We start from the raw sequence: 144,179 nt of genomic DNA, 5'->3' as shown, positions 1-144,179 counted from the left end.
GATCTCATGTTTAGGTCTTTAATCGATTTTGAGTTTATTTTTGTGTGTGGTGTTAAACAATATTCTTTTGCATATAGTTGTCCTGTTTTCCTAATACCATTTATTGAAGAGACTTTTTCTCATTACATGTTCTTGTCTCCTTTGTTGAAGATTAACTAAATAATTGTGGATTTATTTCTGATATCTCTATCAGTTCTATTGCTCTATGTGTCCATTTTGTGCCAGTACCATACTGTTTTAATTACTACAGCTTTGTTTTATATCTTGAAATCTAGGATTGTGATACCACCAATTCTTCTTTTTTAAGGTTGCTTTGTCTGTTTAGGGTCTTTTGTGGTTCCATACAAATTTTAGGATTGGTTTAGTTCTGTGAAAATACTGTTGATATTTTGGTAGGGATTGCATGAAATGTGTAGATTGCTTTGGGTAATATAGATACTTTAAAAATATTTATTTTTCTAATCCATGAACATGGAATTTTTTCCATTTGTTTATTTTCATCTTCAATTTCTCTCATCAGTGTTTCATAGTTTTCAGAGTACAGGTTTTTCACCTCCTTGGTTAGATTTATTTCTATGTATTCCATTATTTTTGGTGCAATTGTTTTTCTTTTTACTTTTTTATAACTTATTTATTTGGGAGAGAGTGCAAAAGTGGGGGAAGGAGAAGAGGAAGAAGTGAGAAGGAGAATCCTCAAGCACACTCTCCACTGAGCAAAGATCCCAAGAGCCCCATGATGGTGGTACAATCCAATGGTACTGCGAAAATGACCTGAGCCAAAATCAAGAGCCAGGCACTAAACCAAATGAGTCACCCAGGCTCCTAGGATTGTTTTCTTAATTTCTCTTTGTTTTGTTTCATTATTAGTGTATAGAAATACAATGGATTTCTGTATATTAATTTTGCATCTTGGGATCTTACTAAATTCATTTATCAGTTCTAGTAGTTTTTTAGTGGAGTCTTTCAGGTTTTCTATATATAGTACTATGTCTTCAGCAAATAGTGAAAGTTTACTTCTCCCTTATTAATTTGGATGCCTTTCATTTCTCTTTCTTATCTGATTGTTGTGGCTAGGGCTTCTAGTACTATGTTGAAGAAAAGCGGAGAGAATAGACATCCTTGCCTTCTTCCTGATCTTAGAAGAAAAACTTTCAGTTGAGTATGATGATGGCTGTTGCTTTGTTATATATGTGTCATTTTTGTGCTGAGGTATAGTCCCTCCAAATCTGCTTTGTTGAGAGGTTTTCTTTTATCATGGATGTATGTTGTATTTTGTCAATTTTTTTTTGCATCTATAGGAAGGATCATATGGTTTTTATCCTTTCTCCTGTTTATATGAGGTACGATGCTGATTGATTTGTGAATATTGAACTACCCTTGTATCCTAGGAATAAGTCCCACTTAATTGTGGTGAATGATTTTTTTTTAGAAAGTATTGTTGGATTCAGCTAGTGAATTCGGTTTGGATTCAGGCATTTTGTTGAGGATTTTTACAACTATTGTTCATCAGAGATATTTGCCCATGGTTCTCTTTTTCTCTGATGTCTTTGTCTGGTTTTGGTACAATGGTAATGCTGGATTCATAAAATGAATTTAGAATCTTTCCTTCCTCTTCTATTTTTTGGGATACTTTGAGAAAAATCAGTATTAATTTTTTTTTAAATGTTTTGTAGAATTCACCTGTGAAGTCATCTGGTCTGGAACTTTTGTTTATTGGGAGTTTCTTGATTACTTATTCAATTTCACTGCTGGTAATCAGTCTGTTCAAATTTTCCATTTCTTCTTGATCCAGTTTGAGGAGGTTATATGTTTCTAGGCATTTATCCATTTCTTCTAGGCTATTCAATTTTTTGAATAGCCTTGTTTGTTGGTATATTTTTTATAGTATTCTTTTATTATCCATTGTATTTCTATGGTAAGTTATTTCTCCTCTTTCATTTCTGATTTTGTTTATCTGAGTCTTCTCTGTCTCTCTCTCTCTTTTCGCTTGATGAGTCTGGCTAGAGGTTCATCAGTTTTGTGGAACTTTTCAAAGAATCAGCTCCTAGTTTCATTTTGTTTGTTTTTTTAGTTTCTATATCATTTATTTCTGATTTAATCTTTACTATTTCCTATCTCCTTTCTTCTGATTGTTTGGGGTTTTGTTTGTTCTTTTTCTAGCCTTTTTAGGTATAAGATTAGGTTGCTTATTTGACATGTTTCTTGTTTCCTGAGGTAAGCCTATATTGCTGTAAACTTCCCACTTAGTAGAGCTTTTGCTGAATCCCAAAGATTTTGGACCTTTGCATTTTCATTTTCATTTATCTCCAGGTATTTCTGATTTCTTCTTTGACTTCTTGGTTGATTCATTTATTGTTTAGTAGCACGTTCTTTAATCTCCATGTATTTGTGTTCTTTTCAGATTTTTTCTTGTGGTTGATTTCTAGTTTCATAGTGTTGTGGTCAAGATGGATAATGGTATGACTTTGATCTTTTTAAAATTGTTGAGACTTCTTTGTGGCCTAATATGTGATCCTTTCTGGTGAATGTTTCATATGCACTTAAGAATATGTATTCTGTTTTAAGATGGAATGTTCTGAATATATCTATTAGATCCGTCTGGTCCAGTGTGTTATTTAAAGCCACCGTTTCCTTGTTGATGCTCTCATTAGATGATCTGTCCATTGATGTAAGTGGGGTGTTAAAGTTTCCTACTAATATTGTATTACTATCAGTTAGATTCTTTATGCTTGTTATCAATTGTTTTATGTTTGGGTGCTTCTATGTTGGGTACATAATTATTTATAATTGTTATCTTCTCTTGTTGGATTTTTCTCTTTATGATTACATGGCATCCTTTGTCTCTTGCTATAGTCTGAGCTTTAAAGTCTATTTTGTCTAATGTAAGTATTGCTACTTTAGCTTTGTTTTCGCTTCTATTTGTATGATAAATGCTTGTATACCCCCTTTGCTTTCAATCTGCATGTGCCTTACAGATGGAAATGAGTCTCCTACCTGCGGCATATAGATGTGTCTTATTTTTTTATCCTCTCCTTCGCCCTATATCTTTTGATTGGAGCACTTAGTCCATTTATATTCTAAATTATTGATAGGTATGTACTTATGCCATTTTTGTTCTATTTCTTTTCTGTTTCTTTCTTCTCTTGCTCTTTCCTCTCATGGTTTGCTAGCCTTCTTTAGTGATATACTTGGATTATTTTCTTTTTATTTTTTGTGTGTCTATTACTGCTTTTAGATTTGTGGTTACCATTAGGTTTATATATAATATCTTATGTAAATATCATTCTATATTAAGCTGGTTGTTTCTTAGGTTTGAATCCTTTCTAAATGCACTAAGTTTTTATTCCTTTCTCCACTATGTTTTAGGTATATGGTATTGTATTTTCGTCCTTTCATTTTGTGAATCCCTAGACTGATTTTTCTAGATATATTTGAATTTACTACTTTTGTGCTTCCTACTTTTCTTACTCCTGCTTACGGTATTTCCTTTCCATGCAGAGTCCCCTTTAACATCTCTTATGAGGCTGGAATAGGGCTGATGCATTCTTTTAACTTTTGTTTGTCTAAGAAACTCTTTATGTCTCTTTCTATTCTGAATGACAGCCTTGCTGGATAAGCTATTTTTGGCTGCAAGTCCTCCTTCACCCTGCCCCCCTTTTCATGCTGGATATATCATCTATCCTCTTCTGGACAGCAAAGATTCCACTGAAAATTCAGCTGATAGCTTTATGGAGTTTCCCTTTCTCTTGTTTTCTTTTCTCTTGCTGCTTTTGGAGTTCTCTTTTGATCACTTCATTTTCCATTTTAATTACTCTGTGCTTTTAATTACTCTGTGGAACTCCTGGTTATCGATTTTCTTGGAGGCTCTCTTTGTCTCCTGATCTGGATAACTCTTTCTTTCCTTAGATTTGGGAAGTTTTCAGCTATTATTTCTTCAAGTAAATTTTCTGCCCTTTTTCCTTTTCATCTTTGTGGGATCCCTATAATGTGAATTTATTACACTTGAGTTCCCTTAATCTATTTTCATTTTTTATTAATTGTTTTGCCTTTTCCTGTTCATCTTGCTTGCTCTTCATTACTCTGTACTGAAGGTCATTGACCCATTTTTCCCCTTCCTCTAGTCTACTGTTTATTCCCTACAGTGCATTTTTTAATTTCAGTTATTGAGATCTTTATTAGTGATTGGTTCTCATTTTACGTATTTTTATCTCTTTGTTGAAAGTCTTGTGAAGTACTCTACAGTGAGCATCTCTGTGACCATTACTTTAAATTCTCGACCAGACATATTATTTATCTTCATTTTGTTTAACTTTCTTGCTCTGATTTTGTCTTGTTCTTTTATTTGGGACATATTCCTTATCTTCTTATTTTTTCTAACTCTCTGTGTCTGTTTCTGCATATTAGGGAACCCAGCTATAGCTCCTGTTCTTGAAAGTAGTGACATTTCCAAGAAGAGGTATTGTAGTGCCCTATAATGCAATGTCCCCTGTTCATCAGAACCTGGTGCTTCAGGGGTGTCTCCAGTATGTGTTGCTAGTGCCCTATTATTGTGGCTGAGCCACATTTACTTTCAGTCCAGTCATCTACAATGGTTCTCTCTCCCTGTTTTGGGGAGGGTTTGACCCCTGTATTGTGAATGGGTCAGTCTGGGACCACCTGGGGCTTGTGTTGAAGCAGACCAGTACTTTGCCAGAGATGGTGTAACACCAAACTTCATGGTGCTCTCCCTGTCTTGTGCCCTGAGACATTTCTCTGGTGGGTGGAGCCTGCTGTCAGACCTGAAGTTTGCCCCTGGCTCACTGTTGGTGTTGTACTCAGACTAGTATGTATGGTTTTCTCCTCCTCTTTCTGAGGCAGGAGTCACTTTGGAGTGGTCCTGTCCCTTTCAGGGATGCTTGCACACTGCCAGGCTTGTGACACTGCTTTGGATAGGTTCCAGGCAAAGATTTCTTGTTGGTGGGGGGCAGCAAATCTGCAGGTGAATACCAGTGTGTAGTATTTGGTGTCAGCAAAGTATGTGCTGCTCTGCTGTTAGAGGGGACCCGCAGCCTCCAGGAAAACTTCTCAGGCTTGTATGGAGGGATATATTAACATAAGAGTATGGGATGAAGGTATACTTTTAGCAAACTAGGTGGACTGTTATGCCGCACTGATTCCCACAGGTGTGTGTGTATTTGGGCTGGGAAGCAGATGAGGGAAAGGGTGCCTACCCACTCTTTTTTGTTCTTGGAGAAGTCTCACAAAGATCCTTGCTCCTCCAATACTACTCAGATTAACAAACAAATCTCCTTCCAATACATCTTAGGCAATATTCAAACTGCTGCTCCTGTGCTGTATCTCACTCAGCATGGCTCTTTTATTGTGTTATCTCTTTAGGGGCAGAGACTCATTCTCCGATGCCAGACCAGCTCTCTGGAGCCAAGCTTCCTGATTTTTAAAGTTCCAGGTATTAAACTCACTGATTATAAAAACTCATGAAGCCAGTTCCCTCTGACTCTCAAAGATGTTAGGATTCATATTCCATTTGTGCAGGCCCCCATGCCTGAAATGCCCAGTGTGGTGTCTACTCCTCTTTCCTGTCCACACGCATGGCATCCTTTCCTTCCATGAATAGTCCTGTGGATCCATTTGGCTCTCAACTGTGTCTCTGCCCTTCCTACCCTCTTACATGTGGTCTCTACATAACTAGAGGCCTCTATGTAACTCCATAACCTATTCTTCTTACGCTGCCATCTTCCCTGAAAGTCCTTCCGGAATTGTTATCATCCAGTTTCATATCTAATTATAAATTATCAATGATGTCTTGTCTGCATAGTGCCATCTGGAATTTAATTGGTAAGTTATAGTTAGTGCAAGAAAAAAAAGTGTATTTCTAGGTATGATTTTATCTATTTAGGAAACTTTAAATGGGTTTGGTAATAGATTTACAGTACTCTTCTTTCTCCAGACCTACCAAAGTTACAAACATATTGAAAGAATTAATATAAACACATAGAGATGTATTTTGGTTGAATCAGAGATAATGCTTTAACTCTTACCTATTCTGAAACTATATCTTCTATCTTCTTAAAGTTTCTCTGTGTGTGCTTGAAAGCCATAGTCTTCAGTAATTATCAAGCAATGTTTGACATCATATAAACACTTATTTTGTCAATCACCCGTGTGAATGGGGTCCAGAAACCTCATAGGAAGGAATTTGAACTTTGTTTATAGTAAGTTTCAGATATCCACAGATATGTCTGGTGGACTAGAGAATTTCGAATAGAATCAACTCTGCAGAAAGGAAGGAAGGGACACTGACATGTAAAATTGTTTCAGAGGGAGACAGGAGACAGAAGCAGTGATCCACAGAGACTAAGGGACTAATGGTTTCAGGAGCAGTGTGAGTCCACACAAAATTGTTTTATTTCCTTGTCACCACCCCCATCAAAACCCATAGACTGATAAGGTCTGGGAGAACCTATACTTCCATTCAGAGTTGAATTTTGTGTTTTTTTTTTTCATATGTTTTTTAATGTATTCAAGCAACATTGATATACCTAGTCTTTTTTTTCCCCCCTTTAGAATTTGTTACTTCAGAGGTGATCAATGCATTGAATTCTGTTGGCTAACAAACATGCATTCTCATTACTGGAGACTACACTAATCTACTAAAAAACAATGTGGTTTAAATGATTACCATATCTTTTGAATGCAGTAAATAAGCTGCTTCATATATATAGAAGTCAATAGCTAATAGATTATGCATTACAAATGAAAAGTAAAGTAATTTATCTTTGATTTAGTATACAATCTGAATTTAGGGTTCCTGGAATTCTGTTTAGAGGCATTCCTAGGGCTCCTAAACCTCTAGTTATTTGGTTGAACCACCCTTACCCTCAATCACATATAGATTATAGAATATCCTGAGCTTTTTTGAATGAAGTGGACAGAATTTTTTTGGTTAATTACTGACTTCCTTCTACTACCAGTATTTTTGCTGGGTTGGCAAATTTGTAATTTCCACTGCTCCTTTTTTTTGTTTTGTTTTGTTTTGTTTTCAACACATTTGTTTTTTAAAATTCTTTATCTCCTGGCATTTTGGCTCAAAACCAAAGAAAAATAATAAAGAAGAAAACCTATCTGTTTTATTGTCTACCAATTTGGATAGCCAAATTTTTACTGCCCATATACTGAGAAGAATCTTCCCATTTACCTGTAGCATAATGAAGATTTCTACATTATGCTAAAACATTACACACTGCCAATAGCTCAATTATATATACTTTTATAGTTCATTACCCAAACCATCTCTCGCCCTGAGAAATTCAGAAATTTAGTTATGCCTCATTGATTCACAGTAGATATGCCAGTCTGCGTGGAGTTTTTTAAAAAGAAAAAAATATATAGAATTAAAAACAACTGCACTCATTTACATACATACTATATTGGTGTTCTTGTCTGCTACTTTATTGTACCAGAGGTTCTGTTAGCACATTAAAGGCTGTTGTATTTGTTTAAAGAAAATTCTAAAACCTAGATCAGGATCTGATTTCCATATCAAGCAGTTGGCCATCCTCTAAGCCAGTCTTATTAAAATCTGCAGTTAGTTTAGCAGACTATAGTTGTAAACTCATAGAAGAGTTTCTTGCGCTTTAGAATCAACTTTAGTTTGAACTGTGTGCCCTTGTTCTGAGAAGAGCATGTGAATGTATCAGAATCTGGGGGTCATCCCTGGAGGATTCTATCACTTTACCCCAGGAATTAAGGTTTCTCTAGAGTCTTCGATGGGTGCAAAGACAAGCATTATTATTAATGTTACTATGTTTATTATGATAACGATTTTCCTCATTTGCAACCTACAAGATTTACTGTTCCTTATCTTCTTTAATATTTTATACAGCTGTGTCTGTTATGACTCCATTTAGAAGATATAAATACATTTAGAAAACATTTAGATCACCCAAAATCCATGACGTTTGATTCATGATCTACCAGTGAACACCTGAGACACACAATATCCACCCATAATTTAGTTGGAGAAACCATTTATATTTTCTGCATACTGGCAGGTTCCAATTGGTTGGATAAAAAGTTTATTACTGATTATCACCCAAAACTGGTACTGAAGTTGTTTTTGTTATAATTTCAGCAGCAAATATAAACACATCTTAATGGAGGTAGCAGTCATACAGTAGGAAGCTTATGCAAAAGCTATTAACAAAAACTTTCAGGGGCGCCTGGGAGGCTCAGTGGGTTAAAGCCTCTGCCTTCAGCTCAGGTCATGATCTCAGGGTCCTGGGATCGAGCCCCGCATTGGGCTCTCTGCTCAGCAGGGAGCCTGCTTCCTCCCTCTCTCTCTGCCTGTCTCTCTGCCTACTTGTGATCTCTATCTGTCAAATAAATAAATAAAATCTTAAAAAAAAAAACTTTCAAATTGTAAAAAGCCCAGTAACTTTTGTTTTAACTTTCTAATAGGCTCTTTTATTTGTTTTTCTTTATTCAAAAATAATACTGAGTGAGCACTCTTAATATATAAGTTTTTTTTTTCCATATCAAGCAAGACAGTTACATAGAATTCTGGTGACCATATCTATGGTTATGTTAAAATCTTTAGTTCAATGAACCAGTAATGATGTTACAGTTAATTAAATATTTTCTGACAGAATCATAATAAAGATATGGGCGTTTTGTCCCTCTTATTTAAGAAAATTAATTCAGTGAGAGAACTCTTTGCAAATTTAACGGCATTCAAATTCCTACTCTTTACTCTGTGGATCTACTAATCATTTCAAAGTTGAGTTTTCGAAAAATTATAAATAATTTCTGATGGGTATTATTATGATCTTTAATTTATAAATCTATTAAAAGTAAACCTATAGAATTAAATATCATGAGGATGTAAAATATCATTATGCATAAAAGCAAAACAATCATGAAACTAAGCTAAAAATAAAATGAACAAACAAAAAACTAGGTTCTCTTAAAGGAAGTGAGTACCTTCTGCAATCTGAGGTCTGGATAATCAAGAAAACTCACTGATGAGTTATCAGGAGATTAGAAGAACAAGCTAAACTAGGAATTCTTTTAGAAGTGTCAGCACTAAATTAGCTCTATCAGGATCACAACAATAGATACAGAGAGTACTAGTAGTAAGGTAATTGCCTTTCTTGATGAAGATGGCTCAAGTCTCATTGGAAACAATTAGGATTAGGAATGTTCATTTAGAAACCCTTGGTTCTACTCATATATATTTGATGTATTTACATGCATAGTATCTGAAATTTTAGGAAAATCATCACCCTTGGGGAAAATGCTCAAATATGTGTGCATTTATATATATATATATGTATATATATACACATACAAATGTATACATATTATAAGTATATTATATATATAAACTATTATACATACTGTTTTTCTAAGAATTGAAACAAAATAGTAAATATCTTTGTAGGTATTTTAAATTCATAAATGTTTTAAATTTATAAAACCTTTTATTTTTAGTGAGGGAGTATCTTCAGGGAGTGAATTTATCTACTTTTCTTCCACCATCCACTTCACAAAGTTCACCTTAGCAAGCTTTGTTAATCCTAGGAAACATTTTTATTATCTTAGACCTTAAGCTTAAAAGTACAATTGAGAATCATTCACAACATTCACATAATTTTCCACTGACTGATTGCTTTCTGCTCTCAAAGAATAATCATTCGTAATCTTATGATATGATGGTAAGTAAGCACCGTCTTAAATCTGATTTTTTTGTATTAACCTTCCTGTTACTTTACAATTTGTTTACAACAAAAGTAAATCAGTCAACACTTCTGTAATTTTCATTAATTTTCACTAGGTGCAGTTTTCTCTTTGATTCAAAACCAAAATCTTTGGTTGATGTGTTTATTAAATTCTGACTTTTTTTTTGGTCTCCATACAGCATTAGAAACAGTATGTGTTACTCTTTTTAAAGAGAACTGGAGTCTGAGATGGATCGGAACCGAGTTCCATCATCCTTAATACTCACGTGAGAACTGATTAGAGTCATCAGCTGAGTCAAATTGTGTGTGTATGTGTCTGCTCTGAAAACCAGATGGATATATTGTGAAATATTTAAGAAAAAAGAGAAACGTTAAGCGATGGGCGCACTAATTAATCGATCTTGAACCCATCTTGTTTTAGATAGCAGCTGAATAAATGTGGACAAATACTGATCACCATTCTAGAAATAAATGTTTTTTAATTTTATTTTTGGCTCCTTATACTTGGCATAAGAAACTGACACATTAATATTGCTTTACCACAAAGATATCCAGGTTTACTGCCTGGAAATTATGCAGGCAGTTTCAATTCATTTTATAAAACATCTGTGTACATGTGATACACAAAGAATTTACAGTTAGCTCTAACCCACCCAATGTAAACCACAGAAAATTATTATTTTCCCTCACTGCATAAAATACCATTAATTTTATTAATGAGCTAAATCTTCAAATAACATGAAGTCCTTGAATAATGACACAGGTCAAATCCTCTGTGAGCAAGGTATTTAAAAATATTTTTCAAAGGTCAAATTAATTTAAAGCACAAAGTTATTCCCCTTCAGTCATTTTGATCCACAACTATTCGAACCACTGTTTGTTTGAGTGCAGAGTACACTCTAATAAAAAGTTAGGAAATAAACAGTGATTGTCACTGACACAGGTCAATATTGAAAAGACTTTAAAAGTTCTATTAATAAAGTTAACAATATATGATTTTAGTAAATGCTGACAGTCAGTACTTTATCAACTACTCTTGGGACACCTACTATTTTGTATGACAATTTTCGTGGCTGTGATAACTTGAATTGCTACCATCAAATAACATTCCCGAGAGTCCAGTATGATGTAGTGTCATGTCTACTATTGTCTCTTGAATAGGATGACATGATTTCTGCCTTCTAAATATATCAGGACTAGATGAAGAATATTGGTTGAAAATAAATACTATAATATCTTGTAGCACTTCAAGTTGACAAGTTTCATCATGCTAATTAAGCATATTTGGTCAACTGGAATACATAAAGCAAATGATGGATGATAATTCACTTTGTCATTGGTTTATCATAAAATTCCCCTTAAAATTAAGGTTTATTATATTACTCCAAAGGTCAATGGATTTATAGAAGTACAATCAAAACACACACTTTTAGTAATAAAACTAAAGTTTCAAAGAATATGTGTGTTCTTTACAAAGTCATATTCATATGGAGTTTCACTATTTTGAAGTTCTGGATGGTACTGGTCATGGATGAGTGTAGGGAAGGAAGCAACATTTTTTAAACCATTTTTTAAAAAAAGAGATACTTTATTGAGAGTTTTCTTTCTACCAAAACTTTTCCTTTAATCAACTTTTCACTTTCAGCCCTTACTTTCTTTTTAAAGCACTCTGATATAATCACATAATTTGATATAAAAGGGAAAAAGATGTCCTCTTAAAATTACTCCCACTTGTTTCCAACACCAGCCAACTGGGTTACATTTTCAGTGCTTAAAAATGTGATGAATAGGAAATTGAGTCATTTAAGCCTATACATCACCTAGGAAATGTATAGAAAGGAATCTTAAAGCTAAGAGATTTTTTTGTGTGTGCGATAATAAGCTCAGGATTTCATCAGACTTTTACAACAGCTAATAGGGTGAAGGATGGCATAGCTTCACAATACGAGAGATAATGTTCCATTCCCATAGGTGGTTATATAATCCCAATCACAGTAGCACTTAGTCTTTAACAAAAGACCAAATGAGTTCTTTCTGAGAGTTACTTAAAATATAGACCAGGACAATAAAGAGACTGAGTATTACTGTGTATTGTTCGGAGAAAAGGACAGAGGGCAATGGCAGGTGGCAAAGCAATAGGTATATTTGAGACAGCCTGGCTACAAGGCTACCACCTTTGCACACCACATTTGTACTTAGAGGTTTTATCATGGTCTCAGTTTCTGCTCAATCAATCCCTATAAGGTTTAAAGAATTCTGTGGCCAAAGAGCCTGAGGGATTCATTCTGGTAGTTATTTGTCACAATTCACATTTATGGTGAGAGAGAGTAATTCACTGCATTTGCAAAATTAACTAGTTCTCTTCACAAAGAACATCCAAAACTATTGGGGTCCGTTATCAAAGGAACGAGACTGAGACAAAGTCAAAGTTATGCAAAGCCTTATTCTATGCCAAGCATTAGAAGCTAGACTAACCAGCCAGGGGAAGGAGACTGAGACAAAGGGAAAGTTATGCAAAGCTTTATTCTATGCCAATCATTAGAAGTCAGACTGCCCGGCTAGGGCTGCCTCTGAAGAAAGCAACCCCCTTCCGATCTCACAGGCTGGCTTTATAGGGCATAACCGCAGACCCAAGGTATGTGGCTTCTATTGTTAAGGTGTTTACTACTGGAATCGATACCCGGAACCATACCAGGAACTACTGAGGCATTTATTCCCAGAATGAAGTTCGCAGATATAAACAACAATATGGCTACCTAGGCAATATGGAGTTGCTCTGGCTAAGCAGACCCTAATAGTTAAACAGGTTTTAACACAAAATCGGCCCTAACAGAAACCTTTATAATTCTATAAACTGTTACATTTTGGCACATTCACATGATTCAGTTAAATCCTTTAACTTATAGAAGATGACCACAGAATCCATATCAATATTTCAGTACATTGGATATGATTGACTTAATTTCTTATGCAGTTCTTCCTGAAAGTAAAGGAAAAAAAAAAAAAAAAGGTCTGCAAACAGTGGGAATAAACTGGAATGATTTGGAGAAAAATGTTAACTATTAGCTTCCTCTATATTAGGGCTCATCAGAGAAATAGAACAAATATGAGATAGGTATAGATGTAGATGGAGAGATGCTTACACAGATATAATCAAGGGATTAATTATAAGGAGTTTGTTCAGGTGATTATGGAGGCCCACAAGTCCCAAGATCTGCAGTCAACAACCTGAAGACCCAGGAGAGATAATAGTGCATTCCTAGCTCAAAGGCTGATCGCTTAAGGTCCAGGAAGAGTTAATGTTTCAGTCTGAGTCTAAAAACAGGAAAAAAAAATTCTCTACTTGAAGACAGTCAGTCAAGAGGAAATCCCATTTCTCTGGAGGGTAAGTCTTTTTGTTTTATTCAGGTCTTCATAAGCCTGGTTAGTGCTCACTCACATGAAGAGGGTGTTTGCTCTACTCGGTTCTAATTGAAATGTTAACCTTATCTAAAAACATTTCCACAGACATACCTAGAATAATGTTTGATGCAATGTCTGGGCATCCCATGGCCCAGTCAAGCTGATAAAAAATTAACCATCATAAGCACCCTTATTCTTTTCCTTAAACCATACTTAATCTCCAAAGAAAGATAATAACAAACTCATGATCCTGCCTACAATAAAAAATGAACTAACTTCTTCTCCAGGAGAAGAGGTAAAGGACTTGGGTGATGTTTACTCTTCTTGATATCTCGTAACTTGATGTAAAATTGACGGATTTGAGTACGATGAAATAAAATCAATACATCTTACATTATGTAATAAGAAAATGAAGGGAAAAAAAAAGCAAACATTTTCTACACATAAACACACACACACACACGTCTGCAACAAAATAAGGAGGAAACACTCATTATACTTATGGTCTTTATTTCTGCCGCTGTGGTGGATTTTTACCTGGTGGGGTAAAATTCATTCCTGAATTCTGGATGAGTCAGAGCCATTAGTAGTACTGCCTGGGTTGGACTGTTGTAGTTTTCCTTTGGTTGTAATCAAAAGACAGTATTAATACTATGAGACATTCTAAGAGATTTCCTATATTCGGGACATACTCTTTGTTACTTCCAGTGTGGGCTAATTAATCCAATTATTCCTTCATAGCCAGACTCAGTCACCCAGTTGGAAAATGAGGTATGACCAATGGATTTTATGAACATGGGCTCATTCTGCTGTTAAGTGAGTTGCTTACACAGAAGCAATGCTGTGTGGAATATCAGGATGGTGGATAGAGCATTTTGAAAGTCCATGGATGGTAGTTCTAAAAGAAGCATTGCTTGCTGGGAAGGCAAATTTGTATCCAGAGTAAGTGTCTATTCCAGTAAGAACAAAACATCACCTCTTCTTAGATAGAAGCTGTCAAATGTAATCAATCTGCCATCGGGTTTCTGGCTGACCACCCCAGCAAATACGCATATCAGGAACTCAGTGTTTGTCTCTACTGCTAGCAGATTGGCTACCCAACAGTGACCAAGGTCAGACTGGCCTTGGTGTGTGGAAGTCCATATTGCTGAACATATGCATAACTTCTGCCCCTCCACCATGGCCACTTTGTTCATGAGCCCATTAGATAATGACAGGAATGGCTGGGGAAAAGTGCTGACTGGTATCCACAGAATGGGTCATAATATATATTTACTATAAAATGCTCTCTTTGGTGATAATTCACATGGGACACAAATATTTTCATGTTTTTTGCCCATTCAGAAAGGTCTACTCATGTACTTTCCCCCTATATTTCCTTATCTCCAGTTTTCCAATTGTGTGATCTCCAAGTCCCTGAGCATCCAGTCCAACCTATTAACCATAGACCATGAGTCAGTTTGCAGTCACATGTTGGGCTATTTCTAGTTACAAGAAAAGTGAACAACTATGTGCACTACTCAAAGATCTGCCATTGGGAGGATTTCCCTGTTTAACCTTCCTTCATGAATGTCTCAGACAAAGGTTGTAGCTGTCGCTGTTCACTTTAAGGTGGTGCCTGGATATCATGCAGAACCATCTGAAAATCAGGCCTGATTCTTCTCTCCCTCTGTCAACTAATTTTAGGGAATTCCCCATGCAGCCAATGATGCAGACTGGGAGAGAGAGGGCAATGTAACAGGAGTGGGACTTTTGTCTTCGTGAATGTACTTGCATCCTCAGAGATAACTTGAATCTGATCATATATATATCAGTTCTATTTGATGATATAAAATTGCTGTGCATGTTTAACTTTATGACATCACAGATCAGGCCCTAGGCACCTCAATTATATGGTAACTTGGTGGCCTATGGCTAAATGTTTAGTCTCCATTAGTGCCTAGTAGCAGGGCAAGACCTGTTTCTTAAAAAGATAGCAGTTTTCATTTCTTTTGATGGCTGCATAGTATTCCATTGTGTATATATACCACATCTTCTTGATCCATTCATCTGTTGATGGACATCTAGATTCTTTCCATAGTTTGGCTATTGTGGGAGGGAGACAAACCATAAGTGACTCTTAATCTCACAAAACAAACTGAGGGTTGCTGGGGGGAGGGGTTTGGGAGAAGGGGGTGGGATTATGGACATTGGGGAGGGTATGTGCTTTGGTGAGTGCTGTGAAGTGTGTAAACCTGGTGATTCACAGACCTGTACCCCTGGGGATAAAAATAAATGTTTATAAAAAATAAAAAGTTCAAAAAAAAAAAAATAAAATAAAAAAAAAATTAAAAATTAAAAAAAAAAAAAAGATAGCAGTTATCCACAGAGGATGGCAGTGCCTTGGTTCAAAATTTTAAGGCCCATGCTGTGATCCACCTGTGGGGACTTACCAAAACCTCCCAACAGAATCCTTACCTGTCATTGAGAATTCGACACCATTGGATCTGCTAGATCATAGGGCCCAAACAATAGAGCATTTTGCACAGTAGCCTGGACCTGTAGTAGAAGATTTTCTTGTTTTAAACCTTACTCAAAATTTGCAATTCAGTAAATAGGCCAGAGTAAAACCCCCCAAGAATATGTTGCCTCCAAAATAAAAAAAATGGTACAATAGACATTGTGCCTCTTTTTTGGTTATAGGAAGACCAGATACAATAAATTTTCCTTCACCTTAGGAGGGATATCTTGACATGTCTCATACTGCTGGACTTCTAGAAACTTCACTAGGGTGGAAGGCTACTGAACTTTTGCCATGTTTTTCCCGATACTTTGACTAGCAAATGTTTTGCTGACAATTCTAGAATATTTGCTACTTTTTGCTCACAAAGTCCAGTCAACATAATGCCATCAACGTAATGGACCAGTGCAACATCTTGTGAGAGGAAAAAGTGACAAAAGCCTCTGGGAAATAAGTTATGAGATAGAGCTGGAGGACTGATATACACTCCCTTGAGGTAGACAGTGAGGGTGCATTGCTGGCTTTTCTAGCTAAAAACAAACTGCTTATTATTTTCCTTATGAGAACTAGGGAGAGAAAAATAAAACAAAAACAACTAAATGAAATGTTCACCATGTTAATAGCTGCTTACCAGCAACCAGGGGATATATTAATTTACTTAAACATTGTAACTATATATGATACAGTAACTGCAGTTGGATCACAGCTTGGTTAAGTTTACAATAATTCATTGTAATTTTCTAATATCTACCTGTGTTCTGTACAGGTCAAATAACCAAGCTCAAAGAGGATGTGATGGGAACCATCACCTTTGCATCTTCAAGTCCTTGATGATGGCACTTATCTCTGTAATCCTTCCAGGATTGCTTTTGGTTTACTAGTTTCTTAAATAGACTGTTCTAGTGGCTTCTGCTTGGCTTTTCCTACCTTGACAGCCCTCAGTTCCTTTGTCCAGGGAACAAAACCAGCCACTGAGTATATCTAATCCAATTATACATTTCAGTACTGGAAAAACAGTCACAGGATGGGTTAGGTCCACTGTGAGGTAAACCAGTGTCAAAACTCCATTGGTAGTTGTACTTCTATAAGCCCTACTCTGATATGAACACTATAGTGATGTTTTGGGTGTTCTGGTATTAGTGTCAGTTCACACAAATATCCTCCAAACTCTGTTTATTTTCTTTTCTTCAGTGCACCATAAACCTAGCAAAAGATCTTAGGTCCCTTTGGGGAAGTCTGGGAGAAAAATGAATAATGTGTTTTGGCTAGTGTACCAGGGTCCTTTCTCAAGGGCACCCAGTCCTCTCTTCACTCATGGGTTTCTAGGTCTGTAAACTGGCTCAAAAATCTGCTTTTATGTTTCAGGTTAGGCTTTTGTTCAATTGCCCTAGAACTAGGGAGAATCAGTATTGTCTTGCATGGCAACTATCTCTGAGAAGACCTTTACAGTTTCCTCAGGGTATGCAGGGTTAATATTCTCAGACAAGGTGGAGAAGTACTTTCACTGGGGGTGTGGAGGCTGCTCTCGCTGAGAGTGGGAGGCTTCTCCATTGGCAAAATTTAGAGAATTTAGAGGCTTGATGTCCTTAGCTTTATCAGAATCTTCCCACAAGTCCCCTTTCCAACTTACAGGATCCCATCCTTTACCAAGAATTGCCTTATCTTTAACAGCAGAGACTCTGTGAGCTTGAAAATCCAACTTGCATTTTAATCATCCATGGGCAAGATGAGATTCTGGGTTAGGTTTTCAAGTCCTGTTGCTATAGGCAATATACACTACAGACAAAAAGGACTTAAAATGGATTATAAACATAAATGTCAAAACTTAAGCCATACAAATTATCTTAAAAGGAAGTAAGCCGGGGCACCTGGGTGGCTCAGTCGGTTAAGTGTCTGCCTTCGGTTCAGGTCCTGAGTCCAGAGTCCTGGGATCAAAGCCTGCATTGGGCTCTCTGCTGAGCTGGAAGCCTGCTTCCTTCTCTCCCACTCCTCCCGCTGTGTTCCCTCTCTTGTGGTGTCTCTCTCTGTGAAATAAATAAATAAAATCTTTTTAAAAAAGAAGGAAGCTGTAAGATACAAAGAAAAAGTTGTGTGTGTGTGTGTGTGTGTGTGTGTGTGTGTGTGTGTCCCCCCCCGCATGGAATGGAATAATAAGAAGTACTTATCTCCTCAGCAAGTGGAGCAGGAATTGTGACGAACAATGATGTTTTTCTTAGACGGGGCCTACAAATAACCACAGTCAATGAGAGAAGATGTTAGGGAAGAGCAGGAATGCTGATGGGACCAACAGGCAAAATCCTAACAATGGGGGAAATTGCCCTACTTTGTTCTAAAAGGGTTGACCGTTTAACCCAATCTGGATAATATTTCTTCTGTTTTTATTTTCATGTGAATATGTAGGATTTCTTTTCAAAGTTTTAGAGTTGGTGATTTGGTCCAATCTTGACATTTGTTAAAATTAATCTATCAATTCAGTAATCTGAATTTCATTTTTAATGAGTATTTATTAAGAGATAGAGAATAGTAGTAATAATGATGGAACATTTTTGTGGAAGATGTCAAAGTTTTAGATGGTGTGGTGTTCTGATCATCAAGATAATTATTTGAAAAATTCCAGTATTTGATATTCATTCTTTACTTTAAGTTTTCAAACTTGCCCAAAGGATATAGACTTGGAGGATGTGGCATTGTGAAATGTTATAAATAATGAATATGCCCTGTATGAATGAATGAATATTTCAGATGCTTCCCAACTGACAGTATTAGCAGAAGAATGCAGATGAGGCATAGCATTAGGAGATTTAGAAATGCTATAGAAGTGGAGATGGGGGGCTGGGAGATTTCATGGTTCCAACTATCAACAGTAGGAAAGAAAAAAAAAAACACTTTGATGCATGACTTTGGGAGTTAAAATATGAATTAAACATTGTTTAGCATCCTTACATTTGTTTCCAGGAAAATGTCACCTTCATTATGGTTCTTTAGGAATAGTCACAGTGACTATTCAGAACATATTAAAAATCTCAAAATAGGAATGATGGAAACACACAATATAAAACAAAAATCCCAGAGGCAGGAGAGGTAAGAGATATGGGAGTGTCCTCTCCTGAAAACAATCAAGATTTCGATTTTTTTAGCCTGTCATCTTCAGTGCCATCATCACGGGTCATCCATGAAATCAAGTCATGCTCTAAGATGGCTACTAGAATATCAGATCCTCACTTCTATTCAACAGGTTGGAGAAAATGGCCAAAAGGGTATATTTTCAATTGAGTAGGACTTCTTTAAGGAGAATTTTTTTTTTTTTTAAAGCTGGATACAGCTCTTCTGTTTATGTTGCTTTAATCAGAATCTATGTTACATTGTCATAACAAAATGCAAGTGTGGCTAGGTGATGTTGTCTTCTTCCTTGGCTTCCTTGATGAACTTGGTATGCCTTTTATTTATTTATTTTTTTTAAGATTTTGTATATCTGAAAGAGAGAGAGTATAAGAACGAGATCACGAGTAAGGGGGAGGGATAGAGGGAGGTAGAGGGGTAGAGGGAGAACCAGACTCCCCACTGAGCAGGAAGCCTGATCCAGGACTCCAACCCAGGACCTTGGGATCATGACCTGAGCCGAGGGTAACCACTCAACCAACTGAGCCACCCAGGTGCCCTTGATATGCCTTTTTATGGGAAGGGAGGAGGATGAATTTTGTGTAGGAACTAGCAAGCTCTGAGGAAGGCTCTGTGATTATTTTACTACACTAAATTCTCATAGTATTTCACTATATGTACTATATTCTAAAAGCCATATTATCACAGTTAAGACTATTCATTCTTAAATTTTTTTAAATTTTTAAACTTTTAATTTTTTATAAACATATAATATATTTTTATCCCCAGGGGTACAGGTCTGTGAATCGCCCGGTTTACACACTTCACAGCACTCACCAAAGCACATACCCTCCCTAATGTCCATAATCCCACCCCCCTTCTCCCAACCCCCCTCCCCCCCCAAATGTTTATAGCAGCAATGTCCACAATAGTCATTCTTAAATTTATAAACGGATCATTGACAAAGTATGCAATCACATCACAATCCCAAAGACAATCTGTTTGTTTTTCTACATGTGTGCTCTGGTAGTACTTTTAAAATATCTGCCTTACTGTTGTAAATAACATTGTATGCGTTTATGTAATTATAACTGCCTAAACATTATTCACTGAAGGCCACGATCTATATTGCATGCATCTGTATCAGACAGCTACTGCTATATTACAAAGAGCTATGAAATCTCAGTGGCATAAAGAAGTGTTTTTTTTTTTAATGTGCATGTGTATCTATATCTATTTATTTATATTTATTTATCTATATCTGTATCTATATCTATCTATCTATCTATTTATTTATTTATTTATCTATTTCATTTGACAGAGAGAGAGAGAGAGCATGAGCAGGGAGGAAGGCCAGAAGCAGACTGTCCGTTGAGCTGGGAGACTTAGGCAAGGCCCAATCCCAGGACCCCAGGATCATGACGTGAGCTGAAGTCAGACCCTTAACCGACTGAATCACCTGGGTATCCCTTTTTAAAAATACTTCTGAACTCAACTAGGTTAGCCTCAAACATTTACCCATTGGCTGATGTAGCCTGAGCTTAGCCAAGTGTTTCTTCTGCAAGTCCTTGGCAGTGAACAAAGAAAGCCTAAAGCTGCAAGTCCTTGGCTGTATAATATCTACTTGTATTTCACTGGCCAAACAAAATCAAAGACCAAAGTCAAGAGACAGGGAAGTATATTCTTTTGTAAGAAGAATTGTGAAATTTTATGGAAAAGAGCAAAACTATATCGAAAGGTGAAGAAGTGGGAACAGTAATTAAATTTATCACAGTATAAATCTATAGGACTGAATTTAGAGCCTGACACATAGCAGAAATAATTGAATAGATATACAATGAATAAAGAAAGTGTATTAATCAGGGTTCTTCTGAGAAACAAAACTAAGAGGATACATAGAGATAGATGATACATTAGGAGGAATTGGTCACACAATGACGGAAGCTGAGAAGTCCTACCATCTCTGTCTGCAAGTTGGACACCCAGGAAATCTTGTATAATTCAGTCCAAAGTCTGAGAAACATGGAAACAGGTGATATAAATCCCAAGTCAAGGACCGAAGATGAGATGAGATGTCTCAGCTTATTAGTGAGACAAGGAAAAAGGAATCCCTGCTTGCTATGACTTTTATTCCATTCAGTCCTTTAACATCTTGTATTATTCCCACCCATGTTGAGAAGGGTGATCTACTTTATTGAGTCCACCAATGCAAATACTAATTTGGAGACATCTGCATAGATACACCCAAAATTAATGTTTAATCTGTCACTCTGGAGCTAGTCAAATTAACACACAAAATTAACCATCCCAGAAAGAATACCTTTTAAGCCACCATTTTGTTCAGACTTCTTGATCCCACTGCTCTCAATGTATCTCCTAAGCATAGTTTCACATCCTTCTTAAAAATAATCAATGAACTTTAATATATACCAGGTTTACACTACTTTATTATTAAGAAAGTATTAATATTTTCTCATCTGAATCCCTTTCACTATAGGCTACGCAACTGGATCATTATTTTGTCAACATCTTCTTTTGTACTAGAATTACCTATAAATTCAAATAAAAACTAAAGAATTTGGCATAAATCAAGACTCACTAAAGTAACCACATGGAATTGTTGTGAGGAATAAATGTATTTATACATGTAAAGCATTAAAAATAAATGCCTAGCAATATCAATCACTCAATTTACATTAACAAGAGTTGATTGAGTATACACAACTTACAAGACAGTGTTCATGGAAATTCAACAATAAACAGCCTTCACAGACAATGCTCATAGAAGTTATAAAAATTAATATTGAATGTAAAAAATATTGAATGAAAAGATCAGTATTTTATTTAAAAAAAGTTAATAGTGGGAGTGGGAATCTGTTTTCTCACTTATAAGCTATGTATCTTGGGTAAGTTACTCAGCTTCTGTGATTGTCAGATATATTATTTTTTATATAATACCTATGTGATTATAAATGATATGTACATCTGGGGGCACCTGGTGGCTCAGTCCATTAAGGTGGGACTCTTGATTTTGGCTCAGGTCAGGATCTCAGGGTCCTGGGCTTAAGACTCACAATGGGCTCTGGGCTCAGGAGAGTCGGCTTGAGATTCTCCCTCTCCCTCAGCCCCCGCCCCACTTGTGTGTGCTCGCTCTCTCTCTAAAATAAATAAATAAATAAACAAATAAATAAAATCTTTAAAATAAATAAATACAATGAGATGTATATCTGGAAGTACTTAGTAATGTATTTGGCATATATTAGCCATAAAATGAATTATCATTTTTCTTCTCTTTTTCTCTTTCCATATCAGAGTTTAGTCAGGAGACCAAAATTGTAACAGTTAATTTACCAGACAGAACTTTACACAAATAGTTGGTACCATATGCACATTTGTCAACTAGGTGACAAAAATGTCCAGACAAGAGCTACGAGGTATTACAGAGGTAGCAAATGCAGGGCCGCTACTATCTTATTATGATAAATGAATAAAAAGGAAGCTGTTGGAACTACTGAGATGAAACAGACTTCTGAGGGGTAGGTCTTGGTGTGGTTGTCCCACTGGTGCCTAACGCAGCATGATAAAGTGGGGGTTCTGCAAATGTTGGAAAAACTGTAAACTGGCTTCAGCGGCTGCTACAGTCAGTCACTGTGCCTGCGCCCTGGAAGAGTGCTTGCCAGGGTGAAAATCGCAGGAACCACCCCCTGAAAGGAAAACCTCAGGTCGCAAACCAGAAAGAGACTGTCCCTCTTCTGTGGAATCGCAGTTTCCCAGTCTACAGCGTCCTGGGGGGAAGTGGAGCTTGTCAGTGTCTAGTCCTAGCACAGCAAAGCAGAGGCCAAATGGGGAGAAGGGAGTGAGCTGAGGGAAGACAGCTTAATAGATGGTCTCCTTCATTTTTGCCTTTTTCTTGTTACTTATTACGTTCTTCCATTTTTTTCTTCTTTTTGCTTTAATCATTTTTCCTTCTCTCTATTCTCTCTCTCTTCCTCTGTTCCTGATGTCAATCTTATAGATTTGAAAAAACATGTTAAGAAATTAGTAGGTTATTATCTTTTATGTAAAAAAAATATATATATGTATGTGTATATGTATGTATGTGTACATATATATACATATATATAGTATATGAGTTCTGGGAATCTATATGATTATTTAAAAACAAAGTATCATTCCAGTTATTTTACATTGTTTTATTCATTTTATTAAAGTCTACAATGACAGGACTCAAAAAATGACAAACCCATGATTTTAGCTCAGCTTTTTCAGACTCCAATTTTCATGTTTATCTTTTCCTCTATCTCACAGAGCCCAGTTTATTTGGATAATTAGGAATGAATAATTCAGTCACTGCCATTTGGATGAGGCAGACCTCAAAGGAATGTGAAAATTTTGATAGATTGAGAATGGGTAGAATGTTATAAACATTACAAATTTTCTAAGCAAATTTGGGATAAGGCAAGAAGTGCTCCTATAAACACTAGTGCAATAAAGTTAATAAACTAAAAAATTAAAAATGATTCCAAAATCAATGAAAATAATTACTTGGGGGAAATGGATGTTTTTTTCCAATTTTCTTATAATATAAACACTAAGAATTTTTAAGAGGAAACATGAAAAGATATCATCTGTTATATCCCAGAATACAGTTTAGAAATTAATTAACTGTACTTGGCAATACAAAAAAAAAACAACCAAGATAACTTTCTTAGAATGTTGAGTTGTTCATTAATTGGTATGTTGATGCCAATTTCAAAAGCCCATCTTATTATTTAATATAGAAAGATTAATGACAACTAATGCATTCCCTGGTAAAGAGATAATATGCATTTAGAATTACAAAGATTATAAAAATACAACTGCAGATAGCAATTACCAGAGATGAAAAAACAATTACTCTACTTTTTTATACTTACATTTAAAAGTTTCAGAAAAACATATATATTAGGACAGGGTTACTCTGCATATCACTAAATCACCTAAACATCTGAGCAGAAATAGCAAAAATGATTAAAATAGTGCTTTCTGATAAGAAATTTATAGCCATACTTATAACTGTACAAACATCCTCAAATGAGAGTTAAAATATCAAGAAATTCTTTTTATTTCTATATTTGTCTGTTGTCATGGAACCATAAACTTCAGCTGGACTACTTTTTGTTGTTAGAGATTAGAAGGAGTCCAGAAAATTATCGGTCCAAAGCACAAGGAAAAATGACAAAATGGAGAGAGAAGGAGAAAACAATCAAGATGGAGAGATATGGGAGATAGGAAGAGAAAGAGGAACATCACCTTAATTATGGTAAATATCAGTGGAATGGGATAGCACAGAAAGTGATAATCATGAAAATTTAATCCCCTAGTCTAATCTGTACATGTTAAATACAAATTCCACTTCTACCTTTTTCTGTTAAGAGTTTGTAATAAATAATTAATTTGAACAATTAGAATTTCATTTTATTTATTTTTCTGGCTCAATATCTAATAGTGATTTTGGTCAGATTATTAATAAAGAGAAATTGTCTTCCATTGCCTCACATTATATTAGGGATTGCAAATAATTACCACTGCAGTGTAAGGCTCTGAGGCGCTACCAGGGAACAGTTCTGATGTTCTCTTTCTTCCTAAATAGGCAACATATCTGTATGTACATAAGAGCTTCAAATATTCTAAATTTTTACAAAAATTAAATTGTTATTCAGTGATCATAGGACACTTCATTGAGCAACTGAAACTGATTTCAGCCAGTGTGTGAGACAAGGGAGGAGGGTGGTAATGAAGAGTCAAGTGGAATCCATTGAAAACTATTTTACCTTTTAGTATGAAATCGTTGACCCAGAACCAAATGCTGAAAAAAAAAAAAAAAAAAAAAAAAGAAATTCCCCCCAACTATTGACTCTAGGAATAAACAAAAGCAGTCTTCCCTAAATTTTCAACATGAGAACCCTTGCTTCACAAGGAAACCTGTAACCAGTGGTAGCATGTTGGGACTCACTGACAGAGTGGAGAGTCTGGGTCACCAATGCTAAACCACAGAGCTACAGAAATCTCTCTCCTTTCACAGGGCTTCTGTAGTGCTTCTTCTCTCTGCCATTGATCCACAAAGTTCCAGTCACTGGATATCCCACCTTGGTTTACTATTCTCCTCAATATACCTAATTACCATATTATTATAAATTCTATAGTCATCATTTATAATAATATCAAATACTTAATCTGTAGAAGAAGAAACATAAGCTATCTTCACCAAACTATACTCTTAATATTCCAGCTGCAAATATAGCAGCAAATGCTTGCCTTCATTCCTTTGGCCACACTGGAAATTATCTTCAGCTTTGGAGAGTTACTACACATGCTAACAGCTTCCAACCTCATGAAAATGTCTTTCTACCTGAGGGCTTTCTCTGGTTGTAGGGGCATGATCAGCTTGTGTCTCAGACAGAGTGGAAATGCCAAAAACCTGAAGACTCAAAGTAAGGATTTAGTAGATTAACACTAGATTTTGGTCCTTCAGAGTGACAGTTCTGAGATGTGTTCTACATGATCTCTCAGAAGATCTTTATTAAGGTGCAGCCAACAGTAAAGTTTCATTATTGGCTTTCCTTCTATGGCTATGTAATATCCCCATCCCTTTGATGTACTTACTGTGGTCCCCTTCCAAATAAACTATCTCAAAGTCTTAAAGGAGGTAAGATATTTGATCTCATCAGATCCCCATTTAATTCACCAGTATTATGTTTTTGGTGGGAGAGAGTTTGTAAGAAAGATTTATTTGAAGAACTACTACAACATATAAAAACTACACAAAGTCTTTGTTTCTATTCATATAATGGATCAATTTTGTGGGAAACCATGTTAGGAGATCTAGTATCAAAAGTGTCCCTAGATGGCTCTGGGTGACTCAGATGGTTGAGTGTCTGCCTTCAGGTCAGGTAGTGATCCTGGAGTCCTGGAATCGAGTACTGAATCTGGCTCCTTGCTCAGTGGGGAGCCTGCTTTTCTCTCTGCCTCTGTCTTGCTCTCTCTCTTTCTATCTCGCATGACTAAATAAATAAAATCTTAAAAAAAAAAAAAAGTGTCCCTAGAAAGTATGCTCTGAGAATAAGTTTCTGAAAATGTCTACAACTCATTTATTCATTGGCCACAACTCATTTATCCATAGTCTTAGAAAGATGCCCATTTTTGAATGGGGCAGAGAGCAGGAGCAGGAACTCCAGGTTGTACAGAAAAAACACACACGTGACATCTAAACCTCCTGTATCATGATCTCTACTTTAGCTTCCCTATGTGCAGCTGCTACAGGAGGAAAAACCTAGGGCTCATTTATTTCTTAGGTCATCTCAATGGGTAGTTGTGGAGCTGAAGATTTACTGCTTGTGAGGGCTATCTCTGAGATAGGAACTAAGGAGAAATCCTCCAAGTAGTTAGAGATTTGAACACTTCCCTTGTTATGAGAAAAAGATGTACATGGACTATGGGTAGTTGTCAACCCTTGGCTTGAAGTTTAGGTGTCTGGAAGGAGAGTGAAGGAGAAGAGACATATAAATGCTCATTGAAATTGGTCACAAAGTGTGTAGATACTTGTGATTCATGTTAATGTCTAGTGGTGGAAAAACTGAAAACCAGGTAGGCATAATGGCCCATCTCAGTGTTTCACCATGGATCATTAATGGATTATTTATGATGGCAGGTGTGGAGGCTATTACCAAAGATGTTTTATCTATTTCTGGTACTGAGCACCTGACCTCTCAGAAACTGGGGACATCTCTGATACTTAAATATGTTACCATTCCTTAAGGAGAACACAATTACGTTATGTATAGATGATTATACCACATCTCTTATGCCATGAGAGGGATAGTAGTTCATCCTTTCTGAAGTCAGTAGTGGTGTATGCTGCCTTTCCTCACCCCACATTCTGCCCACATTCTGCAGACTGGCAGACTTTTTGGTTTTCCCACAAAAGGCTCTTTAAAACACAGGCTTAGATGAAGGAATTCACTAGAAGGCAAAGGATGCAACAATAAGCACATGACCAGAGAGTTCACCAGTCATACTATATCATCACGTCGAAGCTGCAGACTCATAGAAAGTTGGAATGACTGTTTACATGCCGAACTTGAAGAAGAAACTGTGGAGTTTATGTGTTATCTTTCACAATGCAGTATGTGCATTAAATTAGTAGTCATTACATTGTTCTATATCTCCAATATCTAAAATACATGTTTCTGGGAACCAAAAATAGAAGGAACAGTCCATCTCAGCATCACTTCCCATGAATCATTTTAGTGTGTTCTATTCCACAATGGGAAGCACATTTGATTTGAGGTCCTGGTCCCTGGAAGTATATATTGTATCTATCAGAGGAGCACAGTAAAATTCCCATTTAACATATAACAGTACCTGGCTGCTCCCAGGTCATTGTGTTCTTCTCCTGTTGATCAACTGCAGTTGTAGGTAAGAGGTTTAGATAACAGCTGCTTTCACACCTTTAATTATTGGCATTGATTATTATGGGGAATTAGCAGTGATATTACATAATGGGGATACAAAAGAGTATGTCTATAACACAAGATATTTCCTTGAATATCTGATAATGTCTCCCTGCCCAGGGATAACAGTGAAGAGGAAATTACAGCAACTGGGACCTAATAAGGGCATAGTAACTGAGAACTGTCTTTCCTGTTGTATCCTATGTCAAAGTTCTATGGCACCCTACAAGGCAAGCAATCTGGACCAACAGAAGGGCTGGGAAAATCTGAAGAGACTCCAAAAGGGGTGGTAGAAGTAAATGATAATGAATATCATTTATGCTCTTAATGTTAACTATATCAGTTTAATCTAGTTTGACTAACCGTTCTATGGCAGATTTTATTTTCTTAGGGAGCATGACCAATCTGAAGAATCAGTGAAAGGCAGAGTGATTATAATGTTGGTCATGAGGTGTAAATATTGCATGGTGTAGATTGTAGGTGATGTGTTCAGTGCTTTGCACAATTTCCTTTGCTGCTTTGGTGGAGTCTCCTTGTATGTCAGTGGCTTTCTACAGGTTGCACCTGTATCTCTCTGTTTGATAGCTTTCTCTGGCTACAGGAGCAAGTTCAACCTGTCTATAGGGCAGTTTGGGAGTGCCAAGGGCTCAATGATTGCAGTAGAAATTATCAACCAATGAAAATAAATATTAGTGAATAGCTGACTCAACTTATTCATCTCTTAAGGACACGATTCTGAGTTATTTTCAACAGTTTCTCATTGGCACCGAACCCTAGTCATCCTCAGTGGTTATGTATTCTTTATTGGTTATCCTCCCTTATGCCTCTCACTTTCCTACTCCCTCACCATGCTTCTGGGGTACCTTCCAGGTAAACTTAGCACAAAATCACTTTTTTAGAAACTATTTTTTAAAGAACAAAACTTAAGGCACCATCATCGTACACCTTATTTACTATATGGGACTATTTTTGCCAATTTACAGAGATACATTTGGTTGAATATACATTACATGTACATTTTCTACAATTAAAATAATATATCCATAATTTACAGATACATGTGCTTAATAAAGAAAGAAAAACAATCATGTACTTCTGTGTGGAGTGATTATCAGAGCCAGAGTCATGAAAGAGATCAAGTTATTAAAGTCATGATTAGACAAGAATAAGAACGTTGATAAAGAAAATGAACACATTAAATGAACTAGAAATGGTGACTTGCCAGATAATTGCTCTCTTTAAGGGCATTGATGAGACTTCGAGGTCATATAGCCAACTCTACATCAAAAGGATGAGTTCTTTGAGTCATATTTTCAATAGGTTTGTTACATTTACATTGTGTATCAAGATAGCTCTCAGGAATGAAGGTGATAGTATGGTATAGATAGAAAGCAAAATTGTTCCCCAGGGAGATCAAGGCCACAGATGAAATTCTTTGGCTTTAGTTCCTGCTATATCTGCTTTTATTATTTGACCCTTGCCCACAGGATCAGGTCTGCCCACAGCTCAGGATCAAACACGCTTCTAGTCTGGGTAAATTTAGAAAACTTTAACTCAGTTGCACAGAGTGGTCAGTACAAAGGTACACTTGCTGCAGGTACTTTGTCTCAGAATAGTTCTATTCTGCTCATGGCTGTGATCCACCCCTGACCAGTGCACTAAGGTTGTTTTCCCTAATCATGAATGATTCCTAAGATGAAACCCAGTGGTCTCCTCTTAGCTCTTGTTCTTATGTATGACCACAGTATCTCTCTCTCTCTCTCTCTCTCTTTTTTAAGATTTGATTTATTTGAGAGAGAGAGAGAGAGAGAGAGAGAGCGAGATCACTTGAGCATGATGGGGGAGGGGAAGAGGGAGAAGTAGACTTCCCACTGAGCAGGAAGCCCAATGAAGGGCTCAATCCCAGGACCCTGAGATTATGACTGAGCTGAAGGCAGATGCTTAACTGACTGAGCCCTTCTTTTTTTTTTTTTTTTTAATACTTTTTTATTTATTTTAGAGAGAGAGCCGGGAGGAGGGGAAGGGGGAGAGAAGAGAGTCTCTCTCTCTCTTTTAAAAATTATTATGTTCAGTTAGCCAACATATAGAAGAGTTTTAAGCAGATTGCTTGCTTAGCCCCACATAGAGCTTGATCTCATCGACTCTGAGACCATGACCTGAGATAAAATCAGCTGTCACTTAAACATCTGTGCCACCCAGGAATCCCAACTGTAGTATCTTCTTTTTCAAACTTGCTTCTTCTTATCTTGATATAAATCTAATCTTTTTATTTATCATTCAATGATTATTCTTCTTTTCCAAAGTTTTGTTTCATTTATTATCCTTTCTTAATTTAGAAATATAAGAAATCATGAACATTAATAAATCCATATACATATTAGCAATCTTTTAAATATGGAAAAAGAAAAAGAAACACATATAAAGAAGCAAGCATGTAGTGCAGGAAAACCAAAGATAAGGATACTTATTGCAATCAAGCCCATGATATAGATCTGAGCATACAGCTGGTTTTAGACTCTATTTTCCACTTCTATAATTCCACCCACCCCTGCTGTCTCACAGAGCTGCTATGCAGATGTCTTGCAAATACAGGGCCCTGCATTTGCATTTTGACTGGGTCCACAATTTATGTAGCATTTCCTGGCCTCATGTATAGGCAGTCCCTCTTCTTTGTGGCTTTGACAGAATCCCCTCCTGAGCCATCTTCCGACAGGGAAAGGGACATTAACCAATATACACTGAACACTTGGAATTGGTTAGGTCCTGTGCTAACCACTTGCTGTTTACAATCTCATTTCATGCACACAACCACCCCATTATGCAATTCCCCCCAATCATCCCCATTTTACTGGGTGATGAAACAGAAGCATAGAGAGTCTGGAAATATTCACCACAGCCTCATAAGCCAAGCCATTTCACATTTAGAACAAACCCAGAATATTTTATTTGGGAAGCCATAAAGTTCTGCCCCATGTCAGAAATGGCCCAGACCAATACAAAAACAGAAAAGGAGTCTCAGGTTGCCGTTTGAAATGAAGCTGTGGACTGTATTTTACAGGGACGAGTATGACCATGACTAATGGATTTAACTGTGGACTTTGGGTGGGTCCTAAGCAAATTTAGGAAAGAATAAAAGGGATATTTAACTGCAATAGCACTGTTTAAGAAAATCAGTAAGGCTTAGCAGTGTATCTAGTTTGGGAGAGCATGGTACAATTTAGGAACCAAGAAGCACATCAAAAAAAAAAAAAAAAAAAAAGAAAAGAAAGAAAGAAAGAAAGAAAAAAAAGAAACAGCACATAAAACCCACTGATGGTCCTCTAAAGGCCAGAGGCCCTGGGCTCCCTCTTCTCTCTGCATAGACCTCCACATGGGAAACTGAGCCATTTCCTGGCTTTTATCCCACCTGCACTGCCTGGGGCAAAAGAAGCAGCTTCCCAACAAAGGCAAGAGTGGCTTCTCAACAGGAGGGGTGGCTGAAGCCTGATCCTTTAAGGTCCTGCTCTTTGCACTGACCCCTTGATGGTCCTTGCTCTGAAATAAATGAGAAGGCCCTTTAAAAGTTTTTCTTTTATTCAAATGAATAATAGTCATCCAGTTGGCAAGATTTTCTCCTTAATTGATCACAATGACTAAAAACACCCAAGGAGAGGCTGATTTTAAAAGCCATACTCTTCTAGGGCAAATCTTTGCCCAGCAGGACCTGAGACATCCTCCTTGCACTGGGGATTTGGGCGCTGCCCTCACCTGAAACTTCAGGCTTTGTTGGATGAGTCCCACATCCTTCTGCCTCACCCCCCAACACACCCTGATGTATCTCCTTCCTCAGATTGGGTCTTGGCTGGTAGTATTTACCCACCCTTAGAATCCAAGGCTTTTTACGTGGGAGGGTTGGACCCCGAAGAAAATACTGGAAACTGTCTCAGATGAGCAAAGCTCTGATATGACCAGGATATTCATACCAGAGGCTACATCTAGTGAGTAAACAGTCTGCATCCAGGCTCTCAACTCAGGGCAGTCCTCTTTACCTCATTTCCTCTTGGAAGGACATTTAACGCTTTATGTCTAATTAAACCGATCCCCAACATTCTCTCTCTTTTTTTAAATATTTTATTTATTTATTTGACAGAGAGAGATCACAAGCAGGCAGAGAGGCAGGCAGAGAGAGAGGAGGAAGAAGGCTCCCTACTGAGCAGAGAGCCCGATGCAGGGCTCGATCCCAGGACTCTGAGATCATGACCTAAGCCGAAGGCAGAGGCTTAACCCACTGAGCCACCCAGGTGCCCCCCACATTCTCTTTTGAGATATTTTTCTCCTTTTGCCACTATGTTCCAGGGAATCAGAGCAGTAGAGATTATCTCACATGTTCATACCAAATCCTTCAAATCTATACTTTGAAACCACCTTATTACATGTAAATGTCCTTGGCAATCTATACTGTGAAAAATACATCAGTTATTTTCATGGAAGATCCCTAGTACCAACACAGAAGTCCGATAAAGTCCTAGAGGTTAAGTAGGATGCAAGTCCTGTGGGGCGTCTCCATGATGTGGCTTGTGGCCATGGAAGCTTTGCATTCTCTCTGGGGCTGGGTGTGCGAAAGGCTGAGTTTCTCTAGCTCAGGCCATAATTAAAGTATGAATCCAGTTCAGAACAAAATTTTAAATCACAGATGTGTATACTAACCTCAGGGAATCAAGATGTTGTTTTTGATATTGCTGTGGAAATGTGTTTATAAGAAGTTTCTTTTTTTCACAGTTCAAGACAATGAATAAAAACAAAAAAAGAGAGAACATTTAATTTTTGACTAGTATTCTCAACACTGTAGAACGGAAACCTAACTCTAAGATATAAGGTAAAATTCTCAAAAGAAAGTTTCATCAAAGTTTAAATAGAATGAGAAACTCAGTCACAAAAAGAGCGAGAAGAACCCAGCCTTTGGTGTAGGAAATGGCAAAGTGCAAAGAAGCAGTTAAGGAAATGACTCTGGAGAAGGCACAGAGAAAAGGAAGAATGGTACGTTTGGAAAATGGTGAAGAAGCCATGTCAAAAAATTATGGGGGGTTTATTTAAATGGGCCAACTCAACTGAAGGACAGTTGGATCATTTTAACCTCCCCACCCACCAATAGACAAGAAGCTATTTTGGACATTGACTTCAGGTTGAATTTCCACTGAAATGGATACCAGAAAACACAGAGTAATGATTCAAGGAATCAGGAAGTTAGGGAAAGTCTGTAAGGGATAAAGAAGTTCAGAATGGAAATTAGGATTGAGGAAAAATTTAAATTGTGGCCAGGAACCCAACAGAACAAGCAGGGAATACATGTTGAGATTTGGTGATTTTTAAAAAATGATTAGCTCTAGGAATCAAGCTCTTAGCAGAGTTGGGCTCAGCTTGCACTTACTGTCTTACTAATGAAGTCCTGGTTCAGTTCTGGTCCCAGTAGACCCAATAGTTCCCTGAACTCTGATTCAAGTTGGAAACAGTTGCAGATTCAGTTTAAAGTGTGACCTCTGGAAATTGGACCGAGAATGTCGGTTCTGATGTTACTATTCTAATGGCATCAATGTTTTCTGGAACCTGGACTAAAAGCCTTATTCAAAGATACTTTTGCTTTTTATGGGTAATGCAACTACTGAGGTATGTTTAACTCTGTAATGTCTATTGGCTTCCTTCTATTACTTTTTATTCTTATTACCACCACTCTCATTAAAGGGAATTTATGTAATTATTACTTACGGTCTATTGACTTCAAAATAGTGTAAGGAAAAAGTACAATAAAACTGCTATTCTGGGGTACCTGCCTGGCTCAGTCAGTTAAGTGGCTGCTTTCAGCTCAGGTCATGATCCCAGGGTCCTGGGATCAAGTCCTGCATCAGGGTCTCTGCTCAGCGGGGAGCCTGCTTATCCCTCTCCCTCTGCCTGCCGCTCTGCCTACTTACTTGTGCTCTATCTCTCTGTAAAATAAATAAATAAAATCTTTAAAAAAAAAACCGCTGCTATTCTAATAAAATCATAAAAAAGGGACATGAATAAATCTGAACTTGTTATCTTTAAGATATTATAAGGCCTATTTACATTTACTGATTTTCCCCCTAAAACAGCCTTTCATACATAAACTATTTTCCTTTTCTCGATTTTTCCTGTTCATTTGTGCCTTTGTTCATGCATTTACTTAGAGCATTTTTTTTTTGTGATAGGCACACATTGTACTCATGCCTGTTATTCAATAGGCATTTCAAGCATCATATATATATATAGCTCAGGTAAGAAAAAGGCTCCATGAAGACTTTCTTAGTTTTTCTATCCATATATTATCTTTTTTTTTTTTTTCTGATTCTCCATAACACTTTCTATGTATGTTAACATGTTAAAGACATGACGGATTAATGATACATTTTATTCATTTGTGTTAGGTGTTAATGATGCACCACTTAGAGCCCCCTGCAGGGGTAAGTAACATTTTTTGATCTCCTCAGAGGGGAATGCAGACAGCCCTCAAATGTCACCCAACTTTGAGGATTGTTTTATTAGAAGAGCAAACCTTGCCCAAGAGAACACCCTATTCCCTGTAGCCTGCATCAGTGACTGATTCAAACGTTGGAATGAACACCGAGCCCCATTTCTCCAAAAGAGGACAACTCTGAAGTGTTGTATGAATTTAAAAGTTCCTTATAGATCTGCTGCTAAACATTTCTTTGAGATAACATCCCCGAAAATTCCTTCCCCTGCCTAATCCTGCCTCCTTCCCTTTTCTTCCATAGGTATTAATTTTTAAAATTACCCAGTAAATCCTTTGTGTGTTATCTTTATCCCTATTTTGATCCTTGGGGGAATCCAAACCAGGTTATCACTCATATAGTAAGACATATATCTAACTATATTGATAAGGCAAATATTCATTGCTTTACTTGCAAGGCATAGTTCTAAGTGTGGTGGGAAACAAAGAAGAAATAAGGAAATTTCTCTGCTTTCAAAATTCTAGGATGAGAGATAAGTGAAACATGTATAACCGTGTGTAAAATGCACCAGGTGATTAAGACATATAGAGATAAATAATGCGAAGATTCTAGTGCAGAAATTATAGTTCAGCATTTTCTATCTTCCCTAGAGGATTTTTAGCTCCCTTATGCCAGGAGTGTATTTTCCTAGACTTTTTGCTATCCTTCTATATCCTGTGACTTGAACAAAACTGATACTCAGTATGCAATTGTTAAATTGATCTCATGCTTGGTTGTTCAAAAAAATATTAAAAATCTAGAAGAAGTATTGAACAGAGGCTCCCTTACACATTGGCTTAGAGTAATTATGAATTAATTAGAATGCTGGGGAGTCATTTTATTAATGGGTTTATTTATTACTGAAAGCAAAAATTATAGCTAAACAAGTCTGAGTCAGAAATGTCAGCATTAAAACCTAACAAAAAGTGCTGAGGTTCACATTGAAGAGAACAACATTCATAATTTCAAAGACTCAGATTGATTGGTTCAGCTTCCTAGACAGGTGGGTATTGCCCTCCATTTAAAATGTTACAAAAGCTATTATATTCTGTATTTTTCCCATTCTAATTTGGTTTATCTCTAACATAACCTCTCTGCAAGGCTAATGCACAAGACCATTATTTATCTACTTTTTATAGTAAGTTGTTTACAAAATTTTGAGATGGTTATATGGGTCACTAAGTGCTTAGTCTAAAGGAAAGAGAGTTATGTGTCAATGTCCTGCAGAATTTTCTTATTTAACCTAAAAACTCTTGTTTAGAAGAAGCAAATAATAATGTGTTTCAATAATCTGTATAGGGAAATTAAGAATTAAATGTATTTATCCATAGTTATTATTTTTTAGTTTTGTTAGATAAATATGATAGCCAAAGTAATTCTACTAACATTAATTTATAAAGACCTCTATTTCACTAAACATTGATATTTACTAAATATATTATTTTCATATTTACTACTATTAGTCAATGTGACAAGAATATAGAGATATTTATTTCAGGAAAGTTAGTGTGCATATTTAAATCAGACAAAAAAGAAAGTAATACTAATTATTTTGGATTTTCAGGAACTGTATTCAGTGGTGAAATCATAAGGAAGAAAATATAAAATTAAATTAAGTTTTGAATCCCCTAGTATGAAAGCATGATCATCATAAGTTCACATCCAGATCTACAATTTCATGAACGTTTTAATTTATTCCCACACTTACCACCCACAAACGACTGAAGATGGGTCTGTGCGAAGTTTCATTTCTATTTCCTGCTGTCTGTTCAATTACTTTTTTTTTTCAATTCCTTAATTAAAAAAGAACAGTTGATTAATGACTCATGAGCAATTTATTTTTCAGAAATGTCAAAACACATCATTACAAAAAGATGTTTTTATAAGTTTAGATACTAATGCCTACATTTCTCCTTCGTTCTGATAGACTTGGCATCTATTCTGTAAAAAAAAAACAGGTTTTTTGTCTTTAAAAAATTCACGAAGACCATCTGAAATGACGAGACTATTCCAAAAACTTAGTGTTTCAAAAATAAAAATGATAATTGCATGCACATTGTATTATGTATCTACTTAACTTTTTGCTAAAAGGGAATCTTGGCTCTGCTGAGATCACTACTTCCCATTGAGCTCTCTTAAATGATGGTGTTTTTCTCCTATGTTCTTAATACCCCTGGTCTTGAAGAGGAAGAAAAGTCCTTCTTGCTCTTCATTGAACATCCAGGTCTTTCTCCCTTTCTCTTGCTTTGACCCTCAGGTCCTCTGACTACAGGAGCCAATATTCCTCTTTGTTGTGGTTATCTTCCCCTTTCCTAGTCAGTTCCCTTTCCCCTACCCAAAACAGCGAAGACTTTCTGTTTTGTAAAGACTTCTGTTTCGTAAAGGCTTTCATAAAAACTTTTGTACTTGAGTCACTGCCATCTCCCCAACACAACTACCTTTATAATTCCTATCTTACCTGTCACGACAGTGATTCTTCAAATCACTTGGACTCTCTGTCTTGACTGGTTTCCCTCCAATGATCTACATCAGTTTATCCCCAGTTCCTACACTGGCCTAAACATTGTTTTCAGCAACAACTTCAGTTTTTTCCAAACCCTGGGATCAATTTATGCATTCACTCTCTGAATACCATTTCTTATGTTTCTGTTTTTTTTTGTTTTGTTTTGTTTTTGTAATACCTGAGCTTTCAGACCTCATCAGTACCTATGATTCCATGACCCCGTACATTTTTGCTGAGACTCCTCCTTTTCATACAGGTTAACCCACACAGTTCATCTCTATACACTGTAGCTGAATCATTTAACTGTCTTGATATTCCTTCTTCCATTTTATATTGGACAAATTTCCAGTACTTCAGTTACTTCTGTGTAGATGAACAAGACTGCTTGGTCTTGCTCCACCTTCACAACTATTTATATCAAGTGGACCACAGAGGCTTCTGTCTGTGGTATTGCATTTCCCTGGTCCAATCATTCTGTCTTCTAGACAACTACTTCATTGCCTTATGCTTCCTCAAACTTTGAACCCTCCCTAAATTTCCAAATCTGATGTTTTTGCTTCCTTTTATAATGAGAAAAGCCAAATACATATAAGATTGCTTCCAAAAGCTTCTACCACCACATCTACCCAATGAATTGTATTTGTACAATATACTGTTCCCACTCTAATTCTCTAGATAAAATATCTTGGTTCCTATATAGGGTCAACACATACCTCCATTTGGGACTTATTCTATTCTTTATCATTTTCTCAAGGATGGAATCTTGAGAAACATTCTGTTTCTCTCTCTTCCCGTAATGATTTCTATTCTCAGGAAACTATACCCCACCACTCCACTTACTATACTGATATTACTAGCTGCCTGACATTAACTCCACTTCCCAGGAAGAAAGTAACCAACTGATGCACATTATTTTCATTGATTCAAATATTTCTCCTACTGTGCTAGTCCATAGGATAATCTTAAGCTTGGACTTGTGAACTATATTTTGTTCTTTCCTTTTTAGGGGCTTTGGACAGGTTTAAATTGATCAGATAGTGCATAGTATGAGACACTAAAGCCAAATTAGATGAGGTTTGAATACTAATCAAAAAGCTTGGAGTAGAAGACAAGATATTAAACCTAGAAGTATCAAAAAGTTACAGCTGTTCCTTGCCTCTTCCATAGGAGCATGCCAGATTTTGTGTGTGCAGGTAGGCTATATCTGTACTTTCTTCCACCCAGGATCCTTTTTTTAGGTACAGAACGTATATATTCCTTAAATATATATATGTATATATATATATATACATATATATATATATATGTAAATAAATATATATATTTTTTTAATTTTTTTCAGTGTTCTAGAATTCATTGGTAAATATTCCTTTTTGTGACTACTTCCCCTCTCCCAAGTTCTTTACAGTCAGTTCAAGGGGTTTAGGTTGTGTTGGGCAGAAAGATGATCATAAGAATTCATATAATTTAGATCAGACCAAGAAAACTTAGTCTCATAATTTTAGCTGGTGACATCAGAAAAGAAGAACACTTTGCCATTACAGATATCAAGCTAGTTGGATACAATATGGAACTTCTGGTGGTTCCTTTGCTACTTTACATTCATGAAGGTAAAGCAAGACCAGGCAGTCTTGTTTATCTTTTGCTATTGTATGGGAAGAGAAACCTGCTAATTGAATTGATAAATCTAAGAGGTAGTGACAACAGACATGTTTCTGAGGATATTATTTGACCATCTGGGTGTCACTCTTTTCAAAACCATTCTTCCCTGAGTTTCCATTTGTGTCAAATAGCTTTCATGTTTAATTTAGGTTTTTGTTACTTACAGAAGAAAGAGTCCTGATGTCCTGCTTAATATAGGTATAAAGATACAAAAAAAAAAAAAAAAGGAATGGACACTATCTAGACAAGTTAAAGTGATAAAAGAGTGACTACTTGGCATTATTTCTGTATGTTAGCGCTGGTTAAAAGTTGGTGAGATCCTATATGGTCTGTGGCAGTATACTAGATAGCTAGATTTTGATACATGACAATATTCGGGTATTTTAATACTTGGAAGAAGAAAGTGTGTATGTGGACACCAAATAGTAGACTTCACCATGTATCCATCTGAGTTCTTAATCTCTCTTCCTAACATTTTTAGAGAATCTTCCCCATCCCTAATTTCAGAGAATTCACCATTCCTTCACTTATATTGTTGCTGCAGTAGCTGATAATTGTAGAAGTTATTGGTTATTGGTTTAGGGAAGAGAGACTAAATAAGTTTGAGCCAACCCTTCAGTAGTCAATGTTGATAGTTCAGTGATTAGTCCCTAAATTTAGTTGAATGCAAATCTTTCCCTGGGAATTTAAAACTTGTATTTAGTGAAAGGAAATTATTACTTTATTGATCACTGCGCTGAAATATGTACATTTTATGTGCTTTGTACTGCCCTGTTCCAGCATATAGACAGGGAAACAGTTTAGAAGAATGGAAGAAATATGCAGAAACAAGCCAAATAGAATGGAATGGCCTGTTTCCCTACAAGACCTAGGTCTCTAATTTTATTCTTGGACTCCTGAATAGGAGTTCATAAAACATTCCACCATCTTTAAAATAAATTTATTTATTTATTTATTTTTCTTAAATTTTAGCTAGATCACCATTATTTCAACCCAAAACAGGGCTATCTGTGGAATAATTTACTGTGTATCAGCAGAGAGTAGGGTCTACTTAGTGGATAGGTACAGAGAGTGGCTAATGCTTCAAATCAAATTTCAAAAAAGCATTTGATAAATTTTTTCACAATGTCTTTATGTTCAAGAGGAAAACTATGGAGTAATTTGGGTCAGAGAATATATAACAGAATGCTATATCTGTGATGGTGATTTTTGATATTTTTAAATTTAATGTCACTGAATTCCACTGTCACCTTTCTTCCTGTCAGCATTTTAAAAATTAATTATAGAATGAGGAGATTATTGGTATGGTCACCAAAATCAAACATAACAGTAATATGGGAGGGATAGAAAGTCTAGTTTGCTAGGATTAGAGTTTTTGAAAAATAATATTTTACTAAAAATTACATTAAAGTTTAATAGTTATGCCCCCAAAGCAATCTCAAGAGACAAGTAAAAGGTAGGAATAGATACATCTGAACAGCAGAATATCTATATTAAAAAAAAAACACACTAATTATTTTGAATGAAACCAAGCTTACTTAGATTAGCAATATGATAAATCTATTAGAAATGCTAAAGCAGTAAGTAGCAGTATTAATAAAAGTATTGTGCCTAGAAATACAGCATAATTAGAATATAAATGGAAAAATTTCAACAGAAGGTTAGCAAAATACAGCACATACAGAGAAAAACAATCTGATTCATGAATTTATAAAAAATATTGCATGTATATGACAAACACATGAAATAGTGACTAGCTATTGTGAAGAATTAAAGTGGGAATGGAGTGGAAAGTATGAAGTTCATGGTCATATTCCAATACAAAAACATAACTGTGTGGGGAGAATGGTATTTATTATTGTATTTGTTGAATTATAATTGTACTTAAATACAAATAAAACTTTTGGGTAGCACTTAGAAAGAGATTAAAATTTAACTCATATAACAAAGATATATCTGGGAGTTGGACATGTCTGAAAATGAAATATGAAATGAGAAAAGTTGTGAATTGCCTATTTTTCTGGTGAAGCAGAAATAGTAAGCATATAAGAAAACAAATAAAAAAAACAAACAAACACAACTAAGAAGGGGGAGTTCCCGAATTGCGTGTTAAATTCATTAGGTGACTTCTAAGTTTTCTTTTAATTCCAAATACTATGACACCTATCAATTCCACTGTACTGATTATACATAGATTTTAATATGTAGCCTTGTGTTGTCTATAAGAAATATCACTTAACATTAATTCAGTTTTTGAGAAGTTAATATTGGAAGATAGTGGATGATATTCAAGCCTAAGTTTGAGTCGAACTACAAATATGATCATATGAAGCTTCGTCAATGGAGACCACTTTATTCTAAAAACATACAATTATACATCTGGTTTGCTTAACCGTTACTTATCCCCTTGAGCTCTACTATGATGACTGTAAACACATTTTTTAAAAATAATCTAAAAACACAAAGAGAAGGGGAAGAACAAATCACTAAGTATTTAAACGTGTTTAAAATCCAAGGATTTGAGGAAGGAATACACAGGGGACTCACACAATGCACCTCCAAATCTCTGAAAGTCTTTGGCTTGAAACACCATGGCAGCTAGTTTATTAGAGATTAACAGAGAAACAGAATCAATAGGGTGTGTGTGTGTATATATATATATGTACACAGAAAGAATTTATTATAAGGAATTGGGTTATGTGATTACAGAAGCTGGCTCGTCCAAAATCGGCAGTGAGTACCAGCGGTCTGGAGGCCCTGAAGAGCCTTTGGCGTGAATGAAGTTCAAAGGCAGTCTGCTGGAGAATTCTCTCTTGCTGGGAGTGGCTGTTTTGGTTTTGGTTTTGGTTTTGTTCCATTAAGGCTTTTAGTTGATTGGATGAGACCCACGAACATCATGGAAAGTAATTGGCTTTACTCCACATTCACTGACTTAAATGTTACTCTCACCTCAAATGGCCCTCCATCAAGTTGGCACATAAAATTAACTATCATTATCAGTAAGGTGGGATGGCACCAAGATGGAAGACAGGGAAAAGAAAGGACTGAAGATTTATACAAAAAACAGTTGCACACCCATGCCTAAAGATGAGAGTGTTTTCACCTGATCTGAAGAATTTTGTTGTTGTTAATTACATAATTAATTAATTAATTAAAGCAATTCATTTAAACAATGAATCTGCCAACCTCCGGAAAAGAAGATGGAGGAATGCAAAGCTGAGTCTTGCTCCTGTGGAATGGACACTAGGGAATACATTTCTAATGTACATACTGAACTATTGAAGTTTTTTCCATCTTCCTTGCAAAGGAAAGTGACATACTATTTTGGTCACAGAAACTTGAGAAAAGCCCTTGAGATGAGAAATCAGCATAAGCACGGAGAGGAACAGGCAAAAAGAAGAAACATAATTATGGCACAGTATAATACTTGCTTATAAACAATACTCACATAGACATATTGTTATCTATATTAATTTACTATTGATTATGTTGTAGTTATTAAAAGACAACAAAGGTTAGGATACAAAAATGAATAGAAGGTAGTATTTTAGCTTTTTTCACGTCTTTCCCCTAACACATACAAATACTTTCTCTTCCCCATATTTTCCATGTAAACATACTATAGAGTTTGGCTGGTATCTATTGTTTTCACTATTATAACTGTCTAAATATTTTTATTCCTAAGTCACTCATTCTTATATGTTTTAAGTCATTCTTATATGTTGCATTTATTTTCCCTGAGTTAATAATTGTGGTTAAATTTTGGTTAAATTTTATTTTCTTATCACTAAAACTTCTTCAAACTTTCTAATGGGATGCTAAAACTATTAACTATTTTATTCTATTTGCTCAATGTCCTTAAGTGGTTTAATGGGACTTTTCTGAAGTTAGCTGAAGTGAATGTAATTTTTTTTTGCCATATTTAATTGGTGATCTAAGCATAGCATGTAGAAATAGATTGCACACAAGGATCAATTAAAATATTTCCAAGTAGTTATTTCTACAGATGGGAGCTGGGGTTATATGGAGCATAATATTATTGCTGATTTTATAGAAGCCCCTTAGTAGAATTTGACATATTTTTTCAAATTATATAAATATATGAATTTGATAGAAGTATAAAATAGTTGAGAAAAAAATAAAACTAGCATTTCATTTTAAAAATTTTATTTCTTTAAATTTGTGCATTATCTTTTTGTTGTAATTTTCAGAAACTTGGTTGGAAAATAAAATGCTATTTCTTTTTAACAATATCCTGAATGTATAAAAATCACTCTCTAACATTGATTTTTGAGTAATCAACCACAAACAATATTAGTATGAGTTATAAAGTATTTCTAACAAAGGAAAGATTTAAGCTTGTCAATTTCACCTTGCCCTTATATTTATATGTAAAATTTAGCATTAAAGATTTTAATGGAATGAAGTGGTCTTACAAATTATTGGGAAGTGTATATCCTGAAGAAAAAAAAAAAATAGAAGATGGGACCTCAGAATTAGTGCCCTTTATGGCACCTGACTAGATATTTATGTATCTTTACATATGTTACATTCTTGAGATCTAATCTGAGTGTTCCAGTGAACTATATTTTGTTTCTGCATTTGAAAATTGACAAATCAGTAAAAAAATTCAGTATATTTCAACAGATTTGCTTCCCTCCCCCAGTTTTATTGTGATAAAATGGACATAGAGCACTGTAGAAGTTAAGGCATATGATGACTCGACCTACATGTACTGTGAAATAATTACCACAATAAATTTCGTCAACATCCATCATTCTGATGAGGTCTGTCTTGGTGTCTGTAGTGCAGGAAGGTATTTCAACCTCACCCCCATGTTCTTGGATTTTCTAGTAATGTCCTGTCCATGAATAGTTGTTAATTTTTCTTCTTGGGTGGGGAGTAAAGGCAGGAATGACATGTTGTCGTATTGCTGATGTCACTCTGCTCAAGATTAGCTTTTGTATTTTTCCCAAATATTAAAATATGACTTGTAAAAAATTACATCATTAATTTTACTTTTAAAAGCTTGGTTGATATGAAATGTCCCAGAGATCACTAAGCAGACACAATCCCCTCAGAAGACATTCAAATACGGGAGGCCATGAGAAACCTCATCTGCTCATAAGATGGATGTTTCCAAAGGCTTTTTTAATTAGCAAGCTAATCAATCAGGCAACTAACCAACCAACCAAAGAAGGAACCCACCAGATAGTCAAATACGTACAGGCATACTTTGTTTTATTGTGCTTCATTTTATTGTATTCTGCAAAAACTGCTCTTTTCTTTTATTTTTTTAAACAAATTGGAGGTTTGTGGTAACCCTGCATGGAACAAGACTATATATAAGAATCATTTTTTTTCCAACAGAATATGCTCCCTTCATGTCTCTGTGTCATACTTTTGTAAATCTCACAATGTTTCAATCATTTTAAAATTATTATATTTATTATAGTGATTGGTAATCAGTGATTACAACTCATTAAAATCTCAGATGATGATGAGCATCTTTTAAGAATAAAGTATTTTTAATTAAGGCATGTACTTCATTTTTTAGACATGATGCTATTGTACACTTAATAAACTATGATATAGTGTAAACATAAATTTGTTTTTTAGAGGTGGGGGAGGGGCAGAGAGAGAGGGAGAGAGAATCCTAAGGAGACTCCATGCCCAGAGCAGAGCTCAACTCTGGGCTCCATCTCACAATCCTGAGATCATGCTGAGCCCAAATCAAGAGCTGGACGCTTAACCAACTGATCCACCTGGGAGCCCCATAAACATAACTTCTATATGCACTGGGGAACCAAGAAATGTATTTGACTTGCTTTATTGTGATATTCACTTTATTACAGTGCTCTGAAACCTAACTTGCAATAGCTCCAAGGTTTGCTTGTATGAGTTCTTTTCACTTTTTTTTTTTAATAATTTCAATCTAGGGAATAATTTTATTATTTGAAAATAATTTTTATGCTAGGGAAATATGCTTTCAGTTTGGTCCAGATATTGTCTTTTGGTGCAATTGTAATATGACTTGGTCAAAATCAGCCAGAGTGGCATCTCCTTTACTCTTCCTATCATTCTTTTCTTCCTCTTTCTTTTTTATTTCCTGGTTCCTTCTGAATATTCCAATACTTTCCATCTCAATGTTTCATAGGCATAGCAGAAACAGTAGGATTTATATTTTCTTCTCAATGAGGAGGGAAAAGCAATTCCTAACTGGAATCCAGGTCAGATAGGAGGCCCAAAAAATCTGAGTCAAGCCTTCAGCAGTTTGAAGAGACCCCCAACAGGTTCTGCCTTTCTCTTTGTTGACAGGATGGTGCAGTTTGGAGAAAGAATGTACATTCATTCGCCCAGTGAGAAGATAGCATATATTTAAGGTGGCAGTTTCTTTAACTTGCATAGCAGCCTGACAGCATGACTTCCAATAAATACATTGTGTCTAATTTTACATTACAGTGAAATATAGGTCAGACTATTTCCACTGAATGATAAATGAATTTATTTTTATATTTGAGAGGTTGGAGGAAGGATTTTATGGAAATTCTTAAATTTTTAAAAAAGGTTAATTTATGGTGATTTTCAAAATTATGAACAGGTTTTAGAAAATATATAGTTTCAGACTACAAAGAACTGTTCTTGTTAAAAACTTAAGAAATTGGAGTATTTGGCTGGCTTAGTCTGTAGAGCATATGACTCTTGATCTCAGGGTTGTTTGTTCAAACCCTACACTCAGTATAGAAATTACTTTATAAAACAAAAAAGTAAAAAAATAAAAAATTTGAGAAGCATATCATACCAACTTGAAATTTAAAATGAATTAAGATATTTGCATAGCCTCACAGACCCTATCCTTATGCCTAGTTGCTATAGATTCTCTGACTTGAGTAGAAAACAAAGCAAAACAAAAATTTTTTTTGAACATTGTATTTTTTTTAAAGATTTTGTTTATTTGACAGACAGAGATCACAAGTTGGCAGAGAGGCAGGCAGAGAGAGAGGGGAAGCAGGCTCCCCACTGAGCAGAGAGCCCAATGCAGGGCTCGATTCAAGGACCCTGAGACCATGACCTGAGTGGAAGGCAGAAGCTCAATCCACTGAGACACCCAGGTACCCCTAAATTTTGTATTTTTAACTCAACTCAGTTTGTTCAAAGTTTAGGTTTTGAAAACCTGTGGGTCTTCAGGTTGCAAGTGATTTTAAATGTAGTACTTGGAATCATTAAATAGAACATTACATTTTAGAATTTGTCATATATATATATATATATATATATATATAAAGAATCTATACTAGGGATGTTTGGGAGGCTCAGTCAATTGAGTGGCTACTCTTGGTTTCTGCTCAGGTTGTGATCTTATGGGTCATGGGGTGGAGTCCCACATAGGTCTGCCTCCTGCTGGGCAGGAATTCTGCTTGAGAATCTCCCCCTCTGCACCTTTCCTGACTCATGAGCTTTCTCTCTCTCTCTGTATCTCTCTCAATCTCTAAAGAAAAAAGGAAACAACAACAACAACAACAACACACACACACACACACACACACACACACACAAAACTACATTATGCATGGATAGAGTGACTCTGTTTTTCCAAAGATTTTATTTATTTATTTATTTATTTATTTACTTACTTATTTACTTATTTATTTGAGAGAGAGAAAGAGAGAACAGGACAGGGAGGATATGCAGAGGGAGAGGGAAAAGTGGGCCCCCCGCTGAGCAGGGAGCCCATTGCTGGGCTTGATCCCAGGACTCTGAGATCATAACCTGAGCTGAAGGCAAATGCTTAACCCACTGGGCCACTCAGGTGCCCTAGACTGACTTTTATGTTAGTGATATCCCAAATGAAGAATATAATTAGATAGGCTTTCTTCCATGTCTAACATTGTTCTAGCTGTTTTTTTTTTTTTTAAAGATTTTATTTATTTATCAGAGAGAGAGGAGGAGAGAGCGAGCACAGGCAGACAGAATGGCAGGCAGAGGCAGAGGGAGAAGCAGGCTCCCTGCTGAGCAAGGAGCCCGATGTGGGACTCGATCCCAGGACGCTGGGATCATGACCTGAGCCGAAGGCAGCTGCTTAACCAACTGAGCCACCCAGGCGTCCCTGTTCTAGCTGTTTTATGTGAAAATTCATTTAAGATGCATTCTGTGGTTCATGGATATATTTTAAACTATTTTGCTTGAAAATAGACATAGATTTTTTTTTAAAGATTTTATTTATTTATTTGACAGAGAGAGATCACAGTAGACAGAGAGGCAGGCAGAGAGAGAGAGAGAGAGGGAAGCAGGCTCCCTGCTGAGCAGAGAGCCCGATGCGGGGCTCGATCCCAGGACCCTGAGATCATGACCTGAGCCGAAGGCAGCGGCTTAACCCACTGAGCCACCCAGGCACCCCATAAATACATTTTTGATCATCATGTTTGGTTTCCATTTTGAGGAGGGTAATTACTAACGAAACATTCCAAATGGTCAGATTTTGGAAGGGACGACTTTAGCTATTCAGCTAAAGTGAATGTTTTTAGAAAAGGCAGTGAAAGATAAAAATGTTTTTTAATGACTCTTAAAAACTTTAAAACAGATTTATGGTTTTTAAAAAAGTATTTTATTTATTTTTTAAATTTAAATTCAATTAGCCAAGGTATAGTACATCATTAGTTTTTGATATAATGTTTAACGATTCATTAGCTTTTAAATATTTAATTTTAAAAGTTCTAGTCATCTAAAAATATAAGAATTGAAAATTGTTACTTTTTTTTTAATTTTTTTTTAAAGATTTTATTTATTCATTTGACAGAGAGAGATCACAAGTAGGCAGAGAGAGAGAGAGAGAGGAGGAAGCAGGCTCCCTGCTGAGCAGAGAGCCCGATGCGGGACTCGATCCCAGGACTCTGAGATCATGACCTGAGCCAAAGGCAGCGGCTTAACCCACTGAGCCACCCAGGCGCCCCGAAAATTGTTACATTTAAGTGATTATTTATTTTAACTACTGAGAGTTATCAGAGAATATTAATAAGCAATTTCAAAACTTGGAATATTATTTTTAGCATGATTGAGTCTTTTGTTTGTTATTGATTTGGTAGCTATCATTTTAAGATGTAGATAGAGAAATAGATGGTAACAGTGGTTTACTGCTCATGCTATCTAAAGTTTTAGGTTCCAGTTACACCTATAAAAGGGGTAATTAGTACTTTCTATGTTTTTGCCAATAAGGGAAATAAAGCTGTTCCAGTTAACTACCAAGTAGATACTATTCTAGATTAAAATCCTGGTATCAGTAACTTATTCTTCCTTTCAAATTCCAAGTTGAGAGTTCTAAAAAAGTGAGAAATGTCACCTTCTTAAGTATGATGGTCTATTAATTATGTCACTGCAGTGAAGTTTATTGGTACAATTAGTTGACAGATAGGAATATCATTCTTTATAAAATTGTGTGTAGTGGAGACAAGGTTAATACTAATTTAATATGCATTAATGATATGATTGACTGCACTCAGAAATGAGAGAGCTGTGATCTTAGTAAAATGGCACATTCTGATTTGTTTAAAAGTTTGAAAATAAGAATATGTCCAAGCCATGTATTTCTTCACAAATCCAGTACTGGTGGCAAGCTGAAAATATGTAATTATAATTATTTTTCACTACGATGTGCATTCTTTTGACAGCAACTTCTCAGTCATATCAAATACAATGATCTGAGAGAAGAAAATAAATTCCTTTCTCTATATACGCGCATGTGGCTACAGTATAAAATAATACGCATTTATTTTTAATCAAAAGCATGAAATAAGTATTCTAGCGTACAAAATAGTTTTCAAATATGTGAAGAAAATGAAGAGAATACTAGTTTAATTTATCTTTAATGTCTTATAAGCAATGTGGTTAATTCAGAGAGATTGTAGATGTTTCTGCACAACCTTTCCCATTTTAGAGATGTGAAGACAGAGAATCCTAAGCAAGACATATAAATTGAAATGATTGACATGTCACAGAGACTGAAAATGGCATTAGCATTTGTTTGTAGATTAATTATATTAATAGTTATAATTAGGATAATTTGAGCTTTTGAATTAATATAATGGGAGTTTACTTGTAATGTTTGAGTCCATGCTTTAATTCTGCCAACTGTGAAATGGAGAAAAATGTCAATACTAAGAACAAAGCAGAATTTGCATAGGAATGGAAACAGCTACATCATGACAAACAGATCTTGATTTAGCTCATGAGCTGAATAATGTCACGAGGTTTTGTACTTAGAAATTTATTTTTTAAATCCATATATACCATGAAAGATTGATGAAGACAGCTGCATTTTTAATTCAAATAGGATCAGCTGTTTGGCAGAGAAGGCAGAGCAAAGAAAAATTGCTACAAAGATTTAAGTGAAGTGAGAAAATCAAAGACAAAGTGAAGCATAATGAAATCATCAAGCAAAATACACATTAAATGTAACTTCATTCATTTCAGAAAGAAAGTTTGTCTAATTTGCTTTTCATTGTGCCTATCATAGTTTATACTAAAAAAAAAAAAAAAAGTGTTTCCTTAAATAAATATCCCTCAGTGAGGACAGAAGAAAATTAAAGGTTAAAGGAAAAATTTCAATAACTACTTACGGTTAATAAAAAAAAAATTCAAAGACTCTTTAAGGAAACTTTAATTATGTTGGTCAGCATTATTATCATTGCAATGTATTTTAGACTATGAGGTTTTATTTCACCACTTATGACAACATCTCCATCGATATATTTATTCTTAACAGGTTTCCTTAAGTCTCATTCCCTGTTGGGAGTATTTTACCTGACCCAGACATAACTGAACATCTCAAATGAGCAGATGCCAACACTAATGATTTTCAAATACCCTCTGTTTGGAGGTTGGCTGAATTTTGCCTCCTGTCTTCTTATAAATGCCTCTCATTCCACCTTTCCTCATGCGCCAATATTCCAATTGGATCCTTTATTGGATCTGCTTGTTGCTAACTCTCTTGCCTAAAAGTTCAAGTATAGCTGAAAGCTGCCTGCCGAATTGTCTTCTTTAGCCACTTCTTTCTGGTTTGTGGATTGACTTTCCTGTCCTACTGTAGAGTTCTCACTCTAGTCTCAGAAGCTTTCCCCCTCCTTAGTTGCTTAAAGAAACTCAATTCTATCAGGGGTATTCATCTAACACTTACTGGTCTTCTTTTTAGACAGTTATTGATGTTAGTTATAGAGATAAACAAAATAAATAGTATTTGCCTGGACCTTATTGTTTATTAGCTGTATAAATTCTATGCACATAAATAAATACATATGTAATTGAAATTTTAATGTGATTAAAAGAAACATCCAGGAATTGGTGTTAGAGACTACGAGGATCTAATTAAATTGGACAGTCCCTGAAATTTAGCTAGTTAACTTAAGTGTTAGCTGTACTTATATTATTGCTATTATTATAATAATTAATAAGTAATAACCAAGGACATTTTCTTGAGATAGAACTCTAAGAATTGATGTTTATTAAGTGCTTAAAATATACTATATACTATTGAAAGTGCTTTGTATATATTCAATTATTTATTCCTTAAGACATATTTATGAGGTTAGGTGGATATTATTATTTTTTAAATATTTTATTTTTTTATTTGACAGAGAGAGAGATCACAAGTAGGCAGAGAGAGAGAGGGGGAGGCAGGATCCCTGCTGAGCAGAGAGCCTGATATGGGGCTCGATCCCAGGACCCTGAGATTATGACCTGAGCCGAAGGCAGAGGCTTAACCCACTGAGTCACCCAGTGCCCCGAGGTAGGTAATTTTATTTATCCCACTTCATAGGTGAAGAAAATGGAATATAGCTATAAAGTAAACTCCGCAAGGTCATGCTGATAATGAAAGGTTGAGTTTGGTATTATTACTTATATTTTATTTAAGAATATATATATTACATATATATATAAGATATATGTAATATATATTTATTTAAGAAAATAATATATTATTTAAATTTAAGATATTTATAATATATAATATATAAGAAAATAATATATTTAAGATTATGTATATAATCTTAGATATATTATTAAACATATATATATAAGCTTAAACAAATATATTATTTTCTTATATATATTATATATATGTATATTTAAGAGAGAGAGCATGAGTGGGAGAGGCAGAAGGAGAAGGAGAGAGAGACTCTCAAGCAGACTCCATCCCGAACACAGAGCTAGACATGGGTCTCAATCTCAAGCAAATTCTATCTTGAGGTCATGACCTGAGCCAAAACCAGAGCTGGACCTTTAACTGACTGCACTACTCAGGTGCTCCAGGTATTATTATTTTTATTATTTGGACCACTAAAGGTTGTCCCGCACAAGGGCCCATACTATAACCACAATGTTACAGTCAATGTTATAATCACCTGTTAAAAAGTGTTGAAACCTGAAATCTCACTCAAGTTGAAAAGTGAAAAAAATAGTAAATCAGGCCAGTTCACTACAATAGAGGGAAACACACATGCAGTGACTCATCTAGAGCACAACTGGAGTGTGGTGACTATAGGAGTGGGCAGAGTCGCCCAAGATGAAGGTTGAGAGAAGTTCAGGGATAGATAAATGTAGGGCTCTTAACCTGATCTAATTCATACCTTTCCTGTTTGTTTTGCTTTGTTTAATCATGCTGAATATGCATAAAATGAGTTAGAATGCAGCAGCAAGAAAGGAAGCAAGGATACCAATTTAGGGAACATTTTTATAGTTCAGGAGGGAGATGGCGATGAACTGCATTAGGACTTTAGCAGCAGAAACACAGAAAGTTAGAGAAGAGATGCATTTTTTTTTTTTTACTTTTTTTTTATATATATATATATATATTTTTTTTACTTTTACTTTTTTATTTTTTATAAACATATATTTTTATCCCCAGGGGTACAAGTCTGTGAATCACCATGTTTACACACTTCACAGCACTCACCAAAGCACATACCCTCCCCAATGTCCATAATCCCACCCCCTTCTCCCAAACCCCCTCCCCCCAGCAACCCTCAGTTTGTTTTGTGAGATTAAGAGTCACTTATAGTTTGTCTCCCTCCCAATCCCATCTTGTTTCATTGATTCTTCTCCTACCCACTTAAGCCCCCATGTTGCATCACCACTTCCTCATATCAGAGAGATCATATGAGAAGAGATGCATTTTAAAGGGACAATATATACGTGGGATAGGTTGGAAACTAAGGAATGAAGGGTAACGTCAAATTTTCTGACATGCTAAAAGTCTTATTCTAATAGCAGGAGAAATAGTGAAATTGAATTTAAATCATTTAAGAACATTAAATATTCTGAATCTTAAGCAAATAGGCTAATACTTTGCTAACGAGGTAAATGTAATGGCCAGTTAATGCAATCTTTAATATATGAAATTTCTGAATCCTTTTCTGAAAAAAATGAAGAATCAATAAAAGGATGGAAAGGTAAGGAATTATAAATAGAAAGATTAAGGAAAACAATAGTATAAAATAATTTTTATAAATTTTTCTCTTATTAGTAAGATATGCTTATATTAAAATGAATGTTTTAAATATTAAGGTAATAAAGATATAATTAATAGCATGAGGTTTATAATCAATTATTCCAGATTTAAATGATAGGTGTAAATACAATCACAAAATTAGTAGAGGAAAGAAGTGGAGCAACTATCCCATATTGGACTTTGGGAAAGTACCTTATATTGTTTCTAAGACTTTTTATTATAGAATTAGTTTTTTAAAAAAATGATAAAAATGTATTCTGAGTAACTGTAGATAAAGATAAATAGCCAAGCATCTATCTGAGAAATGTTATTTTTGGTAGTCTAAGATCTGATATTATTTGACATCTAAATTAGCTTAATGGTTAAAAAAAAAAAGAAAAAGAATAAACCAACCCAAGTTGGAATATTATATTCTAGGCACTGGATATGAAGATTCAAAGTGTGCAAATCCCAATATATTTAACGGGTTAAATATTACACTTACAAGTGGGATTGGTCTCTCACAGAAGATGAAGATTGAAATTTAAGAAAACTACTTTTCCAAAAACAACAATAAACACTTGCAACAGAGATATTAATGAGTAACACAACCCCACTGAGTATGAAAATAGATTGAAATATTTCAAACAGTAAAAAAAAATTAGAAGAAGTCAGATTGCTGTGAACAATATACATACCCATGTCTGGTTACCATGGTATTAGACTGATATTAGCAAAGAGTGCATTCTAAAGAAAAACAGTTCACTGCTTTGAAATAAGCTATTTTGAAGAATCTCCCGACCATATGCTCAAGATACCCCCGCTTTTTAAAAATCAATGCTTGACATTCTCAAGGAAAATTTATGTTACCTTTAGCGTTGGAAGTTGAAGGTAGATCTATGCGCATTGGTAATCAATCTAGGAGAAGGCAGGGCTGAGAGTTTCTAATGAAATCTAAAATCTCTAATCAGGATGGAGTTAAATATAATGCAAATAAAATGCCACAACACAGACATGGGTCTAAAAAGAGTTCCAGCTTGGGTCAAAATTTTTCTCACAGAACATTGCTTCCAACACAGAGAAATAAGGTAGGACATTCCAAAATATTATTATTCCTTAGATCATAACTTCACATATATTAGCAAACCTGGAATTAAGGCAGATGTAGTTAGAAACCACAGTGATTTTCTTTGGAGGCCTTTCCCGTCTTGTTAAGGGCAAAACTCTGTTACCCAAATAGTGATGTATAATAGTGAATACTTGTAAATACTTTGTTTACTTTCCCTATGAGGAGCTGGGGCAAGGGATAGTGAATCTCACTTCTCTAGAAACATAATTTAAATATCTATATCTATATATCCAATTTAAGATTCTTATAGAATCTGTCAACCTGCTGCTCATTCCTTCCTTATTTCTTAATTTTTTAATTCAAATATAATAGGAATAGATGTAATGTATATTTAAGATGTACAACCTATTGATTCCACACATACTTGCAATATGATCAGTTTCACATAGTCATTAATCTTTTATTCAAAAAACAAAGACTTTAAGTAAACTCTTAACTTTTGTCTTAGAATAGATGCTACCTATTCCACCTCCCCAAATCTTACATTCCCCGAGTCTTATATTATTTATAACTCCTCTACCACTATTGTGATTTTTATGTGATATTTTAAATAATATTTAAAATGAAAGTTAATCTTTTTTTTTTTTTTTTAAAGATTTTATTTATTTATTTGTCAGAGAGAGAGTGAATGAGAGCGAGCACAGGCAGACAGAGTGAAAGGAAGAGTCAGAGGGAGAAGCAGGCTCCCTGCGGAGCAAGGAGCCCGATGTGGGACTCGATCCCAGGACGCTGGGATCATGACCTGAGCCGAAGGCAGCTGCTTAACCAACTGAGCCACCCAGGCGTCCCAAAATGAAAGTTAATCTTAAGCTAGGTTGAAAATTATTTTATGTTCTCCATGTAAGTGGCACTGAAAGATCAGTTTCCTGAAAGGAAGGAGATAAAGAACTTCCATAGAACTTAAGCGACACTCAACATTCCAAGCTTGTCACTCAATCACAAATGAGCAAATCATCTTCTTGGCTGGGTTGTGACAGACTCAGATTTTTAGAATGTGAAAGTTAGGGGCAGCTGGGTGGCTCAGTGGGTTAAGCCTCTGCCTTCAGCTCAGGTCATGATCTCAGGGTCCTGGGATCGAGTCCCGCATTGGGCTCTCTGCTCAGCAGGGAGCCTGCTTCCTTCTCTCTCTCTGCCTACCTCTCGGCCTGCTTGTGATCTCTCTCTGTCAAATAAATAAATAATAAAAAAAATTAAAAAAAATGTAAAAGTTACAGTACTTGATTCTTCCAAAGTAAACAAACATATATATTTAATAATTTTTCTTGTTTATTTTAGACATAAAGTTTAAAGATAGCTACAATCAGTATTAAAGTGTGTAATTTCTGTAACCTTCAGTTCTGAAACTTGCTCACTCTACCACTTCTCTTATGTATATCACACATCAAAATATGGTTTAAAATGTCATTGTAGAATCTAGGTATAAAACTATGCACATAATTGAATACCTTTATAAACTTAGTGAGTACTTTTCCAGCTGGAAGAGACACCATGAAATAAACTTTGCTTTACTAAAAAACTATAGCAAAAATCCCATCTACTGATACTAATTACTGATAGTATTTAGTTTGCTGAAGTATGAAAGCGCATCAAATACAATGTCAATATATACTTAGTCTTTGGTAATAGTGGTAGGTTCAAAATCTCTGAGAACAGTTCTTCCTCCAGATGTGCTATTGGTCGCTTAAGTTCTACTGAACCATACTAGTGCTACCACAAGCTGGTTCAGCCATATATTTGAGAAGTGTTAAAGGGTGGCAGAATGGCTGGGGAACAGACTTACAGTGAATAAAGAGCTGGAGAAAGTTAACTGAAAATATGCTACTAGAATGAGCATGAATTAGTGAGGGCAGGAAAACCTTGGGGGTAACTAACTATATTATGTGACCACTGACAACAGATCCAAGTAAATAAGTTTAGATTTCATTGGGGAAGGTTACTGTAAATAAAAAGGACTAATCAGAAATGTGGTTATATAAGAAGTAGGAGGAAAGTAATTTAATCTGGTGGGTGACTTCATAATGAGAATTTCTGACTCATAAAATAATCACCTGGTGTAAGTGGTGAAATATGGTAAGAGATATTTGAATTAAAATCAGAGAATAAGTAGCAAGCATGCGAGAATAAAATTGAACATTGTGTTATGTGTCTTTGTTCATTAACATTTCAGTAGTAATTGGTTCAGTTTAGCTTTTTAGCACATTTGGAAAAAATTGTTCCCTAAGGTTTACCAACATGTACATAAAGTCCTTCTGTTCATTAATATAAACAAATATATATGCATAATTTGACAAATTAAATTTTATTCCTGCTTTTTGGTGAGCATTACAAAATGAGGAGTTGCTGCTAATTGATGAGCGATTTCCTTTCTTATAAGGCCGTCAGCAATCATAAGCCTGATATTGCAATTGACAGTCTCACCAGATCCCATATTTCCTCTGCCCTTAGAAGAACAATTCCAGAGCAGGTGCTACATTATGATCGTCAGAAAGCCATTTTGTTTAACATGAATAATGTCATTCAGAGGGTTAGCCATCTGTTTGCTGAGTGTTTGTCAAACCTACACCCACAGCAGCATAAAAGCGATTCATGCAGATGCCATAATCATGGATCTTCCAAAAAGCTTTTGTCTCATGTAAAAATGAAATGAAATTATTTTAAGAGCTGGTTATATTAGAAATACAGACACAGAAATATTCTGGTTTTTTTTTGTTTGTTTGTTTTGTTTTTTATTTTGCTGCTTCGTGGAGCCCAGATATGTAAATCAAATATTGAGTTTGGGTGTCTGCATGTAATTTATGAGCTTAAAAGGGAGATACTGAGTAAATTATAGTTCAGATTATAATTCAAATTATAGTTCACTGAAATAGTTTGCTATGTGTGTATTGGATAGGATTATGATCTTATCTTAATTTTTTCAGAACATTTATATTGATTTTATTTTGTAGTGTTTATCAGGCAATAGTGAAGTATTTCCTTTCCAAAAATTGTAAGCAGAAATTAACCATTCAGTATTTTTCAAAAAATAATCTGTAAGGGAATTTTAACAAAGAGCTGAATAAAATGAACATTTCTTTGATGTTTATTACCATGTGATTGTAACCATAGAATTATCTCCAGTTATAGTAAGAGTCCACAATTTTATCAATAGAACATTGTGATGATCCATCCAGGATTCATATTGTTAACTTCTGAGAAATAATAAACACAAAATAATATTTGGGAAAAGAAGTATTTGTGAAATTTAGTAAACATATCATAGAAGTTTTAAATATATATTAAAAAGCAGAACATAACTTTTTAGATTATTTACTTTAGCCACAACCATTATAGAGTTTTGAAAACAATGTGCCTCTTCCTAGCATAAGATTGACATTGTGTTTAGGAAATGAGTGGTAACAATGCTCAATCTATTTTGTAGGAATTCAAACTCACCAAGTAAAATTGTTTGGTAATGTAGTTCCAAATATTTTTGAAAATGTAGAGAATGTCTTGAACAATTTGATTCCATGAGGTGAATAGATTTTTTTTTTAAAGTATGTGAAAATACACGAGTTTCAAAGAAATTTACTTGTATTTATTAATTGTCAATATTTATTGATATAAAGAATCTGTTCAAATTAAGTAACTGTTAGACTGGGGCACCTGGGTGGCTCAGTGGGTTAAAGCCTCTGCCTTCAGCTCAGGTCACGATCCAAGAATCCTGGGATGGAGCCCCACATTGGACTCTCTGCTCAGCAGGGAGCCTGCTTCCCTTCCTCTCTCTCTGCCTGTCTCTCTGCCTACTTGTGATCTCTCTCTGTCAAATAAATAAAATCTTAAAAAAAAAAATGTAACTGTTAGACTGGTAAGAATAAAAGTATACAGATTTCATGACACTAAGATCTACTAGACCATTTCAACACATATAACCAAAAAATAATTAAAATCAGTTTATATTTATGGATCTGGATTTAGTAAGAGAATAACTATAGGATATTCATTAATATTGCCAGGCTTTTGGAATGCCAAAGCATCTTTTGGAATGCTGTTACGATGGTCAGTATGGAACATGAGTTAGTGTTTATAGGCATTAACTCTACCCTAGGAACGAGGAATATAGAAATGCATCAAGGAAAATGAATTTAGGAAAGAACAAAGTCTTGCTTTCGAGGCTTTTAAACAACTGCAGGCATGGGAAAGCAATCCATTTCTTAGATGCTTCAAAATATGCTTATGTGTAGTGTGACAGCGTTTGCATGTATGTCAATCCACTCTCTCTTGTCTGGGGACTCTAATTCCACTTTGGCTGGTAGAAATGAAGGCTTAAAGATAAAGTAGAAAGTCATGCCTCCTACATGATGATGTGCACATAGGGTCTATGATGGTTTTCATTCTACACCAAGCACTGAATGAAAAGATAGAATCACAAAGAAGAACAAAAGGAGGAGTGTGCTAGATATTCGAAGGCCAGAGGTAACTGAGGACTCGTATATATTTACTGTCATGGAAGAAAAAAAAAGGAACAAAATGTGTTTTGAATTTTTTTTTTTTTTTGGAAAGTGATTAATTGAGATGGTGAGAGCTCAGGAGTTTATGAGAGTCTGAGATAAAGATCTTGCCAAATACAGTGACTATGTCATTTAGGAGTACATTGCTGATGAAAAGAATCACTGACTTTACTTTCTTTAAATTAACTATTTTTTAGAGTCGTTTGCCATTGATTTTTACTTATTTTATTTTTAAAAAGTTTTTATTTATTTATTTGAGAGAGAGAGAATGAGCCGGCATGAGCTGGAGGAAGAGCAGAAAGAGGGAGAAGCGGACTCCCCAGGATCAAGAAGCCTGACATGGGGCTTGATCCAGGACTCTGAGATCATGACCTGAGCTGAAGGGAGAGGCTTAACTGACTGAGACACCCAATTGTCCCACCACTGATTTCTAAAATTATAGAATATATGAAAAAAAGTCAATTATTGGGGAGTGAAAATTAGACAAATCTCAGCTCAAGTGCCAATATTTTGAGTAGTGGCTTCTTTGGTTTCCCTACATAAAATCATTCCTTCAATGTGCTTGTACAGATCCTTATTGCAGTCTTAGCCACACTGATTCCCATTCATTTAGTTTTTTAAGATTTGACTTCTTGGGACACATGGGTGGCTCAGTCAGTTAGGTATCCAACTCTTGGTTTTGGCTCAGGTTGTGATCTCAAGGTACTGGGATGGAGATCCATGTTGGACTCCATGCTAAATGGGGAGTCTGCTTATCTCTCTCCCTCTGCTTCTCCCTCTGCTTGTGCTCTCTCTCTCTCTCTCAAATAAATAAATAAAAATCTAAAAAAAAAATAAATGTTTGACTTCTCTTGCTTAATAGGTCATCCTCTCTCTGAAATCAGAGACACATTTAGTTATGCATATTTCCAGTACCTAAGCATAAAATTTGGTGCATAATATTCACAATAATATTTTTGAATGGATGGGTAATAAATAAGGCTATTCTAAAGTATATGTATTGATATTATGAATTATAAAAGGGAGGTTAGCTACAAAGTATTCTAAGTTTGCTTTTAACTGTAAGATTCTAAGGTTTTTGGCAGTGCGAAGAAAGAAATTCTGTAGCTGTACAAGGCTGGACATGCCATAGTTCAGTCAATTTTTAGGAAGCAACTTTTCTTTGAAGGTAAAAGCAGCTTGAAGCATGATCTGGAAGTTTCATGTAAATAGAATAATTAACTGGTAATAATAACTAACAAGTGAGAAAATTTATATACAAAGAACAAGCAAATTTTATTTTTATTATCAAGCTCATAATTAAAAATTGACAAAACAGTATTCCATTTTAGAAAATCATATATTGGGGCTCCTGGGTGCCTCAGTGGGTTAAGCCTTTGCCTTCGACTCAGGTCATGATCTCAGGGTCCTGGGATGGAGCCTCACATTGGACTCTCTGCTCAGCAGGGAGCCTGCTTCCCCTCCACCCCCCGCCTGCCTCTCTGCCTACTTGTGATCTCTCTCTCTCTGTCAAATAAATAAATAAATGAATAAATAAATAAAATATTTTAAAAAATCATTTATTTAGATGTATGTCATAAAATATCTATATGAATTTCAACTTTAATATTTAAATATTTTTAAATTTATTTATTACTCATAATTTATTCACAATTATTCAGAATTTTTCATAATTATTCATAATTTATTACTTTGCCCTTTTTATGTATTTTAAATACTTATGTATATATAATACTTATTTGTATATGTAATAAAATACTTATTTGTATATATACTTTAAATATGTACAAATATAATAATAACTAATCCATATCTCTCTACTTTGATTGGATGAAAATGACTAGTACTTATTTCTCCACTCAAAAAGAATCCAGCTGAAGAGGCAAATCAATTTTACTGCATAAAATATATAGATTATTACAATTTAGTTGTTTATGAAATGAATACAATTCTTCATAGAAAAATATATATGCATATATATGTGTGTATATACATAAATATATAAATATATAATATAAACATAATTTATTATAAAACTCATTTTAACATTTATTGGTGTCACAACAACCTCACTCTAGTGTGAGGAACTCCTCTCCTAGTCAGGTTAAAATGTTAAAATCATTTTTTTTTCTTTTTTTTTTTTCACTGTTTTTTTTTTTTTAATTTTTAACTTTTTTTTTTATAAACATATATTTTTATCCCCAGGGGTACAGGTCTGTGAATCACCAGGTTTACACACTTCACAGCACTCATCAAAGCATATACCCTCGGAGAATAACTGTTTTTTGAAAACTTTCGAAAACAAGAATAATTTGTTTTGATAATTATGATTTATATACATGAACCCAAGTATCCTGTAAAGACATACACTTGGTTTGAATGCTTGAGAACAATATAAAACGGATTAGTATTTAAAGTAAAATTGCATGGTACCCCTGGGGATAAAAATATATGTTTACAAAAAAAAAAAAATTAAAAAAAAAAATTGCATGGTGGGCATCTGTGTGGCTCAGTCGTTAAGCGTCTGCCTTCGGCTCAGGTCATGATCCCAGGGTCCTGGGATCAAGGCCCACATTGGACTCCCTGCTCTGTGGGAAGCCTGCTTCTCCCTCTCCCACTCCCCCTGCTTGTGTTCCCTCTCTCACTGTGTCTCTCTATGTCAAGTAAATAAAGAAAAAATCTTTAAAAAAAAAATGTTAAAATCATGACTGTAGTTCAGACATCTTTTGGTATAATCAAGTGATTTTCTGCACAAATAGGAAAGTCATGAAGCAAAGGCTACTAGGGGGCTCTTCTGAAAGAGGTGGGGAACTGAGATATTTGATGTAAAGTGTACAGGTGTTTTATAAAAGGCCAAGCTCCTAAGCTTAATATTTGAAAAGACAGCCAGAGCACAAGATTTAGAAAAGGAGTAAGAAGGCACACATGTTAGTGGTGTGGATGGGGGTAAGATTTATCGTGACAGAAAGGAAATGAGGCTTAAAGGCTACTGGCACTAAATCAAAGGACAACTAAAGCCCAAGTGTCTTCCTTATGGTCTCACATTCAGTATTAACAAGTTTTGGTTAGTTCTGTTTTCATTTCATAATTGCATTTATAGTTGGGAGTGACTGGACTATTTGAAGTCATTCCTTTAATTGCAACGTTCAGTACAGGGTTTAAATTTACTATTAAAAATAAATTGTAAAATGACAATTAAGCTTTTAATGAATGAAATGGGCAGAGCTAATTGAAAGTGGAATAATGTGATTCCCAAGTTGAAAATATATCATTTCTGTATCCAAGAGAGTTTGGTACTGTATCAGACAAATACCAGTGTTACTTGCTATTAAGAGTTATTTGGTATCATTTCATAAAAGCTGAGAGATCTCTCTAATTAGTGTCTAATCTCAAATTTCTGTTGGGAAATTATTTTAGAATATAATGCTTTGTATACATCAGACATTCTCCTTTCATAGTGATAGCCAAGGCCAGAATCCACATCAGAATATTTTTGTAATGGGAAGAGAAGAGAGAAGTTTTAATTGGACTATAGAATCAAGACAAAGGTTTGTAAAACTATGTAGTGTTCATCATCTTCTTTTACTTAAGTCTTACTACAATAACATATAAAATGGGGCATATGCACAGTTGTGAGCTCCTCACTCCCTGAGAGCTCTTCCCTAACGGGGTTGAGACTGAAGGGCACTGAGATTAAGGTCTAGTGAGAATGGTGGGCCAATACCAAGTTTCTATGGGACTAGAGAAACTCCAAGGATCTAGGAAGTTTATTGCCTTCAACAAGCTAGTTGTATACTGTTTCTGCAAGTAGGTGTCAGAGTTCGCCAATCCCTACGTTAGTATACCTTTATCATACCTTCCTAGACAGCCTCTGTTGTCATGACAGCTGTTTTTCTAGCTCCCTGTAGCTGCGAATAGTCTAATCACATCTTAACAAAGTTTCAGCAAAGCACAGCAATAAGCAAGTTAAAGTTCAGAGGGCAGGTCTGGATCTTCAAGAGGGTCTACAACCCATCCACACAATAAAAAGGAGAAAGAGATAATAAAATTTTAAGACTTTTTGGAAGCTACAAAATGAATGGATAAGACTGAACTCAGTGGATCAGGAAACAGGTAGTACTGGAGACGGATCTTTCTTTCTTTCATCTTTCCTTTTTTGGGGGAGAGGTATTTATTTACCTATTTGAGAGAGGGTGGGAGGGGTAGAGGGAGAGGGAGATAAAGAATATGAAGCAGACTTCACAAAGAGTGCATGGAATACTTTTGACAAAAAGTGTGACTGTAGAAGACTCTATTATTGTTTGCAAATACCTGCTCCCTTATCCTGGAGGAGGATTAACTTCTTTGGCCCCACTGACATCAGACTTGGCCTGGTGATCTACACTGAGTAATGGACGGTGAACAGGAGCAACACATGTCACCTCTGTACAAAAGCTTAAATTGCTCTAGTCCCATAGAAACCTGGTATTGACCCACCATTCTCACTAGCCCTCAATCTCCGTGCCCTTCAGTCTCAACCCTGTTAGGAAAGAGCTCTCAGGGAGTGAGGAGCTCACAATGAGCAAATGCATTGTTTGACATTACTTCTTTTCTTCTTTCATGGGGAGAGAGAGTTCCAAGTAGAGGTTGCTCTATCAGACTGGGTCCAGGAGGAAACAGGATGAGAGACAGAGCTACTCCGGAGTCACTATGTACATATAACTTTCACAAGAAAGAAACCTTTGTTGATTAAAGTCTGAGATTTGGGAGAGATTACAAGAGTATAACATAACAACAGAATAATCCATCCTATTGTAGTAGCTTTGTGTTGTGTCAGTTTAGCCATGCTGGGACTATATTAGTGCACTCCTCTCTGCATGCTTCTGGATTAGAACCTGCTGCAAGAGTAGTGTATATGAGATTCAGAAGAGAGAAATAAAGCAGCAGCCTGCATGCACTGATAGTCAGACTAAGGTGTGCTGAGCACACCTTGCTGCCAGTCTGCTGGTTCACCTTGTTGGTGTCCCTTAGCAGCTGGGCTGGGAGTTTCTCTAGCTCCCACCATATTTTTTTGTCCTCTCAAAGTCCTCTCACCAGTCTTTTGTCTTCCATGTGTGTACAGTTTCATGGCAAAGTGTGTCACATTCTGCAAGTTCCCTACATCAAGAGCTCTCAGGTGGTGAGAGATGAGTTAAAAATCAACTTTGTCCTTGTGAATTTCAATTTGAGCTCATGGGTTCCAGTTTTCCTTAACTTTCCCCTACTATACACCTAGTGTTCTGTTCCCAGCCTTAGGTTCATCACTGGAATTTCATAGACTTCTTCAGTTCCTGCAGTTGTTAAATTCCAATCCCTGCAGTGTATCCGTTATTCTTCACCACTCATAGTGGATCTGTTTTGGATTGGACCCTAGCAGATAAACTTAACCCTCTCCAGTCATAACTTCTATATGGTTTTGTAAAAGGCTTTATTTACATTTATTATTTCTAGTCATTCTAATAATACTTCTTCAGAGGAAGCACTATTATTTGTAATTCAGAAAGGAGAATAAACTTACTGAACCATAGGGCTTGCATTTGAACCCATGTCTTTGGCCATGTTCTTTAAACTAGGCTAGGCTTTCTCACTGCAAAAAACTTTAGTCATTAATATTGGCAGTACTTTGCTGATTTACAGCATTTCCCTCTAGAAATCATTTTGCACACTTGGACAATTCACAATCTTTTTTTTTTTTTTTTTTGAAGTATGGAACACAGAAGTGAACTTGTATAGCAAAACTGCACCCATTTTAGAGGCCAAATAATGACAGAGGAAAATATGACCTACAGAATATTACTTCGCATGCTGCAGTGCATTTACACACAATAATGAAGGCTCTGATATCAGCAGGAGAGAGGAAAGTGACAACAGACATTCATGCTGAACTCTTGCATTCTCTCTCAATGGAGCATGAAATAAGGCATGTCATCATGTCACCATACGCTGGGAAGGATTTGCTTAGGCTCTCACCCTTTCCGTATGGTGAATCTGCTTCACGGTGAGTCAGAATCTTCCACATTATGACTTACACTTCCTCTTTTCTTCCCTTATTCAATCCCCTGCCTTTGCAGATCTAGTATGATATTAAAATGCTACCTTGTCAGGAATACGTACAAACCTTTTAAGTTTCTCATTGTGACCGTAAGTTTTGTGAAAGGCAGATTATTAGAGTGCCACAAAAATATTTTGTAAGAGGGAAAAGGCATTAAGCCCTGGTAAAAATGCATCTTCATCAGCCCCGCCCTTCTTGTCTACCCATACCACATAAATAATGGTATTATTATGTTAATATATATCCTAAATTTAACCACAGAGTACAGCAGCACTAATAACTGCTAATAATGACAATTTCAAAAATACCTAGGTTCAGAAACTTAACCTTTCGAAGCCTCACTTATACAACTCGTTTCTAAAATAAGGGAATGAGTTTGGATAATCTCAGAGCTACATTTTATGACAATTTATTTTTCTAGGCTTTGTCTCATTCCTTCCATAATTATTTAGCCCCTAAAACTCCAGTTCTATATTTAATAATAGAGACATATCATTATGTTTTGATTGTGTTTTAAGATATCTCAAATACTATCCTAAATGAGTTAACCTAAATTCTAAGAAAACTCACTGTGGAAAACACGTTTTATTAAAAAATCAACTACTATCATACGAACATAATGTTTGAAGTTAACACAATTAAGAACTCCAATTTACTCTTTCCACATTAACCTACTAAATTGTTATTTTTATTCTATAAATCTTTGAAGAGCATTTTTCTAGATAGTTTACAGTTCAGGATATATGGGAATTCCAGCCAAGTTGGAAAATAGTTAAAATATACATAGATCAAGAAAAGATGAAGAGTCTGAATAGTGTCAAGTCTGGGATACATGTTCAGGAGACAGTGACAACATGATGAAATGGACATTGATTTAGGATATGCTTGAAAGATGACATTTAGTATTTTAAAGAATTAACCAAGTGTGGTAAATCCATTCTTTCCTTTTTTTTTTTTTTTTTGATTGCTGAAAAGTACACTGTTAGATTTTGATGATCTATTTTCTTGACTTTCAATCATAGCGTAAAACAAAATATAAAAGAAAAAGGAGAGGCTGTTTTTTTAATTCTGATTTTTAAATTTTAGTATATTTTGAGAATTAATTGACAATGCTTAAATAGATATAATGCATTGGAAGTTTAATAAATCTTTCTTTGTTGGGATTATATTGATATAACCTCAAACCTTCTGAAAGAGAGCTATTTACACAATTATGAATCCATGATTTGTTGGTCCAAAAATCATTGAAGCATGATATATATTTCCTGGAGGAAAGATGACCTTTTATAATACTTTTTCCACAGTTGAGTAGCCAATGTTTAAGAAATACATATTTCTAGAAAATTATCTCAATGTGTGTATATTCTTGATCAATCTTCTGCCTTGTTGCTTGGGGTTCAAAATGCACTATTCTAGATTTGTTTTAGGTTTATCATTCTTTGTGACTAAAATAGAAGATAATTTCCATTCATGTTATGTTTGGTGTTCAGAGTTGGTCAAAATCTTTGACACATTTTAAAAAGTTTGACAAATTGAGTAAAAAAAGAGGGAGACTGGAGCACCTGGGTGGCTCAGTGGGTTAAAGCCTCTGCCTTCAGCTCTGGTCATGATCTCAGTGTCCTGGGATTGAGTCCCACATCCAGCTCTCTGCCCAGCGGGGAGCCTGCTTCCCTTCCTCTCTCTGCCTGCCTCTCTGCCTGCTTGTGGTCTCTGTCTGCCAAATAAATAAATAAAATCTTTAGAATAAAAAAAAAAAGGAGACTATAATCTGTATATCTCAAAGTATCCAAATCTCAGATATTTCCTTATTAAATTTTTGTTTTCGCCATAAGAATTATCATTCAATAGGTATTGTGAATTTCCTAACCAGTCTGTGGCTATACAGTATGAAATGATAAGGGCCAGATACTGTGTCAACAGCAGGTCTTGAATGAGAGAAATCAGCTCGACTTCTGCAGTCACTTTTTCAATCATGGCATATTCGCATCACAGCTGGGAATCAAAAGCAGCTACTCATTTCAGGTAGCCCTCTTGCCCTTTATGCTTTCAAGAGAAAAACATATTGACCAGAAACCAAAGTGCTCACAAGCATTTGACCTTTAAAAGAGAATGAATCTTGTAAGAACCAGATAAAAAGAGTCATATGATCTATTTTTCTTCTTTCAAGTAAGAAGCTGGGTTCAGAGAAATGCATTTTATATGTCAAGCAGTATTTGGGATCCATTTGGATTTCAGAAGTAGATTATAATATTTTGATGTATTGAAGGATTTTGGACAATTAAATAAAACGTTAACATAAAATAAAGCCTTTTTTTTTTTTTTTCTTAAAGAAAAAAGCTTACAAGAGTTGGGTTAGCTTTAGATCTTTTTCTCTTATTATCAACTTGAGGATTAGAAGACAAGATTTCAGTTGCAAAGTTAGGAACACGTGCTTACACATGATACCTCCAAATACCTGAAAATTCAATGAGTGATCGTAGCTTGGTCCATAGTTCTATTTTTTCCCCGATTTTTAAAACTTGATAAAACATTATTTAAAGATTTTAAATATATTTTTCAAGATTCCAAGAAGTATTCATGATATTTTCTTCAATTGAAAAATTGCTCACTTTTTAATAAAAATATAATTACCTAAATATCACTGAATATGGCATATAAAATGTACTTCTTAGTTAAATGTTAATGTCTATTGTTTTTTTTTTTTTAAAGATTTTATTTATTTATCAGAGAGAGAGAGGGGGAGAGAGTGAGCACAGGCAGACAGAGTGGCAGGCAGAGGCACAGGGAGAAGCAGGCTCCCTGCTGAGCAAGAAGCCCGCCCGATGTGGGACTCGATCCCAGGACACTGGGATCATGACCTGAGCTGAAGGCAGCTGCTTAACCAACTGAGCCACCCAGGCGTCCTGTTAATGTCTATTGTTATAGTGCAATCTGTGGAGCATATAACCATGTCTATCTACTGTTATGTATATGGAAACACAATGTTTTGGAATATCAAAGAGTGGTTGAATAAATTGGAGTAGTGCAAGTCAAACTACATACACCTATATGTGTTTGTGTATGTGTGTGTATGTGCAGAAAAAAAAAACAACAACTGTGATATATTAAAGAATTAAATTTGTAGTCACTGAGTGGCTCAGTCCATTAAACACTGGACTTTTGATTTAAGCTCAGGTCAATGTCAGGGTCCTGGGATCAAGCTCTTCATCAGGCTCCTTGCTCAGCAGGGAGTCTGATTATTCTCTCCTCCTTTTTCTCTGCTCCTTCCCCTGATGGTACTCTCTCTTTCTCTCTCTCAAATAAATAAGAAAGTCTTAAAAAAAAAAAAAAAGAATTACATTTCGGTGCTTGGGTGGCTAAGTCAGTTAAGCATCTGCCTTTAGCCGGGACTCTGATCTCAGGGTCCTGGGATCGAGCCCCATGTTTGTCTCTCTGCTCATAGGGCAGTCTGCTTCTCCCGCTCCCTCTGTGATCTTTCTTACTTTCACTCCCTCTCAGATAAATAAATAAAAACCTTAAAAAAGAAATTTAATTAATAAAAGTTGCAAATATTTATATACATAAAATTTGGCAGAGTTTATCAGATAAGAGGATTTTGTTTTGACTTTTTATTACAGAAAAATGAGTTCAACAATACTGCTCAATATTCTAACTCATTGAAGAAATTTTTTTGAAATGAATTTTAAAGATTCTGTAGTATCAAAATAGATTTTTTTAAAATGAAAATCACAAATATAATCGGTGAGGCTGTTGTATATGATTAGGAGTATTTGTTTTATACTCTCAAATTTATTCTGAAATATTTAAATATATTCTTTCCATATCAGTACATGAAACTGTTTCATTCTTTCTAATAGCTACATATTTTATGCCAAAAGATTATTGTAAATCTTCCATTCACTTGTAGTGAATGTGTAGATATTTCTAGTCCCTTTCTTTTTCAGCGGTTATTACGATCTCTGTTAGCAGTAAATTTCGCTGAACTAACAGTTTTCCCTGAACTACTTTTGGCTATTTCCAAGAATGTTTTCTTGGAGAGAACATTATCACTACAATGGGACAGTATTCCCCTCCCCATCCCTGCAAACTTGTACAAAATTGACTGAAAAGCTATGGAGTGAGAAAAATATGATTATGTAACAACAGGCTTTACCACTTTTTTTTTTTTTTCAGTTTTTCCCAAATCAACATAAGGCCATTCCTTCATGCTATTCATGACATTCCACAACTCAGTCTTTCTCCTGCTGTTTTACATTTTGTTCTGAGAATTTATGTGTCCACTCAAATAATTACAGAAGGAATTTGGGAGACATTCTTAAATCTACATTTCTTTCACAAACCATATTCAATAAATGATGGAGTCCTGTATGTTCTTACTCTACCACAACATAGATTTTGCTTCCTCTCGTTTTACTGCACCCACCCTAGCATACATCGTGTCTTACTTAAAATACAATTATAATTTGTTTTCCTTCTTGCAAGCTAGTTTCTACATCTGCATTGGGTTCAGCTTTCCAAAGAGGGAACTTGGATGTTTTTTACCTGTCTTCTCCATCGTAGTAAACAACAGCAACTTCATTAGTTGTGGAAATGTAAAATCATACCTTGAATCTTAACTATCATTCACAACCAGATATAATCCATCTAAAAATTCCTGTGATTTTACTACAAAACTTTATTTTAATCCTATACCAAATATTTAGCAATTATTTTATTAGAGGCCTCTCTTCCCTCTGTTCTTCTTTGCTTTAAATGGCCTGTTATGCTCCACCTAAATCTTTCCTCCACAAAAGCTAGCATAATATATTTATCAAAGTGATTTTAATCCTGTCACAATTTTGCTAATACTTTTTGATATTTTTTCCATTGAGTTTTGAATACATCCAAATCCCTAAGTGGATCTACCGCATTCTGAATGACTAGATCCTGTATATTGGTCCTATTTACTCACGGGACCACAGCCATTTCAGACTGTCTTGTTTTTATCCCCTACCATTTACCTCTTGGCTTTTTAACATTATATTTTACAATTAATTAATTAATTTTGCCTGAACTTCTCTTAAAACATTTTATTTGACCAAAGTATTTGGTCAATGATTCCTATTTTTTGGTTACTACCTCTAATATTTGTGGAATGTTGATGTTCCAGTGTCATGATCTTCAGTTTCAGTAGCGTTCAGCAAAACATGATAAATTGAGGATGAGAGGAAACAAAATTCTCTTTTTTAATCCTCTTTATTTTTATTTTTTTTTCTTATGTTCAGTTAGACACTGTGTATTACATCATTAGTTTTTGATATAGTATTCAATGATTCATTAGTTGCATATAACACCCAGTCCTTATCACAACACATGCCATCCTTAACGGGTATTAAAGAGGAAACAAAAATCTACAGATACTTAGAGTTGACTTTCATTTCTCTGCTGAAACTATGGAGTCACCAATAGAAAGACTTCCCAGGGTTCCAGCTTCTCTAGCAACATTCATTCAAAAGCATGGAGATTTTTAGAAGCTCACTTTTGAAAAGCATTAGGAGCCAATAATTATTAAAAATTACTTTCTAATAGCATCTCTGACAAAAGAATAGTCAATTGAGAGAACGGGAGAAAATTAAACAAAGAAAACCCCAAAACCAAAAAACCTGTACACTTATCGAGATTCTCAAATTTTGAAATTTGATATGATCCACTTCTTTCCTAACCCCTGGGGCTTGGAGACCACCCTGAGAAGGCTGGTGACCCATTCCAGTCTCTGTGCAGTTATTTTATTTGAGAGGAAAACCTAGGAAACAGTCTCAGAGAGAGACAACTAAGAAGAGGAAAGAAAGGCTGACAATATACAGTGGATTATCTAGCAAGTTACCACTGTGGGCAACTGGAGATTAATTCTACCTGGAAGAATTGGGGTATTATATACAATAATTGTTTTCTCATCTAAAAGACAAATAAGCTTGATATTTTTTTCGTTAACACCCACTGGTCTTGTCTGAGAGCTTCTCCAGGGAAGTGTTAATTGTCCAATATTGTCAGCTTTTCTTACACACAGATATAGATGACAGGCTCTTTTGACCAGAGGAATACTTCATGCAAAGAACTTATAGTGGGGCCAGGATGCTCTGAAATTTTCAGTGTGGAAGGATATGGGTGTGGAACAGCAGCATCTTTTATAAAACCTCTTCTTAGGAATCCAGAATTTAAAGAAGGTATAATGATGTAGTGTAGGATTTGTATTGATGTATGTTTGTTTTCTTTGACCAAACAAACACATGAGGGCAGAGAATGCATTTATATTTGAGTGAAAAGTAAAAAAAAAAAAAAAAGAGGAATGTTACAGGCTAAAAACACAAAAACATTCTTGTATAAGATAGTCTGGGTGCTAGCTAAGTTGATTTGTTGATTGAAATTTTAAATCCCTTGATTATATTTAACTATATTACACTATGCTAGCTTAGGTCATCGTATTTCCACTTTCCTGAATTCATTTCGTGTGCTATAAGAACTCCCTCAGTGGCCTTAAACAAGAGGAATTACTCAGACTGTAATCAGCCCTAATTTCCAAATATAATGCTTGGCTACTTGTTGGCCAAGAATAAATTTGTCCAAAATAAATATTGCTGTAACCATCATAAACCCAGTTTTTAGTAGTATTGCCAAATAGTTTATAATTGTGGCGATACCAGTACATAGTATTCCCAACATTATATGCAAATTTCTAACTTTATTTCATCCTCAAAATATAGCATTTTAATTCTAGGGTTTTAGATATTCTGTAGACAAGTTATAGCATCTTACTTTGGCTTTCATTACTATTTCTCTGGTTACTGAGCAATTTGAATATCCTTTTATATGTCTGGAGTGTTTATATTTACTTTTTTTATAAAGTGCTGATCTAAGTTGTTTGTACTTTATTTTTTTTTTAATTGAGTTTTCTGCCAAATTTCTTATTGCTTGACAATAACTTATATAGATTTGTTTCAATGTGTTGGAGAGGACCATTTCCGTTGACTAGACTGCATTTGCAATCACTTCATTATATTGTTTTATGATTAGAAGTGCTTATTTCTTTAATAGGGTTTAGTTGGTTTTAGTATTTATTTTATGGCCAGCACATTAGTATCATCTTTAATTAATCTTTCCCCATGACAATGGCATGAAGTGTTTGTCTTCCAAGCCTGCCTAGAAACTTTGATGTTTTATCTGCATATGAGACCTATTACTTGTCTGGAGCTAACTTTTTAAATGGTGTAAGGTAAGAAGGAGTTTCCAGGGCTCTTTTTTCCCTAACTCTGCTACATCACATCATTCTATGGCCCCTTGATGGCTTGTACCCATTCTTTCACTAATCTGAGGTTCTTTTCTTTCTAGGTTTGAAATCTAGTAGATAATCACAGACACCATCCCAAGAAATAATTCATGGGAAATAAATTGAACTATGGCTTAGAGGAAACATGTGGTTTTATAAAGTGCATACATTTGTTATTCAAGATTAAATGACTTTTCCTCCTAAATATTAAAGATATTGTTTTATGGGTGCCTATGTGGATCAGTTGGTTAAGCATCTGCCTTCAGCTCCGGTCATGATCCCGGGGTCCTGGGAAACCTGTGTCAGGCTCCCTGCTCCTCGGAGCGCCTGCTTCTCTCTGTGCTTCTGCCTCTCTCTCACTCTCTCTCTGTGTCTCTCATGAATAAATAAATAAATAACCATAAAAAAGATATTGTTGTGTGCCTTCCAGGAACTGACCTAAATATTTGAAAGTACAGTACTATTATAAATTTTGTTCCTATCTGTTGGACAATTTTTGTTTCTTCTTCTGGAAGTATACAGATTTTTTTTTTCATTACTAATAGTCTAAAATGTTCCAATTATCGGTGTGTTTTTTTTGGAATTTTATAACATTTATTATTAATGATCAACATAACCAACCTAATATAAGATTATTTAATATATAATCACATTGATAAAAATGAGATTGGCAAAAGTAGCAAGGGTATTAAAACTTAATGATAAATAAATCAAATGAATATCAATACCTAATAATCATATGAGTGATCATTTTGAGAAATGTGTAGAAACTCATATTTGGTGAGTTTTGTTTAATATATGCCAATATATTTATAATATATAACAAATATTTCACAATAAGTTTCATATAGACAATTTCTTTTACTCATCATTTTAGCAACACATTAAGACAGGTAGATTTTTAGATTCAGGAGCAAATACTTTAGATTTCTCAATAACATTTTATTCCTAAACTATTGTGAGATATGATATTCATTAATACACAAATTCAGAAATATTTGTGGAGGACTTGTGGTAAGCAATGGATTAAGTTAGAGAATCCACTCAAAGCTCTTATTAAAAAACCTAAGATATGGTGATATTTCAATATAAGATGCTCTCATCTCCTTTCTTTGAAGTATCTTGAAACAGGTCATCAACATTCTCATTGATGTCATCACACTCTTTGAAATGAAGACAAATATTGCATCATCTCTACTCCTTTGTAACCCTAATTGATAAATTACACAATTTAAATGATCTATGTAACATCAGGTTATTAGAAAGGGTTCATATCGCCAAACACTTAAACCTGTTCTTTTTCTTGCCAGAAGCATATCATTTATCACTGTCACTGTTGGATAACTTGAGAGACATTGAAATGTCATCTCAACTGCAGATACCTTTTTTTAATAACCCGTTTCATTGAGTTAAATGATTTATCAAATATTTTGTTCATTCAAGAATGTTTACTGACATTTACTATATACTAAGTACTGTGCCAGAAATTTGAAACATAAGTAAAGCAAAATAATCTCTGCTCTCATTCCCTCATGAAGCATTGATTCAAATGAGATGACAAACATTAATCAAACAATTTTAACAATCGTGGATTGTACCAACATATAACAGGTGAGATTACACTAAGTGACATAAAGAGGAGTGCCGTAAGATACAAAATAGATGGAGCTGATTATTGTACATGGGGTCTTGGATATACAACCCTGACACCAGAAGCTGCAGATGTAATCTGGGATATATTAGGGAAAATTTGTAAACAGAGAAGTAGTAGGGTACATATTGTCCCCTGAACTCTCATTCTTCTGTGACCTAGACCAAGCATAAATGCTCTGTGTGTTCTGGCTAAGACTTTAGTAGAGAGAAACCATACTGGGTGCATAGGTGAGATCAGTTTAAGTTTGAGAACAAACCTCATCCCCACAATTGTTACTTAGGAGATCATAGGACACAAGACGCAGATCAAAAGATCCCTAAGCCAAGAAGTAGCATCCCAAGGCCCAGTATCTGCATCCCAACAACAGGCGCTTCATACCAAGACACATTCTTGATGTAAGGCTCATTGACGTCAATCAATGACATTATTTTCTCCTTATAGACTTAGGTCAACTGAGCCAGCTGCTGGCAAAGATACCTTACTGATCTATTCAGGAAGTTATCTTAGGAATTGAACTGAATCTGGATAGAAAGAATTATGTAAGCAATAGGTTGGAGGTGAGAAAGTAGGTGTTAGGAAGATGAGTGTTTAGGCAAAGAGAAATGCATATGCAAAGAGTAAGGTGGAGGACAGTATGACAAGGATCTGTATGAAGGGTGAGTGGTTGGATTAGACACAGATAGGAATAGTGAAATGCATTAATAATAGCGTGGTACATAAAGCTAGAGAGTTGGTAAACATAAAATTATGCTGGATTTGGAAACTGTTCTAATAATCAATTGGTCATTATGAACAGTAATGGCAGCGAGTATATTATATAAGTGGAATGCAGGGTTGCAGGAGTATAACATCATCAGATTTTGAAAAGAACAAGTTTGAGGGCACCCACAGTGGATATCCAGAGACTAGTAACTTTTCCTTCAATCCAGAAGAAATAATGGTGGTTCAGACTGGTGACAGTAGTGCATGGATTTGAAAAATATTTAGAAAGAACATTTTTGAAAATACAAGTTACCTATAATGTCACTTTCTTGTTCAAGTTATCAGTAGGCAATGGCTGTTCTTATAAAAATAATTCAAGGGTGCCTGGGTGGCTCAGTGGGTTAAAACCGCTGCCTTCTGCTCAGGTCATGATCTGAGAATCCTGGCATTGAGCCCCACATCGGACTGTCTGCTCAACAGGGAGCTTGCTTCCCACCCCTGCCCCCTGGTCTTCCTCTCTGCCTACTCGTGATATCTGTCTGTCAAATAAATAAATTAAATCTTTAATAAAAAAATAATTAAGAGGGTTACCTGGGTGGCTCAGTCAGTTAAGTGTCTGCCTTCAGCTCAAGTCCTGATCCCAGGGTCGTGGGATTGAATTCTACAACTGGCTCCTTGCTCAGTGGGGAGCCTGCTTCCTCCTCAGTCTGGTTCTCCCTCTGCCTGCCAGTCCCCTGGTTTTTTCACACATGTGCCCTCTCTCTCTAACAAATAAATAAGATCTTTAAAAAAAAATTAAAAAATAATAATTAAAAGAGTTAAACATGGCTACTGAATTAGATTCAAATCTTAGAGAAAAGCATTGCTCTTCAGTTTTACTCATGTAACTCATTTGAAATCTGTGCGTATACTTCTAAATAGAAATAAATGAATATGTAGCTTACCATGAACCAATACTGGAGGGTTCTTGCTGGTAAATAGGATTCATAATGGGTCGTCTCTCCAGATGTGAAGAGTTCATCCTTGGCACAAAATTAAGTCTTCATACTTACATAAGTAAAGACAAACCTATAGTATCAGTAGGTGGATATAATATTTATTCTGTCTAAATCAGTACGTTTTTGAGAATGAAGGTGGAAGCATGATTAATGATTACTTAAAAATATCAGTTATATATCAGCACTGACCCAAGCAAATAAGAACATATGGCCATCTTAAGTAGCAAATGTTGCTATTATTCCTAATAGCTAAACAATTGTGCATGACAACTACTGAAATGTTATATTTATTTATTTATTTTTCATTTATTTTTTTAAAGATTTTATTTATTTATTTGACAGACACAGATCACAAGTAGGCAGAGAGGCAGGCAGAGATAGAAGAGGAAGCAGGCTCCCTGCTGAGGAGAGATCCCAATGTGGGGCTCGATCCAAGGACCCCGGGATCACGACTGAGCCGACGGCAGAGGCTTTAACCCACTGAGCCACCCAGGTGCCCCTGAAATGTTATATTTAAGCATAAAAAGGTCTTTGTCCAGTTAATCAATGTTCCTCTATCTTAAATGCACTAGAAATGCTATTATAATAATTTCCTTTCTCATTCAGGATAGTAAATGAATAGGCTAATTTTCTACTCACATGGGTCTAGAATTTAAGCAATAATCAGCTCTGTGGAAATAATTAGAGTACTCTAAAATGACTTAATAGCAGACTTTTCAGATTTATTGTATAAATAGCAATTTGAAAACAGAAATTATTAGAAATGATTAAAACTCCTAAAAGATTATCTGATAATATGAGATATTATAGATAGATGAGGATAATGTGATAAAGTAGTTAAATTAAATTACTTTAGAAATTAGAAAAAAAGTGTGTGAATTTATTGCAATGCTTCAATAATATGTGAGTGTCCTAAATCAATAGGAGATTAACCTAAAACAAAGCTAGTTTTCTTAGCAGTCATTTTTATATTTACTTTATTTCAGTAAGTTTTTTTAAATGACATTACATTTCTCTATGAATGAGACTCTAAAAGAAATATAGGTTTAAAATGAGATAATACATAAGAATTAAAAAAAAAATAAAAACTCTTCCTTAAACTTGGGACTACAAAATGAGATAAGACGTAAGAATTAAAAATAAATACACTTCACAGCACTCACCAAAGCACATACCCTCCCCAATGTCCATAATCCCACCCCCTTCTCCCAATCCCTCTCCCCCCAGCAACCCTCAGTTTGTTTTGTGAGATTAAGAGTCATTTATGGTTTGTTTCATTTATTCTTCTCCTACCCACTAAAGCCCCATTTATTTAAAAAAAAAAAAAAAAAGAATTAAAAATAAATAAATAAATGAATAAATCTCTTCCTTAAAATTGGAACTGCAATCAAAGTCAGTAAGTTTATTTGGAAAAAAATGAAAGAATCATATTTATCTACTCCTATGTTGTGTAATCTTATTAATTCTCTGCTTCATATCTATTATAAAAGAAAATAGAGTAGATATTCACCACAACCCAATAAATATATAGATTACATACTGTCATGTGAGATGATAAACAAATAGGCATATTCTAAATTGACTGGCAGATATATTGTATTTTGAGTAATTAAAAATCCCCAACAATAAACTGCACATAATTAGGTCTACTGAATGATTTTTATAAGATATGCAATAGACATTTTCTTAAGCTTATAAAATATCCCTTCATAGATTAAACAAAGGGACAGTGAAGAACAGTGTCACTTCAGTAATATCTTAGATATGCAATAGATGATGTAATATTTTTTCCAAATGGGAAAAACCACATTGTGCAGTTATTTGAATAGTGTACCCCAAAATTCATGTCTACCTGGAATCTCAGAATGTGACCCTCTTTGAAATAAGATCTTTGCAGATGTAATTAGTTGAGTTCATACTGGATTATAATAGACCTTAAATCCAACAATTGGTGCTTTTATAAGAAGACCATGTGAAGCCACACACATAGGGAATAACACAAGAAGATGGGGAAAAAAATTGGAATATGCATATATAAACCAAGTAATGCAAAAGATTGCCTACAACCACCAAAAGCGGGGTGGGAGATGTTAAATTAATTAAACAAGGAGGCCATTAGAGGTAGCTCTTATGCTTTGTAGCCTAGATAAGTAAACCAAAATTGAAGCCTATAAATGCCTTCAGGTTAAAAATTCAAAACCTGGGGCACCTGGGTGGCTCAGTCATTAAACCCTGGCCTTCGGCTCAGTGTCCTGGGATTGAGGCCCCTGTTGGGCTCCCTGCTCTGCAGGAAGTCTGCTTCTTCCTCTCTCACTCGCCCTGCTTGTGTTCCCTCTCTCATTGTCTCTCTGTCAAATAAATAAATAGTATTAAAAAAAAAAAATCAAAACCTAAGGGCAACCAGTCACAAACAGCCAACAAATGCTTTCCCAAATGAGGCAACCACTTAAGCGACAGACAATCAAGTAATTTCCTTAGTTTACTTCTGTATCCTCTTTATAAAAGTCTTGCCCCTGGTTTCTAACATAGGAACACTCTGAACCACTTCCAGGTTGGCACTGCCCAACTCAAATTGATTTTTGCTGAAATAAACTCTTAAAAATTTAATACACTTCACTCTCTTTTAATAGAGGCACAGAGCAACTTCTGTTTCAGAGATTCAAGAAGGAAGCAACCTTGCCAATATCATTTCAGACTTCTGTCATCCAGAACTGTGAGAGAATAAATTACTGTTGTCTTAAGCCACCAAGTCTGTGGTAATTTGTTAAGACAGCCTTAGGAAACTAACACATATTGTTTATGCACAGTCAGGAAGCATTTATTTATTCCAGCCACTATAGTTAGGGCATAGGATTTAAGCAAATTCCAATTGATTTTGGCAAGATTAAATTAACCCCAAGCAAAAGAAAAAGGAATAAGACATGATTCTTGTCCTTAAGATAATTATAAGCCATTTAGAAGATAAATAAATATATAAATTCTTAGTACTCCAGATATCATTCCTACAAAAGCCTTATTTCCTTACCATAAAAGTACAAAAAAAAATTACTCCATAGAAGGGAATAAATATATTCTAGATCTTCTTTAAAAATCCCTTTGCTCCTCTCCAGAAAACTTATAACTAGTATTATCAATAACACTACATGTTTCCTATGAATGCTTTTGTAACTTTTTCACCTTTGCCAATAACAGTAATAATTTCATTTGTTTAGAATAAAAATCACATTTTATTTCATTTGGCGTATTCAATCCTTAGTTATGTTGTGGCTTATTAGGGTTTTGTATTTCTATTTGTATTGCTATAACTAGCAGCATAACTTATTTATGTTATCTTTCTATTATGTGTTGGTGTTTTTCTTATTTACTAGTATGAACACATTTTAAATAAGGATACATGATACACTTTATGTTAATGATTGTGGCAATATTTGATCAAATTTTAATTTAGTTCATGGTTCTTGACACAACCACTCAACATCTTTTGGAAAACTAGTTGACCATTTATATTTAACATATTCAAAGCTAAGCTGTTGTTTCTCTTTCAAACTAAACTGCCTGAAGTTTTCTTATTTTGAATGAATAGATACTTTATCTTTTTAGGAGTTTAGGTTTAAAAAAAAAACAAATGAATCTTGATTAATAAAATAAAATAATTGTGGCACTGAGCTCCTAAATTCCTTGGAATTTCATGAAATATAGGAGTGCTTTTTTGTTATTCATAAGGAAAGCCTTTCAATCATATCTGAATTTATGTTAACGAGGTGACTCTTGGTGAGTGTATAGATTAGTTTCGTGAGAGGGCTAGTTAATAGTAAAAATAACTAGGTGGTTAGTAGTTTAGAATTTTAGCTCTACCCACAATCTCCCAGGAAGAGAAAGGGGCTGAAGACGAAATTCAATCACCAAGGCCAGTGGTTTAATCAATCATATCTACTTAGTTAAGTCACTATAGAAATACAAGTTTTGAAAGCTTTCATGTTGGTGAATATAGTAAGTTCCTGGATTGGTGGCACGGAAGTTTAATACAACCTTCCCCCCTGCCTTGCTCTATCATCCCTTTCAGTTGGTCGTTCCTTTATAATGCATTAATATCATTAAAAGGTGTTTTCCTGGGTTTTGTGAACATTTGATTAAATTATCAAACCTAGCAAAGGGCTTGTGGGAATCCCTAATTTACAGTTAGTTGGTCAGATACAAAGATTGGTCCTGGGACTTAGGACTGGCATCTATAGTGCTGTCAGTCTTGTTGAACTGGACCCCTAACTTGTGGAATTCACACTAACTGCTGGATATACATCTGATATTAGAGAAATAATGTGGCTAAGACTGTGCATGGCAATTATGGAAGACATGGATGATGTCATATCCTGCAATAGAAAGTGTATCTTACTCTGAGTAGACTGATACAATGTGGCATCATTTTATTCTGATCTGAGCCAAAACTGATTCAAGCCTGGGTTATTAATTTGGTAATACTAATTTGTACTAGATTTTAGGGCATGGTCCTCTAACTTTCCTAACTGAGATCCTGGAAGATATGAAATCAAATATTGCTTCCTCAGGGCCCTAAGACTCCTTATATATTCACTCTCTTCTTCATCAGATTCCTGCTTTGCTTTCCTTTGCGGTTCAAAAATTTGACCAGTACATTGAAGGAGAGGCCAGTACAATGTGAGGCTCAAATTTTTATGTGTTCCTTCTCTTTGGAATCTGTATTAATTGCCAGGCTTTCTATAAGAGAATACCAGAGACTGGATGACTTAAACAACAGAAGTGAATTCTTTCACAGTTCTGGAGGCTAGTTTGCACTGTCCGTAGAATGGATTTCTTTTGAGGCCTTTTTACCTGGCGTGTAAGTGGCTGTCTTTGCCCAGTGTCTTCACATGGTCTTCCCGGTGTCTGTGTCCTTTTCTTTATAAGGACACTAGTCGTATTGGTTTAGTACCCATCCATAAGCCTTATATTACCTTTAAAAACTTTTTAACAATCTTACCTTCTCGCTGAAGGTGAGGAGTTCCATATCTTAACTTGGAGGTGGGAACAATTCACCGCATGGGTATCTTAACCCTCTGCCTCTAACTCCTGGCTGCCTCCACATCTCTGAATTCTAATTTTCTTTTCCAAAGTTTAACGACATTGCTAATTTTCTTATGGTTTCTCTACCACTTAGAGTATCTCCATGTTTAGGCCTTCTGGATTTCCAGCTTCTACCTCATCTCTGGGAAGAATGGGCAAATCATGTGAGAAAAAAAAGTATTAACAGAAAATATGGTTATTTCATCATTGTTCCTTTTTTTAATAGGAACTTGGCCCTTCAAATCCTGTTTGACTTATTATTTTTCCAATGTGCACTCACTGCATTCACATATATACACACTCACAAACATACATATACACCCCTAATATATAAAATCTGATTTCTGTCTCTCTTTTTCTTTTTTTGGTAGGAATGATGATAGCCATTGGGTTGCTTCATATATTTGGAAAGAATAAAAGTTATATATACATAATTAAGAATATGTATTAACTATATTCAAGTGGATAATTATGAGAAGAGGGAAAGAATGTTCGATATAGGTGTGTGATTCACTTGGCTGTTGTACCAAAGGGATGATGTAAAGCAATAATGATAGTACATCACTAAAAAATATTGACACAATACTTATTAAAAATGATTATATACCTATTATAAAGATCTAAAAGAATATAAGAATGCATGAGGAAAAATTGACCATTGCATAAAATCATACATCTTTTAATATTTGGGGGGTATAAATAAATAAGATTTCTCCTACATTTTGTTTCATGTTAAACATCTATTTTTAAACTCCATTTTCCACTTTAAGTCTTAAGCACTTTGAAAGCCAATATTCATAGAGCTTTTCTATCTTTATTGAAGCTCTTTGGTGAATTCACAGCACTTTTTAAAAAACAATCTTCTCTTCAAGAATACAGTAGTCAAAGTGGCTAGTTTTAACATTTATAGTAACGGAAAGATGCATGTGCATATACAAAGCTGGGTTTTGTTCTTTATCCTCACCATGACTATAAACCTAGCCCTTTGCCTTGATATATGGAATTCTATAACAAAGGAACCAACAGAATGGCCATCATCAGAGTGAGGAAATGTTTTATTTAACAAAGACAGAATGTTCCGGTGGAAAGAGTTTGCCATTTATTTTTCTTTTCCATCAGTTTGTGATCAGGCAATGCCAGCAAGATAAATTATCTGAGTCTCTAGGCCGTGGAGGCAAATCCAAACTGCATGAACTGAGTAAAATAAATAAATGAGAAGACATTAAAAAAAAAAAAAAGAAACAAACATGAAAATAGAGAATCCTTTGTTTGGGAAAAAGCATTAAATATGGTCATTCTCCACTCTGTCTGTTCTGAGCTCAACTGTCTCCCATTCTTTGTAAGTGCTGGGACTTGTTATGTTTATAACACTTATTTGGTTATTTCCCCAGCTTTGTGGCATTTCCCTGCACCTGCAGGCCAGTAATTAACTATAGGCAGAATGCTGGAATAATACTGAGGTCTCCTTACTGCTTTCCCTTCTCCCAGGAATCCCACTCCCATGCTGCTGGTTCAAAATAACAGAGACCAGTTGTTTTATATTATTTGCAGTTTTCTTATTTACAATGAGAGGTTATGGCCTATCCTTGTTACACCATCATAGCTATTAATGGAAATCTCTAATAACATTTTTATTCATTTAGAATTTATTTTGGTGCAAAAGATAAACAGGATTTATTTTGATGGAAGATGAAGATTAACTTATAGATAAATTTTGAATTATTGACAACTATCACCCATCTAAGTTGGTGCTTACTTTGTTTATTTAAAACTTATTTTTGGTGCCTAGATGGCTTAGTCGATTAAGTGTCTACCTTCAGCTCAGGTCATGATCCCAGGGTTTTGGGATTGAGTCCCACGTAGGGCTCCCTGCTCAGCATGGAATCTACTTCTCCCTCTCCCTGTGTGATCTCTCTCTCTCTCTCTCAAGTAAATGAATAAAATTTATTTTTGTTCCTTTATTTTAGTTCCTTATATTGTGGATATCTTCTTAAATCAATGTCTGTATATGTCATGTTTTGTGGATATTTTAGTCTTTTTGACTAATGATGATGCTTATTCAATATCTCCTCAAGAAAAATCTTTATTTTTCCCAACTAATAATTTATCATATAACAAATTGTTAGGGTGATCTGGGTGGCTCAGACTGCAACTTACTGGTGGTTGCAAAGGATGTCTAGAAATAACTGTCAAAAAATATAAACCAATATAGTTTTCTTCCCTTTTCTTTACTCTTCTGTTTTTTTTTTTTTCATTTTCTACCAGAAAAACTCATAAAAAGATATTCCCAGACTATCTCAAGAATGTAGAGTGAAGGACATTCTAAAAAATTTCAGGTCATTTTATGAGGTTATCAAAATCTTAACTCTGAAGCCTGATAAAATAGTTCAGAGTACAGAAAAATATTTAAGAACCTAATGGATAAATACTACATAATATTTAAGAAAGTTTGTATCTTAAATGCAGTAGATAATGTTATCCTTAACAAAGATGATTTATTCCAGATGCAAAAATATAGCTCAATATTAAAAAATTATCTTTGTAGATTTTCCCCCTAATTCATATATTTGGAATTATATATTTCCCAATTTTTTCTTCCTAGTCTATTTATCCTATTTTATTATACCCTTATTTTCTGAGTTAAAGTTTATATTTATTAATTTGTATCTTTTTTTTATTTTTAACACATTTTAATGTTTGAAATTGTGCCTTAAAACAGCTTTATTTTTCTTTTTCTAAGTACATGCACTTGAATCTTATTTTAGGCAATCTTTAATTAAAAAAAATAATACCCATTCATGCTGAGAACTAACATTAAGAAATTCATGCATTTTCCCCCCAAATGTTGTTTCCTTTCTCCCAGCAGTAAAATTTAGTGAAGTTTCATCCTATATAATACCAATTCCTTGGGTATGGATGATTTTAATTCCTTGTTTCTATAGAATTCTACAATAGGCTTATAAAAAAAATAATCCACCAGATATTATTTTCCTTTAGCTAATGGGTAATATAAAGGCTTCTTATACATTGGTGGGTAACAGAAAAGTTTCCCATGCTAGTGGATAGTGTAAAGGTTTTCCACATATCAGTACAGTGGCATGGTTATATAAAAACCATTAAAGTGTTGCAATTTTTGCATGATATGTGATTTTATAAACTACTGTAAAAATACATATCAATCTGTTCATCAGAAATTTTCACAATGCATTAAATTCCTATGAAGTCATCATCTTTACATAGAAAAGCAAGAGAGAATCAGCTGCCTTAATTACTACAGTGTGCCAAGAAGTTATTAAAACTACCAAAGGAGACCAACACTGATTCAGGAAAGAAATATTGGAAGGTCTCCCCAGATTTCATGCAATATTGCATAAAGCCAAGCCAATAACCTACACTGCAGACTTTTTCAATTCAGCAATCTGTAACACAAACAAACAAAAAACAAAAACAGAAAAAAAGGGTAAAATAAAAACCAGAACACAAAAATTGAAGTTCTTAATTGAAGTGTTTTGTGGATAGAATTTATATTATCATCTACATTTGTCATTAAGCTCCAGGAGTAAGAGAGTTATCAAATGGGACTGCATCAAACTAAAAAGCTCTACACAGCAAAGGAAATCATGAAAAGGCAACCTGCTGAATGAAAGGAAATATTTGCAAACCATGTATCTGACAAGGGGCTAATACTCAAAATATATTAAAAACTCATACAACATGGGGGCTTAAGTGGGTAGGAGAAGAATCAATGAAACAAGATGGGATTGAGAGGGAGACAAACCATAAGTGACTCTTAATCTCACAAAACAAACTGAGGGTTGCTGGGGGGAGGGGATTTGGGAGAAGGGGGTGGGATTATGGACACTGGGGGAGGGTATGTGCTTTGGTGAGTGCTGTGAAGTGTGTAAACCTGGTGATTCACAGACCTGTACCCCTGGGGATAAAAATATATGTTTATAAAAAATAAAAATTATAAAAAATAAAAAATAAATAAAAAAAACAAATATGGCAAAAAAAAAAAAAAAAAAAAAAAAGAAAGGACGAATACCCAACTTTTGTAGCAACATGGACTGGACTGGAAGAGATTATGCTGAGTGAAATAAGTCAAGCAGAGAGAGTCAATTATCATAAGGTTTCACTTATTTGTGGAGCATAACAAATATCATGGAGGACAAGGGGTGTTAGAGAGGAGAAGGGAGTTGGAGTAAATTGGAAGGGGAGGTGAATCATGAGAGACTATGGACTCTGAAAAACAATCTTAGGGGTTTGAAGTAGCGGGAGGTTGGGAGGTTTGGGGTACCAGGTGATGGGTATTAGAGAGGGCACGGATTGCATGGAGCACTGGGTGTGGTGAAAAAATAATGAATACTGTTTTTCTGAAAATAAATAAATAAATTTAAAAAAAAGAAAAAAAAACTCATACAACTCAATTATAAAAAACAAAACAAAGCAAAGCATATTAAAAATGGGCAGAGGAAAGGGTGCCTAGGCGGCTCAGTTGATTGAGTGTCTGACTCTTAGTTTCAGCTCAGGTTGTGATCTTAGGGTCCTAAGATCAAGTCCCAAGTAGGGCTCGAGGTTCAGTGCAGAGTCTGCTTGTCCTTCTCCTGCCTCCTCTGCTGCTTCCCCCCACTCTAGTGCTCTTTCTCTCGCCCTCTTTCAAACAAACAAACAAATAAATAAGTAAATAAAATCTTTCAAAAAATGGGCAGAGGAAGTGAATAGACATTTTTCTGAAGAAGACATACACGTGGCAGATAGGTACACGAGAATGTGCTTAACATCACTGGTCATCAGAGAAATTAGAATCAAAACCACAACGAGCTATCATGTCATCTGTTAGAATGGCTATCAAGAAGAAAAGAAATAACAAGTGTTTGCAAAGATGTGGAGAAAAGGGAACACTCTTACAGTGTTGGTGGAAATGTAAATTAGTGCAGCCACTATAAAAAACAGTATGGATGTTCCTCAAAAAATGAAAAATAGAACTACCATAAGATCTAGAAATTTCCCTTCTGCACACTTTTTAAAAGGAAATAAAGACAGGATGTAAAAGAGATATTTGTATTCCCAAGTTTATTATAGCATTGTTCACTATAGCAAAGATATGGAAACAATCTAAGCATCAGTCAGTGGATGAATGAATAAAGATGGGCCTTGAGGGCATTATGCTAAGTGAAATAAGCCAGACATAGAAAGAAAAATGGCATCACTTATATATGGAATCTATCTTTTTTTAAGTGTTAAATTCATAGAAATGGTAAAAAAGTGGTTACCAGGGGCTGGGGAGTAGGGAAAATAGGATAGGGTTGGTAAAAGATATAAACCTTTAGCTATAACAATAAGGTCTGAGGATCTAATATAAGACATGGTGACTATAGTTGATAACACCATACCATGTAATTGAAATTTGCTGAGCGTAGAATTTAATTGTTCTCTCCAAAATAAGTGGATAGATAGATTAAAAAAAAAAATTGAAGTGATGGATGAGTTAATAAACTAGGTGGTGGGGAACCTTTCACAATGTGTATGTACATTTTATGTACCTTACAATTTTATATATCAATTAAACATCAATAAAGTTGAAACTAAAAAAGAAACAATATATAACAAATTTTTAAAATACAAATAAAGGCATTTTTTTAAAGATTGTATTTATTTATTAGAGTGAGCACACAGATGAGTAAGTGGGAGGAGAGGAAGAATCTCAAGCAGACTCCTTGCTGAGCAGGGAGCCCGAAGTGGGGCTCAATCTTAGATCCCTGAGATCATGACCTGGGCTAACATCAAGAGTCAGATGCTTAACTGACTGAACCACCCAGGTGTCCCAAGTTATTCTTTACAATTTTTATTATGTTTCAGTGGTAAGGGAAGGGTTATCTTCTCCAAGTATAAACAATGGAAACCGTTTTTGTTGATTAACAGCAAATTGATGTTGGTGAGATCTAACGAAATGTCAAACCCTTCCATTTGCGACCTAATAAGCTAAGGGAAAGTTTTGCAATGCTTAGGGAGTAATTTAATTTTCTATAAGGGATTGTTTATGATTCCTTTAGCATTTAAAAACTTTTTCAAGTAGATTTTATTTTTTAAGAGCTCATTAGATTTACAAAAGAATCGAGACAATAAATACAGAGAGCTCTCATATCTACTCTCCTGGTTTCCCTTATTATTATTTCACATTAGTGTGGTACCTCTATTACAATAATGAGCCAATGTGAATACACTATTATTAACTAAATTCCATTGTTTATTGAGATTTCTTTAGTTGTTACATGATGTCTTTCTCTGTTTCAGGATCTAGTCCAGTTCACATTTATTTGTCATATGTTCTTATGCTCCTCTAGACTGGTATTTTCCTCAGAATTTTCTTGTTTTTGATGGCTAATAGTTTTGAGAAGTATTGGTTAAGTGTTTTATCATATGTCTCTCTATTTGAATTTTTGTTCAATATTTTTCTCATGGTTAAAATGGGCTTAGGTTTTTGGGAGGAAGACCATGGGACTAAAGTACTAATTTTGTCAAATTCAAGGAAGGGTATATTCCATCAGCATGACTTGTCCTTGTTGATGTTGACCTCGATCACCCAACCTAGATAGTATTTGACAGATTTCTCCCTGTACTTACTTTCTCTCATGTACTTCCTATACTATATGCAGCCCACACTTAAAGAGTGTTATGTTCCTCAATCTTGAAGGTGGAGTGTCTCCATAATTTATTCAGAATTCTTCTGCAGAGCAGATCTGTTTCTTCTTCTTTATTTATTTATTTAAAAAATATTGGTTCATATCAGTACAGAATCATTGATACTTATTTTATGCTTTGGGTTATAACCCAATACTACTTTATTAATTTTTTTGCTCAAAGGAGTTGGTCATTTAGAGCTTTTTCAGGTTAAAAAAGTGATTCAGTGTCCCTGTAATATATGACTCCCTCATCGACAAAAGTATTTCCATTTTTTTGAGCCGTTTGTACTTTCTGACACTTAAAGATGTTCCAAGCTTATCTTGTATCAGTTCTAGAATCTACCATTTCTCCCAGGAGCTGAGATAGTATTAGAAACCAAGATCTGGTTATGAGGCAGGATCATTGGTAGTAGATTTTCATTGCTTCTAGGACTTCTGAGTTGACAGAATTACTTCTATATATAATCATCTATATTTAAATTAAAATAAATATGATTTTTGTACTGATGCTTCCAACTCTAGTCCATTACCATGTGGATCATTCTAGTCTCTTCCTTTTTCTTGTTTGTAAATTCTCACTCCACTGGAAAGAAATCTGGCTTCCACCACATGCCATGCCATTTATTTATATAATTGTTCAGTTCCATAGTATACTATATATATACACACACTCACACATATATACTGGTTTCCCATGGGGAAAATGTATCAATTGGAAGAAATTTCTTATGCACATTTTCTTTAGTTCACAGATTTTTATTACTTAAGTGAACCATTTTTCCTCTCAACCCCTTAATCGAGGCTGTTCTATATATTTGTAATACAGATAGAGTTCACAATTAGCACTCCTTCTTGAAATCCCAAACTTAAAATAGTTTTAAATATTTTATTTATTTATTTATTTGAGAGAGAGAGAGAGAGTGAATGCAAGTACACTAGAAGGGTAGAGGGAGAGAATCAGACTCCCCACCGAACATGGAGCCAGACAGATCATGACCTGAGCTGAAACCAAAGTCCGACACTCAATTGACTGAGCCACACAGGTGTCCCCCAAATATTTTTCTTTCTTTCTTTTTTTTTTTAAGATTTTATTTATTTATTTGACAGGCGGAGATCATAGAGAAGCAGGCAGAGAGAGAGGAGGAAACAGGCTCCCTGCTGAGCAGAGAGTCCAATGCGGGGCTTAATCCCAGGACCCTGGGATCATGACCTGAGCCGAAGGCAGAGGCTTTAACCTACTGAGCCACCCAGGCGCCCCTATTTTTCTAAATTGCATACATTAAGGTAAAATCCTTTTGCTATAAAGTTCTATGGGTTTTGGAAAATGCAAAATGTCATGCATTCATGATACAGATTCATGCAGAATAATTTTACAACCCTAAAAAAATAAACAAACAAACAAAAAACAAAAAACAAAAAACCACCCTGTGTTTCACCTATCCTAATTTCTCCCACTGCCAAACCCAGGGAATCACTGATGTGTTTACTACCTTTATATGGATATCATATAACTGGAATCATATAGTACATAGTCTTTTCAGACTGGCTTCTATTACTTACAAATATGCATTTAAGATTTATTCTTTTTATTTTTTGCAATGTGATAACTCTTTTAGATTTATTGCTGAATAATATTTCATTGTATGGATGTGCCAAAGTTTGTACATCCATCCACTTATTGAAGAGCATTTTGGTTATTTCTAGGCTTTGGTGATTATGAATAAAACTACTATAAACATTTATATGCAAATTTTTATGTGGACATAAGTTTTTAAATCAACTGGGTAGATACTTGGAGCACAATTATTGGTCATAATAGTATGTTTTTGTTTAGTTTGGTAAGAAACTGTCAAACACCCTTCCGAAGTGGTTGTGCCATTTTGTATTCCCAACAGCAATAAATGAGAGTTCCTGTTGCTCAGTATTATGGCCAGTAGTTCTTGGGTATTATATCCTTTTTCTTTTTTCTATGTATTTTAGTTTGGGAAGGTTACATTGACATAATATTCAGGATCACCAATTTTTTTTTTGGCTATTTTCATTTTATTAATGTGCCTGTTAAAGCATTATTTTTGCTACAGTGTTTTTTTTAATTTCAAGTATTTCAAATATTTTGATAACTTTCTCAGAATTTCCATCTTTTTGTTATGTCACTCATCTGCTATTGCATTTCATTTATCTTTTCCATTAGCATTCTTAACAAATTAATCATAGTTACTTTAAATATCCTGTGATAATTCTAATATTTGTTAGTTATCTGATTTTGCTTCTTACTTTGTCTCTTCAGACTATTTACCTGACTTTTACCATAATTATGATGTTTTATTGAAATCCAGGCATTATATATCAAGAAATTGGAACTGAGGTTAAGTAGGCTTTTAGTATGAAATTGTATGTTAATCTTGGTATATATCAGGCTGTGTCTAGTATTTGGTACAGCCATATCCATGGGTGTCAAAGACTTCAAATACCCCTGGTATTCTTGTTTTCTTTTTTCTTGTTGTCTTTGTGGTTCCCTAAGAATTTATTATTTAATAAAATTTGAGCTTTGCAGCTCTTTCATCTGTAATCTTCAGTTATTTTATTGGTGCTTTATTACTATGGTATAAACATAGTAAACAGTGGGGGAAAGGAAATATTTTATAACAAAAAAAAATTCCATAACAAAAACTCAGTCTATGAGGTGATTTTTGTCTACCTTCTCTTATCTCTACAAATTAAAAATTATTACTTTTATTACTTTTCTTGTCCTCCATCCCTATTTAGGTGAACAGGAAGATAGAGGGGGCTAGCATTATGTAATTGCTTTTCTGGCTATGTGAGATAAATCTCAGTAGATTATTTTTTGGTAGAAAATAGGCTATTGTTATGCAGAATACATTGGTATATCTGAAAATGATTGTTTTTCTCCTTGCCCCCACCCTTGCCAGAGGCATGAGTTGAGTTTTTCTGGCTCTTCACCATGAGAACCTGGTGATATTCCTGGTGGTTTTAAACCCTCAAAAGTGTGGGGGTCCTTCTAAGCTGCAGCCCCCACTAGTTTCTTGGTCTCAAGCTAGTTCACACTCAGCCTCCAGGAACTCATCAATGACTGTTTAATTGTCTCTACCAGTTTATAATTCCATCTGTGTCTCCTCTAGGTAAACTAATCTCAGGCTCATTTCTGCATGTTCACCTGTCTCTTTCGATTCAGAGAATTACAGTTCTCAAATGAGTGCAAGAAAAATCATTGCTTTTCAATTTGTTCAGCTATTATTATTGTAATTATTATTTTTCTACAGAAGGCTATGACAGCTCCCCAAATTTTTTCATGCTGAAGCTGAAACCAGAAGTCCTGATCATTTTTCACATGTACAGATTCTTAGTCTTGGAGCAAAAAGCCATCAGAACTTCATAACAGTTTATATAGAGTATACATAGGAACCTCCTAAATATATATTTACAACCTCCCAAATGCAGAGGTCATGAAACCTAATTTTCTTCAGTTTCTATATGGAAAAGCTACAGTTTTCCTCTAAGGCTGTAATACATTTTCTTATAAATTTTGCAAATTTGCTTCATACACACACACAGGTTAAAGAAGCATAAAGACTAAATGGCCTTGAATAGAGAACCATGTTTATACAAATACCTAATGGATGTATGAAGCATTCCAGACATTTAAAATGCACAAGAATTACATTTCTGCCCAGGGGTCTTCAGCTTTATTTTGCAGCAAGTAACCTTAAATATGTAGCCCTATGATAGCTTCCTTTTTCACATCTGGCATTCTCAATTTAAATGGCAACATCAACTGTTCATCTGTACTGTGCCTCTTTTCCACTTCGTTATTGGTTTGTAGTAAATAATTTTTCATGGTTTACCACATTTGCATTTTGATATTAACTGATACTCTACCAACCTTTTATCTTGAGATGAAATAGGACATCTTTTTTTTTTTTTTCCTTTTTCACTTATGGACAATGACTTTCAATTACTAATATGAGGGTAACCAGTAGGGCTTCTCCCTCAAACGATGTTAATTCTTCTTTTTGCTATTCTATCACTTGTGCCAGTTAGTGATCATATTTAATTTCAGATTCAGTGAATTACACTATAAACCTAGATAACTCTGCTTTAATGCATTGAGCAAAAATTAAAACAAACAAACAGCCTATTTCATACTGAAATACTGATTAAGTATTATTTTGAAACTTGGAAATCCAACCACCTTATATCTGCATTTCCATATGGCAAAAATCAGCTTGACTGGACTAACTGTTATTATCTTCAATTACCAAGTTTATTATCTCCTCGTGTGTGTGTGTGTGTATGCATGTACTCAACTTACTGAAATTAAGGAAATGGGATCCTTTATTAAAGACAATGCATTTGTGGGGCGCCTGGGTGGCTCAGTGGATTAAGCTGCTGCCTTCGGCTCAGGTCATGATCTCAGAGTCCTGGGATCGAGTCCCACATTGGGCTCTCTGCTCAGCAGAGAGCGTGCTTCCCCCCCTCTCTCTGTCTGCCTCTCCATCTACTTGTGATTTCTCTCTGTCAAATAAATAAAATAAAATCTTTAAAAAAAAAAAAAAGACAATGCATTTGCTTGCATGCTATCCTTTCTTTCAAATTTGCAAGTAAAATTGACAAAGTATTATAAATAAACCAAAATAAATAATTTTGGTGTACACTAGGGCAATTTTTAGTCTTCATTACAAAAATAGATAATTGTGATTTGGCAAGTAAAGTATTGTTTAGAGAAGATTTCTGAACTGTATGATACAAACTAGATTTACAAATTCCTTTATCCTTGCTCAGGCATTTTTCTTTTAAAGAAATATATTACATTGACATATATTTATCTGGTATGACAATTAGGTTATTTTACTTTCATATCTCTCAAATTGGCAAAGTCATTCCATGAATGAAACTAACCAAGAAAAATATGGTCTTTTTCAAGTATAATTCCATCCTGACTCAAACTTGATTCTTAAATGGTATTATCTCTGAATTGCCATTTTATGAGGATTTAAACACATGAACTCTTCATTGAAGGTTGGTATCATGTACTCATAACAAATAGTCACTGGCAAAGAATAACTGTGACACTGAAATGCTGTCAAACTTGTATTGGTTCACCTGAAAATACAGGTGAAATACAGGTGAAAAAGTTGAAGTTGAGTTGCAGATTCTCATGAATGATTTTTAAACATAATTAATGGATTTTTTTTTGTTTGTTTCTTTTAGTTACTGTTGTGGATATAAAAATACCTCAACAGTGGCTGAACAATAACATTTATTTCAAAATCTATTCCAAGTTCAAAAGTTCAGAGAAAGTATAGAGCAGATGCTTGTCTCTGCTCCACCGGGGGTGGAGCTATAGTAGAGAAGCCTTCTAGCCTGGGTGAGCTCCACGGCTTGGAGCTGGAATGATCCAAAGGACTATCCACTCATATGTCTAGTGGTAATGCCAGTGAATTCAAAGACTTTATCAATAAGGGGATACTGTATGTTATTAATCACTATCAAATCTATTTTACTATTACTTGTATCTGTTACCAAATATGTGTTTACTGTTATATCAAAATCCATATTGATATTGAGTTCCCAAAAGCACTTCTGGTTAAAAATATTATTATAAATCTATTCAAATGGGAAAATGTAAGCATTCAAAACCAAGTAATAAACAAGAGTGCGTATGTTGATTAAAATTTGTCTTCTATGTTTAATATAACCATTACATAATCCTTGAAGAGAATAGAATGCAAACAAGACATTTCATATACTACACACTCAATATTATGCTGGGGGATGTCATAGAGTGATAAAACAAGTAAACATGGGCTGCCTGGGTGACTCAGTGGGTTAAGCCTCTGCCTTCAGCTCAGGTCATGATCTCAGGGTCCTGGGATCAAGTCTTGCATCGGGCTCTCTGCTAGGCTGGGAGCCTGCTCCTTCCTCTCTCTCTCTCTACTTGTGATCTCTCTCTGTCAAATAAATAAAAAAACTTAAAAACAAACAAACAAACAAACAAGTAAACATATTTTCCTGCTATGTGCTTTATGAAGTTGGCCCAGCTACCATTGAATTGAGTATTGTGTCCAAAGTTTTTATGTTTTCTGCCTCAGAAACATCTGTCCCTTTTAGACTAAGTAAGCGTAAGTATATTTTTTTCCATTTTAATTTATTTTCAGTGTTCCAAAATTCATTATTTATGCACCACACCCAGTGCTTCATGTAATATGTGTACTCAATAATACCAAACACCAGGCTCACCCAACACCTCACTCCCTTCCCTCCAAAACCCTCAGTTTGTTTCTCAGAGTACACAGTCTCTCATGGTTTGTCTCCCCCTCTGATTTCCCCCAACTCACTTCTCCTTTCCTTCCCTCAATGTCTTCTGTGTTACTCCTTATGCTCCACAAGTAAGTGAAATCATATGATACTTGACTCTCTCTGTTTGACTTATTTCACTCAGCCTAATCTCTTCCAGTCCCATCCATGTTGGTACAAAATTTGGGTATTCATCCTTTCTGATGGAAGCATAATACTCCTTTGTATATATGGACCATATTTACTTTCTCCATTCATCCGTTGAAGGGCATCTTGGTTCTTTCCAGAGTTTGGCAACTGTGGCCATTGCTGCTATGAACATTGGGGTACAAGTGGCCCTTCTTTTCCCTACATCTGTATCTTTGGGGTAAATACCCAGTAGTGCAATTGCAGGGTCATAGGGAAGCTCTACTTTTAATTTCTTAAGGAATCTCCACACTGTTTTCCAAAGTGGCTGCACCAGCCTGCATTCCCACCAACAGTGTAAGAGGGTTCCCCTTTCTCCACATCCCCTCCCAATACTTGTTGTTTACTGTCTTGTTGATTTGGGCCATTCTAACTGGTGTAAGGTGGTATCTCAGTGTGGTTTTGATTTTGATCTCCCTATGGTTAATGATGATGAACATTTTTTCATGTGCCTGTTAGCCATTTGTTTGTCTTCTTTGGAGAAATGTCTGTTCATGTCTTCTGCCCATTTTTTGACATTATTATCTGTTTTGTGTGTGTTGAGTTTGAGGAGTTCTTTATAGATCTTTGATATCAGCCCTTTGTCTGTAGTGTCATTTGTGAGTATCTTCTCCCATTCCGTGGGTTGTGTCTTTGTTGACTGTTTCCTTAACATGTAGAAGCTTTTTATCTTCATGAAGTCCCAAAAGTTTATTTCACTTTTGTTTCCTTTGTCTTTGAAGACATACTTTGAAAGAAGTTTCTGTGGTAAATGTCAAAGAGGTTACTGCCTATGTTCTCCTCTAGGATTTTGATAGATTCCTGCCTTAGGTTGAGGTCTTTTGTCCATTTTGACTTTATCTTTGTTTATAGTGTAAGAGCATTCATTGGTCTTTTTGGTTTCATAACTACAGTCTTCTCTCATGGTTTTCATATTTTTATTTTTTTTAAATATTTTTAAAAATTTATTTGAGAGAGAGAGAGAAAGAAACAGAGAGAGCAGAAGCAGGGAGAGGCAGAAGGAGAAGCAAACTGCCTTCTGAGCTGGGAGCCCAATGTGGGGCTCCATGTGAGGCTCCATCCCAGGACCTAGAGATGATGACCTGAGCCGAAGGCAGATGCTCAACCATCAGAGACACCCAGGCACTTCCCTTCTTTTTATTTTAAAAATGAATCCTATAGTGGGCTTTAGTACATTGATTTTATTTAATAGTCATGTATTTAGAATATTGAAAAAAGAAATGCTATGCAGAAAATTAGTAAGAAGTGAAAATAGCCAAGTTAATCCCAAGTAGATCAGAAATACAATAATATTATTAGCACCCCTGAATTTTATTCTACTTCCTTTTCAATTGTCACACCCACCCCATCATATACATAACCACTAACATCAAGGGGTGGTTTTAACTTCTTTCTGCAATTAAGGTAAGTGGTCTGATATGGTATGTACTCTTTCATAGCTGCCTTCTTTGATCAATGTTTTATGATGTAAGATTCATTCATGTTATTAGTGTCCATTTTCATTGTGTTGGTTCACTAATATGCCAAATACACAAAAACTGACCCACATACAAATATACATAATCCAGTCTTGTTAGACAGGGATGGAGGGAGAGAGAGATGAGAGAGATGAGACAGAGAGGAGAGAGAGTGGGGAAAGAATTGTATTGGGTTATGTGGAATGCAAAGGCTCAGTTTTAATATGTAAGATACATTTAAAAGTTTCTAAAGTGGTTCTGAAATATGCACGCCCAGTAACAGTATATACAATTCCTTGCTGTTTTGCATTCTTGCCAAAATTAAACATTGTCAATTATTTTATTTCAGCAATTTTGGTAAGCATATAAGGGGATTTCACTTTGTCTTTCTTAGCTTATATTGCCATGATTATTAAAAATATTGAGAAAAATTTTATGTCTGTTTATTGTCCATTTGGATACTAAGTTATATACAATGTCAAGGTTCTTGTCTACCTTTCTATGGGCTTGTATTTTCTTATGATTTTTAAAGGAAAGTGTATGTGTTCTGCATATAGACTATTTTGATTATGCTACAGAGGTATTCTCTTGATTTTTTAGTTTTGCTTCTTCACTGACTTATGATATAATTGTTTATAGTTGGCCTGTATTTTAACACAGTCAAATGTATCACTATTTTTTACTAATACATCTCCCTTCCCTACCAAATTTTTATAAAAGTATGCTCCTATATTATGATTTAAACATTTTACTGGCTTGTCTTTTAGTTCTATAAAACGTTTGAAATAAAATTTTGCCTTTCATATGAACAAGGAGTCAAGATAAAATTTTTCCCTTTTGAATAATGGAATCCAACATAATGTACTGAAACTTTTCCTCTTCTTTTCAATTTCTTTTTTTTTTTTTAAGATTTTATTTATTTATTTGACAGACGGAGATCACAGAGAAGCAGGCAAAGAGAGAGGAGGAAGCAGGCTCCCTGCCGAGCAGAGACCCTGATGCGGGGCTCGATCCCATGACCCTGGGATCACGACCTGAGCTGAAGGCAGAGGCTTTAACCCACTGAGCCACCCAGGTGCCCCATCTTCTTTTCAATTTCATTTTTGTCATAAGTCAAATGGCCTTTTGCAAGTCTGTTTTGGGTGACCTTTTTGTGATCTGTTATTCCATTTTTTATCAGTGAGGAAATACCATACAATTGTAACTAATTTAGCCCTATGATAAGCCTTGATGTTCAGTAGTGTAATTCCTCCAACTTTGTTAATCTTCTTCAGTATTCCTTTGATTATTCTGGAAGTTTTCATTTCCATATAAATTTAGAACTAGCTTGTCAATTACAAAAACCAAAGACTGCTGGGGTTTTGATTGGAATTGAATTGAATTATAGATTTATTTTAGAATAATTGACATTACAGGGTACTATGTTCCAGTACATTAACACAATCTATGATCTCAGCTACTATTTTACAGATTGTGTGTGTGTGTGTGTGTGTGTGTGTGTGTGTAACATTAACACACAAATTTTGTTAAATTTATTTCTAAGTACTGAAAGACTTTTAGTGTTCCTTTAAATGATTCATTTCTGAAATTTTGTTTTCTATTCTTATAAATACAGATTTGCATTTGATATTTGTATATTAATATGATAGCAAGTGACATTGCTAGATATCATAATTTTATAAATTCTTATAGTTTATTTTTCTAAACTGTCTGCATATGCAATAATGCCATCTACAAATATTGACAGAATTCATTCCTGCCTTAAAATTCTTGTCTTTTTGTTGTTTTGTTTTGTTTGTGTTGCTATTGTCTTATTTTCTTTTGACATATCTGATGTTGTATTGAATAAAAATGATGAGAACAGAAATACTTTCCTGAGAACTCAACAATTACCTTTACATAGTTGTTAAAATTTATTTGATGATACACAACTGGCATAAGGAAATTTCTATTCCTTGTTTTTAAGTAAATTAATATCTGTAACTTGGACTATCATTTTGGTAACATTGTAAGTATGCAATCATTTTATTTTTATCTCCTCATATATTGTGTCCATATAGATATCTTCTTTGAAATGTCTACTAATTTTTTTTTCATTATTAAAACTAAATGAACTATTTGTTTCTTACTGGTTTGTTATTATGTTATGTTATATTATATATATTATATATATATATATGTTATGCACTATGTTATACAATTTGGATAAGAGTCTGTTTTTGGATATATGAATTATATATCCCTCCTCCATTCTTGACATTCCTTTTTACCCTTGTAGTTATATATGCTGATAAATAGCAATTTTCTTTTCTTTTCTTTTCTTCCCTTTCATTTTCTTTTCTTTACTTTTTTTTTTTTAGTTTGAGAGGGAGGGAGAGAGAGAGAGAGAGAATGTGCAGGGGGATGGGAAGAAGGGGAAGGAGAAAGAAAATACTAAGCAAGTTCTTTGCCCAGCAGAGCCCAATACGACCTCAATCCCACAAATTTGGTAAGTGCTGTTTTGTTTTTTTTTTTTGTTTTGTTTTTGCTTGTTTAATCTTTCCTCTCCCAAGCCTGAAGATAAACTCTTATATTGTAGTCTAAAGTCTTTATTGCTAATCTTTCTGAATTGAAGAAAATTATTAATCTGGAAATAATATCAAGGACATAGTGTGCAATATGTCTTTTTTGTCATATGTATGTTATTGAACTGACCATTACTTAAAAAAAAATAAGAAGTTTATTCACAACACTTTTGGGTCACATATGTTAGGTAAATATTTCTAGGTTTATCTATCCTTGTGAATATACAAATTTGTATTATATACTATACATTTATCATAAGTCTTGATTATTTGCAGTGTAAGTCCTCCAGCTTTTAATAGTTCATTGAACTTACTTAATAATTAAAGAAATATTCATATTTTTATTATTTTTCTTGTCAATTAAAATATTATCATAAAGTTGTTTGTAGTATCTCGTGTTTTTTAATATCCACACTCTAAAATTATTTCTGGTAATGGAATTTGTGCTACATTTTTTTCTTGATGAGTGTTCTAAATTGTTCACCAATTCTTTGAGTTTTATTTGATGAGCATTGTGGTTCATCTCATACCTTATTGACCTTAGCTCTACTTCTAGATGAAACTATAATAAACCTTCAGTTTTCAACTCATTTTGGGTTGTGTCTACCTTAAACACACACATCACACTTCTCTTATTCTTGCAGTAGATTCAAATATGCTGACATAGAAGATTAAGGTTGGGGACTGTTGACAGATTCAAATACTGGGGATGCACTGCCCTTAAGGAGCTTTGGAATAAAATGGAATGGAAACCTGCAAACACTTATTTTCAATCTTTTTGTTAACAACTTAAAGAATCATTTGTAAATATAAACATAACTGAGTCTTATTTGATCACCGTGGTAATCAACTTGATAATACACTGGTGATACTGTTTTTCCTGCTTTCCTCTTTCAGTGTATCTAGAATGTCCCTCATTCCTGCTCTGGAAGAGAACTTCCCAAATAAACTACTTCATGCAAGTTACTGTTCTAACATCTATTTGCAGTGAAATCATCAACTTTTAGGCTTTAAAATTTATTCAACTATATTTCAAAATCTTAATTTCTGCTCTTTTCTATACTAAAAACTTCCTTTTATTTCCTTTCTATTAAATTGGCTGTTTTAATTTTATTTTTGAGATTTGTGCTTTGATCACTAATCATCAGCCTTTCTTCTTTCTAATGTATAGATTTAAAACTACAAATTTTCTAGCAAGCACCAAGTGCATCTTACAAATTATTTTTTATATTATTTTCTTATATCAGTAAAAAATATAGTTTTCTTTAGGGTATTTTTCTTGGTTAAGGGAAATTTAGAAGTGTGTTATTGAACTTCTAAACAATTGGAGACTTCTTAGTTATTATTTGGTTATTTATTTTAGTTTAAATTTACTGTAGCCAGATATCATATGTTGCATTATTTGAGGTCATATGAGATATATTTTTATATCTCATATAAACTCATATGTATCAATAGATACTTCATATTATCAATAGATATATATCAATAGATACATATCTAGGCATATGTATCAATAGATAATTCATTTGTATTATTGAGTAGTATTCCACAATACTACTATATTCAATATAATATATTACTATTAATGTTATCTTTTCCTCCTCAATATTTTGTGTAATATTTGAAATTTGGTAAGTATGTATTCTATTGTTATTGTTTTCATAGTTACATGTACGTGCATTAGTAAAATTTTGTTAGTCATGTTATTTGAAATCTTCTACTTTTTATTGTTGTTTTCTTTCTTCTTTTTAAGATTTATTTATCTATTTATTTTAGAGGGAGAAAGAGAGTGTTGAGTGGTGGGAAGGGCAGAGAGAGAGGAAGAGAATCCTTAAGCAGACTCCCCACTGAGCATGGAGCCTGATGCAGGGCTCAATCCCAGGACCCTGAGATCATGACCTAAGCCAAAATCAGGAGTTGATCATTTAACTGACTAAGCCACTCAGGCGCCCTGATTTTTCTTTAAATTACAGAGAGAATCTTTTTATAATGCATAATAGATTACAGATTTGTATATTCCTCCTAATTCTGTCAAATTTGATTATCTATTTTGATATCTTTATTGAGTATAGTTTATACATGATTAACTGCATATATATAAAGTGTAAATTTGAGTTACTATTGACAAATGTTTATGCCCATGAATCCATTAAAACAATCAAGATAAAGAACATATTCATCATTCTCTAAAGATTCCTAGTGCCTGCTTATAATCCATTTCAGTTCCCGTATCATTCCCAGAGCAAGACTGAGCTCTCTGTCAATATAGATCTGTTTGAATTTCATATAATTTTATGTAAATGGATCATACAATAAATACTTTTTTTCTTCTTCACTTTTTTCTTACTTCTTTTCTTAATTCTTTGACTCAGCATGATTATTTTGAGCTTCATCCATATTGACATATGTATCAATAGATAATTAATTTGTATTATTGAATAGTATTCCACAACACTACTATATTCAATATAATATACTACTACTATTGAATATAATTGAATATTCTACAATTATGTGAGTTTTTCCAGTTTTGGATTATTACAAATAAATCTTTTAAAAATATTTCTGTAGAAGTTTTTGTCTTGATATATGCTTTATTTGGGGTAAATTCCAAAGAGTTAAATGATTTGACCATATGTATAATAGACATATGTTTGACTTTTTAAGAAATTCTCAACTGGGGACACTTGAGTAGCTCAGTCAGTTAAGTGTCTGCCTTCAGCTCAGGTCATGATCCCAGGGTGCCAGGCTCCCTCTTCAGTGGGGAGTCTGCTTCTGTCTTTCCCTCTGCCTGCTTCTCCCCCTGTTTGTGCTCTCTTGTGTTCCCTCTCTCTCTCTGGCAAATAAATAAATAAAATATTTTAAAAAATTGTCAACTGTTTTACAAAGTGGCTGTCCCATTTTATGCTCCCACCAGTAGTTTGTGAGAGTTCCAGTACCTCCACATCCTCATCTCATAATGAGTATACAATAAATAATAGGTTATGCTTGCTAAGAAAAAAAAAATTTGTAGATCTTCAAATTTATTCATTCTATTTCTTTTTTTTCTTTTTAAGATTTTATTTATTTATTTGACACAGAGAGATCACAAGTAGGCAGAGAGGCAGGCAGGCAGAGAGAGAGAGAGAGAGAGAGGAGGAAGCAGGCTCACTGCCGAGCAGAGAGCCTGATGCGGGACTCGATCCCAGGACCTTGAGATCATGACCTGAGCTGAAGGCAGCGGCTTAACCCACTGAGCCACCCAGGCACCCTATTCATTCTATTTCTAATCTGATTTATGGAATCTCTTTTATTAAACATCAGCCCTTGCTTTGTCTGTCCAGTAGTTCCTACTTTCATGATTAGTTCCTGACCTATCCCAAATATATTTCATCTTTTCTTTGTACAATGATTCTTTGTTCTACATATGTTCTTAAGTCCCTATGCCATAGAGGCATTCTTAGTACTCCTATTTCAGTCTCTCTTATTAGATTAGGTGTTTATTGAAGGAAAATCATGTATTATTTATCCCTCTCACGTGTTCTGGAGCTTGACACATATTAAGAGCTCAATATATCTTGGATTGTTAAATAAAATAGTAAACAGAATTTTATAATTCTATGACTTGCTAATTATCTGTAAAAGCTTGTAAATGAACATTTCTTACTAAATGTAGACACATGGAATTGCATTGATTACTTCTAAGACTTGAGCCATTCAGAGTGCAATTAACAAATAAAACGAGATATCAAGATACTTCTGAGAACATGATTTGATTTAAAATTTAATCATCACTCACTCATGACTGCCACTGGAGTTTAACTTATTAGATACCATCTGCTGCTTAAACATCTAGGGAATATTTTTAAGGAATGTCTTTCTAGAGGAAATGATAATCTTGTGCGAACTTGTTTATCACTTATCTGTTTGTTGGCATTTAAACCTTGTAACAACAAAAATTATAGTTGAGTGCATAAGGCAATAAATGGAAACCAAATATGATGAGAACACAATGAAAATGTAAATGACTTTTCCCCACCAGATTCATTACTTCTTGTATTACAATAAGCTATGCAAATATAAGCCTAGGTTACATGGCAATAGAATAGTGATTTAGAAGGCAAGCTTCATTCAGATAAGTGCCAGTTTGATTGCAGGCTTTACCTTTAAATACCATTGCAGCCTTAGACAGAAAAAAACTTAGCTTTTTCATAACTAGTAAATAATAATAACAATCTTATAAATTATGGTAGTAAGTATATGTATTTTCATATATTTCATTATTTTACTTGTGGTTCAAGAACTCTGGTAAGATAGCTGTTTAGGATTGAAGGGGTCCAGGATATGCCACCTCAGAATACTTTGGTGTATGGATTCTTATGAAAGTAGTAGAGAATCAACAGATGAAGGAAGAGTTCTCTGTCCTCCTTTCTGCCTAAACATAAGGTATAAACTTCTCTTTGTGGAGGTATCCCTCTCTACCTTAACAAAAAGAGGACAGTGACTCATCATCAGACACAGAGAGCTGGAAGCCTGTGTAAATAAACCTTACAAAAATAAACTTTATCTTTCATTAGCTTCCCCTATATATACCGTAATCACTTTACCATAGTTTTTGATCTCTTGAAGATCAAGCTCCTTTTCCTTTTTTGAATTTCACATTTCTATGAGCTCTAGTACATGTAAATATTAACAAAAATTGTAAATATTTTCTCCCCTTTATCTGTCTTTTGTTTCATGCAGTCCCAGATACTGAGCCTAAGAGGGTAGAGGAAAAGTTTTTCCTTCCCAACAAGACCTCTAGATGCAAGAAATTTTAGCTTTAAAAATGGGTAGCTCAACTAAGAATAAGACCTTTTTAAAAAATTGTCCAGAAAATGAAAGTTAAAAGAAAAAAAAAGTTTAAGAAACAAATTCTTTAAGAATTACCTACATCTCAAATGTTTCTCGTTACTAGGAGCTATTCATCTTAACATCCTCTATGAATCCTCTGTTTTGATATACAGCAGGCACACTGTGCTCAATAAATGTATTATATTTGCAATACCCCTGTGCTATTTTTAAAATTATTAATTATTTATTTTTCGAAACAGTCATATTGGCTTCCTAAGGCTGCCATAACAGTCACCACACACTTGCTAGTTTAAAATAACAGAAACTTATTCTCTCATAGTTCTGCACTAGCACTAGAGGCTAAGGAGGATTTCTTTCCTTACCCCTTCTAGCTTCAAGTTCCTTGGCTTGGGGCTGCAAAGCTCTAATAATCACTACCTCCTTCTTCACATGGCTGCCTCCTGTTTGTGAGTCTTTCTCTAAATGTCTCTTTTAAAGACATCCCAAAAATGGATTACTTAACTTGATATCAAGTACTTCTAAAGTCAATGCTGTGGACATCTTAATTTTTCAAACGTATTTTTTTTTTTCTTGTGTCTTATATTCCAACTTGATTATCTCTGACAATAGGCATTAAATCTGTGTATGTTTTCTAAAAAATATATATAATGTGTCAGGCAATCGGCTGAACATTTCACAAACAATTTTATTAACTCTTTATAAGAGAAAGCCATTTCACAGATGTCAGGATTTAGAATACTGAGATAATTAGAGAGATTTTGTGACAAATCTGAGGTCTCATAGTAAGAGACAGAACAGAAATACCAAACCTGTCTTTGTTCACAATGTTTTCTTAGCCACTTGTATTCCTGTATTTCTGCTTTAAGCTTTATTTTGCATAATCTTGAAAGTGGAGCTCGTCAGGATTTTTTTACCTTTGTGTTGCATCTGTATACCACGCACTAGTTTTCTCTTGTACTAGATCAGAAGTTGCTGTTTCCTTGTTGTATCTTCTGTTCTATGTTTTATATATAATTGTATCTTGCTATGAGACAAATTTCTTACTTATTTAGGGAAATTTGGGCTTTCTTTTTTAACCGTTGGGTCCTCCATTCTGCCAGAGACATTTTCTAGGCTGAGGCCTATATCCTAAGCGTGATTTGTCACCAACGTAGGACTGAATTCTCTACTTCTTTCTTCTACTCTTTGAGGATTTTTTAAATTTCCAGACTTTTTGCATTCTGGGAAAAGCTTCACATCTTGCTTTCAAAGCAGTGGTATCTAAACACTTTTGTTAATTTACCATATCTGAAAAACTATTAGCTATTGTTTCGATATGCGATTGAGTGTACATGCGGATGCATTGTTTTGTTACAAACATCGTAAACCATCAATGTCCACAACAGACAAACTGAAAAGAGCCAAGATGCTCTTTAACAGAGAAATAGATAAAGAAGATGTGGTCCATATACAGAATGGAATATTACTCAACTATCATAAAGGATGAATACCCAGCTTTTGCATCAACATGGATGGGACTGGAAGAGATTATGCTAAGTGAAAGAAGTCAAGCAGGGGCGCCTGGGTGGCTCAGTGGGTTAAGCCACTGCCTTCGGCTCAGGTCATGATCTCAGGGTCCTGGGATCGAGTCCCACATCGGGCTCTCTGCTCAGCAGGGAGCCTGCTTCCTCCTCTCTCTCTCTGCCTGCCTCTCTGCCTACTTGTGATCTCTCTCTGTCAAATAAATAAATAAACCTTTAAAAAAAAAAAAAAAGAAGTCAAGCACAGAAAGTCAGTTGTCATATGGTTTCACTTATTTGTGGGCCATAAGGGGTAGCATAGAAGATATTAGGAGAAGCAAAGGGAAAATGAAGAGGGGGGGGAGTCAGAGTGGGAGACAAACCGCAAAAGACTATGGACTCCAGGAAACAAACAGGGATTTAGAAGGGAGGAAGGTAAGGGGATGGGTGACCCTGGTGATGGGTTTTAGGAAGGCACAGATTGCATGGAATATACCAGATGTTATAAGCAAACAATGAATCATGTAACACTACACCAAAAACTAAGGATGTACTATATGGTGACTTACATAACAAAATAAAACAAAACAAAAACAAAAACAAAAACAAAACCCCTAAAACATTATAAACCATGCACAAAAATAGAAATTATAAAGTTAAAATCACCAAAAAAAAAAAAGTAAAGATTTTCCACTATTTTTTTTTTCATTTGCCATAGTGGATGCACTAAATCCAACCACTGTAATTTTTATTTTGAGATCCAGTATGCAAATGAGCACAGTCCTTTACTCCATGGGCACATGAGGCTTGGTCTGTTTGACCACCTAATCTCACCGCAGTACTGACTTCAGACTGAATGTGCTATCTTCTCTCATGTGAACATCAGTCTCTTTGATTTTTGTCCCTATTCTTTCATAGAAGGGGTTTTACATCTGTATCTACCCTGTAATAGTGGGAGCATTAAACAACTTGCAGAGCTTTGCTACTACAATATTTTCCACTTCCCACAATCACAAGAAATGAAGTTTTCCTTTGAGTTCTTTTGGTTTTTGAGTATTTTTTTTTCAAAAGTTATGGAACAAGAATTGAAGCTGGTGTTTAACATGAATGTTCAGAAGTTTATTATAACAGAGATACCAGCAGAAAAAAGTTTTTAAAATCATATTAAAATTATGTAACTTTTCTAGTTTCTTTGACATATACCCACATAATAGGTTCCTCCCCATGGGGAACTCATTGGGGCTTGTGCTGAATATAAGCATCTGTTTTAAACTAGCCCTATGGGAAGTCTCACTTGAATCTCTACTTCAGATGAAAGCATTTTCAACTTTTTCTCTGACATTGATTTTGTGGAAATTTATGGCCCTCTATAAATTGTTTGGAGCTAATCTTAATATTGAATCAAGTAGGCACAGACAATTAAAGGTAGAGAAAAACCACTTTCAGTTGTTATTGATTTAACCAAATCCTGTCATCCATATTAAATGTACAGGTATTTAGATCTTTCTGCGTTAACATTTGTAATGATTGCAGTGGACCTGGAGTGATTATCTCAAGAATTTTGATGGTAGTATTTTTGGAACTTATGAAAATAATGTATCAGGAGGTAGAATGGTGTCATTTTGTGAGCCATTCCTGTATCATCCAATTACTCATCTTTCCATATGGTCATTTAAAAATGGTATGGAGAAAATCTTTAAAACAAATTTATTATTAATTTTTACATGATAAAATTTTATGCATTTTAAAATATGTTACTCTAAAAATCTCTGTACTAACTGTTGGTTCACAGTAGCCATGGCTCAACTGTAGAAATAATTTCTCCTTGCAACTCTTCCATCGCTTGGTCTCTTTAAACCTCTTAACAATATGATGTGGATATTTTAATGACTTCCATTGAGAACACATAACACACTTGACAATTATAAGCAGATTATTTTTTTAAAAAGATATTTACATAGTTTGAAGTCATAGTTTAAGATCTGGATTTTAGTCCTAGTTCTGACATTCACTAGCTGCCAAAGAGAAAAGCTATTGCTTTATGTCTCAGTGTCTCTATTTCCTCTTTAGCAAAATAATGTTGACTGTTTAATGGCCATCAGGCTCCTTTACTTCTGTTCATCAGTGTTGAGGTAGGACAGTCCTAGGTGTTATACACTTCTTAATAGAGATATATATCTATTATTACAGATGATTTAAAAAGTGAGGAACTGCACATATCTAGCAAGAAGAATGTTTTATAAAATAGATACAAAGCCATCAAACTGTCTTTCTTTACTTTATGATGCATGAATTGATCTGTCCATACAGTTATTCATAGAAATATGATTTATTTATAGAGAACCAGCTACAGACTTGAACATATTTTTTCCTACTTCTTGAATTTAAGATCACTGTATCAGATACTCTGGTTTGTACATTTTGGCATCACAGAATAAACATCATTTATGCTTATGTCTTGAATAGTTTATATCAATATTTTTATATGCCAAGTTTCCTGACATTATTTCTAACATTTCATAATTCAGTGACAGTATAGTCAGTGGCAGAACTCAGTATTACATTAAACACAACGTGATATTTTCCATGACTGCTTTGTTTTCTCTTTATTTATAACAGATTTAGTATTTTTATAAAGTTACGTTTTTCCAGACATAAATAAGACTCAAGGACTACAGAATACACATTAATATCACTGATTACCAAGTTAACTTCACTAAATGCATATATCTGACTTCACAAGTCTGGTGTCCTTGCAACAACTCTTATTATCTATTTATCTATCTATCCATCATTTATCCATCTACCTATCTATCCATCTTCTGTCACCTTCTGATGAAAGAACTTGAGGCAACTCCTTTTATTAGAAAGCTTTAATTAATCAGAATATTTTAAAAGAAGTTTTATAACATTTAATTACTTTAGTCTCTACTATTATTTAAGTTTTAATGAGAAACACATATTTAATAATCCATCCTTTAAAAGTTATGGTTTTATTGTATTTAATACTGAGAGTTAAAGTTCTCTTCTCATTTTCCCTGGACAGACCAAATGTATTTCCACTTTTTCCTGTCTGAAATGGATCTACTAAATCTAGGATTTTTTAATGTAAAATGAACACTAATGTGCCTCAAGATACAACAAAACAGACTGTTTTTCTGGAATGCAGTTAAACCACAGATATTTTATGCTTTGTGACAACTAAGTATTCCATTAAGAGTTAAACTCACAAATTCTTTCTCACTAAGAAATGTGGAATAGTGTTATATTTAAAGTCAGGAAACCTATTTTTTAGCATTGGATTTATCAGTAAAGAAGTGAAAGACTTTTAAAATATCTATTGAGTTTTTATTATGTGCCAGTCCCTCATCCAAGCCAAATTATATATTACTAACTTATTGAATATTCACAGAAACCCGGTTAGATAGCTACCTCTTATGACAGGATTGAGGAAATTGAGGCATGAAGGTGTTACTCACATGCCTTGTAACCAGTAAGACTCATGTGTCAGGACACAATGCTACACTGTCTTATAAACCAAAGACTGAAAAAATTTAAGGGCCTTGCTAGTTTTATTTAAATAAAAAGTGTATCTTAAAATAATTAAGTAATTAATTAAATTAAAAAATATATCTCAAACACATGAAAAGATTGATCACTTAGCAGATTTCAAACCCTTATATGTTAGCAATTCTACTCTAGAGCATGAATCATCGAACTATATACTATATGACGAATCTCACCTACTGCCTATTTCTGTATGAACAATACACTAAATATATAGATATAGATTTATAAATATCTCTATATATATGACATGTAAGTGTATATATATAAACATATGTAAATGTATATATAAACTCATATATAAACTATATATGTATATATATAAAAATTTATATTTTATATAAATTTATATAATTATATATAAAATACATGTAAATATATGTAATCAGTTTTCATGTTGTGTATGCCTATTTCAAGAGTTAAAAGGAAATATTTGGCCCAGAAAGGTGAATGTATTTACTATCTTGGCTTTTAAGAAAAAGTTTACTGGTCCTCAGTCTATTATGCACACCAAGAGAGTTATTTATGTTGATGTCAAATTAGTAACTTTTTATATTATTTTTAAAGTGCATTGATTTGAGAGAAAGTGAAAGAGAGAATGGAGAGAGGAGAGCAGAGAGAGAGAAAAGCAGATTCGGGGTTGAGCATGAAGCCTGACACGGAGCTCAGTCTCTGCCCTGAGATCATGACCTGAGCCCAAAGCAAGAGTCAGATGCTCAATCAACTGAGCCACCCAGACACCCCAACAATTCTTATTTTAAACATACATAGTAATTTTTTTTCAAATACATTTATGAATATACAGTATACGATAAGTACTGGGACATTAAATTATACCGTAATGCCAGTACACATGAAAAAATTAGAAAAGGTAAAAAACTAAAATATAAGTATTGATTTTTATGTTTAATAGCATTTCAAAGACAGTTTCAGAGAATGTTGGAACATTTGGAAAAATGTCTCTCATGCAGCGGAAAGAATTGTGATTTTAAGGCTGGGGCTATGAGACATGAATGGAAGGTTGAACTCTGGTGAGACAGAATTGTAAATAACATACCTAAAAACAGCTCTCTTTCCCCTGTGGTTGCGTTCCCTCTGTCTCTGCTTCTGTAAAAATCTGTTGTTTTAAATCTTACAACCAGTGTCTCAATTCCATTGGAGACAATTATAGTATCAGGGATATATTTTTCATTATATATATGAAGATTATGACTTTCCCTGTGTCTTTAACATTTCTGGATCCTCCTGTTTTGCAAAGTTCCCTATTATATTAACCTTGGAAACTTTTTTACAACTTCTGTGTTTTTAAAGTTCATAGTTTCAATTTTGTCTCCTTATATTTACCAGATTACTCTGCTTTCCTTTTTATGGGAAATGAACTCTGTCAGGAAATAATTCTTTCAAATTTCTCCCATCTCTTGCACATTTATCCTTACCAGCATTTCGGCATGCTTCTTTCCTGCTAGTCTCATTCTCTTCTAAAATGCAATCCACTTACCTGGCATGGGATCATGTTTTCTGTCCTCTCCTTGGGAATTTAACTCAATTTCATGTAGCTTCAACTTACCTATTTGGCAGTTTCCTTCAACATGCAAATACACACATTAAAACATATCCCATAATCATTGGCATTCCACAAGACTTGGACTTGATCTTTCCTGATTCTGCATACTCTATCTGAGAAATTTCACTTTGTATCTTAGACAGTCACTTACTAGAGATGTTTCCCAAATCTCTCTCATTCTCCCCCAAACTTATTTAGGTTTCTACACCTTAAAGTATATTAGCTTAAAATATAATCTAACAGTAGCAAAGGTCTTCCAATTTGTAATCCTTTCCTTATTCCCTATCTCAGAGAATAAAACCATCATCTCTCCTGTTTCAAAGAATAAGCCACCTCAATTTTCTTCCAAATGTCTGCTTTTAAGGTTCCACATTAATATTTCAAAATGTTTTACTGCTAGTATGCCCCATAATTATATGTTCTTCACATTCTGATTTCCATTTTCTTTCATTAGATTCTCATATTTTCTCAACTGAGTTGTTTCACTTCTTTCTTATAGATTTCCCTGACATCAGGCATGCTTGTGCTCAAGTTCACGTGTTCTATTCCTGTCACACTCATATTTCAAACCTTACAATGTGATTACAACATTAATATAGTATCCACCTGCTTATTCCCATAATTTCCCTTAGCATGTAGAATAAAAATCTAAAATCCTATATATGACTTGCAGTCCCATTATGAACTATGTGTTGATGATTCTCCTTTCCTCCTGCCCTTTCTTCATGGTTTATGTTTCACTATTTCTCATCCCCAACAATGCTATGGCTTCTTATATCTGTGTGCAGGATGTATGCATTTGCTGGTTTGTCTAAAAGACTCTTCTTCATCTTGTTTCACCTTCAAGCCTGTATTCTCTTGGAGCCCACTCTGATCTCTCCGGCTATACCTCAGTGCACATACATCAGTGCTGAATTCCATGTTTACTGAAGATATATATATTGCATATAGCTTTCATGCTAATTTCTAATCTGTTTTACACATGTCTATTTCACATTACATAAGAGCTTTTGAAAGCAGGATATAAACTGTATTCCTCCCTGTGTTCTCACAAGGAAGATTTTAGTGCCATATTTCAGATTTTAATTTGGTAAAAACAAAAGAAAACAAAAATTTAGAGAGACAAGTGTGAGATCTTGGCCTCCATCAACCCTTATAGTCATAATTTATTTCAGTACTTATTATGTCAGCCACTATGTAGATAATTTAATGAAAATCATCTCTTTAATTCATGAATCATCCTTTCAGGATAGATAGCAATATAATTGTCACTTTATAGATGATGAAACTGAATCTAGAGGCCTACAGAGGTTGCCTACAGACAAAAAAAAAAAAATGTGATCTTAATAGTAGACCATATTCTTTGAGTTCAAGATTAATTAACAAATTAAGTGCAGAGGACACCCAAGTTTGTTACTGACTAAAACTTTATAAACAACAAAACTATTTTTTTTTTCTCTGCTTGAATTTCTAAAACCAACCATAAGGGTTCAAGATGCTAGGAATCCTAGGAGTTTGGGCAGCAACATGTGAAAAAGACATAAGAATTTCATTGGATAATGTAATGGTCATTGCATAGGCTGAATGTGCTCTTAGTCTGTGATAACAGAAGAAGCCTGGCATTTATATTATTGGAGGTGATTATTTATTTCTAATTGCTGTAGGTTAGATTTCACATAAAAGATTGCTTTAAGTAATGGATATAAAAAGTTAAGACATCTAGACTAATTGGGTAATGTTTAGAAAAAAAAAGTATGATTGATAAGAAGGAAATTTTTGCCAAATTTGCAATAAATATGAACAACTCTGGAATATTTAACTAGAATGGAGAAAGAGCTGCTTTTCAAATATTTCAACAACTCTCATGTGGAAGAAGATATGAATTTCATTTGTTTTTGTGGCTTTATAGTTGAGAAGTAGGCCCAGTGGTTAAGGAAAGGAAGGGGGTCCTGAGAGCAAATGATTGCTTAAAGAGTCACTGACTTTGCCCCAGCTGGAGTGATCATGCATTGCCTAAACAGACATATGTGTGGACTAGTGTTATTACAGACATGGATGGAATAGGTGAAATTTAAGAACCCCCCAATCTTATCTTTCTAAAATTTTAAAATTATATTGCTATTGACTTACAGAATTTTAAAATTTAAGTATAATGCTTATGCTGCAATTATAAATACTGTATGTACTTTAAGATTTGAGTTTACTGCTTTTAAAGTGAAGTGTGGCTTTCTTTCAATGTAGAAACTTTGATAAGGACAATAAAATGCCATGACATGCAACATCACATCCAAATTTTAATGTCAAAACTTGATCTATTGCAAAACCAAGTGAATTGTTTTTCAGAGAAATGGAAAATGTATTTAAAAATGTCCCATAAATCTGTTCCCCAGATTGCAGTTTACGTCAGCCTTTAAACATTTAAAATCATGGAAAGTAAACATCATAAAGTGGTCTAAAATTATACTGAGTCTGTAAGAAGTATCCTTTATGGTGTAATATGTAATAGAAACCTTTTCATAGTACTATGAATTTTGTGCTAAGGTCAAACATTAAAAATACCTTTTCTGATAGTTTACTGCTAATAAGTACTTATCTCAGGGGAAAGACATTTAAAATGGAAAAGAAAATGACAAAATAATTTTCAAATCAGAAGATAGTTTGAAAAAAAAAATTAAGGACGCTGTAAGATTAAATGAAAGTAGTCATTTAACCTGAAAAGAAAGCTGCCTCCAAACAATTTATTTTTAAGGTTTTACCCAGATAAAAATTTTAATTAGAAATATTTTCACTAAATATTCACTAAATATTGCATATAGGTTTCATGCTAATTGGAGCATAAGGAATAACACGGAGGACATTGGGAGGAAGGAGAGGAGAAGGGAGTTGAGGGAAGTTGGAAGGGGAGATAAACCATGAGAGACTATGGACTCTGAGAAACAAACTGAAGGTTTTGGAGGGGAGGAGGAGGGGGATGTGGGTGAGCCTACTGGTGGGGAGTGTTGAAGGCCGGTATTGCACGGAGCACTAGGTGTGGTGCATAAACAATGAATCTTGGAACACTGAAAAAATTAAATTAGATTAAAAAAAATAAGTTCAATAAAGTTAAAACTATTTTGAACATTTTTATAATACTATTATTTGTAAAATACAGAATTCTATATGTTGTCTGACTCAGCCTGATAGAATTTCAAATTTAAAAAGAAGGGTAGGGGCACCTGGGTGGCTCAGCAGGTTAAAGCCTCTACCTTTGGCTCAGGTCATGATCCCATGGCTCAGGTCATGATCCCAGAGTCCTGGGATGGAACCCTGCATCAGGCTCTCTGCTCAGCAGGGAGCCTGCTTCCCTTCCTCTTTCTCTGCCTGCCTCTCTGCCTACTTGTGATCTCTATGTCAAATAAAAAAAAAAAAAATCTTAAAAAAAAATAAAGAAAGGTAATACTATAAAAAAGATTTTATACTTCATAATAATAATATGTGGGAAGTAGAAAACATTTTTATATTAATCAAGAAAAAATACTTAATTGATATCTCAGTGAGTGAAGTTTAAAAATATTAATGCATATTAAACTATTATTCAAATGAACTGGGTGGCAATTTCAAAGTAAATGTCACTTTGTCCTAAGAACTTAATTTTATTTTTATCTTATTTTTTTAGGGATTTTATTTATTTATTTATTTGGGAGAGAGAGAGAGTGAAAGAGAAAGAGAAAGAGCACAAGCAGGGGGAAGGGCAGAAGGAGAAGCAGACTCCCCTCTTAACAGGGAGCTTGATGCAGGGCTCGATTCCAGGATCCGGGCTGAAGGCAGATGCTTAACTGACGGAGCCACCCACGCATCCCTTAATTTTATTATTAAATATGTAAATATGGGTTGATAAATGTTCTTCCCTACTATCTTGATAAGGGATTTGGCTTCCCTTATAAATATTCATTCTTTACGTTCTTTACTTACTGGGCCTCTGACTTTCAAGACATGTACCCTCACATACTTCCTTCCAGTGATTCTATTTCAGAGAGAGCAGTGTCTGTCTGGATGACAGAACCAAGTTATTCATTTTTTAGAATGTAGCAATCAGCTAACTGAAACACCATTAACCAGATGGATGATCATCTAATACAGAACATAAACCAAAGAACAGCTTGAGTGTTGGTAGCTCTTCAACAGGGAATGGTAAGACCACATGCACAAAGACTTTCTCCATAAGCAGGAAAGCCATTGTTGTTGTAGGAGTCTTCTCAAGATTTTATACTGGTAATCTCTCTTATTTCATTGGAGTTAATCCAAAAGATGAAATCCATTACCTGTCATAGCTATAAATGTTAAGAGTTCAGTGCAAGCTCAAAGCATAGATAACACAATTGGTCATTAAATAAGCAAAGGGTTCTTAAGAGATAACACTATAGTTAAACATTTTATTTTCATATTAATTATCTTAATTCTCAACCTGAATAGGTTTACCTTAAGACACAAATATTGGAGAGGAGAAATTGAAAAGTTCTTACTTTTTAAAAATTATTTATTTTTTATTTTTATTTAAGATTTTATTTATTTATTTGACAGACAGAGATCACAAGTAGGCAGAGAGGCAGGCAGAGGGAGAGGAGGAAGCAGGCTCCCTGCTGAGCAGAGAGCCTGATGAGTTCTTACTTTTTAATGAGAGCGATTTGACCCTTATAAAAGCTAGTGATGACCACAAGGAACAGCTCACTTAGAGCTCAGTAGGTGGACTAATAAAAAAGTTATGTAGAGTTCCTGTAAAATTCCATTATTACATCATTATAGATTTATAAGAAAAGTATAAACAAGGAAGAAAACATATATAAGGCATTAAAAGTTCTTCAGAATAGCTGATATTGATGTAAATAAAATGCTCAATTAGAAAAACACTTTTTTTAGTATTCTGAGGTTAGATCCACTTTATAAATAGCTGTAAAATAAACAAGATGCTTTTTTCCCTCTCAAAAATTCTATTGAGTCCAATAGAACTTATTAAAATTTGGGCTAAACCTTTTCCATATATGTGTGAAAGTATAGTTGTAATAAAATTGGAAGAAGATTCTACTTATGTATATTTTCTAAACTTCAAAGGGACTCAAAATGTGCTTTTGTATCTTTCTTTCCTTCCTAAGAGCACCGAACTTTTAAATATATGTGGTCATAATTTTACAAAGTATTTCTGTAAATTTGTAACTGAGAAGCTGGCTTTTTTTAGTGAATATGTTTGTCAACATAAATTGGTAAAATTCAAACCCTAAACATATAATACTGCAGAGAAATTCCCTTTTTCTTAAAATAAAATTATTGAGTTATCCATTATTTTACATTATCATATGTACTTAAAATTGGTTATATAAAATAATCTATGCAAGTGTATGTTTTTTAATCTGAAATTAAGAGTCTATTCAAATTTTGTTTATTAGAATGTTTGAAAAAAAAATACTTTCTAAAATGATATAGTTTGTTCTCTCCAAAACTCAAAAATCATGAATTTTCAAGTTATGCCCAGTATATGGAAATGGCCATGTCCAAATGTCTCCTTGGCATAATAAATTTAATTCATTAGATGGAAATGCTAAACTAAAAAATTCTGTGGGGTCCCATAGACCCCATAAAGGTGTCCCTCACTCACCACTAAAATATAACTGCCTTGGAAGTAAAACTCTTGTAATATACTTTGCTGCTATCACCTTTCACTAGAGATTTTAACCAAAGAAATGACAGCCACTTTTAACTATTTCTACCTGCAGTCTACTGACAATTTTAAAATTCTGTATAACATCATAAAGCAGTCAATGGATATTCAAGACATCACATTCACAAAGCTTATTTGCCTGTAGCAAAATGTATTTTTCCTATAGGATAGCAAATACTTTTACAGTTAACATTTCATTCAAGATCATATAGATGCATCCTACTTATTAAGACATCTAGATTTCATTCATTACCAGCTTTTTTATTGGATTGGTGAAATGCAATTGAGATACAAATAAGTTCCACATGTTTAAAATGCCAATTTGAATATATCCTACATATTTTTACTCCTGTGAAACCACCTGCAATCTCAAAAAAGTGAATATATAATGCCCACCACCTGTGGAAGTTTCCTTGTGCCATGAAGTAATCCTTCATTCTTATTGCCACTCCACCCCACCATTGACCTCAGGCAATCACTGATCAGCTTTCTGTCACTATGGATTAGTTTTAGTTTTCTGTAATTTTATATAAATGGAATAAAACAGTATGTATTCTTCTTTTTGCCTGACTTATTTCACTAAATATAATTACTTGAGATACATTCATGTTGTAGTGTGCTATAATGATCCATTCTTTGTATGAATATATCACAGTTTATTTATCCATCCACTTGTTGATAAAAACTTTAGTTATATCTGTTTTGGGCTATTATAAATAATAATGCTATGAACATCCACATACAAGGCTTTGTACAGCATATGCTTCTATTTCTGTTGGGTAAATGCTGAGAAGTGGAGTGATTTTATTATATGGCAGATATATCTTTAACTTTTTAAAATATATTTTTATTTATCTATTTGACAGACACAAGTAGGCAGAGAGGCAGGCAGAGAGAGAGGAGGAAGCAGGCTCCTTGCCGAGCAGAGAGCCCGATGTGGGGCTCGATCCTAGGACCCTGGGATCATGACCTGAGCTGAAGGCAGAGGCTTTAACCCAGTGAGCCACCCAGGTGCCCTTATATCTTTAACTTTTAAAGAATTTGCCAAAATGTTTTCTAAAATGGTTGTGCCATTTTACATTTCCATGATCAGTGTGAGAAAGTTACAGTTCTTCCACATCTGCATCAACACTTGGTAGGATCAGCTGTTTTAATTTTAACCATCCTAACAGGTGACTATTCATAGCTCATTGGGGGTAAAAATTAGCACTTCTCTAAAAAAAATGTTTATTCAGATATTTTGTCCATTTTTTATTTGTCATTTCAGGCAGGAAGGTAAAACCGGTCCAGTTCTCTCCATGTTGGACAGAAATGGAAGTCTCCACTAGCAAAGAATTTTACAGGTTAAAAAATGGAAGAAAGAAAGAAGAAAAAAAGAAAGTGCAAGCCAAGCAACCAACATGAGAAAATAATATTAAACATTAGGTGATGTTATTCTCAAACTAAAGAAAAATTACAAAAAATGAAAAACATAAACTCTATAAATAATCAGCTCTATAAATTAACTGACTTTGTTTTCCATGAGAAATATTATTCTATGTATTATTGATTTAAAATCAAACATTGGAATATAGGGATTGTATGATATACAAGCACTATATTTCAACTTTGATTATATTTTCTTCTCTAACTTATCAATGATACTTTTCTTTGGGCCACTCCAGTTACAATATGATCAGAGTGTGTGCGGGGAGACACTGAAAAACCCGAGTTTCAAGAGAGTAGATGCTGTTCTGGTCACCAATATTTCTCTATTACTTAACATGCTGCCTGATACAGACTGTATCAGTCAGGATTCTCCAGAGAAATAGAACCAATAAGATATATACATATACATAAAAAGAGATTTATTATGACATATTGGCTCACTTGATTATGGAGGCTCAGAAGTCCCACAATAGATCTGCAAGTGTAGCTCAGGAAAATCAGTAGTGTAGTCCAGTCCAAACTGGAGGGCCTGGGAACCAGGGGAGCCGATGGCCTAAGTCTCAATCTAAATCCAAAAGCCTAAGAACCAGGAACACCAATATCTGAGAGCAGATGGAGATGGAGGGCCCAGATCAAGCCCAGAGATTAAATTTGCCTTTCTTCCACCTTTCTGTTCTTAAGCCCTCAACGGATTGGATGAAGCTACTCATATTGTGAAGGACAATCCACTTTGACTCAGCCTATCATTTTGAATGTTAATATTTTTCAGAAACATCTTCACAGACATACCTAGAAATAATGTTTGACTGGCTATCTGGGATCCTTTAACCCAATCAACCTGACACATGAAGTTGATTATCACACACCACAAATAGTACACGAAAAATTGAAAGGTAGTGAAATAATATATTAAGTAGATATTCAAGTTATAGCTATAAAATAACCTAATTCAATGTCACTGATTGTCTATTATAATGAGCAATATTTTTTAAAAAAATTCCGAGACATGTAATTTTCTTGGGCAGGCCTACTAGTCTATATCCAGTTAGATACATCTGCATTACTGAAGATGTCTTTTACTATAGGAAAATATTTGATTGTATATAATATTGTAGTATACTACAGCATACAATACTATGCATAATCACTATGGCTTTGGTTTTCTTTCTAAATGCCTAAAGAGTCTATTGTAACAACAGGCATTAGGAATAAAGCATACTTTGAGTCATTGTTTAACAGTAGTTTTCTTTATTCTTTTCATAAATAGAATCATTAATAAAACTTCTTTTTAAATTTTTTTACAAGATTTTATTTACTCATTTGAGAGAGTGAGAGAGCATGCAAGTAAGGAGAGGCAGAGGCAGGCAGAGACACAGATTCCCCCCTGAACTGAGAGTCCAACACAGAGCTCCATCCCAGGTTCCTGAGATCATGACCTGAGCCAAAGGCAGACACTTAACTATCTGAGCCACCCAGGTGCCCCAATAAAACTTCTTTTGAAATTAAACAGACAATGTTTCATTTTAAATATCCCTATAAGTTTTTAATATAGGGAGTATTTAGTACCAACATTTTAATCCAGGACAAAACAAACATAAGACCAAGCATAACCCATTTAAAGTAGTCACATAAAATTAACTATGTCTAATCATACTCTGAAAGAAAAAAGGGATTAACATTCTAATTTACAATTATTTTCTAATATTAAATTTGGTGATTTTTAACAGCAGGGATTAGGGTAGTTTCTTTCTGGTATAATTTGTTTTTTTTAAACAGATTTCTTAACCACTTGGTGTAAAGTATGTTGTAAATGAAGCATGACATTTTTTAGAAGTCCATTAAGGTATTGATTTTTTTAATTTAAGCATGTTTTATTTTTGTTACATAGTATATTAAACATGGTATTTTAACAAAAAAGGCAACAATCTCATTGCTGATTGCGATCATCAGAGTAAGTTCTGGAAAATATTCTTATAAGTAAAATATTAAAGATTAATGAGGTCAATATTATCTGACAGTGGTATCTCTATTTCACACACATGCTAAAACTTTCTGCTTTCCATAGAAAACTCCATTCTTACTTCATAGAGTAAAAATCTTTCTCCTGAATTCTTTATTATGCACATTCAACAATGCTAGTCAGTATATAGGTTGGAGTGAAGACCAAAAGGAGAAATAATAGGAAAAATTCACTAATTCCTTGAATTCATGAAGTGAATAAAATATGTGTATAAGTCACTGTGGAGGTATTTCTATTTGTGTGCATATGTGAGGAGCTGGGAAGCCAAAACCATGAAAAAAATACAAAACTATATCAATTCCCTATAGTTGGAAACATAAAACATCATGGAATACACATTCCAGTCCTATGAGGAATCTGTTTTCACTTAGTTTTGTTCGTGCTTTAGAGAGACTTGAGCAGAACACATTGTGTTTGCAGTCTTAAACCAATGGTAATTTTGGATACTAAGAGAGACAGGTCTGTGAACACTTATAAATATGAATAGAAGCTATCCCTGAAGTTATATGTAAAAAGCATTTTTTGCATATAAAATAAATAACTAACATCATTTAATTGACATCTTCCAAGAGTTGTCAAGTCTGCAAAACCTCCTGATGATCTCTATCAATAAGATGTCTTTAAAGAGTGTTTTGTTTGATTAATAAACTAATACTGAAATAAGGAGCCTAAATAAAAACAAAACAAGCAAACAAACAAAAAACATCTTGGAACAGCAGAAATGAGGCAAAGTCAGTGTAGGACTCACAATTCATAAAATTATGAACCAGACTCATGTAATTAGATCGGATCCATCCAGATAATCCAGAATAATCGCCCCATCTCAATCACACCCTAAATCATACCTGTAACTTCCCTTAGCCATATTTTGCAAAGGCCTCTCATTGTTTTGCAGAAAAAAATGGGGAAATTATTAGCTTATTTTGAGTGCTTAATGATTGTATATATTTTTCTTCCTATAAAGAATAATGATTTCCCCTTCAAGATGTAGGAGTCTTAACCTCTGACACCTGTTACTATGTTACCTTATCAGGCATAAAGGAATTTACAGGTATGATTTAGGGTATAGACTTTGAGATGGGGAGATTATCCTGGGTTATCTGGATGGATCTGATCTAATTATATGAGTCCTTAAAAAAGAAAGGACCTTTCCCAACTGTGATGAGAGGGAGACATGACTAGGAAATAATGGTCATAGAAATACCGTGTTGTTGGCTTTGAAGATGGGGAAAGGAGCCCATGACTGAGGGCATGCAGGTAACCTCCAGAGGCTAGGAAAGGTAAGGAAATGGCTTCCCTACCAGAACTTTCAGAAAGAAAACGGGACTGCTAACACCTTGATTTTAGCTCAGTGAGACCCTGGTTAGATTTCTAACCTAAGAAAATTTAAGATAATAAATTTGTGGTAAGCCACCAAATTTGTAGTAGTCTGTTATGGCAGTAACAGTACACTAATACAGTTCTTTATACAGTTATGTAAACTAATGGTACAAAAAACTACCTTGAATCTTTATTATGTAAGAATTCAGAATTTCTGAACTAAGATTGGCATTGTCTTTTTAAATACAGGAGTGTAATAATTATTTGAGAATAATCAAAGCTACGTATCTGTGCTATTTAGGTCCTAACAGACCACTAACTCTCAAGGGTAAAAGTTGCTATGCCACACACTTAGTTTTCTATTGCAGCCAAACAAAGTACCACAAATGCATGGATTAAAACAAAATCCAGGGGTGCCTGAGTGGCTCAGTGGGTTAAAGCCTCTGCCTTCAGCCCAGGTCATGATCCTAGCATCCTGGGATTGAGCCCTGCATCAGGCTCTCTGCTTAGCAGGGAGCCTGCTTCCCCCTCTCTGTCTCTACCTGCCTCTCTGCCTACTTGTGATCTCTGTCTGTCAAATAAATAAATAAATTCTTTTTTAAAAATCCATTTATTATCTATAGTTTTTTATGGGCAGAAGTTCAGGAACAGCATGGCCTCCCTGGGTCTGTGCTTAGAATCTTGAACAAGAGGGAAATCAGGGTGTCTGCAGGGCTGTGCTCCTGGGGTCGGTTTCTTGCTGGCTGTCCGTCTGACCTTCCAGAAACCGCCCACATTGTGTGGCACTTGCGACCTTCTCTCATCTTCAGAGTCCGTACTGATGATCAGGTCCTTCTCGTGCTTTGAATAACTCCTATTTCTTCCATCATCTCATGTCTGCCTTTCTGCCTCCGTTTGCACTTTGGAAGGCCCATATGGTTACACTGGGCAAACCCAGATAACCCAGGGTACTCTCATCAAGGTATGTGACCTTCTTTCCATCCGCAGAATTCCTTTGCCACATAACAGAACATATTCTCAGGTTCCAGGGATTAGGGCGTGGGCATCTTTGTATGGATGGGAGGGGAGATTATCCTGCTTAGAACACACAATTTATGAAATGGATTTTAAATCATCTTACTTTTGTTTAGGCATCCATAATCACAGATGCAGAAGTAAGCAGCCAATTGTGTTAGACTAACAGCTTGCTACACTGATGAACAAAGAAGAAAATAATGTTGCATTAACAATCAGGTCTCCCAAAACTGAGGTGATGGTGCATGTGTATCAACAGAGCTATGCTATTCATTAGTATTTGGAGAATCAGAGATCCAAACTTTGCTTTGTTGACTCTTTTATCAGTACTATCTAAAAGCTTCATATACTACTCCATGACACTATAGGGCTACGTACAAGGTTATAGGACATAGTCTTACTTGTTGCTCTGCTCTATAGAATGTTAGAAGTAGAAACAGAAAATAACCCTTTGTGGATATTTGACGGATAGTGACACACATTTTATTTTTTTTAATGCCAAGCATTACTTAACATTTGAGAAGGAAAATATGATAAAAATTGATTTGGAAAAGTAGTTGTCACTATTCATGAAAAAAGTTCTTTATCTGTTTTTTTTTTTTTTATATTTTATTTATTTGAGAGAGAAGAGTAGAGAGCATGAGCATGGGGGAAGGGCAGAAAGAGAGGAAGAAACAGACACCCTGCTGAGTGGGGAGCCCGATGAGGAGCTCAATCCGAGAATTCTGGGATCATGACCTGAGCCAAAGGTTTATGCTTAACTGACTGAGTCACCCAGATGCCACTAAAGAAATTCTTTATTAATTGCACAGATTTAAATTAAAGACTGTTTGCATATGAAATAGTTTAACATCGAAGCTCTCTTATTTATAATAATGACAGAATAATAGAGTGATACCTGTTTAGAAAAGCAACCCAATTAAAAAATATTTTTATTTAACACTCTGGCTGTTTTCTATCTTTGACTTCTATAATTATAAAAAGTTCCGTTTTGAATATTGGTGATTTTTTAAATTATTCTGATAGCAGAACAATGAATAGTTTGGATTTTCCAAGAAGCCAAATTTCTAAAATGCAGGGGGCACATGTTGGCACATATGCGATGTTTATTTGTTCATTTTGTACAAAATAGTGTTCTGGGTCATATTAAATTTCAAATCATCTTAGAATGACCTTGCCATGTTCCTGGAGCAGGTTGGCCCCATTGCAATTGCTCAAAGTGAGCATTTGCATCTCTGCTCCCATTTAATTTTAGCGTTCGGTGCTGGTCTGACATCCTTACGCTAGTTCAGTTTTTGAATAGGCAAAATGTGTTGTTGGTGACATATCTAAGGTTACTATGCATTGCAAAATAATTGGCATAGATTCTGAATTGCCATTTTTTCTGGCTCAAAGGTGCAGAGAAATCTGCATTTAAAGAATATGTATTTGAGCAAGACTGAAACTGTAATAAGTCATTAAGACCGTGTTCCCCATATTTAACCCTGGATAGTTGTGGTAGATGGTAAGGCACTTCTATAAAAATTTATCATTTTAGGGGTGCCTGGGTGGCTCAGTGGGTTAAGCCTGCCTTCAGCTCAGGTCATGATCTCAGGGTCCTGGGATCGAGCCCCACATCAGGCTCTCTGCTCAGCAGGGAGCCTACTTCCTCCTCTCTCTCTGCCTGCCTCTCTGCCTGCTTGTGATCTCTGTCTGTCAAATAAATAAATAAAATCTTTTTAAAAAAAGTTATCATTTTATTTGTCCTTCCAGAAGAAAATGGTGAAATTGAGACTGGATTTCCCCAAAATTGTGGTTTTTGCTTTGTTTTGTTTTGTTTTGTTTTTTTCAGGGTGACTGATACATTTTTTTAAACTCCTGTAATGGAAGACATGTGGACATTGAAATTAGGCTACCAATTTGGTTCTATGAATTTGAGAGATCACATGTTTCAGAAATTGAGTGAAATGAGAAAAAGGCAAAGGCTATACTTCTTATTGATCAATCTGTAAAAATAAGTAAAGAGTAGTCTCTCTATTCATTGAAAGTGTTATCAGGCTCTTTTCCAGGATGAATCAGATCTTATTCTGAATGCTTTCCTTGTAAAGTGCTCCATAATAAGTGGGCCGTTTGGGGGACATTCAGTCATTACTTCTTCAATGAAAATTGGATGAACCAGCCACTATTATACTAGCTTCTAGCAATACAAATTGAAAATGCTGGCCATGGAAACTGAAAAATGGTACTGATAATCTTAAAGAAGAGATTGTATCTATGGAAAACAGGGTTCCCTCAGAGTAAGGGAAGAGTTTACTTATTCATAAGACTGATATTTAGGTATGTGGTCTCAGAGAAGGATTCCAATTTTCAAGAAAATTATTTAGCATGAAAAAAAATAAGGCTAGAGGAGACCATTCACAATTTGGGCTCATCCTCTATCTATCTAGAAAATCATTTAATTAATCATTATCAGTCAATGACTTACTGATATGTCAAAGAACTCTCAAATCACATTATTGCTATCTTTACTCTATCATTTAAAATTTTCCATCTTCCTCCAAGAGAATTATTTCATTTTATAATGTTCTAAAGAAGGATTTCAATCTTTGATCTGTGGGTCAAGCCATATCTCTGTGGGGATCTGAGTTACTACTTGGAATATTTTGGTAAATGGGATGCAAGGGTGGTTCAGTCAGTTAAGTGTCTTCCTTTGGCTCAGGTTGTGATCTCGGGATCCTGGCATCAAGTCCCTCATCTGGCTTCCTGCTCAGTGGGGAGTCTGCTTCTCTCTTACCCTCCATCAGTGCTCTTTCTCTCTCAAATAAATAAATGAAATCTTAAAACAATACATTTTGGTATCATTTTCCCTCAGTTGTTACCTAAAACAACTATGCTAGAAATGTTGACTGTTTCCCATTGGGCAAATGTGACAATGTGACCTCAGAGACAAAAGATTTAGATCTATTATGCTCTAATATTATTTGTCAATTGTGGCACCCTTCACATTTGATTGTTTCCTCTAGTCACAAGATAGCATTTCCCATTCATAGATCAATCAGTATTTTAAACTGTTGTAAGGTTTTCCTTTTAGTAAGCTAGAAGTAAATATGGTTGCCATGACTGGGCATAGTAGACATGAAATCCTGGACTGAGATTAGTTGCCAAGCTTTGAGTAAGATTCTAGAAGTGACACCATGAGTGGACATTGCTTTGGATAATACATATTTCCTTCCAGAGTCATGGCAACTACTTAGAGTAATGCAGGAAAAGTGTTCCAGAAAAAGCTGAATTGAAAGCATGGTCACAAGCATGAGCAGAGAATAGAGCACAGGACATTTCTATTTTTTTTTTTTCCTTAAATCTACAGAAAGTTCTGCTTACTACTTACTTCAACTTTTGATAGAACAGCCTCTTGCCCTTTTGTTTAAGGGCACCTTAAAAGCACAAAGCATCCTCTAATACCTTCATAAATTTTGTTTCTAAACATACATAACCATGCTTTTTTGGAAAAATGATTTACCTTACTTAATATAGGGCATTTCTTTGCCATTTTATTTAAAACAATGCAAAGTTCTTTCAACTGCAACTGCTAGTTTTATTCAATGTTGTTACTCCCAGGTGTATTGTATCCCAAATGGGTTTTCCCTCTTGTTGATAAATGTCTTGGCTTTTAGTTTGACTGTGGAAATAGTAGAGAAGGTAGTCAATCAAAATGTACTTCTGTGCATTCAAATGAACCTTTTGGAAAAATGAATAAGATCAAAATCTTTAAAAGTCCCTAGTATGTTCACTGACTGCAGAAGTGATTAATCTTTTTACCCTTATGTTGGCAGCAGCCATAAAGTGCATGCAATTAAAGTCTATAATGACATATTTCTATGGCATGTACTGTGAAGCTGTCCAAGAGATGATAGGCTAGAAAAAAATCAGATATGTGCACCATGCTCTGCAAATAAAATTTCTTAATAAATGTGTTCAGCAGCATACAATTTGGACACATTCAATGGTTTTGTCAAATATTTGCTTGTAATAACTGTTTTCTTGCCCCAAGACTGTGTTAACTTCTAGACTAATGAAAGGCAATACTTTTTTTTTTTTTTTAATCATCTTACTGATTTCTAGTTTAAGTGAGTAAACATCTGAAGCAGAATTTTAAATGTGGAGATGGGTGATGAGTAAGAAGCTATCAGTAAAAGTGACAATATTTTTGCTGTTTTGTACAAAAGGGAAAAGCTATTCCATAATATTTTAAGTGATAAATATTTGGAAAATTATGCATGAAAAGATTCTTATTTAGATCATTTACCATTCTCTTTAGCTTTCTATCTGTTCCATTTTGTACCTTTTGGAAAAACTGCTAGCCTTTCCCCAGTATCTATTCTACTTTTAGAGAGTATTAGAACACCCAGGGTGCTGCCCTAAAGAGACGGCATTTCCCAATCTCCTTGGTGTTTGGCTGTGGCCCTGCAATTAATTTCTGGCCGATGGAACATAGACGAATGGGCCAAGCCATTTCTAAGAATGGGTAACCTTCTTTTCTCCTATCTTCCTTCTTGAAAGCTGGAATGTTGGCATAATGAGCATAATGACTAGCATTAGAGCAGTCACTCTGGAACCTAGGAAGAGAGATAAAGATTGAGCATGACTGAGAGACAGCACACACTGGGTCAGTGATGCTTGTGGAGCTGCACTATGAGCTCTAGACCACCATGTTTATGAGAAAGAGAACCAATGTTTCTAACATGTGTAGGACATTTTCTGCAGCTCACAGTTGAACTTAGCTAATTCAGTAAGGAAAACCTTGAAAAAGTGTATCATGATAAAGAGACAGTCGGCATTACTTTCAAAGTAGCATTCTGTACTTGACAAGAACCTTTCTTGACAGAGAATATACACACTGAAAATGTTAAATTAAAGGTATGGAGTGAATTTACCACCCTGATGTTCGAGAACGACTTTTCAACTCACTTTAACTAACATGATTATCTAGAATTTAGAGGAGGATAAAATATAAGGATATAGAAAAGTTGCTTCTTTTGCACTGAGAATAAACTTATCATAACTCAGACAAAAATGTGATAGCTGTCAGCCTTGGAAATATGGTTTTATAATTCCAGATTGCAATCTAACACAAAGATAGGAAGTAGGAGAGTGTATACAGCACTTAAAATGGAATAGAAATGTGGGCATATTAGAGAAGGAGGTGGAAGTGGCCCAAGGCATTAGCAATATTGTAAGTAGAACTGGTTCTTCCAGGATCATGACACAAGAATAATTCAATGCCCTGGGATATTTTCTCCTTTTGTAGCTTCATTTCATACCAAATATTTTGCTTTTAATTTATTTTGTATTTTGAATTTCCATTTTGAAATAACTTTTGATGTATAGGAAAGAATATATACAAAGTAGAAACAGTATAAAAAATTCCCAGACACATTTCATACTGCTTCCCAAATGTTAACAATGTTGATAACCACAGGGCAATGACCAGAAATGGGTTATTAACACTGATGTAACAATATTCTCCATTTTATTGACCTTATTCAAAGGCAGCATTTGTCCTAATAAATACCTTTCTATAGACCAGTATTTTTAACTCAAAGTCATGCATTGCATTCAGTAGTTATTTCTTCTCCTTCAATCTAGAACAGTTCCTTGTCTTTTGTTTTTATGATAGTAAAATGTTTGAAGAATATTGACTCAGTATTTAATAGAATATCCCTCCATATCTGGTATTTGTTCATAATTAAATTCAAGTCATATATTTTTGACAAGAATACCACAGAAGAGAGTCTCTGTCTTTCTTGGTATTTTATATCAGGAGGCACATGATATTGATACATTCTATTATTGATGATACTAATTTTGATCATTTGGTTAAGGTCAGGTATACTGGAAACTTATGTTGTAATTATCATTCCAAAATATGTTTCAGTGGGTTCATCTCTATATTTTCCCCCATAAATCATTTAAAATAAGATGGCTGACTCCTGCAATTCTACTGGTGCATTCTTTCCTTTTTAATTTGTTTTACTGACATACAAAATGCAATTCAAGGTAAACTAACAGATAGGATTTTCCTGTCAAACTTAACTGACAACCAGACCAAATATATAAAATATTATTCTTTAATAAGTGGGTAATGGACGGTGCAACACTATAATTACTAAGAGAATGGAAACAATTGATGGAAGCCTTATGATTCCACCAGCTCAATTCCTGGAAAAAATTTCAGGTTACTTCAAAAACAGTGGAGAAAACAATTGGCCAGCTATTCTTATGTAATCAAGAAATAAATATTTATCGTTAAACACCAAAATATGGGGACTTATTTGTTAACCTGCAAAGATGACTAACACATGGGATATGTTTGTAGATAAGGATATCTTTTTAGCAAATTTGGAAATAGATTTTCACTTCTAATTTTGAAACCCCAAAACATCATTTTGTCTGGAAAAATGGACACTGAGTAGGATAATAACAGAATACAAAGGATCATGAAAGGTATGAAACAAGAAACATATGCTAAGGGATGGCATGCTTGTCATTCCTCCTAGAAGGTTATTCCTGAATGATTTAACGACTAAGTTACAATGAGGTTTATTGGAAATCTTGGGATCAATAGATTCTATGGCTCAGAAAACAATTGTCTAAACTTTTCCACATAGTTTTCCTGCTGTTTCCTTCACCACTTTCAATTGGCCATAAGATCTTTCACGATAACCATACTGTAGATTTTAAAACATGGCAGAGGTGTGTTGAAGTCTAACGAAACCACACACCCACACACACACACACACTGCTTTATCAACAATTGTTACTAATTAGCAGTGGGATTTGGTATATTTTTCAACTCTATGACAGTTTCCTTTAAAATACAGATACATTCAACAAGTGAATTTTAATACCCCACTTAACTTTAACATAAAATTTATTTTTCTTTTTATGAACTGGTTTTGATGGATAAATTGCTGTATTAAAGAGAGGAGTTGACATATTAAAAGGAAATATTGCACATTTCGTTAGAGAAGTAAATTTGTAGTCTTCTTTGTGTTAATTCAAATATAACTGTCAGGAGTTATCTTCTCAGCCTGCATTGACTTTAAGGAAGTTAAGAAAACTCGGATCATGATAAATAACCCTTGACTTACCACTGAAAGATGATTTCTAAATAGTGCAATTAATGGCCAGCTGTAAAGACAAAAATCATATGCAAAAGGGTTAAAAAACAAATTGTAAGCAATCAAAATAAAGCATTTTAATTACTGGAGAGAGCATAAAGTGTTTTAGGGAAAATTCTATGGTTTTCTTTGCTTCATTAAACTTTACATATAATAAAAACCATTGATATATTACATTTTCCTATTTACCTTTTTTTAAAGACATAAGGCAGGTAATTTCCAGAGATTTTAATAAAGTGCATACCCTTAGAAACCTTAAAACTGAAAGTATCTAAACTACCCTTCCTTCCTCCCAATATTTAGGAAGAATGTAGGCTTTTATCCATCCTTCATTAAGGGTATAGAAAGAAACCTTCTCTGAATTTAAATTAAACCCCAAAACCTTTCTGGCGATATGTATAGAAAGTTATCTGAGTGACAGTAGTTCAGGGGAACTTGCCAGACATAATTTAATCAGAAAAATTCAACATGAAGGGAGAAGCAGGGGATTCGATGGAAATTTCAATGTATACATCCTCTCTAGCCAAGTTAAATTTAATCTCCTCTACTGATTTTTTAATTAGCTAATTTACATATCAGTGGCTTCTTCTATTGGCCTTTTCTAGATATTTGTTTTTTACTCTATTAAACGACTTGCAGTAGCATCTCATTGAATGTAGTATATGAATCTTGTATGCTATCTTTTTAACTTAATGCTCTTTTTTTTTTTTTTTTCTTTTGCTAGTTTACATTTAAATATCCTTCAAGGGGTGCCTGGTGGCTCAATGGTTAAGCATCTGCCTTAGGCTCAGGTCATGGTTCCAGGGTCCTGGGATGGAGCCCCTTGGGCTCCCTGCTCAGGGGGAAGTCTGTTTCTCCCTCTCCCACACCCCCTGCTTGTGCTCCCTTTCTCTCTGTGTCCCTTTCTATTGAATAAATAAATAAAATCTTTAAATAAATAAATAAGTAACTATCCTTCAAAATTTAGCTAAAACATCACAATTTTCAGGGATTCCTTCCAGAATAATTAATTTAATTTAAAATTGCTCTTTCAGGGTGCCTGGGTGGCTTAGTGGGTTAAAACCTCTGCGTTTGGCTCAGGTCATGATCCCGGGGTTCTGGGATCGAGCCCCGCATCGGGCTCTCTGCTCAGCGGGGAGCCTGCTTCCTCCCCTCTCTCTCTCTCTGCCTGCTGTGCCTGCTTGTGATCTCTGTCTGTCGAATAAATAAATAAAATCTTTAAAAAAAATAAAATTGCTCTTTCATACTCTGATAGTAACCTGTTTTTGCCTAGGTGATGATCAGTATACTGTTGGTGGATCTTCCTTATCAAGGTTTAATTTACTCAGAATAAGAATTCTTAGACCCTCCAATTGTTATTTTCAGGAAAAAGAATAAAGTTTTATGTTCTAAAGTATTTACATAATTGAATATTATGGTAATAAAGCAAATCTTAATTTAGAGAATTACATTGTTTCTAGGCAAGATGGAGTAACAGAGGCAGATTTATACTCCTGCCCTGAATCAGTTATAAAATATATGATAAAGCAGTTTTCAAGACATCAGATCTCATTAAACCTAGAATAGTGATCCTGAGAGACAGGAAACCAATCTGTGGAACCGAACAAATATGGTGTTCCTGCCTTAGTAGAGTTGTGAAGAAGGACAAGAGAACTTAGAAGATAATCCTGAATGGTTTTAGGCCCAGAGCTAGGGTATGAGAGAGACCATCTTGGGTAGAATTCATAAACCTGAGTGCTGGAGAGGAGAATTCAGTGGGGGGGGGGGGTGGTGCAGAAGGGGGTGGAAGAGAGAAAGGGAGAGAGAAGAAACCCTGGAGACCTGAAGAGAGTCACCTGTTCACCTGTATGATTCAGGAGAGTACTGATTGTGATGTGCATGTGAGCAAGCTCCTCAAGGCTGGGAAGAAGGAGGGAGGGAAACAGGTGAACAGATTACAGAGAATAGTACTCAGGGCTCCTGCAGAACAGGGAACAGTATCTGTCTCTATCACACGCACTGAGATCTGCATAATTCATAGATCATTGGTAGATTATTCAGTTCGTTAGTGTAAAAAACTGATGACAATGGAATAAAGTCTGAGGTTTGGTTAACATTATTACGTCAATATTAATTTCTTCATTTTGATAAAGTTACCATGGTTATATAAGATGTTAATATTAGGGAAAGTTGAGGGGAAGGGGTAAGGAAACTCTTTGTTCTTTAGTTATTTTGAAATTATTCTGTAAATGTAAAATTATTTCCAAATATGATATCCGAAGGCTAATAAACATACAAATGTACTCAATTTTATTAGTAATCAGAAATGCAATTTAATACTAGTTCATCTCCACTGAAATAGCTAAAATAAAAATTAATAATAATAATAGTAATGCAGATTTAAAAAAAATTGACAATACCAAGTAAGGGCAAAGATGTGGAAACTGAAACTCTTATTCACAGTTTTGGGGAATGTAAGTTGGCACAATTGCTTTGGAAAATTGCCTGTGATTGTCTACCAAATTTGAACATAGGCTCTTACTATATAGTTCTAGGTAAAGTCCTAGATGTACATAAGACATAAATAAATGTGTACCATATATGTTCTTTACAAGAATATGCATCCATGCATCAAAATTGCATGTATTCAAGAAAGTACCTGCATATGAGAATGTTGCTTGCATTCATACCCAAATAATGCACAGCGCTGTATTCAACTTTGATGGGATTCCAATAGGCAAAACAATTCCCTGGTGTTAAGTCAGGAGAGTGGCTATTATGAGCAGAAGGGTAAGAAGTAAAGTGGAAGGGATTAGGAAGAGGGCTTGTAGGGGCTAGTAATGCTCTGAGTTTTACATTATGTGACAATTAAATGGATGTGCCAGCTTCATGATCTCTTTAAATATATATATATATATATATATATATATATATATATATATATGTCTTTCCTTCTCTCTATGTATGCTATAATGAAAAAAACTTAAATATACTTAATAAAAAACAAGTTTCTAAATTATTCAATCTCATCTTCAGTTTTTCTTTTTTGGTTTGTTTTCAAGAGTACCAATGTACTGCTTCAAAAGTGATGGATATTCTTGAATAATTATAGGAAATGATTTCTACAACTTCCTGGGCTGAAAGATATTCTATTTGGCTTTATATAGATATTGCCTCTGATTACCTCCTACAGTTTAAAAATATACAAACATCTATCTGCTTTAAATACATTCCTATCAGACTGTATTTGATACTGCCTATCAAACTAATTTTAAATTAGAGCTAGATAAAAGTGGAAATGTCTCCTTCCCTGACTCATTAAAAGGGTATTTTCATACATAAACCTAATTCTTTATTTCCATGAGACCATATTTCTGACTGGTTGACAAAGAGGGCAGGGCTAACCTTTTTATGACTGCAGAAAGAAATAACATGTTGTAGGAAAACAATAACTCTATTTTATTTTTCTTCAAATTCTTCCAGGAAAACATGGTGTCATTAATTTGTCAGATTTATCAAAGACTGTCTCCTGGGAGATTTAAAAAAAAAAAAAAAAAGCTGTCATTAGAAATTTTTACTCTATTCTGCCTGTAACTGTGATCAGAATTCCAGTTTTACACAGCCAGTGTTGGATCCAGGTTTTGTGAGGACTGAAGCTTATGTAATTTTCCAGGGACCTTGTCAAAAAAGAAAAGAAAAAAAAAATCTCATTTTTGCAGACTTTAAGAAAAATAAGGTGATGTGAACACATTGCTAGAGCCCCTTCTGGGGAACTGGTCTCATTTGAAGGAAACCTCCGTTTAATAATAAATAAGCTTTTCTTACTCAGCCTAGAACCTTGAGATGATCAGATGTCAAAGGGAAAACAGTTACAAGAAAGAAACAAGCCCTGCAAATAAATGAAGTGATCTATGTGTAGAAAAATAATATAATAATGCAAGTGTGATTACAGATGGCAGCTTGAAGCCTCATTGTCACTGAAGTGATAATAAGGAGGGATGTGATTTGACACTCTGCCTAGGACAATGGAGAACTGCCAACATTCAGATATGCAGAACTTCTCATGCAGTTTACTTTTCCATATTGAACAAATCAAAAGAAATGTAGATTTTTCATTATGAAAGTGTCCATCTTTAAAAAAATATTTAGCAACAAATTCAAATTAATTTTCTAAGAGAAGTATTTCCTTTTGAATGTAAAACATTGGACTTTCACCATGCCTAACACACTTAAAGCTAACTAGAATTCACCAAACATGACCCTATGATTAGTCCCAGACAAGGTTTGAGGCTAAAGTGGTGAGTTGGCACTGAAGATTTTACTTTTTATAATAATTCAAGTGAAAAGATAGTAAAAAAAAAAGTATATATATATATATATATATATATATATATATATATATATGACTTCTAGAGATCTGGAATAACTTAAATTTAGGGAATTGTGATGAGATGGAGAAATTCGGTGGATTTCCATGAAAATTAAGGTATGTATTGTTTTTGGTCTAAGCTTTCTCCCCCTTTGTTAGGTTTGTTTGTTTGTTTGTTTGTTTGTTTTCTTGTTTGTTTTTTAAAGAATCCAAAAATACTAAGTGGATTATGAATCCTTCTGTCTCAGTAGCAACCAGGAATGCATGGAGAGACTAAAGATCCTAGGGCCATGTCTTGAGTTAGATGTGTCAAACTCAGTCAGCCTGGTGACTTTAAATGGATAGGTACAACATTAGGAAAATGGAGCAGCAACAGTATTTACAACATACTTCACAGGTGACGTTTATTCAGGGGTAAAAAATAGGGTAAGTGCAAGCAGATGGATTCCAAAGAAATCAAAAGCTTGTTTAAATGCAAATGTTTCCAAGAAGAAAAAGCATTCAGAGAAGAAATGATATATAAATAAATTTCCTCTCAGCAGAATGTTTTCTTCTTCAGGTTTACAAGAGGCAACCTCAGGTGTCTAATGGAGATACACTGAAGAGCTAAAAGTGGATACCTTTGCAAAAGGAGTTTTAGTGCCTCTAAAAGCCTGCCGTCTGAGGCACTTTATCTACGGAATTGAACCTGCAACCAAATTACAATCTTCCGTCTCTGCATTTTGTATACCAATCTTGACTTCAAGATGAGTTGGCACTTCAAGGCATAAAAGTGTAATTTAGTCTCTTTTAATCCCCACTTAACTTCTGTGATAACAAGCAACTGCTTAGTGAGGTAATTAATGGGAGATTATGCTCTTCTATTGGCAACTTGGGATGTACTCTCTAGGACCAAAGCAGTTAAGTGCTGAATCATAATTTGATATCAATTATTTTCTATCTCAGCTCTTTGGTCAGGCACTGATATTAATCAGTAACCTGACAGGCTAAAAAAGGACTACCTCTTGTCTATCAAGAGATTTTTTTTTTTTTTTAAAATTTCGGTTGGGGATGAGGAGGGAATAAGTGAAATGTATCCTTCTTATGAAGATATATGTTCAATGCAAATTTCTTATTTTTTGCCTATGGTATTATTATTGCATGTGATATGCATTTGTTAGATCATCTAATCTCGTGGATTCTCATGCAGGAAAAATTGCTTAAGGAAAAAAATGATGAACTCTTCATACCTCACTCACACTCTTCTGCAGTAGATAAAATGAATATTTAGCAAAGCGAGCTAGCAGTTTGCAAATGTGCAATTAAAATCCTGGCTCTTCTCTAATTATGTAACACTTAAGTTAAATGGTCTTAATAGACATATAATGATAGCTTTATAAACCTACAGTGACTTATAATCAAATGTAATTTCTATTTCAATTTTAAAGCACCCATTAAATGTCTATTATGATTTTTAAGTAATTTGGCAGACATTTAATGAATACTTTACAAACCTAAATAGTAATTATTTCAAGAGACAACTGTTAACATATAGGAGTCACAGAGCTATTCATTCGAGTACACAGTTTAAAACTAATTAGTGAAGTATATATGCAATACCCAATGGATTTACTAAAGAAGAAAATCACAATTTTGAGCAATTTTTCTCTTAAAATAGAAACTGTGTTTTCTAATTTTGTTCTGTGTCCTGTGACATAACCTGTCACTTTATGAAAATGTAACACTGGAAAGCCTCATCTTCTCATAATTCCATGTATACTCTAGAAAACAATGGTTTCTGTGCCAGGCAGAGTAAAAATGTATTTTATACATTAATTCACTGTTAAAATTTAGAGATGTTGCTAGGAAACTAAAAACTAATATAGACAGTTTTTTGCTGCAAGTTATAGGTAAGGAGGCAATTTCCAATTTTTCAGAATATTCCTGCTAATTTTAACAGAAGATCGCTATTTCTCACTATATATAACAACTATAAGTTGGCCATAACTCTTCACAGCTAAGATGCCTTAGATTCTTTGAAATGACAGAATAAAACTGTGTTGTAGTAGTTATTGAAATCTCCTCATAAAAGAAATCAGTGTTTTTTGGCCAGTGAAGCTTCATTCATAAGCGTTCTAGAAGAATTTAAGGCCTATTTCATGGATGATGTACTTTAATTTATAAAAACTGAAATTGCCTTATTGTTTCTTTGAGATATTGACATTTCTATAGTCCAAATTTCATACTCTGAATGATATGATTACACATATACAGATAATTATTTGAAGGTGAGATGTAAGTTTTAGTGTTAATGCTCTTTAATAAGTAATATATTTTTATTATGATTATAGAATTACAAGTTAATTTCATAATCTGATTGTTTCTTATATACATGCTTTCTCAGCATTGAGGTCATTCGTGACATTTCCTGTTCTAATCCTCCTTAACTTATATGATAAGAAAAACTAATGTAAACATCTTCCCTCTGTACTGGCACTCATGCCTTTTATAAAATGGAATGTTTAATTATTAGAACCTACTACAATATGTAGTAACACACACATATATACATGCATACAATTACATATGAATAGATATAATATGTAAATATATATTTATTTATACATGAATATATCACATATATAAGCATGCATCCACCACACAAGGGAATATATAGCTACAAATATGTGTATTAACATATTTCTATTACAGATTCAGGAAAATCTATAAAATTTATCCTAAATTGTATGTAAAATATTGTTAAACAGTTTATAATTTTGTGTTAATCCTTATATGAAGTAGTACCAGTGTGGCATTTAGACACAGAGATAAACATTAAACCACTATTTTATCCTTTTTTATTCATTACAATGTTGCAGATTAATAGACATCACATTTGTGATAAGCCCAGTAGTTAGATGGATTCTCTCAGCACAGAGATCTGCCAGTCATTTGGCATCTAGATCATGATTAAACCCATATAATTATGTGAGATTAGAAGTTATATAGCTAGAGAAAAGAAGAATATCGAAGACTGAGTTCTGTGGTATTCAACATTAAAAAGTCAGGAAGTAAGGCTAAACCCTCTACCCAGGGGAGTAGAAGGGACATCAGACAGAGAAATAGGAAACTGAAAGCCAAATGAAGCCACTTTTCCAAGACACAGGGGTTACATTATATGCTATCAATATATAAATAGTAAGAATATGTTGATATGTGTTATATGCTGTTTTGTTATAAAAGCACAAAAAATGTGCTTATATGCTATTGATAGGTCAAGTTAAGAGATTGTGCATTAATTGTTAGCTTCAACTTGAAAAAAGGATTGTAAAGGGGTGAGCATAAACAATTGATGGAGGCATCTCAGGAGATAAAGGGAAATTAAGAAACTTTGGCACAAACAGCTCTTCTAAGCATGTTCTTATAAAAGAAAGTTTAAAAAAAATGGGATAGTAACTGAAGGTAGAATTGGAATTGAAAGAATTTTCTTAAGAATAGAGATACAATGATATATTTACATGATGATGGTAAAGATCCACTAGATTGGGAAAATTTTAAAGTATATTAGAGAAAGAAGTAAAATATTGGAGCTAAATTTTTGCATAGGTAAAGGAGAAAGGACACTGCACAGATGGAAGTGAAAATTTTACCTGGGAGTTTCATAGCTTATCCATATGAAACAGAGAGAAAGAATAGAATTTAGACATAATTGCTGAGAGTTGGAATGATATAGTAGGGAGATCTTGTAGAAGTTCTTTTAATACCAATTCAATTTTTTCACTGAAATGAAAAATAAGAGCATTAGGTGAGAATGAAGATGATTGAGGTGGCTCTGGATATTTTTGGGAAAAGGAGGAAGTATGAGATAGCTTTCTAGTAGAATGAGATGAAAAATGAATTGAGAAGTGTAGTTTGATTTCTGAGTAACAATAATGTCCAACTGTTCATAAGTTAGCAATTGCATATTTAAACTGAGAGCAATCAGTGCAATGTGTGTGTGTGTGTGTGTGTGTGTGTGTGTGTGTGTGTGTGTTTGTGCTTTCCAGTAACATTCAGCTGCATAGGCACATTGGAAAAAGCAGACAGGGAATTCAGTATTAAGATGGGATACTCACCGAACTTATAAGATAATGCAAAAAACTGTGTGTGTGTGTGTGTGTGTGTGTGTGTGTGTGTGTGTGTGTGTGTGTGTGTGTTTGGATTGTTCTACATGCTTTATAATACTTTAGGTTGTCAAATGTTTAGTATATTTATAATAAGCATGGTCTCTCAGAAAGATCAACCCTTGCTCACTTATTCATAGATCTAATTTGTGTAGCTTGTACTTGCTTGAACTGTCATGCCTTATGGATCTACTGGGATTCTGTGCTCAGGGGACACTGCAAACAGTGTATGTGAATCCAACAGCAAGAACAGCAGTGGGCATATCATACACATCTCTTCTGCTCACTGTCATGCTCTAGGGGCCCAACAGAACTTCACTTACAAATCACAGCTGCAAAGGTCAAATTATTAAGAATTTCAAAGCAGTGACAGAAGAGCATTAAACCAAAAATAGGGCTCTTCTGAGCATGGAATCCTGTGTGACTGGGTCACAAGGGCAGGAAGTTGGCCTGAGATGAAACAGAATCCTTTCCCCTTAAGTTCTAGAACAAAGCAGAGACATCTATTCCTATACCTGCAGCTCAATATCATATGGAAGTTGTAGCCAGTACAATATGAAAAGAAAATAAGTTTACTTAGGTTACAACCCATGCCATTAATAATACCATCAAAACCATTAACACTTGGGGCACCTGGGTGGCTCAGTGGGTTAAAGCCTCTGTCTTCAGCTCAGGTCATGATCTAGGGTCCTGGGATCAAACCCTGAATCAGGCTCTCTGCTCAGCAGGGAGCCTGCTTTGCCCTCTCTCTCTGCCTGCCTCTCTGCAGACTTGTGATCTCTCTCTGTCAAATAAATAAATAAAATAAAATAAAAAAAACATGAACACTTAAGAATAAATTGAGCAAATATATGCTATACCTGTTTATGGAAGTCTTCACTACTTGGCTGAGAGAAAGGTCTAAAGGAATTAAGATATATAGCATGCTCTGATTGGGAGACTCATGTTATTATGAAATTAACTCTCCCCAAATTGATCTCTTGATTCAATGCAAAGTCAATAAAAATCCAAGCAGGCTTCCTTATAGATATTATGAAGATAATTCTGAATTTTATATAGAAATTCAAAAAACCTATTATATTCAAAATGATTAGAAAGAAGAGCAAAGCCAGAGGAGTAAACATCTTTTTATTTCAAGGTCTATGTATAGTCATTTTAAGCACCAGTCATCAAAACAGTATGGCATAGATGGACATACACATTTGTGTATAAGTGAGCATATAGACTATGGAAAAGAAAAGGAAATCCAGAAATAGGTCCTGAGTTATATGCTTAGTTTGTGCGTTTTTTGTTTTTGTTTTTGTTTTTTTTTTTTTTTGACAGTGATGTCATGATCATTCAATAAGGAAATAATGTTTTCAACAATTTGTCCTGGAAACAATGTAAACATATTTGGGGATGGAGGAAAAAGAGTGCTTACCTGATAGTATACATACACAAGCACACAGAAGGACACACAAGAGTAAATGGAAGGTAAGGATGAAGGAATGATCAACTCTGGCTTACAGAACAGTTATAGCAGTAGGGGTTACATTTCTTGCCACGGATTCTTCCTTGTAGATATTTTCTGCCTGGAAGTTGTAACTAGCTATAATATGAAGAATAGAGAAACTTATGGTACGTCCCCCTTAAATGGGAGACTTAGCATGTTGTTAACACTCCACTTACATTCTTTGGGATCCCTCTACTATATGTTTGCATGAAACCTCCATCTAGGTTGCCATTCCCAGGAATCAGCACCTGCAACTGTATCAGGTAACTATGCACAGGTGGCCAGAACCCATTATGTCCGCACAAGCAAAGAACAACAATTGGCTCAGAGATTTTGTCCTGTGAACAGCTTTTACACAACGATAATGTGCACAGAGACACAAATATTCCAAGCGCTTATCAGCCTTCACATCGGGAAAAATGCTGAGGTTTTGCCCATACTTTCTACAGATTGTCTTTAAAGGACTGAGCTAAAGCCATTCGCTGTGAGCTTTTTCAAATATCTGCCCTTTTTGGACACCTTTCATTTCCTGTCTCATTTCCTTATCTATTTGTGAATTTTTCCTGAAACCATGTAATAATAAATCACACTCAAGTCTGAAGAAAACCCCACCCATCCTGATTCATGTAGGGCAGTCAGATTTTATGCCTATGATCTTGGTAGAACTACTATACCAGTATATTTTCCTATTTCACTCTTAAAACTGTTCCAGTTTGCATGATAAATTTCACGTGGTCACCATTTTATAATGTAACGTTGTCACAGCCACAACCACATTCCACTCAGAAGAGTATAGGAAAATCAGTAAGATACTCTAGAACAGAAAGTACGAGGCAAGGCATGTTGACCTTGACGTTTAAAAACAAGAACACATTTTGAACACACAAAAAAGCCTAGTAAATATTCCCTGCAAGAGCCTTCCTGATTACATTAAGAAAGGATGAACTTCAGATAGAAAGGGTAATTGTCAATCAAACAGATAAATAAAAAGAAGAATAGAGCTGATAGATTGGACCATGAATTGTACATGTTCTGACAATGTGGAAATCATTCATCTAACACAAAATGGGAACAGATGGATTTGGTACATAGCTAGAAAGTAAAATTAGTTTGCAGATGGTCTCATTATAATTCCTAGGTGTCAAAGAGTATTATTTAAGGGTAGCAAATCAAATAGTGAAATATGAAACATATATACAAAAACAAACATAAATTAAAATGATTAATATTGACTAAATGTGGGTGATTGTGTAATTGTAGGGGAGGGGAAAGAAAAGGATACAACATCATGTTAGTTGGGTTTAAAATACAGAGTCAAAAAAGAAAGAGCATGTTTCATTACCATAGAGTTATTAAAATAACTTCTAGAGCAAAATTACAAACTTCCCTAAACATTGGAAACACAGTAAAAGAAAAGAGGAAACAGATCCATCCTAAATGCTTTATATATCATGACCCTAGATTTGATGCGTCAGCTTGACTAGCTATGTCCAGTTGTTTGGTCAAACCCTAGTCTAGACGTTACTGCACAATGAGATTAACTCTAATAATCAGCAAACTTTAAGTAAAGCAGGTTTCCCTCCATAAGGTGGGTGGGCCTTTCAATTCAATCTCTTGAAGGCCTTAAGAACAAAGATTGGAGTTTCCTGAAGAAGGAATTCTGCTTCAAGACAGTGACATAGAAACCCTGCCTGAGTTCCACCCTTGCTAACCTGCCCCACAGATTTCAGAACTACAAGACCCAAGAATCACACGAGTCAATTTCTTGAAATAAATCATCCTCTTTCATTCTGTCTCATATTCTCTCTGTCTGTTGCTCTGAATTTATATCTCCCACAAACCCATATGTTGAAATGCCAACCCTCAATTTGATGTGTGAATGTGGGGTCTTTAGGACGTAATTAGGTTTAAATGAGGTCATAAAGGTAGGGCTCTCGTAATGGGATTAGTATTATAAGAAGAGGAAGAGAAAACAGAGCATTCTTTCCCTCTCTCTCTCTGTCATAGAAGGATACAACTAGAAGTTTACTGTCTGCAAGGCAGAGAGAGAACTCTTAACAGGATCCAAATCCACTGGCATCTGGATCTTGGACTTCCCAGCCTCCATAACCATGATACACAAATGTTTATTGTTGAAGCCACTCAGTCTATGTTTTTTGTTTTTGTTTTGTTTTTATAGTGGTCCTAGATAAGACATGTATTTTCATTTTTGTTGGCGAAATTATATTGTGGTTAGCAGCTTTTCTTATTAACTATTAAAGAATGTAGGCACTTATCTTTAAGGTTCCCAAGAGAACTATGGGGATACTCTACCAACACTTTTTGCTGGGACACTTCAAAAGAGAGCACATAGAATAAGTACTATGAAAATTAAAGTAGCCTGAAACCTTGAGATCAAGAAAAGAGAAACAAAGAGCCCATGGGGAGCCAGCCAGAAACTGGGAAACATTTTAATATGCAGTCTAGAAATTCAAACAATAAGGAGCAGATAAAAACACCTGTGTGTTGAGGAAACAAAGTTTTCCACCGAGATACCAAGTTATTGAATACAGGATTTACGACAACATTTTCTTTTAGAGTTTCTGTGTGTACATGCCAATGTTTTTATTCAGCTTCCCTGTTTCTCAAAAGAATTGTTTCAGTTCTTCCAAAAAGATTTTATCTTTAATTGATCTTCATCCTTGTTCTTCTGAAAGTGTCCACACCCAATGAGTAGAAATTCCATGAAAGCTCAAGCTTCTCTTCACCTATAGTTCAACACTTGCAACTAGTAAAGAAAATGTAAGACTTTTATTCTCCACTTTTTTTTTAGCTGATCGGGATTAATAACTAGAAAATGAACATTCTGCTCTCTTTCACACATGATATGCATTTAATGGGATAATGAGATCAACATCCCTCATATTCTCCTCTGTCATTGTGTATGCATTTGGTAGAAGTGAATGTGCCATTATTAAACCATATTTTAGTAGATAAATGCCGTTTTTTATTTACATACTAGTTATGGAGCTATGAAACATATCCACTGTCAAGGGAATGCTAATGAACATGACAGTTATTCCTGACTCCATGTTCACACAGATGTATGCAATCATTTACTGTTATTTTAAATGTTTTCCTTATAATAATTGTTGATTGATGTCTTTCTACAAAAGTTATGTTTTATTAGATTTATCTTGCAGTTTACCTTCCACATGTATTGATAATATTCACTTTGAAAATATTTATGTTTTAAGATATATGTATACAAGAACAATAAATCTTCCATTATATATCAACTCCATATAAATAAAGAAACCACAAACAATATAGCTGAAGCTTCTTGACTATTTATTTTAATTTAAGAATTTCCATATTTCATTTCATGCATTTCATTATACTTTTAATATATTTGTTGTTAATTGATATGTTTTGATATTTTATGTGTTGTGCTAATGTCATCATACTGTGTGAATTCCTTGGTGACTTTATTTCCCTCAAAATTGTGAGTATAATATTCATAGTTAAAGCTCTAGTTCCTTCTTTTATACACCTTTTTTTTTTTTAAGATTTTATTTATTTATTTGACAGAGAGCGATCACAAGTAGGCAGAGCAGCAGATAGAGAGAGAGGGTGAAGCCGACTCTCCGCTGAGCAGAGAGCCCGATATGGGGCTCCATTCCAGGACCTGGAGATTTCCACCTGAGCTGAAGGTGGAGGCTTAACCCATTGAGCCACCCAGGTGTCCCTTATACACCTGTTTTATATTGTATATGTTTCATACTGTACATGTGAAAATGCCATAATTTATGTGGATATTTTTCAGTTCATGGAATTTTAAGTTATTTCCAGTGTTTGGCTATCCCCAACAACGTTGGTTTAGACATTATAATATATGTATGCTAGTGTTCTAAAATTGACATTTCTCTAAGGTTATCTGGAATTGCTGAGTCTTTAGGGCTAGAATATCTTTTATTTTCTCAGATTTTGTGACATTGTTCTTTAGAGTATTTGGGCAAATTTTCATCCTACCACCAATCACACAAATAATTCTATTATATGAAGTACTTAACATTTCATCAGTTTTTGTAATAATTTAAGCATTTTACTTTAAAATAAAATAATTTTTGCTTATTTTTATTAATAATTGATGACAGTATATTTACAGTTAAATGCAAAAAACTTGGTAGTTCAAATGTATATGTATGTATATGTATTGGGGTATGATTGTGCATATGTGTGTTTAAATTCCACCCAGATTAAATTATTGCACACTTCTAACATTACAGAAAAATTCGCTCATTCTCTCAATTCAGAGACTTTAATAACAATTCCAAGTTGAGGGCACCTGGGTGGCTCAGTGGGTTAAGCCGCTGCCTTCGGCTCAGGTCATGATCTCAGGGTCCTGGGATCGAGTCCCCCATCGGGCTCTCTGCTCAGCAGGGAGCCTGCTTCCCTTCCTCTCTCTCTGCCTGCCTCTCTGCCTACTTGTGATCTCTCTCTGTCAAATAAATAAATAAAATATTAAACAAACAAACAAAAAACAATTCCAAGTTGAAGCAACCCTTATTCAGATTTGTACCATTGATATAATGTTGCACATTTTTTAATTTATTAGAAATGAAATCAAATAGCAATTGCAGGGTCATAGGGAAGCTCTATTTTTAATTTGTTGAGGAATCTTTACACTGTTCTCCAAAGTGGCTGCACCAACTTGCATATAGTTGGTGATAATCTATGTTATTGCATGTAGTAGTTTACTTAAAATGATGTGTAGTTGTGTTATATCCCATCACATGAAAATTCTAAACATATTTAATTCAGTATATTGGTGATGGATATTTATATTATTTTCACTTATGGATATTATAAATAATGCTGCTATGAACATTTTTGCATGTGTTTTGGTACAAATGAAAATATTTACTCATTTCTCTTCAGTTGATCTACAAATACTAGTTTGTGGGTTAGATTTATTCTTATGGTTTAGCTTTAGGGTTTTAGCAAAAATCTTATTGCAGTTTTGGGGATAGCTTGTTCTATATTCATATTTTTAAAATACTTTTTTTTTTTTAAAGAGCAGTTTTAGGTTTACAATAAAATTGAGAAGAAAGTATAGAGATTTTCCATATGTTCTCTGCTTTACACCTGCATAGCTTCCCCCATTATTAACATCATGAACTATACCAAGTATGAACATATATTGACATACTGTAATCACCCAAAGTCTCCAAAGTTTATCTTAAGGTTCACTCCTGGTATTTGCATCCTACTGGAGTTCATAAAGTATAATCATATATAATAAAGTATATATATATATAATTATCGGGCATTTTACTGGGCTAAAAATCCTCTATACTCTCCCCATTCATGTCTCCCCATCTATCCCCTGGTAACCACTGGTGTTTTTACTGTCTTTATAGTTTTGCCTACTCCAGAAAGTCATATAGTTGGAATTACACAGAATGTGGCCTTTGCTGAATGACTGCTTTTACTCACATGAATGTAAGTATCATTAATGTCCTTCCATGACTTGACAGTTTATTTATTGATTGATTTATCTTTAAAGATTTTATTTATTTAACAGAGAGAGAGAGACACAGTGGGAGAGGGAACACAAGCATGGGGAGTGGGAGAGGGAGAAGCAAGCTTCCTCCCAGCAGGGAGCCCAGATGGCATGTAGGTTTGATCTCAGGACCCCCAGATCATGACCTGAGTCAAAGGCAGATGCTTAATGACTGAGTCACCCAGGTGCCCCAATAGCTTATTCCTTTTTAGCACCAAATAATGGTCTATTGTCTGGGTATAACTTAATTCATTGATCCATTCATATGCCAAAGGACATCTTGGTTGCTTCCAAGTTTTGGCAATTAAGAATAAAGCTGCTATAAACATCTGTGTGAAGGTTTTTATGCAAACATGTTTTCAACCTCTGTGGGTAAATACCAAGGAAGATTACAAGATGGTATAGTGAGAGTGTGTTCAATATTGTAAGGAACCACCAAACTGTCTTCTAAAGTGGCTGTTCTTTCTGCATTCTAGGCAGCAATGGATGAATCTTCATTGCTCTACATCCTTGCTTACATTTGGTGTTGTCAGAGTTCAGATTTTGACTCTTAATATTTTGGTGTAAAATTTTATATTGTATTTTACTTATTTTTAATTTTTAATTAATTATTTATTTTTTTAACTCTATTTTTAAGCTCTATGCCTAGCATGGGGTTTGAACTCAGGAGCTTAAGATCAAGAGTCACCGGCCCCACAGACTCAACCAGCCAGCTGCCCCTTCAGTGTAAAATTTTCATATTATTTCATGTTATTTCTTTATGTATATGTAACAATTTTAACAGGAAAAGTAATTTACCGTACAAAATATTTTAAAACATTTTTTAGAATTAATATTCACTAATACCTTCTCATTCTGTTAATAACTTGATAATACCAGTTCTCCTTTAAAAATTTTTAAGATGTGGGGTGCCTGAGTGGCTCAGTGGGTTAAAGCCTCTGCCTTTGGCTCAGGTCATGATCTCAGAGTTCTGGGATCGAGCCCCACATTGGGCTCTCTGCTTGGTGGGGAGCCTGCTTCCCCCCTCTCTCTGCCTGCCTCTCTGCCTACTTGTGATCTCTCTCTGTGTCAAATAAATAAAATCTTTAAAAAAAATTAAATAAAATAAAAATTTTTAAGATGTTATTTCCATATAATATGTTTAATCAATTAAAAAATTGCCAACACCATAAGTGACTCTTAATCTCACAAAACAAATTGAGGGTTGCTGGGGGGAGGGGATTTGGGAGAAGGGGGTGGGATTATGGACATTGGGGAGGGTATGTGCTTTGGTGAGTGCTGTGAAGTGTGTAAACCTGGTGATTCACAGACCTGTACCCCTGAGGATAAAAATATATGTTTATAAAAAATTAAAAAAAAAATTGCCAACAATTTCACAAATTTGGTGGAAAAATCAACTTATAAATCCAAGAAGCTCCGCTGAACCAAGTAGCATAACACAAGAAAACTAAAATATATCATGTCATAGTCAAAATTCTGAAACCCATAAAGAAAGGAATACTCAAAACAAAAGCAAGCCAAAAAACCAAAACAAAATATATAGTAACCAGAGAAAATGTTTATATTTGGGGCAAATTGTGATGAATAAACGTCAATGAAAAAACAAAACAAAAAATGTGATGAATGACATTTTTTCATAAACCATAAAGCCAGAGGACAATGTCAGAATATCATTAATGAAGTAAAAGATATATAATTCTAAATCTATCAAAATATCCTTCAAAAATAAAAGTTAATTAAAATCATTTTCAGAAGAATGAAACCAAGAGAATTGATCACCAACAGCATCGAACTATGTGATTTATACAGTCTCAAGAGAAATAACATGAAATGAAAACTGGAACCTACAATAAGGAGTGGAGAGCATTAGAATTCATAAAAATAGGTGTGGGTTTGTGTGCATGCATACCCATGTGTGTGTTTCTTCTCAATTTCTTTAAGGCTGTTCGTAAAGCTTTAATAATAACAACTGGAGATGTCAACTTTAGTAACATCATTTATGAAGAAAAAATAATAGGAAAAGAACTATAAACAAAATTTCATTGCTTTAAGGTTTGGGGTTTTGTGTGCTTTTGTTTTCAAGTGAAGTGCTACAGTATTATGTTTAAGTAGACTTTGATAAGTAAAAGGTACATAGATTGGTGGTGATCCCAAGTGGAACTTTTAAAACTAAAGAGAGGAATGACCACAAAACCAACAGAGAAATTACATGGCAGAAAAACAAGAATAAAATAACAAAATGAAATGTGACAAAAAGTGAAATGGTCAACTTAAACAAAAACATATTAGTAAAATATATCTTACTATTTTTTAAATAAAGTCTTAAATATATATGGATTAAGCATGCATATTAAAAGCAATGATTGTCAGAATAGGTATTTACACCCAAAACATGTCTACAAAGAACACATTTTAAATATAAATATCCAGATAAGCTGAAAAGCAAAGCTAAGTAAAAGATATGTCTTAAAAAAAAAAATAGGATAAGAAAGGTGGATTGGCTATAAAATGATCATTAAAAAATATACTTTAAATATAATAATGGTATAT

Source organism: Mustela nivalis (assembly GCF_964662115.1).
Source record: "Mustela nivalis genome assembly, chromosome: 1".
Taxonomy (NCBI): Eukaryota; Metazoa; Chordata; class Mammalia; order Carnivora; family Mustelidae; genus Mustela; species Mustela nivalis.
Note: the sequence above shows the minus strand (reverse complement) of the source record.